Source organism: Oncorhynchus keta, chromosome 20 (genome assembly GCF_023373465.1).
Source record: "Oncorhynchus keta strain PuntledgeMale-10-30-2019 chromosome 20, Oket_V2, whole genome shotgun sequence".
Lineage (NCBI taxonomy): Eukaryota > Metazoa > Chordata > Actinopteri > Salmoniformes > Salmonidae > Oncorhynchus > Oncorhynchus keta.
Genome location: NC_068440.1, coordinates 19,130,774 through 19,274,952, shown reverse-complemented (window position 1 = coordinate 19,274,952; position 144,179 = coordinate 19,130,774). Strand labels below are relative to the sequence as shown.

Below are 144,179 nucleotides of genomic sequence, written 5' to 3'. Positions count from 1 at the left end.
CTACTGCTCTGTCTGTGTCTACTGCTCTGTCTGTGTCTACTGCTCTGTCTGTGTCTACTGCTCTGTCTGTGTCTACTGCTCTGCCCGTGTCTACTGCTCTGCCTGTGTCTACTGCTCTGGCTGTGTCTACTGCCTGTGTCTAATGCTCCGTCTGTGTCTACTGCTCTGTCTGTGTCTACTGCTCTGCCTGTGTCTACTGCTCTGTCTGTGTCTACTGCTCTGTCTGTGTCTACTGCTCTAACTGTGTCTACTGCTCTAACTGTGTCTACTGCTCTGTCTGTGTCTACTGCTCTGCCTGTGTCTACTGCTCTGTCTGTGTCTACTGCTCTGTCTGTTTCTACTGCTCTGTCTGTGTCTACTGTCTGTATCTACTGCTCTGTCTGTTTCTACTGCTCTGTCTGTGTCTACTGCTCTGTCTGTGTATACTGCTCTGTCTGTGTCTACTGCTCTGTCTGTGTCTACTGCTCTGTCTGTTTCTACTGCTCTGTCTGTGTCTACTTCTCTGCCTGTGTCTACTGCTCTGTCTGTGTATACTGCTCTGTCTGTTTCTACTGCTCTGTCTGTGTCTACTTCTCTGCCTGTGTCTACTGCTCTGTCTGTGTATACTGCTCTGTCTGTTTCTACTGCTCTGTCTGTGTCTACTGCTCTGTCTGTGTCTACTTCTCTGCCTGTGTCTACTGCTCTGTCTGTGTCTACTGCTCTGTCTGTGTCTACTGCTCTGCCTGTGTATACTGCTCTGCCTGTGTATACTGCTCTGCCTGTGTCTACTGCTCTGCCTGTGTCTACTGCTCTGTCTGTGTCTACTGCTCTGCCTGTGTCTACTGCTCTGTCTGTGTCTACTGCTCTGCCTGTGTCTACTGCTCTGTCTGTGTCTACTTCTCTGTCTGTGTCTACTGCTCTGTCTGTGTCTACTGCTCTGCCTGTGTCTACTGCTCTGTCTGTGTCTACTGCTCTGCCTGTGTATACTGCTCTGCCTGTGTCTTCTGCTCTGCCTGTGTCTACTGCTCTGTCTGTTTCTACTGCTCTGCCTGTGTATACTGCTCTGCCTGTGTCTACTGCTCTGCCTGTGTCTACTGCTCTGCCTGTGTCTACTGCTCTGTCTGTGTCTACTGCTCTGCCTGTGTCTACTGCTCTGTCTGTGTCTACTGCTCTGTCTGTGTCTACTGTCTGTGTCTACTGCTCTGCCTGTGTCTACTGCTCTGCCTGTGTCTACTGCTCTGTCTGTATCTACTGCTCTGCCTGTGTCTACTGCTCTGTCTGTGTCTACTGCTCTGCCCATGTCTACTGCTCTGCCTGTGTCTACTGCTCTGTCTGTTTCTACTGCTCTGTCTGTGTCTACTGCTCTGTCTGTGTCTACTGCTCTGCCTATGGATCTGTCTGTGTCTACTGCTCTGTCTGTGTCTACTGCTCTGCCTGTGTCTACTGCTCTGTCTGTGTCTACTGCTCTGTCTGTGTCTACTGCTCTGCCTGTGTCTACTGCTCTGTCTGTGTCTACTGCTCTTCCCATGTCTACTGCTCTGCCTGTGTCTACTGCTCTGTCTGTGTCTACTGCTCTGTCTGTGTCTACTGCTCTGCCCATGTCTACTGCTCTGCCTGTGTCTACTGCTCTGTCTGTGTCTACTGCTCTGTCTGTGTCTACTGCTCTGCCCATGTCTACTGCTCTGCCTGTGTCTACTGCTCTGCCTGTGTCTACTGCTCTGTCTGTGTCTACGGCTCTGCCCATGTCTACTGCTCTGCCTGTGTCTACTGCTCTGTCTGTTTCTACTGCTCTGTCTGTGTCTACTGCTCTGCCTGTGTCTACTGCTCTGTCTGTGTCTACTGCTCTGCCTGTGTCTACTGCTCTGTCTGTGTCTACTGCTCTGCCCGTGTCTACTGCTCTGCCTGTGTCTACTGCTCTGTCTGTTTCTACTGCTCTGTCTGTGTCTACTGCTCTGTCTGTGTCTACTGCTCTGCCCGTGTCTACTGCTCTGCCTGTGTCTACTGCTCTGCCTGTGTCTACTGCTCTGCCTGTGTCTACTGCTCTGTCTGTTTCTACTGCTCTGCCCGTGTCTACTGCTCTGCCTGTGTCTACTGCTCTGTCTGTTTCTACTGCTCTGTCTGTGTCTACTGCTCTGTCTGTGTCTACTGCTCTGCCCATGTCTACTGCTCTGCCTGTGTCTACTGCTCTGTCTGTTTCTACTGCTCTGCCTGTGTCTACTGCTCTAACTGTGTCTACTGCTCTGCCTGTGTCTACTGCTCTGTCTGTGTCTACTGCTCCGCCCATGTCTACTGCTCTGCCTGTGTCTACTGCTCTGCCTGTGTCTACTGCTCTGCCTGTGTCTACTGCTCTGCCTGTGTCTACTGCTCTGTCTGTGTCTACTGCTCTGTCTGTGTCTACTGCTCTGTCTGTGTCTACTGCTCTGCCTACGGATCTGTCTGTGTCTACTGCTCTAACTATGTCTACTGCTCTGTCTGTGTCTACTGCTCTGTCTGTGTCTACTGCTCTGCCTGTGTCTACTGCTCTGTCTGTGTCTACTGCTCTAACTGTGTCTACTGCTCTGTCTGTGTCTACTGCTCTGCCTACGGATCTGTCTGTGTCTACTGCTCTGCCTGTGTCTACTGCTCTGTCTGTGTCTACTGCTCTGCCTGTGTCTACTGCTCTGTCTGTGTCTACTGCTCTAACTGTGTCTACTGCTCTGTCTGTGTCTACTGCTCTGCCTACGGATCTGTCTGTGTCTACTGCTCTGCCCATGTCTACTGCTCTGCCTGTGTCTACTGCTCTGTCTGTGTCTACTGCTCTGTCTGTGTCTACTGCTCTGCCTGTGTCTACTGCTCTGCCTGTGTCTACTGCTCTGCCTGTGTCTACTGCTCTGTCTGTGTCTACTGCTCTGTCTGTGTCTACTGCTCTGTCTGTGTCTACTGCTCTGTCTGTGTCTACTGGTCTCCCTACGGATCTGTCTGTGTCTACTGCTCTGTCTGTGTCTACTGCTCTGTCTGTGTCTACTGCTCTGCCTACGGATCTGTCTGTGTCTACTGCTCTGTCTGTGTCTACTGCTCTGCCTACGGATCTGTCTGTGTCTACTGCTCTGTCTGTGTCTACTGCTCTGCCTGTGTCTACTGCTCTGCCTGTGTCTACTGCTCTGTCTGTGTCTACTGCTCTGTCTGTGTCTACTGCTCTGCCTACGGATCTGTCTGTGTCTACTGCTCTAACTGTGTCTACTGCTCTGTCTGTGTCTACTGCTCTGTCTGTGTCTACTGCTCTGCCTGTGTCTACTGCTCTGTCTGTGTCTACTGCTCTGTCTGTGTCTACTGCTCTGCCTGTGTCTACTGCTCTGTCTGTGTCTACTGCTCTGCCTGTGTCTACTGCTCTGTCTGTGTCTACTGCTCTGCCTACGGATCTGTCTGTGTCTACTGCTCTGCCTGTGTCTACTGCTCTGTCTGTGTCTACTGCTCTGCCTACGGATCTGTCTGTGTCTACTGCTCTGCCTGTGTCTACTGCTCTGCCTGTGTCTACTGCTCTGTCTGTGTCTACTGCTCTGTCTGTGTCTACTGCTCTGTCTGTTTCTACTGCTCTGTCTGTGTCTACTGCTCTGTCTGTGTCTACTGCTCTGTCTGTTTCTACTGCTCTGTCTGTGTCTACTGTCTGTATCTACTGCTCTGTCTGTTTCTACTGCTCTGTCTGTGTCTACTGTCTGTGTCTACTGCTCTGTCTGTGTATACTGCTCTGTCTGTTTCTACTGCTCTGTCTGTGTCTACTGCTCTGTCTGTGTCTACTGCTCTGCCTGTGTCTAATGCTCCGCCTGTGTCTACTGCTCTGCCTGTGTCTACTGCTCTGCCTGTGTCTACTGCTCTGCCTGTGTCTAATGCTCCGCCTGTGTCTACTGCTCTGCCTGTGTCTACTGCTCTGCCTGTGTCTACTGCTCTGTCTGTGTCTACTGCTCTGTCTGTGTCTACTGTTCTGCCTACGGATCTGTCTGTGTCTACTGCTCTGCCTGTGTCTAATGCTCCGCCTGTGTCTACTGCTCTGCCTGTGTCTACTGCTCTGCCTGTGTCTACTGCTCTGCCTGTGTCTACTGCTCTGCCTGTGTCTAATGCTCCGCCTGTGTCTACTGCTCTGCCTGTGTCTACTGCTCTGTCTGTGTCTACTGCTCTGCCTACAGATCTGTCTGTGTCTACTGCTCTATCTGTGTCTACTGCTCTGCCTGTGTCTACTGCTCTGCCTGTGTCTACTGCTCTGTCTGTGTCTACTGCTCTGCCTGTGTCTACTGCTCTGCCTGTGTCTACTGCTCTGCCTACGGATCTGTCTGTGTCTACTGCTCTGCCTGTGTCTACTGCTCTGTCTGTGTCTACTGCTCTGTCTGTGTCTACTGCTCTGCCTGTGTCTACTGCTCTGCCTGTGTCTACTGCTCTGTCTGTGTCTACTGCTCTGTCTGTGTCTACTGCTTTGTCTGTGTCTACTGCTCTGCCTGTGTCTACTGCTCTGCCTGTGTCTACTGCTCTGTCTGTGTCTACTGCTCTGCCTACGGATCTGTCTGTGTCTACTGCTCTGTCTGTGTCTACTGCTCTGTCTGTGTCTACTGCTCTGTCTGTGTCTACTGCTCTGCCTGTGTCTACTGCTCTGCCTGTCTCTACTGCTCTGTCTGTGTCTACTGCTCTGCCTACGGATCTGTCTGTGTCTACTGCTCTGCCTGTGTCTACTGCTCTGCCTGTGTCTACTGCTCTGCCTGTGTCTACTGCTCTGCCTGTGTCTACTGCTCTGTCTGTGTCTACTGCTCTGCCTACGGATCTGTCTGTGTCTACTGCTCTGTCTGTGTCTACTGCTCTGCCTGTGTCTACTGCTCTGTCTGTGTCTACTGCTCTGCCTGTGTCTACTGCTCTGCCTGTGTCTACTGCTCTGCCTACGGATCTGTCTGTGTCTACTGCTCTGTCTGTGTCTACTGCTCTGTCTGTGTCTACTGCTCTGTCTGTGTCTACTGCTCTGCCTGTGTCTACTGCTCTGCCTGTGTCTACTGCTCTGCCTGTGTCTACTGCTCTGCCTGTGTCTACTGCTCTGCCTACGGATCTGTCTGTGTCTACTGCTCTGTCTGTGTCTACTGCTCTGTCTGTGTCTACTGCTCTGCCTGTGTCTACTGCTCTGCCTGTGTCTACTGCTCTGCCTACGGATCTGTCTGTGTCTACTGCTCTGCCTGTGTCTACTGCTCTGTCTGTGTCTACTGCTCTGTCTGTGTCTACTGCTCTGCCTACGGATCTGTCTGTGTCTACTGCTCTGCCTGTGTCTAATGCTCTGTCTGTGTCTACTGCTCTGTCTGTGTCTACTGCTCTGTCTGTGTCTACTGCTCTGTCTGTGTCTACTGCTCTGTCTGTTTCTACTGCTCTGTCTGTGTCTACTGCTCTGTCTGTGTCTACTGCTCTGCCTGTGTCTACTGCTCTGTCTGTGTCTACTGCTCTGCCCGTGTCTACTGCTCTGTCTGTGTCTACTGCTCTGTCTGTTTCTACTGCTCTGTCTGTGTCTACTGCTCTGCCTGTGTCTACTGCTCTGTCTGTGTCTACTGCTCTGTCTGTGTCTACTGCTCTGTCTGTTTCTACTGCTCTGTCTGTGTCTACTGTCTGTATCTACTGCTCTGTCTGTTTCTACTGCTCTGTCTGTGTCTACTGTCTGTGTCTACTGCTCTGTCTGTGTCTACTGCTCTGCCCATGTCTACTGCTCTGCCTGTGTCTACTGCTCTGGCTGTGTCTACTGCCTGTGTCTACTGTCTGTGTCTACTGCTCTGCCCATGTCTACTGCTCTGCCTGTGTCTACTGCTCTGTCTGTGTCTACTGCTCTGCCTGTGTCTACTGCTCTGTCTGTGTCTACTGCTCTGCCTGTTTCTACTGCTCTGTCTGTGTCTACTGCTCTGTCTGTTTCTACTGCTCTGCCTGTGTCTACTGCTCTGCCTGTGTCTACTGTTCTGCCTGTGTCTACGGCTCTGCCTGTTTCTACTGCTCTGCCTGTTTCTACTGCTCTGCCTGTTTATACTGCTCTGTCTGTTTCTACTGCTCTGCCTGTGTCTACTGCTCTGCCTGTGTCTACTGCTCTGCCTGTTTCTACTGCTCCGTCTGTGTCTACTGCTCTGTCTGTGTCTACTGCTCTGCCTGTGTCTACTGCTCTGCCTACGGATCTGTCTGTGTCTACTGCTCTGTCTGTGTCTACTGCTCTGCCTGTGTCTACTGCTCTGCCTGTGTCTACTGTTCTGCCTGTGTCTACTGTTCTGCCTGTGTCTACTGCTCTGTCTGTTTCTACTGCTCTGTCTGTGTCTACTGCTCTGTCTGAGTCTACTGCTCTGCCTGTGTCTACTGCTCTGTCTGTGTCTACTGCTCTGCCTACGGATCTGTCTGTGTCTACTGCTCTGTCTGTGTCTACTGCTCTGCCTGTGTCTACTGCTCTGTCTGTGTCTACTGCTCTGCCTACGGATCTGTCTGTGTCTACTGCTCTGTCTGTGTCTACTGCTCTGCCTGTGTCTACTGCTCTGCCTGTGTCTACTGTTCTGCCTGTGTCTACTGTTCTGCCTGTGTCTACTGCTCTGTCTGTTTCTACTGCTCTGTCTGTGTCTACTGCTCTGTCTGAGTCTACTGCTCTGCCTGTGTCTACTGCTCTGCCTGTGTCTACTGCTCTGCCCATGTCTACTGCTCTAGTGTAAATAGTATTAGTCAAATGGGAGAAGACAGGCTCCTGCCGTTAGTGTGTGTGGAGTGTGTTGATCTGAACAGAGGCTGAGGCAGGACACACACTCACTGGAAGAAGCAAACATTGGAAAGGAGATTTTCAAGGTTGGTATGTAGTAAGGAAGGGAATGGAAAGCGAAGGGGGGCAAACAGGGATTAAACAAGTCTCTTATTAAAAGTGCTGCTGTTGGCAGCCTGCTGAGAGACAGAGAGAGAGAGAGAGAGAGAGAGAGAGAGAGAGAGAGAGAGAGAGAGAGAGAGAGAGAGAGAGAGAGAGAGAGAGAGAGAGAGAGAGAGAGAGAGAGAGAGAGAGAGAGAGAGAGAGAGAGAGAGAGAGAGAGAGAGAGAGAGAGAGAGAGAGAGAGAGAGAGAGAGAGAGAGAGAGAGAGAGAGAGAGAGAGAGAGAGAGAGAGAGAGAGAGAGAGACCCCCAGGACCAGACCCAATCCTCTTTCATCACCCCTGTGCAACACACACTGGAACAAACATAACACATACACAACCAGGCAAACACACTCAGCATCTCTTACATGAACATACTGTCACACACCCATCTGATGTAGACACGCACACACCCATTTGGTATAGACACAGACACATCCATCTGATATAGCACACAGCGTGCAGACACACACACACACTTGCCCTCTCTCTCGTTACACACACTTCTGAAATTGTTTCATCCCCCCGGAGTATCTTGTACTCATCCTCCCCTTCACTCCCTCCCACCTCTATCACTGTGTAAACCTTGGCAGTGGCGGCTCCCTCTCTGTGCCCCAAGGCAGAGAGGACTTTTACTCTGCTCCTCTTCAGCAGACAATAGTGGAGTTAGTAGAGGGGACTTTTACTCTGCTCCACTTCAGCAGACAATAGTGGAGTTAGTAGAGGGGACTTTTACTCTGCTCCTCTTCAGCAGACAATAGTGGAGTTAGTAGAGGGGACTTTTACTCTGCTTCTCTTCAGCAGACAATAGTGGAGTTAGTAGAGGGGACTTTTACTCTGCTCCTCTTCAGCAGACAATAGTGGAGTTAGTAGAGGGGACTTTTACTCCTCTTCAGCAGACAATAGTGGTTAGTAGAGGGGACTTGTACTCCTCTTCAGCAGACAATAGTGGAGTTAGTAGAGGGGACTTTTACTCCTCTTCAGCAGACAATAGTGGAGTTAGTAGAGGAGACTTTTACTCCTCTTCAGCAGACAATAGTGGAGTTAGTAGAGGGGACTTTTACTCCTCTTCAGCATACAATAGTGGAGTTAGTAGAGGGGACTTTTACTCCTCTTCAGCATACAATAGTGGAGTTAGTAGAGGGGACTTTTACTCCTCTTCAGCAGACAATAATGGAGTTAGTAGAGGGGACTTTTACTCCTCTTCAGCAGACAATAATGGAGTTAGTAGAGGGGACTTTTACTCCTCTTCAGCAGACAATAATGGAGTTAGTAGAGGGGACTTTTACTCCTCTTCAGCAGACAATAATGGAGTTAGTAGAGGAGACTTTTACTCCTCTTCAGCAGACAATAGTGGAGTTAGTAGAGGGGACTTTTACTCCTCTTCAGCATACAATAGTGGAGTTAGTAGAGGGGACTTTTACTCCTCTTCAGCAGACGATAATGGAGTTAGTAGAGGGGACTTTTACTCCTCTTCAGCCGACAATGGTGGAGTTAGTAGAGGGGACTTTTACTCCTCTTCAGCCGACAATAATGGAGTTAGTAGAGGGGACTTTTACTCCTCTTCAGCAGACAATAATGGAGTTAGTAGAGGGGACTTTTACTCCTCTTCAGCAGACAATAATGGAGTTAGTAGAGGAGACTTTTACTCCTCTTCAGCAGACAATAGTGGAGTTAGTAGAGGGGACTTTTACTCCTCTTCAGCATATAATAGTGGAGTTAGTAGAGGGGACTTTTACTCCTCTTCAGCCGACAATGGTGGAGTTAGTAGAGGGGACTTTTACTCCTCTTCAGCCGACAATAATGGAGTTAGTAGAGGGGACTTTTACTCCTCTTCAGCCGACAATAATGGAGTTAGTGTTTGTCAAAACATCTCACAATCATTACGTACATTCAGCTTGTTTGTACAAATACCACAATGTCCTATTTTTGATAAATGGTAGACAAACGGTTAAAAAACCTTCCAATGTGTTTTAAGGTTTTACGGCAGTAATAGACGGAAGTGGAAGTGCGTGTTGGAGATAATTTCCTCGACTTTGCACTCTGGGAGATGGGAGCAGTATTTAAGGAAAGTTATTCTGTAATATGGAGCTTGTAAATGCCAAGCCGTTGCTGCCTGCTGCGAAATCGCTTGTGCCTGTGGGATAGCAATGTTGCTTTAAATGCCAACTTTAAGTGCAACTGAATCGTACCTGACCAAACGTCTCGACGGTGATTTACCTGTGAGAGGAGAGAGGAGAGGAGCTAGGTGGTGTGGGTGGGTGGGTCACACAGAGCAGTGGGGGAGGATGAACAGAACGTGCTGCAACGTGGATGATGATTTGTGTCCGTCCCCGCCCTGGCTGACTGGTAGCTGAGTGGAAGGAACATAGTTAAGGAAGAGAAGGAAAGTTAGTTGGGAGGTAGGTTGGGAGGTAGGTTGGGAGGTAGGTTGGGAGGTAGGTTGGGAGCGAGGACACTGGTGCCAGCGAGTGAGTCAAAGTCATTTGGATGTAAGTTGAGGTAACACAGTATGAAGCTTGATTAAGCTTGAAATAGTCAATGAACTTTTAAACGTATTTTGTTTGTGTGTGACCAACAAATATTTGTGTTGCAGTGCAGTGCAGTGCAGTGCAGTGCAGTGCAGTGCAGTGTGCCCTGTTCATGCCTTCACCGTCCTTAAATAAAGCGCACAGATATGCCTGTGAACCATTTGTCTGGTCCAAACATTGGGTTGAAGTAGTACAGCAGCAAGATTTCACTTGATGATGAGTCTGGTCCATGATATTGTGGAGCCCACGTGTAGTCACTCTGTCTACCTTCCATCCATCAATCCCCTCTCTGTGTTTCAGAGTGTTTCTCTCTCTCTAAAGGTCACAGTAAATAAGGTACTGCCTCGGAGCTCTTGATTAATTCTGAAATCTCCGAGGATGATTTGTCTGTTTCGATTATAACACGGAATGCGTTATGAATGGTCTTTCCCTGCGTCGCCATCGCTCTACGGTTGCATGTAGGAATGCGCTCGTTGGTGTCGGCAGTCGCACACATTTCTGTTTGTGTGTGTGAGCGCGGCTAGGACAGGGTAATAAAAGTCTTTATTAGACAGCCAGGAGTTCATTACAGAGGCTCTGTTTCTCCCTGCCTGCCTGGCTTAGATAAACCTGTGGCCTGACCAAGGCCAGATCCCTCCTGACATCCCTGCCTCCCCCATCACTCCAGGTCCTGGCCCAATAGATCCCAGTATTAAACTGACAGTCTTACCGTAACATACAGATGGCCTTTAATTCCCGAGTCCGTTACTCGGCAGCCACGGTGCCGGGAGGGGCTTGTTTAAAGCTTTATTTCCACCCCGCATCGTGGCCGCGTCTCTACCGGCCGGCCTGCTCTCTATCTAGACGCCTCTGTAATGTATTGGGCCTGGAGATGTGGAGAGGAGAGGGGGTGGAGGGCTTTGAAATGCCAGCAGCTTCAAGTTGCCCAGGCAGCAGTTAAAGCAGTTGGAACGCTCTGCAGCAGATGGATGGAGGGTTAGTGTGTGGGCAGAGCTTCTTTAGATACACTTGGGACTTTTCTTGTCATCAAAAGACTTCGAACTGTCCATGAAAGAGTGATGATTTTGTACTTTTTTTTTTTTTTACCAAGAAATGACCAAGTTGAAAATGGCGTAATTTGTTTGTAGCGTGACCTTGAAGTTCAACACCACTTGTGTGTTTAAAGTCGTCAACGTTGGTGGTTTCGTGCGCCAGCGTTACTGTGAGCCGTTAATGAGCCAGACCTACTCTAGTGTTTTGTCCTTGTTTACTGGGGTTTACAATTAATCTGCTTTTTGATGCAGTTTCTCAGGAATTCTAAATGGCGGCCTATTCTCTATGTGGGCCCTGGTTGAACAGATTCATCTGTAGGGAATAGGGTACCATTTGGGATGCACACTAAGTGTTTTGTAATTGTTTACAGGGTTGCAGTTAATGTGCGTTTGGATGTTGTTTTGATGTTCTACCCGATTCGGAGGACGATTACCTTCTACACGCGGCGCCATCAATCAGGAGGCTTTGCGCTTGACCTGTGAAGGTAGCTAATTAAGTTAGCCTAATTAACTTAATGACTTGTCACACACCAGTGGCTTTACTAGAGGAGAGGGAATTGAAAGAAAAATAGGAATCATTACTCATCAGATGGAATGACATTTATAACGCTCATGTCTGATATGAGAGATGGGGGAGACAATGTTTCACCAACTAACATCAGATCAGCTTTTATCTCAGAAAAATACAAACATTTCAGTTAGTATTATACTGATTTTTCTATCGACAATCCTTTCCCACTCAGTTTGAATTTCAACCTATTCGTTTTTTGAGGCCAGGAAGGAGCTGGTACGATGTACATTACTGTCGGTTTTACAGTTTAGTGATGTTATATATATGCAGGCCTCAGCCACTACTCTGAGAGCACTTGATTCAGTGTATCATGAAGCCCTCAGGTTCATTACAAATCAGAAACGTCTAGCACATCATTGTGATCTCTACAGTGCTGTTGGCTGGTCGTCATTGACCTTGCGTAGGCTTAAACACTGGTATACACTGATTTATAAGGCCATATTGTAGGCTTAAACACTGGTATACACTGATTTATAAGGCCATATTGGGTAAAATGCCATTTTATCTCTGTTCTTTTTTAGTCAGGTCAGTAAATGTATATCAATTACGGTCCCATTCTGATTTGCTTCTAACATACCAAAAATTAGAACAGGACATGGTAGAAATAGTTTTAGTTACTTAGCAACGTGGTCCTGGAATTCTCTCCTGAACTTTTCAAAATGTGGTGATCTAGTTTTGTTGGTGGAGTTTAAACCAGGTGGCGAGTCGCATCTCTGCATGTCTGGCAGACATATCAGTGTGGATGACGGATCACCACCTCAAGCTGAACCTCAGCAAGACGGAGCTCCTCTTCCTCCCGGGGAAGGACTGCCCGTTCCATGATCTCGCCATCACGGTTGACAACTCCATTGTGTCCTCCTCCCAGAGCGCTAAGAACCTTGGCGTGATCCTGGACAACACCCTGTCGTTCTCAACTAACATCAAGGCGGTGTCCCGTTCCTGTAGGTTCATGCTCTACAACATCCGCAGAGTACGACCCTGCCTCACACAGGAAGCGGCGCAGGTCCTAATCCAGGCACTTGTCATCTCCCGTCTTGATTACTGCAACTCGCTGTTGGCTGGGCTCCCTGCCTGTGCCATTAAACCCCTACAACTCATCCAGAACGCCGCAGCCCGTCTGGTGTTCAACCTTCCCAAGTTCTCTCACGTCACCCCGCTCCTCCGCTCTCTCCACTGGCTTCCAGTTGAAGCTCGCATCCGCTACAAGACCATGGTGCTTGCCTACGGAGCTGTGAGGGGAACGGCACCTCAGTACCTCCAGGCTCTGATCAGGCCCTACACCCAAACAAGGGCACTGCGTTCATCCACCTCTGGCCTGCTCGCCTCCCTACCACTGAGGAAGTACAGTTCCCGCTCAGCCCAGTCAAAACTGTTCGCTGCTCTGGCCCCCAATGGTGGAACAAACTCCCTCACGACGCCAGGACAGCGGAGTCAATCACCACCTTCCGGAGACACCTGAAACCCCACCTCTTCAAGGAATACCTAGGATAGGGTAAGTAATCCTTCTCACCCCCCTAAAAGATTTAGATGCACTATTGTAAAGCGGCTGTTCCACTGGATGTCATAAGGTGTATGCACCAATTTGTAAGTCGCTCTGGATAAGAGCGTCTGCTAAATGACTTAAATGTAATGTAAATGTAAACACTTAATCGATGTATATATCATAGAAGAGTGTAATTGTTTTTAGGCCAGCTGTTTTTAGTCAAGATGTTTGTGTTTTTAATATACAATGTTTTTTGTTGTAGTGTTTGTGTGTTTATAGTTTTGTTTATTGTTGTGTTAGTGTATTGTTGTTTTGTCTGAAACATTGTTCCCCCTGCTGCTATTGGACCAGGTCTCTCTTGGAAAAGAGATGTTATCTCAATGAGAAAAAATCTGTATAAAAAAACAGGTAAAATAATATAGTTTGGTCCAGCATAGTTGAAGACAAGAATCCCTGTACTAGTGTGTGATCCCTATACTGTAAGGACACCTGCATGCCTTAAAGACTTACCAGATCAATAACAAGCAACTCCTTCTCAATCCAACCAAAGCCTGATGAACTCATAAACGGAGGTTGTGTTTCACATACGGCCCAAGTTTAACCACAGTTTAGTGTGATTTAAAGGCTAGAGGGGACGGCTAAACTCGACCGTGGGGACTGCCGTATCAGCGGTCCGCGGCCCAGGGTGGCCGAGTAGGCTGGGAGAGAGGCTGAACTGAAGACGGAGGGAAAATCAATGACCAGACGTCACCTCCATCACTTTAACTAAGCCACCACGGGCCTCCGGCCACCCCTCTCAGGGGCCAATTTGCAGAAAGTAAACAGCATTGTGTGATCTGTGATTGCTGTTCTGCTGGGGTCCCCTGTGACCACCGCCATAGGAGCATTACTCAGGAGCCAAGTAATAACCCTGTTACATGGTGGCCACTTCACTACTGGGACCCCTAGAGTACAATACCTGCTGTATGGCCATGAATTAATAGACTCTCAGACTGGAGCAGACCATGAAGATGTGATGAAAATGGGACTACGCCACCACTCCCTGAAATGTGCTGAGGCGGCATAATAACCCTGTTACATGGTGGCAACTCAGAACCAGCTCCACTACATACTGGCTGTGTACTCAGCTCCCAGGACCAGCTCCACTACATACTGGCTGTGTACTCAGCTCCCAGGACCAGCTCCACTACATACTGGCTGTGTACTCAGCTCCCAGGACCAGCTCCACTACATCCTGGATGTGTAGTCAGCTCCCAGGACCACCTCCACTACATCCTGGATGTGTACTCAGCTCCCAGGACCAGCTCCACTACATCCTGGATGTGTACTCAGCTCCCAGGACCACCTCCACTACATACTGGATGTGTACTCAGCTCCCAGGACCAGCTCCACTACATACTGGATGTATACTCAGCTCCCAGGAACACCTCCACTACATCCTGGATGTGTACTCAGCTCCCAGGACCAGCTCCACTACATACTGGATGTGTACTCAGCTCCCAGGACCACCTCCACTACATCCTGGATGTGTACTCAGCTCCCAGGACCACCTCCACTACATTTACATTACATTTAAGTCATTTAGCAGACGCTCTTATCCAGAGCGACTTACAAATTGGTGCATACACCTTAAGACATCCAGTGGAACAGCCACTTTACAATAGTGCATCTAAATCTTTTTAGGCGGGGGGGGAGAAGGATTACTTACCCTATCCTAGGTATTCCTTGAAGAGGTGGGGTTTCAGGTGTCTCCGGAACGTGGTGATTGACTCCGCTGTCCTGGCGCCGTGAGGGAGTTTGTTCCACCATTGGGGGGCCAGAGCAGCGAACAGTTTTGACTGGGCTGAGCGGGAACTGTACTTCCTCAGTGGTAGGGAGGTGGTACTTCTCTCCCTCGCTTCCTCCCAGCATATCTCTGTCTCTCCCTACTTCTCTCCCTCCCTTCCTCCCAGCATATCTCTGTCTCTCCCTTCCTCCCAGCATATCTCTGTCTCTCCCTACTTCTCTCCCTCCCTTCCTCCCAGCATATCTCTGTCTCTCCCTATTTCTCTCCCTCCCTTCCTCCCAGCATCTCTCTGTCTCTCCCTCTTTCCCAAGCATCTCTCTCTATCTCTCTGTCCCCCCTTCTCTCTCGCGCTCTCCTTCTCTCCCTCCCTTCCTCCCAGCACCTCTCCCATGTATCTCTCTCTGTCTCTGTCTCTCTCTCTCTCCCCCCCTTCTCTCTCCTTCTCTCCCTCCCTTCCTCCCAGCATTTCTCCCCCTCTCTCCCAAGTATCTCTCTCTCTGTGTCTCTCTCTCTGTGTCTCTCTCTCTCTGTGTCTCTCTCTCTGTGTCTCTCTCTCTCTCTCTCTCTCTCTCTCTCTCTCTCTCTCTCTCTCTCTCTCTCTCTCTCTCTCTCTCTCTCTCTCTCTCTCTCCCCTCTTCTCTCTCCTTCTCTCTCCCCCTTCTCTCTCCTTCTCTCCCTCGCCGCTCCCTCGCTCCCTCTCCAGCATCTGTAGCTTCCCAGACAGACAATGCATTATTAATAGAGCTAACTTATCAGTAACACAAAGGTGACATTGAGTATCCCTATGTACACACACCTGATGTTGATGCAACTAAGCTCCATTGGCTAGATCTAACTGGGCCTCTTGTGTATTTCATTACATTTCTTCAAATTACTTTGAGTTTGATGGCTGTTCGTCCAACGTGGTTTAAATGGAATTGTTTTAAATGGGGAGGGGGTCTACCTTGGGTGGAAGAGTGTGTCTCATCAATGCCATCAATCACACTAATGGGGATCAGGGGAGAGAGAGAGAGAGGGCCTCCTGTATACTGTATCTTCCCCTTTATAAAAGTCTGTATTGTACTCTCATGTTATAATATAATAGTCTAGAGAGAGAGAGGGAGAGACTACTCTCATGTCCATAATATAATAGTCTAGAGAGAGAGCGAGAGACTACTCTCATGTTATCATATAATAGTCTAAAGAGAGAGAGAGACTACTCTCATGTCCATAATATAATAGTCTAGAGAGAGAGAGAGAGAGACTACTCTCGTGTCCATAATATAATAGTCTAGAAAGAGAGAGACTACTCTCATGTTATAATATAATAGTCTAGAGAGAGAGAGAGAGAGACTACTCTCATGTCCATAATATAATATTCTAGAGAGAGAGAGACAGGTACTCTCATGTCCATAATATAATATTCTAGAGAGAGAGAGACTACTCTCATGTCCATAATATAATATTCTAGAGAGAGAGAGACTACTCTCATGTCCATAATATAATATTCTAGAGAGAGAGAGACTGTACTCTCATGTCCATAATATAATATTCTAGAGAGAGAGAGAGACTACTCTCATGTCCATAATATAATATTCTAGAGAGAGAGAGACTACTCTCATGTCCATAATATAATATTCTAGAGAGAGAGAGAGACTGTACTCTCATGTTATAATATAATAGTCTAGAGAGAGAGAGAGACTACTCTCATGTCCATAATATAATAGTCTAGAGAGAGAGAGAGACTACTCTCATGTCCATAATATAATAGTCTAGAGAGAGAGAGAGAGACTACTCTCATGTTATAATATAATAGTCTAGAGAGAGAGAGAGACTACTCTCATGTCCATAATATAATAGTCTAGAGAGAGAGAGACTACTCTCATGTTATAATATAATAGTCTAGAAAGAGAGAGAGACTACTCTCATGTCCATAATATAATAGTCTAGAGAGAGAGAGAGACTACTCTCATGTTAACCAGTCAACAGTACAGTACCTCTCTAGTGTAGTGTCCTGTAGTCAGATGACCAGTCAACAGTACAGTATCTCTCTCTAGTGTCCTGTAGTTAGATGACCAGTCAACAGTACCTCTCTAGTGTAGTGTCCTGTAGTTACATGACCGGTCAACAGTACAGTACCTCTCTAGTGTCCTGTAGTTAGATGACCAGTCAACATTACAGTACCTCTCTAGTGTCCTGTAGTTACATGACCGGTCAACAGTACAGTACCTCTCATGTGTCCTGTAGTTCGATGACCAGTCAACAGTACAGTGCCTCTCTAGTGTCCTGTAGTTAGATGACCAGTCAACATTACAGTACCTCTCTAGTGTCCTGTAGTTAGATGACCAGTCAACAGTACAGTATCTCTCTCTAGTGTCCTGTAGTTAGATGACCAGTCAACAGTACCTCTCTAGTGTAGTGTCCTGTAGTTACATGACCGGTCAACAGTACAGTACCTCTCATGTGTCCTGTAGTTCGATGACCAGTCAACAGTACAGTGCCTCTCTAGTGTCCTGTAGTTAGATGACCAGTCAACATTACAGTACCTCTCTAGTGTCCTGTAGTTAGATGACCAGTCAACAGTACAGTACCTCTCTAGTGTCCTGTAGTTAGATGACCAGTCAACAGTACAGTACCTCTCTAGTGTCCTGTAGTTAGATGACCAGTCAACAGTACAGTACCTCTCTCTAGTGTAGTGTCCTGTAGTTAGATGACCAGTCAACAGTACAGTACCTCTCTAGTGTCCTGTAGTTAGATTACCAGTCAACATTACAGTACCTCTCTAGTGTCCTGTAGTCAGATGACCAGTCAACAGTACAGTATCTCTCTCTAGTGTCCTGTAGTTAGATGACCAGTCAACAGTACCTCTCTAGTGTAGTGTCCTGTAGTTACATGACCGGTCAACAGTACAGTACCTCTCTAGTGTCCTGTAGTTAGATGACCAGTCAACATTACAGTACCTCTCTAGTGTCCTGTAGTTACATGACCGGTCAACAGTACAGTACCTCTCATGTGTCCTGTAGTTCGATGACCAGTCAACAGTACAGTGCCTCTCTAGTGTCCTGTAGTTAGATGACCAGTCAACATTACAGTACCTCTCTAGTGTCCTGTAGTTAGATGACCAGTCAACAGTACAGTACCTCTCTAGTGTCCTGTAGTTAGATGACCAGTCAACAGTACAGTACCTCTCTAGTGTCCTGTAGTTAGATGACCAGTCAACAGTACAGTACCTCTCTCTAGTGTAGTGTCCTGTAGTTAGATGACCAGTCAACAGTACAGTACCTCTCTAGTGTCCTGTAGTTAGATTACCAGTCAACAGTACAGTACCTCTCTAGTGTCCTGTAGTCAGATGACCAGTCAACAGTACAGTATCTCTCTCTAGTGTCCTGTAGTTAGATGACCAGTCAACAGTACCTCTCTAGTGTAGTGTCCTGTAGTTACATGACCGGTCAACAGTACAGTACCTCTCTAGTGTCCTGTAGTTAGATGACCAGTCAACATTACAGTACCTCTCTAGTGTCCTGTAGTTACATGACCGGTCAACAGTACAGTACCTCTCATGTGTCCTGTAGTTCGATGACCAGTCAACAGTACAGTGCCTCTCTAGTGTCCTGTAGTTAGATGACCAGTCAACATTACAGTACCTCTCTAGTGTCCTGTAGTTAGATGACCAGTCAACAGTACAGTATCTCTCTCTAGTGTCCTGTAGTTAGATGACCAGTCAACAGTACCTCTCTAGTGTAGTGTCCTGTAGTTACATGACCGGTCAACAGTACAGTACCTCTCATGTGTCCTGTAGTTCGATGACCAGTCAACAGTACAGTGCCTCTCTAGTGTCCTGTAGTTAGATGACCAGTCAACATTACAGTACCTCTCTAGTGTCCTGTAGTTAGATGACCAGTCAACAGTACAGTACCTCTCTAGTGTCCTGTAGTTAGATGACCAGTCAACAGTACAGTACCTCTCTAGTGTCCTGTAGTTAGATGACCAGTCAACAGTACAGTACCTCTCTCTAGTGTAGTGTCCTGTAGTTAGATGACCAGTCAACAGTACAGTACCTCTCTAGTGTCCTGTAGTTAGATTACCAGTCAACAGTACAGTACCTCTCTAGTGTCCTGTAGTTCGATGACCAGTCAACAGTACAGTGCCTCTCTAGTGTCCTGTAGTTAGATGACCAGTCAACAGTACAGTACCTCTCTAGTGTCCTGTAGTTAGATGACCAGTCAACAGTACAGTACCTCTCTAGTGTCCTGTAGTTAGATGACCAGTCAACAGTACAGTACCTCTCTAGTGTCCTGTAGTTAGATGACCAGTCAACAGTACAGTACCTCTCTCTAGTGTAGTGTCCTGTAGTTAGATGACCAGTCAACAGTACAGTACCTCTCTAGTGTCCTGTAGTTAGATTACCAGTCAACAGTACAGTACCTCTCTCTAGTGTAGTGTCCTGTAGTTAGATGACCAGTCAATAGTACAGTACCTCTCTCTAGTGTAGTGTCCTGTAGTTAGATGACCAGTCAACAGTACAGTGCCTCTCTAGTGTCCTGTAGTTAGATGACCAGTCAACATTACAGTACCTCTCTAGTGTCCTGTAGTTAGATGACCAGTCAACAGTACAGTACCTCTCTAGTGTCCTGTAGTTAGATGACCAGTCAACAGTACAGTACCTCTCTAGTGTCCTGTAGTTAGATGACCAGTCAACAGTACAGTACCTCTCTCTAGTGTAGTGTCCTGTAGTTAGATGACCAGTCAACAGTACAGTACCTCTCTAGTGTCCTGTAGTTAGATTACCAGTCAACATTACAGTACCTCTCTAGTGTCCTGTAGTCAGATGACCAGTCAACAGTACAGTATCTCTCTCTAGTGTCCTGTAGTTAGATGACCAGTCAACAGTACCTCTCTAGTGTAGTGTCCTGTAGTTACATGACCGGTCAACAGTACAGTACCTCTCTAGTGTCCTGTAGTTAGATGACCAGTCAACATTACAGTACCTCTCTAGTGTCCTGTAGTTACATGACCGGTCAACAGTACAGTACCTCTCATGTGTCCTGTAGTTCGATGACCAGTCAACAGTACAGTGCCTCTCTAGTGTCCTGTAGTTAGATGACCAGTCAACATTACAGTACCTCTCTAGTGTCCTGTAGTTAGATGACCAGTCAACAGTACAGTACCTCTCTAGTGTCCTGTAGTTAGATGACCAGTCAACAGTACAGTACCTCTCTAGTGTCCTGTAGTTAGATGACCAGTCAACAGTACAGTACCTCTCTCTAGTGTAGTGTCCTGTAGTTAGATGACCAGTCAACAGTACAGTACCTCTCTAGTGTCCTGTAGTTAGATTACCAGTCAACAGTACAGTACCTCTCTAGTGTCCTGTAGTCAGATGACCAGTCAACAGTACAGTATCTCTCTCTAGTGTCCTGTAGTTAGATGACCAGTCAACAGTACCTCTCTAGTGTAGTGTCCTGTAGTTACATGACCGGTCAACAGTACAGTACCTCTCTAGTGTCCTGTAGTTAGATGACCAGTCAACATTACAGTACCTCTCTAGTGTCCTGTAGTTACATGACCGGTCAACAGTACAGTACCTCTCATGTGTCCTGTAGTTCGATGACCAGTCAACAGTACAGTGCCTCTCTAGTGTCCTGTAGTTAGATGACCAGTCAACATTACAGTACCTCTCTAGTGTCCTGTAGTTAGATGACCAGTCAACAGTACAGTATCTCTCTCTAGTGTCCTGTAGTTAGATGACCAGTCAACAGTACCTCTCTAGTGTAGTGTCCTGTAGTTACATGACCGGTCAACAGTACAGTACCTCTCATGTGTCCTGTAGTTCGATGACCAGTCAACAGTACAGTGCCTCTCTAGTGTCCTGTAGTTAGATGACCAGTCAACATTACAGTACCTCTCTAGTGTCCTGTAGTTAGATGACCAGTCAACAGTACAGTACCTCTCTAGTGTCCTGTAGTTAGATGACCAGTCAACAGTACAGTACCTCTCTAGTGTCCTGTAGTTAGATGACCAGTCAACAGTACAGTACCTCTCTCTAGTGTAGTGTCCTGTAGTTAGATGACCAGTCAACAGTACAGTACCTCTCTAGTGTCCTGTAGTTAGATTACCAGTCAACAGTACAGTACCTCTCTAGTGTCCTGTAGTTCGATGACCAGTCAACAGTACAGTGCCTCTCTAGTGTCCTGTAGTTAGATGACCAGTCAACAGTACAGTACCTCTCTAGTGTCCTGTAGTTAGATGACCAGTCAACAGTACAGTACCTCTCTAGTGTCCTGTAGTTAGATGACCAGTCAACAGTACAGTACCTCTCTAGTGTCCTGTAGTTAGATGACCAGTCAACAGTACAGTACCTCTCTCTAGTGTAGTGTCCTGTAGTTAGATGACCAGTCAACAGTACAGTACCTCTCTAGTGTCCTGTAGTTAGATTACCAGTCAACAGTACAGTACCTCTCTCTAGTGTAGTGTCCTGTAGTTAGATGACCAGTCAATAGTACAGTACCTCTCTCTAGTGTAGTGTCCTGTAGTTAGATGACCAGTCAACAGTACAGTACCTCTCATGTGTCCTGTAGTTCGATGACCAGTCAACAGTACAGTACCTCTCTAGTGTCCTGTAGTTAGATGACCAGTCAACAGTACAGTACCTCTCTAGTGTCCTGTAGTTAGATGACCAGTCAACAGTACAGTACCTCTCTAGTGTCCTGTAGTTAGATTACCAGTCAACAGTACAGTACCTCTCTAGTGTCCTGTAGTTAGATTACCAGTCAACAGTACAGTACCTCTCTAGTGTAGTGTCCTGTAGTTACATGACCGGTCAACAGTACAGTACCTCTCTAGTGTCCTGTAGTTAGATGACCAGTCAACAGTACAGTACCTCTCTCTAGTGTAGTGTCCTGTAGTTAGATGACCAGTCAACAGTACAGTACCTCTGTAGTGTAGTGTCCTGTAGTTAGATGACCAGTCAACAGTACAGTACCTATCTAGTGTAGTGTCCTGTAGTTAGATGACCAGTCAACAGTACAGTAAATCAAAATCAAATCAAATGTATTTATATAGCCCTTCGTACATCAGCTGATATCTCAAAGTGCTGTACAGAAACCCAGCCTAAAACCCCAAACAGCAAGCAATGCAGGTGTAGAAGCACGGTGGCTAGGAAAAACTCCCTAGAAAGGCCAAAACCTAGGAAGAAACCTAGAGAGGAACCAGGCTATGTGGGGTGGCCAGTCCTCTTCTGGCTGTGCCGGGTGGAGATTATAACAGAACATGGCCAAGATGTTCAAATGTTCATAAATGACCAGCATGGTCGAATAATAGTAAGGCAGAACAGTTGAAACTGGAGCAGCAGCATGGCCAGGTGGACTGGGGACAGCAAGGAGTCATCATGTCAGGTAGTCCTGGGGCATGGTCCTAGGACTCAGGTCAGTTGAAACTGGAGCAGCAGCATGGCCAGGTGGACTGGGGACAGCAAGGAGTCATCATGTCAGGTAGTCCTGGGGCATGGTCCTCCGAGAGAGAGAAAGAAAGAAGGAGAGAATTAGAGAACGCACACTTAGATTCACACAGGACACCGAATAGGACAGGAGAAGTACTCCAGATATAACAAACTGACCCTAGCCCCCCGACACAAACTACTGCAGCATAAATACTGGAGGCTGAGACAGGAGGGGACAGGAGACACTGTGGCCCCATCCGAGGACACCCCCAGACAGGGCCAAACAGGAAGGATATAACCCCACCCACTTTGCGAAAGCACAGCCCCCACACCGCTAGAGGGATATCTTCAACCACCAACTTACCATCCTGAGATGGTACCTCTCTAGTGTAGTGTCATGTAGTTAGATGACCAGTCAACAGTACAGTACCTCTCATGTGTCCTGTAGTTAGATGACCAGTCAACAGTACAGTACCTCTCATGTGTCCTGTAGTTAGATGACCAGTCAACAGTACAGTACCTCTCTAGTGTCCTGTAGTTAGATTTTTTTACTTTTTTAATTTCACCTTTATTTAACCAGGTAGGCAAGTTGCGAACAAGTTCTCATTTACAATTGCGACCTGGCCAAGATAAAGCAAAGCAGTTCGACACATACAACAACACAGAGTTACACATGGAGTAAAACAAACATACAGTCAATAATACAGTATAAACAAGTCTATATACGATGTGAGCAAATTAGGTGAGAAGGGAGGTAAAGGCAAAAAAATGCCATGGTGGCAAAGTAAATACAATATAGCAAGTAAAACACTGGAATGGTAGATTTGCAGTGGAAGAATGTGCAAAGTAGAAATAAAAATAATGGGGTGCAAAGGAGCAAAATAAATAAATAAAATACAGTAGGGAAAGAGGTAGTTGTTTGGGCTAAATTATAGGTGGGGCTATGTACAGGTGCAGTAATCTGTGAGCTGCTCTGACAGTTGGTGCTTAAAGCTAGTGAGGGAGATAAGTGTTTCCAGTTTCAGAGATTTTTGTAGTTCGTTCCAGTCATTGGCAGCAGAGAACTGGAAGGAGAGGCGGCCAAAAAAAGAATTGGTTTTGGGGGTGACGAGAGAGATATACCTGCTGGAGCGTGTGCTACAGGTGGGAGATGCTATGGTGACCAGCGAGCTGAGATAAGGGGGACTTTAGATGACCAGTCAACAGTACAGTACCTCTCTCTGTGTAGTGTCCTGTAGTTAGATGACCGGTCAACAGTACAGTACCTCTCTCTGTGTAGTGTCCTGTAGTTAGATGACCGGTCAACAGTACAGTACCTCTCATGTGTTCTGTAGTTAGATGACCAGTCAACAGTCTGTACCTCTCATGTGTCCTGTAGTTAGATGACCGGTCAACAGTACAGTACCTCTCTCTAGTGTCTTGTAGTTAGATGACCGGTCAACAGTACAGTACCTCTCTAGTGTCCTGTAGTTAGATGACCAGTCAACAGTACAGTACCTCTCGTGTGTTCTGTAGTTAGATGACCAGTCAACAGTACAGTACCTCTCTCTGTGTAGTGTCCTGTAGTTAGATGACCAGTCAACAGTACAGTACCTCTCATGTGTTCTGTAGTTAGATGACCAGTCAACAGTACAGTACCTCTCTCTGTGTAGTGTCCTGTAGTTAGATGACCGGTCAACAGTACAGTACCTCTCATGTGTTCTGTAGTTAGATGACCAGTCAACAGTCTGTACCTCTCATGTGTCCTGTAGTTAGATGACCAGTCAACAGTACAGTACCTCTCTCTAGTGTCTTGTAGTTAGATGACCAGTCAACAGTACAGTACCTCTCATGTGTTCTGTAGTTAGATGACCAGTCAACAGTACAGTACCTCTCATGTGTCCTGTAGTTCGATGACCAGTCAACAGTACAGTACCTCTCTCTAGTGTCTTGTAGTTAGATGACCGGTCAACAGTACAGTACCTCTCTAGTGTCCTGTAGTTAGATGACCAGTCAACAGTACAGTACCTATCATGTGTTCTGTAGTTAGATGACCAGTCAACAGTACAGTACCTCTCTCTAGTGTCTTGTAGTTAGATGACCAGTCAACAGTACAGTACCTCTCTCTAGTGTCTTGTAGTTAGATGACCATTCAACAGTACAGTACCTCTCTCTAGTGTCTTGTAGTTCGATGACCAGTCAACAGTACAGTGCCTCTCTAGTGTCCTGTAGTTAGATGACCAGTCAACATTACAGTACCTCTCTAGTGTCCTGTAGTTAGATGACCAGTCAACAGTACAGTACCTCTCTAGTGTCCTGTAGTTAGATGACCAGTCAACAGTACAGTACCTCTCTAGTGTCCTGTAGTTAGATGACCAGTCAACAGTACCTCTCTAGTGTAGTGTCCTGTAGTTACATGACCGGTCAACAGTACAGTACCTCTCATGTGTCCTGTAGTTCGATGACCAGTCAACAGTACAGTACCTCTCTCATGTGTCCTGTAGTTAGATGACCAGTCAACAGTACAGTACCTCTCTAGTGTCCTGTAGTTAGATGACCAGTCAACAGTACAGTACCTCTCTAGTGTCCTGTAGTTAGATGACCAGTCAACAGTACAGTACCTCTCTAGTGTCCTGTAGTTAGATGACCAGTCAACAGTACAGTACCTCTCTCATGTGTCCTGTAGTTAGATGACCAGTCAACAGTACAGTACCTCTCTCTAGTGTCTTGTAGTTAGATGACCAGTCAACAGTACAGTACCTCTCTAGTGTCCTGTAGTTAGATGACCAGTCAACAGTACAGTACCTCTCTAGTGTCCTGTAGTTAGATGACCAGTCAACAGACCAGTCAACCTCTCTAGTGTCTTGTAGTTAGATGACCAGTCAACAGTACAGTACCTCTCTAGTGTCCTGTAGTTAGATGACCAGTCAACAGTACAGTACCTCTCTCTAGTGTCTTGTAGTTAGATGACCAGTCAACAGACCAGTCAACCTCTCTAGTGTCTTGTAGTTAGATGACCAGTCAACAGTACAGTACCTCTCTCTAGTGTCTTGTAGTTAGATGACCGGTCAACAGTACAGTACCTCTCTAGTGTCCTGTAGTTAGATGACCAGTCAACAGTACAGTACCTATCATGTGTTCTGTAGTTAGATGACCAGTCAACAGTACAGTACCTCTCTCTAGTGTCTTGTAGTTAGATGACCAGTCAACAGTACAGTACCTCTCTCTAGTGTCTTGTAGTTAGATGACCATTCAACAGTACAGTACCTCTCTCTAGTGTCTTGTAGTTCGATGACCAGTCAACAGTACAGTGCCTCTCTAGTGTCCTGTAGTTAGATGACCAGTCAACATTACAGTACCTCTCTAGTGTCCTGTAGTTAGATGACCAGTCAACAGTACAGTACCTCTCTAGTGTCCTGTAGTTAGATGACCAGTCAACAGTACAGTACCTCTCTAGTGTCCTGTAGTTAGATGACCAGTCAACAGTACCTCTCTAGTGTAGTGTCCTGTAGTTACATGACCGGTCAACAGTACAGTACCTCTCATGTGTCCTGTAGTTCGATGACCAGTCAACAGTACAGTACCTCTCTCATGTGTCCTGTAGTTAGATGACCAGTCAACAGTACAGTACCTCTCTAGTGTCCTGTAGTTAGATGACCAGTCAACAGTACAGTACCTCTCTAGTGTCCTGTAGTTAGATGACCAGTCAACAGTACAGTACCTCTCTAGTGTCCTGTAGTTAGATGACCAGTCAACAGTACAGTACCTCTCTCATGTGTCCTGTAGTTAGATGACCAGTCAACAGTACAGTACCTCTCTCTAGTGTCTTGTAGTTAGATGACCAGTCAACAGTACAGTACCTCTCTAGTGTCCTGTAGTTAGATGACCAGTCAACAGTACAGTACCTCTCTAGTGTCCTGTAGTTAGATGACCAGTCAACAGACCAGTCAACCTCTCTAGTGTTCTGTAGTTAGATGACCAGTCAACAGACCAGTCAACCTCTCTAGTGTCCTGTAGTTAGATGACCAGTCAACAGTACAGTACCTCTCTAGTGTCCTGTAGTTAGATGACCAGTCAACAGTACAGTACCTCTCTAGTGTTCTGTAGTTAGATGACCAGTCAACAGACCAGTCAACCTCTCTAGTGTCTTGTAGTTAGATGACCAGTCAACAGTACAGTACCTCTCTAGTGTCCTGTAGTTAGATGACCAGTCAACAGTACAGTACCTCTCTCTAGTGTCTTGTAGTTAGATGACCAGTCAACAGACCAGTCAACCTCTCTAGTGTCTTGTAGTTAGATGACCAGTCAACAGTACAGTACCTCTCTCTAGTGTCCTGTAGTTAGATGACCAGTCAACAGTACAGTACCTCTCTAGTGTCTTGTAGTTAGATGACCAGTCAACAGACCAGTCAACCTCTTTAGTGTCTTGTAGTTAGATGACCAGTCAACAGACCAGTCAACCTCTTTAGTGTCTTGTAGTTAGATGACCAGTCAACAGACCAGTCAACCTCTTTAGTGTAGAGTCCTGTAGTTTAATCACCATATATTACCTCTCTCGGGGTATTTCCCAATAATGAATTATTCCTCCTGACGTGTTCACTACTTGCGACAGTCATTTCCTGTCAAATACGTGGAGGGAAGTGAACAAGTGCACAAGAGAAAGAAGAGATTATTGGAATACATCTTAGTGCTCTTTCCAGTCCTTCATAGCCACATTCAGCAGTCAACAATCTCTCAAGCTGCCAGGCTTCTCATTGGCTTGTCCTCTGGTCCCTCATATTCCGCTTCCTCATATTCCGCTTCCTCATATTCCGCTTCCTCATATTCCGCTTCCTCATATTCCGCTTCCTCATATTCCGCTTCCTCATATTCCGCTTCCTCATATTCCGCTTCCTCATATTCCGCTTCCTCATATTCCGCTTCCTCATATTCCGCTTCTTTGATGTTTCTGTTGTTTTGATTAGTTCCTGATTTGTTTCTCCTCTCCAGCACTCAGAGATAATGGAGGAGGCACTTGGGCCAATTTGGCCTGCAGATTCCTACCAAGCACTTTAGCCGCTATTTATGATTCCGTGCCACTTTTTAAATGGTTGAAATTGGAAACAGAGAGAAATGACTTCTCTTCCCACCACCACCATATACTTTCCCTGTGAGCATCAGCGCTTATCAAAGAGAGGATAAAAAACCTCCCACTTGTGCATTTTACCTCTGATTAAATTAGACCTGGCCTGGTAGGCTCACCTCAGTATCTGTCACGGCTCACTAAAATGAAATTCCACTTCTCGGAAAGGAAGGGAGATTAATGAATGCCCTTTGTAATAAATGAAATGGGAATCACAAATATGCCCAGTCATGAAATGTAATTGTGCTGCTTTCTGGTAACTGGTTTGGCTGGGCGGTGGTGTGTAGGGAGCAATGGAGAGGAAGACATTAGGAGAGGGAGAAGAGTAGGGAAGAGAGGAGAGGGGAGGGGAGGGATAAGTGAGGGAGAAGAGGACTGGAGAAGAGAAGAGCGAGGTAGAGGAGGGGAGAGAGGAGAAGAGGCGGAGTGTGTGAGTGAGAGGGGGATAAATGTAGCGCGTAACGCACAGTCTGAGCAAGCTAATGAAGCGACTGTTTATGACCCAACCAATGCTATTGTGTCCTCACCTGAATGGCAAAAGAGGCTTTAAAACACACCAGTGCACACACACACACACACACATTCATGCTCATAACCTCCCACTCTCATACACACACACACACATTCACGCTCATAACCTCCCACTCTCATACACACACACACACTTATACACATATTCACACACATTCATGCTCAAACACTGACACACATGCACACACGACTCATCAGACACACAGCTCTTCACACAGACACACAACTTCACACACACACAACTTTTCACACACAGGCACACAGCGCTTCACACACAGCTCTTCACACACAGGCACACAGCTCTTCGGGCACACAGCTCTTCGCACACAGGCACACAGCTCTTCGCACACAGGCACACAGCTCTTCACACAGACACACGCCTCTTCACACACAGACACACAACTTCACACACAGACACACAACTCTTCACACACAGACACACAGCTCTTCACACAGACACACGACTCTTCACACACAGACACACAACTTCACACACAGACACACAACTCTTCACACACAGACACACAGCTCTTCACACAGACACACGCCTCTTCACACACAGACACACAACTTCACACACTGACACACAACTCTTCACACACTGACACACAACTCTTCACACACAGACACACAGCTCTTCACACAGACACACAGCTCTTCACACACAGGCACACAGCTCTTCACACAGACACACAGCTCTTCACACACAGGCACACAGCTCTTCACACAGACACACAGCTCTTCACACACAGGCACACAGCTCTTCACACAGACACACGACTCTTCATTGGCTTAATCCATTTGTTTTGTGCCATTGGAATTGAATGTGTCCCTTCCAAAATGACTAAACATCTTTATGAAAAAATAGTGTTTGATGACTATGAATACACACAGGGCTTCACACCAGTGTCTGTCTGTGTGTGCTCTTTTTTGGTCTTTAGTTTGGGTCACATGAGGTGTTTTGATCGGTAGTTATTTGTGTGCTTTAATGTTGTTCACACTGTGGGTGTTTTCATGTGGCTCTAGGAGCATCAATACCTTTCTGGGATGCTGTGAACCCCCCAGAACCACCCAGCAGCACCTATCAAAGAAACCCAGTACCATAGCACTGTTTCCTCCACCACACACACACACAGTGCACCACAGACAACCACACTACTAAATACAATAAAAGCAGAAAACACGATAAGGAAAATAAGTCATACTAATTAGCTGCTAATTCTTTTGAGGACTGCGCCGGCTTGATAAAGGACCAGTGCTAAAGCTCATTAAAGAATGAGACATGCAGCGTTGGACATTTACATTTTCTTTTACAGCATTATTTTTAATCCCGCTTTATGAAGTTGCCTGCATGGCGTGTGTGGGCGGGAGGGAGGAGGGGGGGGTGCTTCACTCGTTTTTTAGAGCAATGTCGTTCTTCCTACCAGGCAGCGGGGGTCTCAGCTTCACGCACATTAGCAGCTCCATGAGCCTTTGTTGCCACCTAGGGTTCACTTCTGTCCTCTCTTCGCTCTCCTCCTCCTCTCCCTCTCCTCCTTGCTCTCCTTGTGGGGGGAGTAGTCTCCCTGTTTCTCTCTCTTCCCCTCCACTCTACCCACCTTCTTTCCTCTCCTCCTCCTCTCCTTCCAGACTCACATGTTGAGAACAGCAGTAGCAGTGTGTGAGAAAGCAGGAGCGCGGTGGACGACAGGCTCTGCATGCCCTTTAAGAACACCAAACTCAATTAGAATAAAAAGTACGTCATTTCATTATCATCTGTATATGCTGCTGGTGCCAGAGGGCTGGGGACCCATGGAGAGCTCTCCCTTCCTGTCTCTCTCTTTCTCCCCTCCATCCCCCTCTCCCCCTACCTCTCTTCCAGAGGGCTGGGGACCCATGGAGAGCTCTCCCTTCCTGTCTCTCTCTTTCTCCCCTCCATCCCCCTCTCCCCCTACCTCTCTTCCAGAGGGCTGGGGACCCATGGAGAGCTCTCCCTTCCTGTCTCTCTCTTTCTCCCCTCCATCCCCCTCTCCCCCTACCTCTCTTCCAGAGGGCTGGGGACCCATGGAGAGCTCTCCCTTCCTGTCTCTCTCTTTCTCCCCTCCATCCCCCTCTCCCCCTACCTCTCTTCCAGAGGGCTGGGGACATTACATTTACATTTACATTTAAGTCATTTAGCAGACGCTCTTATCCAGAGCGACTTACAAATTGGGGACCCATGGAGAGCTCTCGTTCCTGTCTCTCTCTTTCTCCCCTCCATCCCCCTATCCCCCTACCTCTCTTCCAGAGGGCTGGGGACCCATGGAGAGCTCTCCCTTCCTGTCTCTCTTTCTCCCCTCCATCCCCCTCTCCCCCTACCTCTCTTCCAGAGGGCTGGGGACCCATGGAGAGCTCTCCCTTCCTGTCTCTCTTTCTCCCCTCCATCCCCCTCTCCCCCTACCTCTCTTCCAGAGGGCTGGGGACCCATGGAGAGCTCTCCCTTCCTGTCTCTCTCTTTCTCCCCTCCATCCCCCTCACCCCCTACCTCTCTTCCAGAGGAGATATGCCAGAGCCTGTCAGTTTCTCCCTCTTATCCCCTCTTCCTCCACTGCTCTCTCCCTTTCGCCAGGCCCTCTGAGACATCTATCTGGTGGCTCTCTGCCTCTCCATTCTGCTCCTCACAGAGCAAATATCACTCTGTCTGTCAGGGACCCTGACACAAGGCTGGACCCACTATCTCACTCTCCTGTTTCTGTTACGGAACAGGCCCAGGGTTTCTCCTAGCCTGGTGCCAGATCTAATGGCCGTGGTCATAATGGAAAGGGTACAGCATAGAGTTGTGGTGAGTTACTTGTCATTGTTCATGTCCTCCATTTCCAATGGCGTCTATAATGAATCCCACAGCAGTGATAGTAATGATCATATCAGCACGTTTCTATGTTTCTATTGGCCATCTCTCTCCTTAGCTCCTTCAGTGTATATTGTGTAGTGCCGTCATACTCCTGGGAGGGAGGTGGATGGAGGGGAGAGGAGGAGATTAGCAGCAGGCCCTGCAAATCAGTCCCCAAGAGGCCAGGAACAGGGGTGTCTCCCCTCCCCCTTCTCTCCAGGGACAGACACTACATCAAGGAAGGAGAAAGAGGGAGAGCGAGAGGGAGGGAGAGAGAGATCTGCCTGGGGATGTGATAGTGAATGGTACCACAGGTAATTGGAAAATTGGCAGGCTTGTCAGAGAGATTTGGTGGATGGCACAGGCCGATATGTACGGCGGCCGGGGTTCACAACATGTCATCCCCGGCAACGATAGATTTATATCGGCCCACAAGGACCGGGCGGAGGAGAGAAGTACAGAAGTATCCTGAGTTCAGGAAAAAGTAAGGCATTTTTCACCAGGGGCAGGCTGCATATCAAAAGTGTGTCCAGAGAGGTGGAGACACAGACAAGGTTTGTGTGAGTTACAGGGTGATATATGAACCAGAACTAAACTCTGGCCCCTGGTTGATTTATGACTCCACAGTTACTGTCTTATAGTTAACAAGCCTGGGGGATCCTGCTACGTAGTTAGGCTGCGTCCCAATTGGCACCCTAGTCCCAGTTCACCCTATTCACCGGGCCAATAGGAAGGGCCCATAGGGCTCTGGTTAAAAGTGGTGTACTAGATAGGTGAAAAGGTGCCATTTGGGACGCATCCTTAGATACTGTATGTGGCGAGAGATACTCTGAATACCTGGGAGGGGGCTTGATGTTTAGATACTCAATTCGCCCAATTAGCTGCTGTTGAAGTGCACTTGGGAGGTTTGGGAGATTTGCTCTTGTGTTATAATAAATACCATAGGAAATAGGGTTATGGATGAAGACTCATAAAAACAAAATAACCGTCATAACAAAGTTTTTTTTTTGTGGAACGAACAGATGACTGAACGGCCGGGCATTCGTGAGGTTGAGTCCAAACTTTGTTGCTCCTTGCTGAAACAAGCAAGGTGTTGTAGCAAACCAGTCTTCAGTTGCCTAGACAATGCCCCCCTCCGTACAGCAGCAGCACATGAATTCAGGAACTGAGGAGAGGAGAGAATGTGCATCTTAGAAAGAAAATATATATATCCAGTACCAGTCAAAAGTTTGGACACACCTTCTCATTCAAGGGTTTTTCTTAATTGTTTTACTATTTTCTACATAGTAGAATAATAGTGAAGACATCAAAACTATGAAATAACACATATGGAATCAAGTAGTAAGCAAAAAAGTGTTAAATAAATCTAAATATATTTCATATTTGAGATTCTTCAAAGTAGCCACCCTTTGCCTTGATGACAGCTTTAACACTCTTGGCATTCTCTCAACCAGCTTCATGAGGTAATCACCTGGAATGCATTTAAATTAACAGGTGTGCCTTGTTAAAAGTTAATTTTTGGAATGTCTTTCCTTCTATATGCGTTTGAGCCATCAGTTGTGTTGTGACAAGGTAGGTGTGGTACACAGAAGACAGCCCTATTTGGTAAAAGACCAAGTCCATATTATGGCAAGAACAGCTCAAATAAGCAAAGAGAAATGACAGTCCATCATTAATTTAAGACATGAAGGTCAGTCAATCTGGCAAATTTAATGAACTTTGAAAGTTTCTTCAAGTGCAGTCACAAAAACCATCAAGTGCTATGATGAAACTGTCTCTAATGAGGACCGCCACAGGAAAGGAAGACCCAGAGTTACCTCTGCTGCAGAGGATAAGTTCATTAGAGTTAATTGCACGTCAGATGGCAGCCCAAATAAATGCTTCACAGAGTTCAAGTAACAGACACATCTCAACCACAACTGTTCAGAGGAGACTGTGTGAATCAGGCCTTCATGGTTGAATTGCTGCAATGAAACCACTACTGAAGGACACTAATAATAATACGAAGAGACTTGCTTGGGCCAAGAAACACGAGCATTTCACATTTTTTGTTCCAACCTCCGTGTCTTTGTGAGACGCAGAGTAGGTGAACGGATGATCCCCGCATGTGGGGTTCCCACTGTGAAGCATGGAGGAGAAGGTGTGATGGTGTGGGGGTGCTTTGCTGGTGAAACTGTCTGTGATTTATTTAGAATTCAAGGCACAGTTAACCAGCATGGCTACCACAGAATTCTGCATCGATACGCCATCCCATCTGGTTTGCACTTAGCTGGACTATCATTTGTTTTTCAACAGGACAATGACCCAAAACACACCTCCAGGCTGTGTAAGGGCTATTTGACCAAGAAGGAGAGTGATGGTGCTGCATCAGATGACCTGGCCTCCACAATCACCTGACCTCATCAAAATTGAGATGGTTTGGGATGAGTTGGACCGTAGAGTGAAGGAAAAGCAGCCAACAAGTTCTCAGCATATGTGGGAACACCTTCAAGACTGTTGGAAAAGCATTCCTCGTGAAACTGGTTGAGAGAATGCCAAAAGTGTGCAGAGCTGTCATCAAGGCAACGAACGGGTGGCTACTTTGAAGAATCTCAAATATAAAATATTCTTTGATTTGTTTCATTATTTTTGGTTACTACATGATTCCATATGTTATTTCATAGTTTTGATGTCTTCACTATTATTCTACAATGTAGAAAATTGTACTATTTAAGAAAAACCCTTGAATGAGTAGGTGTGTCCAAACTTTTTACTGGTACTGTAAATATACAGTGCATTCGGACCCATTGACTTTTTCCACATTTTGTTACATTACAGCCTTATTCTAAAATGTATTAAATTGTTTTTCCCCTCATCAATCTACACACAATACCCCATCATTACAAAGCAAAAACAGATTTTTAGAATAAAATAAATCACATTTACTTAGGTATTCAGAACCTTTACTCAGGTGCCTTGTTGAAGCACTTTTGGCAGCGATTACAGCCTTGAGTCTTCTTGGGTATGACGCTACAAGCTTGGCACACCTGTATTCTTCTCTGCAGATCCTCTGTCATATTGATTTGGGAGCGTCGCTGCACAGCTATTTTCAGGTCTGTCTAGAGATGTTCAATTGGGTTCAAGTCCGGGCTCTGTCTGGGCCACTCAGGGACATTCAGAGACTTGTCCCAAAGCCCTCATGCTTTGTCTTGGCTGTGTGCTTAGGGTCATTGTCTTGTTGGAAGGTGAATCTTCGCCCCAGTCTGAGGTCCTGAGCGCTCTGGAGCACGTTTTCATCAAGGATCTCTCTGTACACAACTCTGTTCATCTTTCCCTCGATCCTGACTAGTCTGACTAGTCTCCACCGCGGAAAGACATCCCCACAACATGATGCTGTTACCACCATGCTTCACCATAGGGATGGTGCCAGGTTTCCTCCAGGCGTGATGCTTGGCATTCAGACCAAAGAGTTCCATCTTGGTTTCATCAGACCAGAGAATCTTGTTTCTCATGGTCTGAGAGTCCTTTAGGTGCCTTTTGGCAAACTCCAAGCGGGCTGTCATGTGCCTTTTACTGAGTTTCCTCCATCTAGCCACTCTACCATAAAGACATGATTGGTGGAGTGTTGCAGAGATGGTTGTCCTTCTGGAAGGTTCTCCCATCTCCACAGAGGAACTCTGGAGCTCTGTCAGAGTGACCATCAGGTTTTTGGTCACCTCCCTGACCAAGGCCCTTCTCCCCCGATTACTCAGTTTGGCCGGGTGGGCAGATCTAGGAAGAGTCTTGGCAGTTCCAAACTTTTTAGAATGATGGAAGCCACTGTGTTCTTGGGGACTTTCAATGCTGCAGACATTTTTTAGTACCCTTCCCCAGATTTGTGCCTCTACACAATCTTGTCCCGGAGCTCTACGGACAATTCCTTCGACCACATGGCTTGGTTTATGCTCTGACATGAACTGTCAACTGTGGGACCTTATATAGACAGGCAGTGCCTTTCCAAATCATGTCCAATCAATTGAATTTACCACAGGTCTACTCCAATCAAGTTGTAGAAACATCTCAAGGATGATCAATGGAAACAAGTTGCACCTGGGCTCAATTTCAAGTCTCATAGTAAAGGGTTTGAATAGTTGTAAATAAGGTATTTCTGTTTTTAATTTTTAATAAATTAGCAAAAATTCTAAAAACCTGTTTTCACTTTGTCATTGTGAGGTATTGCGTGTAGATTGATGAGGGAAAAATGTAATCAATTTTAGATTAAGGCTGTAACGTAACAAAATGTGGTCACCGTAACGGTTATTATGGTGACCATGTCATTTGGCTGACCAATAACCATCATCCATAATTCCATGACCATCACAGCCCTAATGGAGAGACACTAGTATTAAGGAGCACTTAGCAATGGACCGTAGCCTCCTTGCTATGTGGTTAGATATAAAGGATACTGTGAGAGGAAACTGAAAATCTAACGACTGCTTTAGGGAGTGTGTGTGTACACAGTGGGGCAAAAAAGTATTTAGTCAGCCACCAATTGTGCAAGTTCTCCCACTTAAAAAGATGAGAGAGGCCGGTAATTTTCATCATAGGTACACTTCAACTATGGCAGACAAAATGAGAAAAAAAATCCAGAAAATCACATTGTATGATTTTTAATGAATTTATTGGCAAATGATGGTGGAAAATGAGTATTTGGTCAATAACAAAAGATTATCTCAATACTTTGCCAGCAAAGGGTATATAACAATGACAGAGGTCAAACGTTTTCTGTAAGTCATCACAAGGTTTTCACACACTGTTGCTGATATTTTGGCCCATTCCTCCATGCAGATCTCCTCTAGAGCAGTGATGTTTTGGGGCTGTTGCTGGGCAACACGGACTTTCAACTCCCTCCAAAGATTTTCTATGGGGTTGAGATCTGGAGACTGGCTAGGCCACTCCAGGACCTTGAAATGCTTCTTACGAAGCCACTCCTTCGTTGCCCGGGCGGTGTGTTTGGGATCATTGTCATGCTGAAAGACCCAGCCACGTTTCATCTTCAATGCCCTTGCTGATGGAAGGAGGTTTTCACTCAAAATCTCACGATACATGGCCCCATTCATTCTTTCCTTTACACGGATCAGTCGTCCTGGTCCCTTTGCAGAAAAACAGCCCCAAAGCATGATGTTTCCACTCCCATGCTTCACAGTAGGTATGGTGTTCTTTGGATGCAACTCAGCATTCTTTGTCCTCCAAACACGATGAGTTGAGTTTTTACCAAAAGGTTCTATTTTGGTTTCATCTGACCATATGACATTCTCCCAATCTTCTTCTGGATCATCCAAATGCTTTCTAGCGAACTTCAGAAGGGCCTGGACATGTACTGGCTTAAGCAGGGGGACACGTCTGGCACTGTAGAATTTGAGTCCCTGGCGGCGTAGTGTGTTGCTGATGGTAGGCTTTGTTACTTTGGTCCCAGCTCTCTGCAGGTCATTCACTAGGTCCCCCCGTGTGGTTCTGGGATTTTTGCTCACCATTCTTGTGATCATTTTGACCCCATGGGGTGAGATCTTGCGTGTAGCCCCAGATCGAGGGAGATTATCAGTGGTCTTGTATGTCTTCCATTTCCTAATAATTGCTCCCACAGTTGATTTCTTCAAACCAAGCTGCTTACCTATTGCAGATTATTGCAGTCTTCCCAGCCTGGTGCAGGTCTACAATTTTGTTTCTGGTGTCCTTTGACAGCTCTTTGGTCTTGGCCATAGTGGAGTTTGGAGTGTGACTGTTTGAGGTTGTGGACAGGTGTCTTTTATACTGATAACAAGTTCAAACAGGTGCCATTAATACAGGTAACGAGTGGAGGACAGAGGAGCCTCTTAAAGAAGAAGTTACAGGTCTGTGAGAGCCAGAAATCTTGCTTGTTTGTAGGTGACCAAATACTTATTTTCCACCATAATTTGCAAATAAATTCATTAAAAATCCTACAATGTGATTTTCTGGATTTTTTTTCTAATTTTGTCTGTCATAGTTGAAGTGTAACTATGATGAAAATTACAGGCCTCTCTCATCTTTTTAAGTGGGAGAACTTGCACAATCGGTGGCTGACTAAATACTTTTTTGCCCCACGGTACATACACACAAACGTGCAGATGGACAGACCTACATGAGGTGTAGGCCTAGTGTAGATTCTTGGTGTGGATGTAAAGGCCCGCTGTTTCTAACAGTGTGTATAGTGTGTAGATGTGGTTCTAACTCAGTGTGTATATTAACCTCTAGAGATGGAGATAATTGCATCTGTCAGAGTCGTTTAGTCACTGTTGCTGCTGTCGCCTGCCCCCTCTGGGCCCAGCCTCTCTACAGCTCTATGTTTTAATAGGAAATGGCTGCTGAGCAGTGTTGTTAGCAGGGAAGTCAGCACTAACTAACACCGGCACGACACTAACCTACCAACACTAACTACTTATCCCTGTTGGTATTTTGACAGACCTTTCTAAAAATCTAATTTGTGGTTGTGAGTTAGGATGTGATTTGTCCAACTATGGTCTAAAGGACTTTATACGTTTCCCCTTCTACAGACCCATTTTGGGGACTTTGAATATTCTGTGTTGATCCGATTTATATGTTGTTTTATGTTTCAGGAGGAACATGAGGAGGACGAAGAGGACGATTCTGTCCAAGAAGAAACGACAGAGCACAAATTCCCAACCGAAATTCTCAACTGAAACAAAAACAACAGTTTTACCATATCTTGAGCACAATGATCAAATGTTAGTGGTCACCGGATGGTCAGTGTCGTCAATTCCGCTTGAAAGATCTGTAGCAAACAGGACAGTCTGCAGTGTCTCACCGTTTTACTGCCATTACTGCTCATCTCTAGCCTGGTCCCAGATCTGTTTGTGCTTTCTTGCAGCTAATGACTACACAACCACAAGATGGCCCAAACAGATCTGGCACCATGCTAACTCATCTTTTCTCTTCAGTAAGATATGGGACAGAGCACAGAGGTACTATCCACGTTAGTTTTGTAGCCAGCGGAACAGTATATTTTAGAGAACAGAATGCATTTGGTTATCTTTTAGAAGGAATAGTATGTATTTTCAAACGGGACAGGGCTGAACCCTCCACTCGCTATGGTAACTGGAGATGTCACTGATATGTAGGTTTTATCATATAAATATACAATCTAGAATCTATTCTAGGTTATATATTCTAAAATGTTTTTCTATGGTTTGTATATAAGAACTTAATGAAAAAGCACATCAATGTATTCTGACAGAGAAGGTTTTCATTCAGTGGGGCCCAGTAATAGATTTGTGTTTTCAGGGGCATCCATCCTGGATTTAATTTGCAGCAGAGATTAAATGAAATAAATATAAAACCCAGGGAAAGTGCATGGCTGGACCAGTCCAGTCAGACTGTTAAAGGATATATACCTGCTTGATGTTTTTATGAACTTGACCAACCAAACTTTTTCCCTCAGATCTATTTTCATACACTAATCAGAATACAGTATAATGTTCTCAGTAGTCTGTTCCCAGATCTGTTTGTGCTGTCACAAACAAGAAGAGTTGGCTGCATTAGAGTTGGCTGCACAGCACCAACAGATCTGGGATCTTGCTATATTTTCATGTCCGGCTTACATACACTGTATGTTGAGTATTCAGTGGTGTCTAATATAATCTCTCATCACCGTTGAATTGAAATAGTTTTGCCATACAGGTCTTGTATCACTTTTGTTTTGGTGCTATTTGATCTAGTTTTATATTTGTATGCATTTATGTTCATACTGTCTGACATGTCAGTAACCTTATACACATGATTAGCCTGTTTAAGTGCTACCAATGTATTATTCTATGTTTTGATTTAACATGAACGCAACAAGGAAAATGTCATGTTTTTTTGTTTTTCCTGGGGGGGATATGCACTTGCCAAGAGTATGTATTTAGATACTTTGGAAATGTTTAAATGCCAATTAACTTCATTTCCACAAATATATTATGGTTTTAATATCGTCTCTGTCTCTATGACATTCATTCAATTTGACTTTGTCAACATCAAAAAAGAACCCTCCTTATACAAAGCTTTGGGACAACTGCAGTCATAACAATGAGAAAGGAAATTGCATTGATAATTTGACTTGAAATATATATAGGGAATAGGGTGCCATTTGGGATCCATGCTAGATCCTAGCCTACAGTAATGGAGTGTTGTGTAGGACCAGAGACAGCACAGTGACTCCTCTGTGTTCCTTGGGTCATAATGTGTTGCTCTATATTATTTATCCTCACAAAGGACTCTCAGCCCCATTTAAACTGCAGTCATGTGCCAGCACTAGTAGGGGGCGGTGCTCCACACACACTCATGCTTATCTTTACAATCCTCCAAACATTTATACACAGACGCACACTCTTCCTCCCCCCTCTTCCTTCCTTCAGTCTCTCTTTCTTTTCTCCTTTCTGTCTGCTTCTCTGTCCCTCTCACACACATTCATATACAAAAATATTGAAAAATGAAACGCTGTCAGATGGATCTTTATATTTTATCGCCTCACAAACCCCTGTCCCCATCCCCCATGTCAAGGCGGAGGGAAGCATCCAGGCATTAATTCATTGAGGGGTGTAATGCCAATTTGTTTCAAAAAGGAACTATTCATTTTCCCATGTCAGGGAGGTAGGAGGGAAGCCCTGTACAGCCGCTGAACCGTGAAAGACATTATCTGGAGGGCCTGTGTCTCTCCTTTTTGTGGGAGGAAAAGAGAGAGAAGAGTGTGTGTGTCCCTCGTTCAGGAAAAGGAAGAGACATGTTACAATGCTCTTTGATGGGAGGGGCGGCTGGTGCCGGCAGACGATAGAGCCGGGCCTCCCGCCTCCGTTTTCCCAGCATGCCGTCTGAGAAGGATGTCATTAGGCCTGCAATAACAGCGATGGGCACGTTAATGACAGTGGCCCGCTCCGTTGCCTCTTGCCCCGCCAATCTCTCGTCTACACTCCTATCTACAGTTGCAGCACAGGTCTTAAAAGTCCTTATGCAGATCAACAGCCAGCTGTCTAGAGCAAAAGAGAAGAATGAACAAAGCACTCATGTATTAATGTTCCTTTATGTGTGGCCATACATAGATGGTGGATTTCAGACATTTGAAAAGGTCCTGAGAACATTGATATATGCAGGGGCGCAACTTTCACTGGGAATTTATAATTATGTTCCCGCAGTTTCTTAAACCAAAGTTGCTCCCCTGGATATATGCCTTCCTCAGTGCTCACAAAGAATAGAATAAATGATTGCCCAGCACTGGGCACAAACTCGTGATGCTCAGAGTAAGAGGGCACTACTTAGACCACTGCACCAACACAATTCACAATGCTCTAGCAAGCCATGAGAATAGTTGATGATAGTTGATGGAAACAGCACTTTGTTTTTCATTATTTTGTTTTAAGCCTTCCCCCAAACCATAGCCCTAACCTTAACCACTAGGAATTAATACCTAAACTTAACCATTTGACTTGTTTCTATTTTAACCCTGAAACCAGGCGGAATTAATGCAACAAAAAAAAAATCTTATTGAGGCCATACACAGGGCCAAGGAGATGTGATCCCACGCCCTGTTTCTTTATACTGTATATGTCCTCTTTATGATGGGATGTTTTCTTGATGTTGAACAGCTTGTAGACAACAGGGCTGCTTAAGTTGATGTGCTGATCTATGATTATAACAAAATGCTACAATGTAGAAATAGTATTTCAGGTTTTAGAAGCTTTGATATCCTTCTTATTTGCCTGTCATTAATACACTTCTTGCAGAAAAAACTGGGTGAAAGGTTTCTTAGCTTAGCAGTAAAAAGTGGACAAACTGTCTGTGCTTCTCCTCTCCAGTTAGCCCTAGTTTTTATATCTATGACATGTCACACGTTAATCAGGTAGATCTATGTTTTGACAGCGTTGGCCTCAACACACACATACACATTAGTGTTGCGCGGGTCAGGTGTTTGTTAACCTGCAACCGCCCGTGTAACGGATGTGAAACGGCTAGCTTAGTTAGCGGTGTGCGCTAAATAGCGTTTCAATCGGTTACGTCACTTGCTCTGAGACCTTGAAGTAGTAGTTCCCCTTGCTCTGCAAGGGCAGCGGCTTTTGTGGAGCGATGGGTAACGATGCTTCGGGGGTGGCTGTTGTCGTTGTGTGCAGAAGGTCCCTGGTTCGCGCCCGGGTATGGGCGAGGGGACGGTTTAAAGTTATACTGTTACATTGATGCTGTTGACCCGGATTACTGGTTGCTGCGGAAAAAGGAGGAAGGTCAAAAGGGGGGTGAGTGTAACGGATGTGAAACGGCTAGCTTAGTTAGCGGTGTGCGCTAAATAGCGTTTCAATCGGTTACGTCACTTGCTCTGAGACCTTGAAATAGTAATTCCCCTTGCTCTGCAAGGGCCGCGGCTTTTGTGGAGCGATGGGTAACGATGCTTCGTGGGTGACTGTTGTTGACGTGTGCAGAAGGTCCCTGGTTCGCGCCCGGGTATGGGCGAGGGGACGGTTTAAAATTATACTGTTACACCCGCAATTGCTAATAACCCATCAGCAACCACAAGACATTATGTGATCAAGTGAAAATCTGAGGCCAGCACCCAACCCTCACCCACTAATATAGAAAATGTGCTGTAGGCAAAGAAAGCAAAAACACATTGACATGGGGTGCAGGATTTTTAGTTTTTGCCTGATTTAGATAGATGTTTCTGATTTACAATTTCTGAAATTTGGGTAGGCTATTTGTTATTCAGCTTCTCTTTTGTCATTATATGTTGACCTAGAAGACTAAATAAACCCTTGCACAACCAAATTATGTAATAGGTCAATAGAATGAATACTTCAATCTACTACTAGGTAAAGTTTTCTCTGTCAACTTCTTTCGCGGAGCAAAGATGTTTAAGGACTGGGGAGAAAATTCAATATGTAAAAAATAAATACAAAATTGAAAGATTTTCTGTGCAAAATGTCCAAATGACATCAGCTTAACCGGTTGTAGGAATATAAAAGCTATGAAAATGACCCTGTTAAGATTTCAAATTCCGCTTCAATGCATATTTTGTGGTTGAAATAATATCAGCTTTTATGATGCTGACAGCATCTCAAGATGCAGAAAGAAATAAATGATATTTCTCCGCTCCTGTTCCCAAGTCCAAATGTAGCCTACATTCCCCAGATCCTCAAAAAATTATACATCTGCACCATCGAGAGCATCCTGATGGGTTGCATCACCGCCTGGTGTGGCAACTGCTCGGCATCTGACCGTAAGGCGCTACAGAGGGCAGTGCGTACAGCCCAGCACATCACTGGGGCCAAGATTCCTGCTATCCAGGACCTCTCAACTAGGCGCTGTCAGAGGAAGGCCCAAAAAATTGTCAAAGACTCCAATCACCCAAGTCATAAATGTGACATACAATTGGATTTGATATTGGCCATGTAGAGTACCACAAACCTCCGAGGTGCCTTATTGCTGTTAGAGCAGGAAAATCAATGTTTTGACATGGTATATGGTCTGATATACCACAGCTGTCAGCCAATCAGCATTCAGGGCTTAAACCACCCAGGTTATAATTGTAAATAAATCCCCTTTGCACATGCGCATAACTATAGATAAATCAGACAGGAGAGTTTGAGTGATGAACGCTGGACAGTAGATTTAAAAAAAATCTGAGCAAGAAACACTTGGATGAACATAAAACACTATTTTTAATTGTGTTATTATGTTCCAGATGTTAAGACTACAAACGGTTATAAATGGCCCATTTGCGAGATTGACTTGTCATTTCAATAGACAAAGGCTACAGTCTAAAATCTGGGTTCATGATTCTAATAACATTTTTCCATAGTTTGCTTAGATAAAGGCAGGTAGCCTATAGCCCCTGATAGGCCTACATCTCATTTCAGATAGTCTACAGTAGCCTAGATAAGATGTAAACTGAACGATTTAGCAGCTTGCTTAGCTCAAATTAACAGACACATTTATTCAACATGAATAGCGAGGCGAAGAAGTGCTAATTTTTCCCAATAGCTTACTGGAATAGGCTACTGAGGATGGGATCATAATTTAAATCACTGAATGAAAGATTAATAGTATATTTATGAACTGAATATGCTGGTCAACAGCCAGTGTTTATTTTTTTCCATTTGTTTTACCTGTAGCCTAATCTGACTACTTAGCCGTGGTATATTGGCCATATACCACACCACCTCAGGCCTTATTGCTTAAATAGGCTACTTGATGGCCAACAGAGGCAAATGTATAATTATTCACTTTTAGCCTAATGTCCGTTTCATTGAGGACTTATCCCCATAAAAAGAACCACGCGAGGGAGTTCTACAACTTCCACTTCCAATGTCCACTCAGGCAGCCCCCGAGACTGAAGAACTGAGCATGCATAAAGCACTTCGCTTGATACAGTTTTCTTTAAGCAGTCAACATTAGAATGCAGTTTAAACCATCTCCAAGGGATTCATGTAGTGCGCCCAAAGTCATTTTCCAGTTCTTTGTTTCTATTATTTATTGATGTGCATCACTTCTAGCGTATGAACGTGTCTTATGGAAAAATATTAGGAAATAAGTGTCTCCATAACCCCATAACTGGTAAAAAGTACATGTGTGCTGCTCTCTCGCCTCTCGCTCAAGTGACTAGCCAATAACTGTATTGCTCCCTCAACACACACACCCACACCCACCCGTCCAGCCCTCCTAACCACTCACTCACTCATCCACTCACACAGCAACAGCTTGCCTCACTGCCTGACAGTCAGCAGCAGGTCACGGTGAAATATACACTACCGTTCAAAAAGTTTGGTGTCACTTAGAAATGTCCATGTTTTTGAAAGAAAAGCAACAAAAAAATGCCCATTAAAATAACATCAAATTGATCAGAAATACGGTGTAGACATTGTTATTGTTGTAAATGACTATAGTAGCTGGAAACAGCAGATTTTTAATGGAATATCTACATAGGCGTACAGAGGCTCATTATCAGCAACCATCACTCCTGTGTTCCAATGGCACGTTGTGTTAGCTAATCCAAGTTTATCATTTTAAAAGGCTAATTGATCATTAGAAAACCCTTTTGCAATTATGTTACAGCTGAAAATGGTTGTTCTGATTAAAGAAGCAATAAAACGGGCCTTCTTTAGACTAGTTGAGTATCTGGAGCATCAGCATTTGTGGGTTTGATTACAGGCTCAATTGTCCAATTGTCAATTGTCCAGAAATAACTTTCTTCTGAAATTCATCAGTCTATTCTTGTTCTGAGAAGGCTATTCCAAGCGAGAAATAGACAAGAAACTGAAGATTTGGTACAATGCTGTGTACTGCTCCCTTCACAGAACAGTGCAAACTGGCTCTAACTAGACTAGAAAGAGGAGTGGGAGGCCCCGGTGCACAACTGAGCAAGAGAACAAGTACATTAGATGTCTAGTTTGAGAAACAGATGCCTCACAAGTCCTCTACTGGCTGCTTCATTAAATAGTACCTGCAAAACACCAGTCTGAATGTCAACAGTGAAGAGGCGACTCCGGGATTCTGTCCTTCTAGGGCAGAGTTGCAAAGACAAAGCCATATCTCAGACTGGCAAATAAAAAGAAAAGATGAAGATGGGCAAAAGAACACAGACACTGGACAGAGGAAGATTGGAAAAAGGTGTTACGGACAGACGAATCTAAGTTTGAGGTGTTGGGATCACAAAGAAGAACATTCGTGAGACGCAGAAAAAATGAAAAGATGCTGAAGGAGTGTTTGACTCCATCTGTCAATCATGGTGGAGGCAATGTGAAGGTCTGAGAGTTCTTTGGTGGTGGTAAAGTGGGAGATTTGTACAGGGTAAAAGGGATCTAGAAGAAGGAAGGCTATCACTCCATTTTGCAACGCCATGCCATACCCTGTGGACGGCGATTAATTGGAGCCAATTTCCTCCTACAACAGGACAATGACCCAAAGCACAGCTCCAAACTATTCAAGAACTATTTAGGGAAGAAGCAGTCAGCTGGTATTCTGTCTATAATGGAGTGTCCAGCACAGTCACCGGATCTCAACCCTATTGAGCTGTTGTGGGAGCAGCTTGACTGTATGGTATGTAGGAAGTGCCCATCAAGCCAATCCAACTTGTGGGAGGAGCTTCAGGAAGCATGGGGTGGAATCTCTTCAGATTACCTCAACAGATTGACAACTAGAATGCCTAAGGTCTGCAATGCTGTAATTGCTGAAAATTGAGGATTCTTTGATGAGTGCAAAGTTTGGAGGAAACAATTATTATTTAAATAAAAAATCATTGTTTATTACCTTGTCAACGTTTTGACTATATTTTCCATTCATTTTGCAAATCATTTCATGTATGTTTTCATGGAAAACAAGGGCATTTCTAAGTGACCCCAAACGTTTGAGCGGTAGCATATATATCTTTAAGAGAAATGCCAATGGCGACGAAATATGACATTTACATAAGTATTCAGACCTTTTACTCAGTACTTTGTTGAAGCACCTTTGGCAGTGATTACAGCCTCAAGTCTTCTTGGGTATGCCGCTACAAGCTTGGTACACCTGTATATGAGTTTCTCCCATTCTTCTCTGCAGATCCTCTCAAGCTCTGTCAGGTTGGATGGGGAGCGTCGATGCACAGCTATTTTCAGGTCTCTACAGAGATGTTTGATCAGGTTCAAGTCCGGGCTCTGGCTGGGCCACTCAAGGACATTCAGAGACTTGTTTCACCGTAGGGATGGTATTGGCCAGGTCATGAGAGGTGCCTGGTTTCCAAAACATGTCCAATCAATTGATGTGACCACAGGTGGACTCCAATCAAGTTGTAGAAACATCTCAAGGATGATCAATGGGAACAGGATGCACCTGAGCTATATTTCGAGTTTCATAGCAAAGGGTCTGAATACTTATGTATATAAAATGAGCAAAAATATTTGTGAAAACTGTTTTCACTTTGTCATTATGGGGTATAGCGTGTAGATTGATGAGAAAAAAATCCAGAGAGTGAATGGTCAAGTGTCTTTGAACAGGGTATGGTAGTAGGTCCCAGACGCACTAGTTTGTGTCATGAACTGCAACGCCGCCGGGTTTTTAGCATTCAACAGTTTCCCATGTGTATCGATAAGGCCCCCGACCCAAAGAACATCAAGCCAAGTTGACACAATGGAGGCAACATGGGCCAGCATCCACAACTGTGGAACGCAGGAATGGAATACTCATTGTACACACACAGGAGCGAGGGTGGCTTGAGGGAGGACAAAATAAATTAGCTTTTTTTCAAACACCTGAAACAGCATTTTTCTGCAATCTAGAATCATAATCATTATGTTTAATACTATATAAAATATATATATAATATACCTCTTGAACTGGTTTTATCTTCCTGACTTGTTTATTTTGTAAGAAACTAAATATGGTTCTCTGCCTTTCTGCTAAAATGTAGGTAAAAGATTGAAAGGAATGTTTGTTTCCTTCAGTACATTCAGTACATTTAGTTATTTCTTGCTTTTCTAAAGTCTATCAACTTTGCCAGCAGGCATGTCTAAGATATAGACAAGCGAGCTACTCTAACTAGATTGATAGCCTGCAATGGCTTCTTGGTATCTAGTTATGAGGTTGGCAGATTGGGAAACCTATCTGGGCCTATCTGAAGGCAACTTCATAAAATAGATAGGTGGCGAGTAGTATTACAGAAAAGTATTACAGAAAAACAACAAATAAATAGTGTCCCTTATGGGAATGACTTCTCTGCACACACACTCCACCCCAGCAGTATGACTAATATCCAGTCAGTTTGCCCTGGAGATATTACAGTAAAGATTTACTTAAGTGGCTCTGTGACATTTACAAGGAGATTTGAATATTTTACTCTGCTCCTTCCTTCCTTCCTTCCTTCCTTCCTTCCTTCCTTCCTTCCTTCCTTCCTTCCTTCCTTCCTTCCTTCCTTCCTTCCTTCCTTCCTTCCTTCCTTCCTTCCTTCCTTCCTTCTCTCTCTCTCTTCCTCTCTCTCTGTCCTTCCTCTCTCTCCTCTCTCACTCTTTCGCTTTCCTTCTCTCTCTCTCACTCTTGCTCTCACTCTCTAAGTTTTAATTGCTGTGGATAATTCCTAAGATATCATCTTAGTATGGAAGAGGTGCTTGAGTGACCTTTTCCAGGCTTACCGTGTTATGACAGTTTTTCTCCCTCTTTATTGCTGTGTGTGTGTGTGTGTGTGTGTGTGTGTGTGTGTGTGTGTGTGTGTGTGTGTGTGTGTGTGTGTGTGTGTGTGTGTGTGTGTGTGTGTGTGTGTGTGTGTGTGTGTGTGTGTGTGTGTGTGTGGATAAAGACACTCATTATGAGAGAAACTCCTGAAAAGGTTCCTAACACCATCAAGTCTCCCTCTTCACACAGCCACGTTAATGACTCTCTCACACACAAGCACACACACGCACTCGCACACGCACACACACTAGTTCATTCTGATACCTGGTTGTTGTGACAGCTGGAACAAGGAGCTGTTAGATTAAAACACAGAGGAAGAAGACACGGTAAAAATTCTCATCTATTTACATTTAGGCACAAATAGCCCACCCAATCTACCTACCTCATCCCTATACTGTTTTATTTACTTTTCTACTCTTTTGCACAACAGTATCTCTACTTGCACATCATCATCTTCTCATTTATCACTCCAGTGTTAATCTGCTAAATTGTAATTATTCGCTCCTATGGCCTATTTATTGCCTACCTCCTCATGCCTTTTGCACACACTGTATATAGACCTTTTTTCTACTGTGTCATTGGCTTGTTTATTGTTTACTCCATGTGTAACTCTGTGTTGTCTGTTCACACTGCTTTGCTTTATCTTGGCCAGGCCGCAGTTGTAAACGAGAACTTGTTCTCAACTAGCCTACCTGGCTAAATAAAGGTGAAATAAAAATAAACGTCATAAAATAGGCAGGAATTTCTGTCTGTTGTGTAATGTGTTGTGTAAGATTCAGTTTATGTTGACAAAAGACAGGAGAATATTAGTCCAACCTTTTCGCCATGCTTGCAAAATTCCATAGAAAGGACGTGAATTAGACCTTAAAAAAAATAATCTCTCAGTTCCAGTATATTGCTCTGTGTTTAGAGTTGTGCTTCATACTCACACGAAGAGGTTCTGTCCTTTGTGGTACCTGTCAAATTTACGACCTCATGAAAAGGTAAATACATTGAGGTACAAGGCCGTCCTGATACAGGCTATGATGCTTTATGACAGGAGTAATTCACAGGTTACACAGGACCATCTACACACATACCCGTGTGTGTGTGTGTGTGTGTGTGTGTGTGTGTGTGTGTGTGTGTGTGTGTGTGTGTGTGTGTGTGTGTGTGTGTGTGTGTGTGTGTGTGTGTGTGTGTGTGTGTGTGTGTGTGTGTGTGTGTATTCGTGTATATGTGTGTGTGTGTGTGTGTGTGTGTGTATTCATGTGTGTGTGTGCGTGTGCCCGTGCGTGTAATTGTGTGTGTCTCTTCCAGGGCCACATTCACTTGCTGCCTTGTGCAGTAATGGGCCTTACATCCAGATGAAGCAGATTGTAAGATACATATACAGTGGGGCAAAAAAGTATTTAGTCAGCCACCAATTGTGCAAGTTCTCCCACTTAAAAAGATGAGAGAGGCCTGTAATTTTCATCATAGGTACACGTCAACTATGACAGACAAAATGAGGGGGAAAAATCACATTGTAGGATTTTTTATGAATTTATTTGCAAATTATGGTGGAAAATAAGTATTTGGTCAATAACAAAAGTTTATCGCAATACTATACCCTTTGTTGGCAAAGACAGAGGTCAAACGTTTTCTGTAAGTCTTCACAAGGTTTTCACACACTGTTGCTGGTATTTTGGCCCATTCCTCCATGCAGATCACCTCCAGTGATGTTTTGGGGCTGTTGCTGGGCAACACTGACTTTCAACTCCCTGTAAAGATTTTCTATGGGGTTGAGAACTGGAGACTGGCTAGGCCACTCCAGGACCTTGAAATGCTTACGAAACCACTCCTTCATTGCCCGGGCGGTGTGTTTGGGATCATTGTCATGCTGAAAGACCCAGCCACGTTTCATCTTCAATGCCCTTGCTGATGGAAGGAGGTTTTCACTCAAAATCTCACGATACATGGCCGCATTCATTCTTTCCTTTACACGGATCAGTCGTCCTGGTCCCTTTGCAGAAAAACAGCCCCAAAGCATGATGTTTCCACCCCCATGCTTCACAGTAGGTATGGTGTTCTTTGGCTGCAACTAAGCATTCTTTGTCCTCCAAACACAACGAGTTGAGTTTTTACCAAAAAGTTATATTTTGGTTTCATCTGACCATATGACATTCTCCCAATCTTCTTCTGGATCATCCAAATGCTCTCTAGCAAACTTCAGACAGGCCTGGACATGTACCGGCTTCAGCAGGGGGACACGTCTGGCACTGCAGGATTTGAGTCCCTGGCAGCGTAGTGTGTTAATGATGGTAGGCTTTGTTACTTTGGTCCCAGCTCTCTGCAGGTCATTCACTAGGTCCCCCCGTGTGCTTCTGGGATTTTTGCTCACCGTTCTTGTGATCATTTTGACCCCATGGGGTGAGATCTTGCGTGGGGCCCCAGAACGAGGGAGATGTATGTCTTCCATTTCCTAATAATTGCTCCCACAGTTGATTCCTTCAAAACAAGATGCTTACCTATTGCACATTTCAGTCTTCCCAGCCTGGTGCAGGTCTACAATTCTGTTTCTGGTGTCCTTTGACAGCTCTTTGGTCTTGGCCATAGTGGAGTTTGGAGTGTGACAGTTTCAGGTTGTGGACAGGTGTCTTTTATATTGATAACAAGTTCAAACTGTATATGGTTTTGATCTGTTGTAGCTGGTCCTTTTTATAGCCTCTTATGGACACCAACTGAAACGTGTACAACCTGCTATGACTACATTCCCACAACCATATATTGGTTTTCTTTTTCCTGCTCCTGCTTTTCCTGCTCCTACTACACTGCTCAAAAAAATAAAGGGAACACCAAAATAACACATCCTAGATCTGAATTAATTAAATAATATTTTTTCTTTACATAGTTGAATGTGCTGACAACAAAATCACACAAATTATCAATGGAAATCAAATGTATCAACCCATGGATGTCTGGATTTGGAGTCACACTCAAAAATAAAGTGGAAAACCACACTACAGGCTGATCCAACTTTGATGTTATGTCCTTAAAACAAGTCAAAATGAGGCTCAGTAGTGTGTGTGGCCTCCACGTGCCTGTATGACCTCCCTACAACTCCTGGGCATGCTCCTGATTAGGTGGTGGATGGTCTCCTGAGGGATCTCCTCCCAGACCTGGACTAAAGCATCCGCCAACTCCTGGACAGTCTGTGGTGCAACGTGGCGTTGCTGGATGGAGCGAGACATGATGTCCCAGATGTGCTCAACTGGATTCAGGTCTGGGGAACGGGCGGGCCAGTCCATAACATCAATGGCCTCCTCTTGCAGGAACTGCTGACACACTCCAGCCACATGAGGTCTAGCATTGTCTTGCATTAGGAGGAACCCAGGGCAAACCACACCAGCATATGGTCTCACAAGGGGTCTGAGGGTCTCATCTCGGTACCTAATGGCAGTCAGGCTACCTCTGGCGAGCACATGGAGGGCTGTGCGGCCCCCCAAAGAAATAGCACCCCACACTATGACTGACCCACTGCCAAACCGGTCATGCTGGAGGATGTTGCAGGCAGCAGAACGTTCTCCACGGCGTCTCCAGACTGTCACGTCTGTCACATGTGCTCAGTGTGAACCTGCTTTCATCTGTGAAGAGCACAAGGCGCCAATGGCGAATTTGCCAATCTTGGTGTTCTCTGGAAAATGCCAAATGTCCTGCACGATGTTGGGCTGTAAGCACAACCCCCACCTGTGGACGTCGGGCCCTCATACCACCCTCATGGAGTCTGTTTCTGACCGTTTTAGCAGACACCTGCACATTTGTGGCCTGCTGGAGGTCATTATGCAGGGCTCTGGCAGTGCTCCTCTTGCTCCTCCTTGCACAACGGCGGAGGTAGCGGTCCTGCTGCTGGGTTGTTGCCCTCCTACGGCCTCCTCCACGTCTCCTGATATACTGGCCTGTCTCCTGGTAGCGCCTCCATGCTCTGGACACTATGCAGACAGACACAGCAAACCTTCTTGCCACATCTCGCATTGATGTGCCATCCTGGATGAGCTACACTACCTGAGCCACTTGTGTGGGTTGTAGACTCCGTCTCATGCTACCACTAGAGTGAAAGCACCGCCCGCATTCAAAAGTGACCAAAACATCAGCCAGGAAGCATAGGAACTGAGAAGTGGTCTGTGGTCCCCACCTGCAGAACCACTCCTTTATTGGGGGTGTCTTGCTAAATGCCTATAATTTCCACCTGTTGTTTATTCCATTTGCACAACAGCATGTGAAATGTATTGTCAATCAGTGTTGCTTCCTAAGTGGACAGTTTGATTTCACAGAAGTGTGATTGACTTGGAGTTACATTGTGTTGTTTAAGTGTTCCCTTTATTTTTTTGAGCAGTGTATGTTTCACAAAAAAGCAACAGGAAAGAAATTGACTTGAGATCTGTAATCCTGATCATGCATAGCCATCAAATATCCAGGGGTGGCTGTCGCTAAGTACAAACACAAATTGTGGATTGCTGACTTTCAAGGTATGTAAAAAATAATATTCAAATGTGTCTGAGCTGCCTCTGTAAGAGAACAACATGGCATAATTACTCCACAACAGTAGGCCCAGAGTCCAAGCCTATGTTCTATGTCTATTTCTATGGTTGTCTATCTATACTCTACAAAATGTACTGTCCACACACACACACACACACACACACACACACACACACACACACACACACACACACACACACACACACACACACACACACACACACACACACACACACACACACACACACACACACACACACACACACACACACACACACACACAGCAGATGGCCTTCAGGAAGCTGATTGATAAATGCATGCTGGAGTGTGTTTGTGCGCGTGTTTGTCATTTAGGGACACTATCTCCTGCAGGGACATAAAGCAGTCACCTCAGAAAGGACACTGTGCAGCGCGCCCAACCACCAAACACCATCTTTCTCATCCCACCAAGGACAGCAACATGACTTATGTCACCACCACTTCCTCTTCTCTCCTCTTTTCTCTCCACTTCCTCTTCTCTTTTCTCTCCACTTCCTCTCCTTGTCTCTTTTCTCGTCTCTCCTTCTTCCCTTCTCCTGCCCTCTAATGCTTTAGCTTCCCTCAGCAATAAGGCAGCAGCGAATCCCGAAGAAACAAACAAGCCTTCATAGCGTACTGCACTGTTCTTACTGTGTAACAACAGTTTCACACTGTTAATGTACCTGCCTGTTTGTGTTAAATGGTGCTGAGAAAAAAAGCTACCGAGTTATCATGGTAGAGCTCAAAGTGAGTGCCAATGCCCTCTGCGTCTACACAGCACACAGCAGAAAAATAGGATTTCTATCAGCAAAGATTGATACTCCTCTCTCTCTGCTCTTGTTATCTTAGACTGAGGGAAAATAGAGAGAAATGTAGACTTTCTCTGTATCCTTTCAATAACAGACATATTTTAATTCCTCAAACTACTTTCAACAGTTAAGTTCCAGGTTATGCAGCACTTTTAGGTACACACTTTAAAGGTTACATTCTTACGTCCTTGCTGGAAGAATCTTGCAAAGGCCAATGGTCTGTTCCTGTAGTTAGCTATACCAAACTATCCACATTAATTCATTCACATAGTTCTAGAACCTGTGTTGCCTTAGTATAGCCTTATACTTGTTTCTGTGCATCTCAGAGGCTTGCAATGCCTCATTGCTTAGAGCGATCCCTGTCTGTCCAAGTTCCCTAGTTGACGTATGACTAGTTTAAGGGAGCTATAGTATGCTGCCATAATGCAGCTATACTAGCCCTTATATGTGTGCAGAGTCTCATTTTCCTCCTGCCAGCCGTTTGCCTTAGCACTGTTATTAAATTGCTGTGGCAACGTGGGGTTCTAGCTTCTCTCCATGACCTGTCTTTGATAACAGATCTTTTTGCAATAAATTTCCCCCCGTCACACACACACACACACCCTCCCTAATACCATCTGCTGGCCCGGCAGTAGCACGCCCACTCACAACCTCTAAAAGTAGGCCGTCTGATTGACTTTCGAAGAGAAGGGGGTCCACATCACACCCCCGGCATAAAAACCCTTCAACACTCATACATAATTCAATCTCTCAGGGTGTAGGTTATCGCTGTTTTCACCTCCTTCCCATCCCAAACACTCCACACAAGTCATTTCACTAATTTGGTGCAAATCTAATGAAGCTGGTGTGTGTGTGTGTGTGTGTGTGTGTGTGTGTGTGTGTGTGTGTGTGTGTGTGTGTGTGTGTGTGTGTGTGTGTGTGTGTGTGTGTGTGTGTGTGTGTGTGTGTGTGTGTGTGTGTGTGTGTGTGTGTGTGTGTGTGTGTGTGTTCAAGAGAAAGATAGATGTAGAGAAAAAAGAGAAAGGTAGAACATATTGGGAGGGTGAAGGAAACTGACAACTTTCTCATTCGAAAATCTCTCCCATGTTGGACGGATGCATGCTTGTTTTACAGCCCTGCTTCATCACGCTGTGATTGGTTAGGTGCAGATTTATAATTTGCTGATTGGTCAGGTGCTGATTTGAGGGGTGGTGCTTTTCAAAGTTCATGTAGTGGGCTGCAGTGTGAGGTATGAGTAGTGTAGGTAGAGATGTTGGACCCTGAGGCATATATTTGAAGTCTGGTTAGACAGATGTTAAAGCTAAGTGGTTGAGTTTCTGTTAGGAGGTGGAGATAGTTATAGAAGACCACAGAGAGTTATTGTCTATTTTATTAGGATCCCTATTAGCTGTTGCAAATGCAGCATCTACTGCATAACACATGCTCACAGCTGCATGTGTGCAGGGACAACAGACACCCCCATTGCCACTACAAATAGTTTTAACAACTCTTAAAAGAACAAAAACAGCTTTAGACCTACACTTGAATGTGATTTGATGAGAATTTGTAAGTCGCTCTGGATAAGAGCGTCTGCTAAATGACTTAAATGTAAATGTAAATGTAAATGTAATGAGTGTACTAAGAGTAAATGTCATTTCAGTTTCCAATATGTTTGTCACTGTACTCTACTCTCCCTTAAACGACCCTTGTAGACTACTGTGTTGGAAAGGCTAATATTTCAGTGCCCTCCAAAGTGCAGCAGAACTTTTTCATATCCATGCAATGATGCCGATAAAACAGCGAGCTCCTTTGAAAAAAGCTGAAGAAATCTATTACAATCTCCTTCTAGCCAGAGCCCATATCTGCACACCAGCTCAGCTCTCTCTGCACATATTTAAAGGTCATCTCTAAATTTACAAGGGAAGGTTGTTCCTACGTTTCCATGAATTGGCTGATCTGTCAAGGAGGGCTTGTTTATGAGCCGTTTGTTCCTCCTGCTGCTCCTGCCTGCTCCCCATACCGCTCCTGCTGCTCCTGCCTGCTCCCCATACCGCTCCTGCTGCTCCTGCCTGCTCCCCATACCGCTCCTGCTGCTCCTGCCTGCTCCCCATACCGCTCCTGCTGCTCCTGCCTGCTCCCCATACCGCTCCTGCTGCTCCTGCCTGCTCCCCATACCGCTCCTGCTGCTCCTGCCTGCTCCTCATACTGCTCCTGCCTGCTCCCCATACCGCTCCTGCTGCTCCTGCCTGCTCCCCATACCGCTCCTGCTGCTCCTGCCTGCTCCCCATACCACTCCTGCTGCTCCTGCCTGCTCCCCATACCGCTCCTGCTGCTCCTGCCTGCTCCCCATACCGCTCCTGCTGCTCCTGCCTGCTCCCCATACCGCTCCTGCTGCTCCTGCCTGCTCCCCATACCACTCCTGCTGCTCCTGCCTGCTCCCCATACCGCTCCTGCTGCTCCTGCCTGCTCCCCATACCGCTCCTGTATCATTCCCGCCAGCACGCGCTGCTCCCGGCCGCACCACCAGAGCTCATTCCATTGGTCGTAAAATACACAATTGCTCCGATTCATCACTGAATTAGTTGGAGCCTGACAGCCCACTGCCAAGCCCAGCCGCAGGGCTGTGGATCGGTGATCCAGGTAGGGCTACAGTCACAAACTATTATTATAATAACTGATTAGCAAAGACTGTCCTGTCAACCCTGGCCTGGGCAGCTAACTCTGGCTTGAATTATGCACTGTGCTATCACATGCCAGAGTCTGGTGGGAGTGGGCAGGGGCATAGACCATTGTCATGACGTTGGTCTGGGGGTAGGTTTATGACAGTCATAAATACATCTTCCCCCCTTTTTCCTCTCTCTACCCTACTGATGTTACATCTGCAAATCCCTTGGTTAACATAGAGATTCTGGGAACATCAGGATGGGGGGAAATGAACTATATTCTGGTAATCCGACCAATTGAACAAATGCGATGATACTTAATGAATATGATGTCAGTTCGGTTGTCATCTGAGACATTCTCATCAATGATAAGATGACATAAAATCTACAGTGGAAAGTCTACACATCAGAGTTATCGGATTCACATGGAATTGTTGTTCAATTTAAATGTTTGAATATGAAATTATTCGTGATGGGATGAAATGTGATTTTAGCTTCTAAAATGTGAGATTTGGGTTTTCATAAGATAGGGCTTTGCTCAATCAGCTTTGCTCAATCCGCCCCTGTGAAGGGACATGGGCTATAAAACTTTTCAAACACACCCTCCTCTCCCTTCCTATATAAGCCCTTGATGACAATGTAACCTCCTGTTCCGAGGAAGTGAGGATGACGGTCCTATGTCAGAATGGTTCAGATAATAACTACAGAACGAAGCCAACATCAGCGTGAACCTTGCTTGCGAATGGTATGAACTTTGAACTCTTATTCACTACAGAAGTGATACCTCCTAACCGCAGCTGCAAACGCAGGTTAGGAAGGAACAGTATCCCGTCTTCCACACAACAACGTTACTACAACGTATTCTATTTTCCAACAGAGACATTCTTCAAAGGACTCGGTTGGGCAACACGGCCTTCCATCTGCCACCAACCTAGCGAAGCGCAGCTCAGAGTAAATATTTATTGAATTTTCCTTTTCCAAATGGGCGGTAATTTAGAATGCATTAGATACCGTATTTACGATAGCACAGCTTCTCCCTGTGTCCCTCAGTCTTCCCGCTCTTTCACTCAAACCCAGACCCTTTTCTTTTGTGTAACAAGCTGTCATATCTGTTCCGCACGCTAGGGACGTTTTCCTTTATGACGTAATTTGTAATCAAGTTATGATTTAATTATGTGTATGTGTAATTCTGGGTGATTAGTTAGGTATTTAGTAAATAAATAATTAAACCCAATTTTGTATTGCTGGTTCAACGTGTTAGCCGGGGTTCGTGCAGATAACCAAGAACTTATAACTTTCAGATGAGACTGAATTAAGATGACGATTAATATTGACTGCTATTGATGTAAAATACTACTAGGTCTTTATTCGGAAGATAACAGCTCTATAAATATTATTTTGTGGTGCCCGACTCTCTAGTTAATTACATTTACATGATTAACTCAATCAGGTAAAATTATTTTATAGAATAGCATGTCATATCACTTAATCCGGCATAGCTAAAGACACGACACCATGCTATACTATACCATACTTAAGCAATAAGGCCTGAGGAGGTGTGGTATAAGGCCAATATACCAAGCAGATGTTCTGAAAGAGCTGCAAAACCTGGACCCGTATAAATCAGCTGGGCTTGACAATCTGGACCCTCTATTTCTGAAACTATCCGCCGCCATTGTCGCAACCCCTATTACTAGCCTGTTCAACCTCTCTTTCATATCGTCTGAGATCCCCAAGGATTGGAAAGCTGCCGCAGTCATCCCCCTCTTCAAAGGGGGAGACACCCTGGACCCAAACTGTTACAGACCTATATCCATCCTGCCCTGCCTATCTAAGGTCTTCGAAAGCCAAGTCAACAAACAGGTCACTGACCATCTCGAATCTCACCGTACCTTCTCCGTTATGCAATCTGGGTTCCGAGCCGGTCACGGGTGCACCTCAGCCACACTCAAGGTACTAAACGACATCATAACCGCCATCGATAAAAGACAGTACTGTGCAGCCGTCTTCATCGACCTTGCCAAGGCTTTCGACTCTGTCAATCACCATATTCTTATCGGCAGACTCAGTAGCCTCGGTTTTTCGGATGACTGCCTTGCCTGGTTCACCAATTACTTTGCAGACAGAGTTCAGTGTGTCAAATCGGAGGGCATGTTGTCCGGTCCTCTGGCAGTCTCTATGGGGGTGACACAGGGTTCAATTCTCGGGCCGACTCTTTTCTCTGTATATATCAATGATGTTGCTCTTGCTGCGGGCGATTCCCTGATCCACCTCTACGCAGACGACACCATTGTATACACTTTCGGCCCGTCATTGGAAACTGTGCTATCTAACCTCCAATCGAGCTTCAATGCCATACAACACTCCTTCCGTGGCCTCCAACTGCTCTTAAACGCTAGTAAAACCAAATGCATGCTTTTCAACCGATCGCTGCCTGCACCCGCATGCCCGACTAGCATCACCACACTGGATGGTTCCGACCTTGAATATGTGGACACCTATAAGTACCTAGGTGTCTGGCTAGACTGCAAACTCTCCTTCCAGACCCATATCAAACATCTCCAATCGAAAATCAAATCAAGAATCGGCTTTCTATTCCGCAACAAAGCCTCCTTCACTCACGCTGCCAAGCTTACCCTAGTAAAACTGACTATCCTACCGATCCTCGACTTCGGCGACGTCATCTACAAAATTGCTTCCAACACTCTTCTCAGCAAACTGGATGCAGTTTATCACAGTGCCATCCGTTTTGTCACTAAAGCACCTTATACTACCCACCACTGCGACTTGTATGCTCTAGTCGGCTGGCCCTCGCTACATATTCGTCGCCAGACCCACTGGCTCCAGGTCATCTACAAGGCCATGCTAGGCAAAGCTCCGCCTTATCTCAGCTCACTGGTCACGATGGCAACACCCATCCGTAGCACGTGCTCCAGCAGGTGTATCTCATTGATCATCCCTAAAGCCAACACCTCATTCGGCCGCCTTTCGTTCCAGTACTCTGCTGCCTGTGACTGGAAGGAATTGCAAAAATTGCTGAAGTTGGAGACTTTTATTTCCCTCACCAACTTCAAACATCAGCTAGCTGAGCAGCTAACCGATCGCTGCAGCTGTACATAATCTATTGGTAAATAGCACACCCATTTTCACCTACCTCATCCCCACAGTTTTTATTTATTTACTTTTCTGCTCTTTTGCACACCAATAACTCTACCTGTACATGATCATCTGATCATTTATCACTCCAGTGTTAATCTGCAATATTGTAATTATTCGCCTACCTCCTCATGCCTTTTGCACACATTGTATATAGACTCCTCTTTTTTCTCTGTGTTACTGACTTGTTAATTGTTTACTCCATGTGTAACTCTGTGTTGTCTGTTCACACTGCTATGCTTTATCTTGACCAGGTCGCAGTTGTAAATGAGAACCTGTTCTCAACTAGCCTACCTGGTTAAATAAAGGTGAAATAAATAAAATAAAAAAATGTAAAAGGCTAAAGGCTGTTCTAAAGAACATTACATTACATTACATTTAAGTCATTTAGCAGACGCTCTTATCCAGAGCGACTTACAAGAACGACGCAACGCGGAGTTCAAGCCCTGAATGCCAATCAGCATGGTACTAATACTGTACTAATACTACACTTTACTTATACCATACTAGGTAACATGTTACTTGACACCCAGCTTCATAACACATTATAGCATGGTCATAGCCATGTCATAAATGCAGCTAGCATTTGGGCAGCAGGTATCCTAGTGGTTAGAGCGTTGGTCTAGTAACCGAAAGATCAAATCCCCGAGCTGACAAGGTAAAAATCTGTTGTTCTGCCCCTGAACAAGGCAGTTAACCCACTGTTCCTAGGCCATTATTGAAAATCTCTACTCTGAGAGAAGAGAAAGAGAGAGAGAGAATTAGAGAGAGAATACTTAAATTCACACAGGTCACCGGATAAGACAGGAGAAATACACCAGATATAATAGACTGACCCTAGCCCCCCTACACATAAATTACTGCAGCTAAATGCTGGAGGCTGAGACAAGAGGGGTCAGGAGACACTGTGGCCCCATCCGATGATACCCCCGGACAGAGCCAAACAGGCAGGATATAACCCCACCCACTTTGCCAAAGCACAGCCCCCGTACCACTAGAGGGATATCTTCAATCACCAACTTACTACCCTGAGACAAGGCCGAGTATACGCCCTGTATATAGCCTCGTTATTGTTATTTTATTGTGTTACTTTTTATTTAATTTATTTAGTAAATATTTTCTAAAGTCTATTTTTTTAACTGCATTGTTGGCTAAGGTCTTGTAAGTAAGCATTTCACAGTATGTAGGTGTCATAACCAGCCATAAAGTATACCTGTTGTATTTGTCGCATGTGTCAAATATAATTGGATTTGACTTGATTTGATGTACAGTAGGCCTATCTGGCTTATATGACTATGATGGTCATAATGCTTCATGACAGTGTCATAACGTGTATTTTCGTTGTCCAAGTAAAGTAAAGTGACACAGCATGGTCATAATGCTTCATGACAGTGTCATAACGTGTATTTTCGTTGTCCAAGTAAAGTAAAGTGACACAGCATGGTCATAATGCTTCATGACGGTGTCATAACGTGTATTTTCGTTGTCCAAGTAAAGTAAAGTGACACAGCATGGTCATAATGCTTCATGACAGTGTCATAACGTGTATTTTCGTAGTCCAAGTAAAGTAAAGTGACACAGCATGGTCATAATGCTTCATGACAGTGTCATAACGTGTATTTTCGTAGTCCAAGTAAAGTAAAGTGACACAGCATGGTCATAATGCTTCATGACAGTGTCATAACGTGTATTTTCGTAGTCCAAGTAAAGTAAAGTGACACAGCATGGTCATAATGCTTCATGACAGTGTCATAACGTGTATTTTCGTTGTCCAAGTAAAGTAAAGTGACACAGCATGGTCATAATGCTTCATGACAGTGTCATAACGTGTATTTTCGTTGTCCAAGTAAAGTAAAGTGACACAGCATGGTCATAATGCTTCATGACAGACGTGTAGTAAAGTGACACAGCATGGTCATAATGCTTCATGACAGTGTCATAACGTGTATTTTCGTTGTCCAAGTAAAGTAAAGTGACACAGCATGGTCATAATGCTTCATGACAGTGTCATAACGTGTATTTTCGTTGTCCAAGTAAAGTAAAGTGACACAGCATGGTCATAATGCTTCATGACAGTGTCATAACGTGTATTTTCGTTGTCCAAGTAAAGTAAAGTGACACAGCATGGTCATAATGCTTCATGACAGTGTCATAACGTGTATTTTCGTTGTCCAAGTAAAGTAAAGTGACACAGCATGGTCATAATGCTTCATGACAGTGTCATAACATGTATTTTCTTAGTCCAAGTAAAGTAAAGTGACACAGCATGGTCATAATGCTTCATGACAGTGTCATAACATGTATTTTCTTAGTCCAAGTAAAGTAAAGTGACACAGCATGGTCATAATGCTTCATGACAGTGTCATAGAGTGTATTTCTACAAGTTATTTAAAATATGATGAAGAAAAAAACATGACTGTAAAGAATTCATAACAACAATAACAAAGGAATTAAGAAACAAACTTTCAAACAAAAGTAAGCTTCTTTGCAGGGAAAAAGACATTTAAATAAATGTGGGTTTTGACACCCGTATGTACAGTATATTAATATTAATACGAATGCTAATACTATATTAATACTATACTATACTGTACTGTACTAAAACTATACTATACTGTACAGTAGTGTACTTCAACAATACTATATTGTACTTTACCAGTATTATACTATACTAAAACAATACTATACTGACACAATACTACACTATTCTTATACTAATACTATACTATAAGAGGGCAAGGCTTGCAAACACCATATAGTTCTGTGTTTTTTCATGATGACAGACCATAGACTGGTAACTCCTGCCAGGGTAGTCTTCAAGACAGATTTTGACTAATTCCATTTGAGGTAAACATTTCAGCACATACTAAGCATAGCAGGCCCATGTAAATACTTATGTAAATACTTTGTAGCAAAAAAAATACAACTGTTTTTGCTTTGTCATTATGGGGTATTGTGTGTAGATTGATGAGGGGAAAAAAACATTTAATCAATTTTAGAATAAGGCTGTAAAGTAACAAAATGTGAAAAAAGTCCAGGGGTCTGAATACTTTCAGGCACTGTATATTACATTGTGTTGTTACCTACAGAGAGCTGTAACCTACCCTAAGTGGTATCCCTCTGATGAGGATGTAATACAGGCCAGAGTTGCTCCTCCCATCCACCAATACACTTCCTTACTCACACCAAGCTCCACAGAAGCTGACAGTGAAGAAAAACACCCATTTAAGGTGAGAGTGGTTGCCCTGGTGTTGCCGACAGATACCGATGCTTAGCCCTGCTCTCTGTGTATAATATTCTGAAGGGTCGTTCTTCTTTACCCTGCGTTTGTTTTTTTTACTACCATTCTGTTCTATCTCTCACCTCCAGCTCTGCGGTGTGGCGATAGCGCTAGGTTAAAGGTACGCTAGCTGGTAATTTCTCTCAGTATTCTCATCTTTATCTTCCATTCCTCTGGTCTCTCCCCCTCTCTCTATCTTCCATTCCTCTGGTTTCTCTCTCCATGAGATGAGCATGTCCTACACACACCCGTCGGTGTAATCTCCCTAGTGGAGCGCTCCATTTAAATAATGCTTTTTTCAGGATCATCACCCCCTCCTCTCTCTCATAGACACCTCTCTCTCACACAAACACACCTCACACACACACACACACACACACACACCACCACCATAGGTTGGCTAATACAGCAATTTACACCCTGGATTTTCACTCTCACAGGGCGTTATTCTGACTTAATAAAAATGTCTCCTGTGGACATTTTGAGTAGGTGAGACACCAAAAAGCAGGATCTGAAAAGACTATCAAACCACTATCTGTAGTTTAGTGAATTCCGCCTATGTGTCATCTATCCCAGTCAGCATTTCATTACATCCTTTTCATCTGTACTTAGACTGGATGACAGTAGACAGACACATATGGCAGACAGGTGAAAAAGGTACCTGGATTCTTATCCATCATACAGTTTGACACCTGTCTTTCAGTATCAGCATGTCCTATTGGCCAGTCGATCATATGACTGGGAAAAGGCTGTCGTTACATTGGCCAGTCTGGCACCTGTCTGTCATGGCTGGTAAAAAGCTCACCCTCCTGTTGGCCAGTGTGGCTTCCTCTCTCTCAGCCACACAATGAGAGCCATCAGAGCCTTTCAGTGGATGATTTGGCCTGGAACAAAACGAAAGGCACAGCGGATGCCATGGCATGGCAGTATCCCCCTGCCCCTCCTTCCTGCCAGCCGACAAGCCCCCAACATTCATACAACGTTTCCACAGCGTCTCTGCAACGTTAGAGAGCAACCAATGTCATAGAATCCTCATAGTCACACAGCCTTAGGTGAAGTGGTGAGATAGAAGAAAGCACTCGAGTATTAGAATGAGCTGGATGGTAGACAGCTGGCTTCAAACCTCCTCCTGATCGCAGGCCAGAGAGAGGAAGGCTTACTTTTGTACAGACTGGCAGACAAATCACGTGTCTCTGCACCCTGAACGTCTGAACTGAATGGGATAAGGCTTCATTACCATACGTTTATTACCTCCTACTGTAACAGCTGCAAAAACAAAAGACCAGTTGATTATTTTGTTTGATCATTGTAGCATTCAAGGGTCTGTCTGAAAGGGAGAGAGAACAATGGGATCGGCTCACAGGGAGAAGGGGAGGCTGATGTGCATACAAGGCAAGGAGGATGGGAGGAAGGCTCTGACATCCACGGGATCTGCCTGCTGCCTGCCGGACTGTCCAATTGAACACAATGGGCCCACGAGACAGAGACAGACACACACACACAATAAAGCTGAGACTGTCAGTCCTGTTCATCCCCTGTCCATCCACTGCCATGGCTACTGTCCCCTGGGAGCATGGACTGACTCATATCTGAATTTTTCCTGATTCATAAAATACATTTTGACTGATGTGGCAATTGATATTTGATAGGTTTCATAGCATTGATAAAGCTGTCTGTGCAGTGGGCTCTGATGGGGGCAGGGGGGTATTCAAGCCTTGAAGCAATACAATTAAATCTACAGAAAATATTGGTGGTAATTGTGTTTACTGACAATTTATGTTTATACCAATGTGAACATGTATTAGCATTCTGTCTTCATCTTGTCTCTGAAATAGCACCTTACAAACAAGTAAAACATATCCACGTTACTAAAGTACAGCATACTAACATAAGTACTTTGTTGGTAATTCAGTATTTCAGTAAATCCAGTAGTAAACTCCAAAAAAGACCACATTTTCCACTTTGGTATAAAAGCATGAAAATGGGCACATTTTTCCACGCTTCTAAACCAAAGTGATCCATGTTTGAGCTTATCTACTGGACTATCTCAGTGTGAGAATAGACACTAAAGTGAGGAAGTGTGGGTTTAACCTCTGAGCCTGGACTATGTGTCCTGAGTGCTGATTGGTTGGGTGAAGAGGGCTCTGATTGGGGCCAGCTCTCACTAACTAGCCAGTAATTGGGGAGCTGATTGCTCCGAGTGTGAAGAAGAAACTAACCTGTCTGGCGGTACTCATCTCTGTCAAGTTTAGTTTAAAACACCTTGTGCAGGTATAATGCTTTATCATTTGTTATAACCATGTATAAGGCTTTTTAATGCATTAAAACAGCATCATAATGCATGTGACCTGCAGTCTTTAAGTAAAGTTGTTACAGTTCAGTAAATGAAAGTCAGGAGGGTGTTGTTGCCACTCGTAGCATTTGTGTGTTGTTTTAATGCAAGTACAATGAGTACATCAATTGATAATGCTACATAGAACTATCTTTTACTGTAAGACTAATATTGGTAGTCACTGATTTGACAGAACCTCACTGTATTATCTTTGTTCCATTGGTTCTATATTAGAATGACAGATTAGTATTATTATGCATGAAATATTGGCTTTGAATAATATGGAAACAACAACACTACTAAGACAGACAGAAAACAGAGGATTACAAGAGGCTTTTGGCTCCATAATTTGATTTGAAAAGAAAGAGTCTTACCTTTGTTCCATGTTTCCCAGTAAGGCTGGTGGGAGGTGGAGATTAGCTCAGAGAATGGAGTTTGTCTGAAAGCCGATTAGCCAGAATTGAAACAGGGCCAAATTGAGTTCTCTGTTTTAAAAAAAAAAGGCTGCTTGCTGTGTGTTCAATCAAAAGTAAGAACTCTGAGAAATCATTCATATCATCATGAATGGCATTCCTACGTTGTGATCGTATGCTATGTTAATGCCTAGATGACATGCATTACATTGAATATTAGCAGACAGAGCAGGATGTGTTGCCATAATGTAAATTGCCTGCTTAAGAGGAACATAATATTTGTTATGACTGCATTACGTTTTCAGAGGCATTTTAAATAAACCTTCTTCTACATTTTAAAATCACTTAAATCTCATAGGATCCAGTTCTGAACAACAAATTGCTTTTTTTGGTGCTACATTGCCACCTAATGGATACAAATAGTACAAACCTTCCTTTTGAATTATTCATGTTATTTTTTTTTTATGTAATCCAAAATCCCTTTCATTGATTTTAAAACACAAATTCTAATTCCAAATATTGGAAATTGTAAGGCCTACATAACTTTCCCTTCAATGCGTTGCTTGAATTGTGTGTCTAAACCTGTCAATGTGTAGTTATGATAGACCTAAAAGGTACAGCTCATTCTGACATTTTTCAGTCCCCTTGACTTTTCCCACAATTTGTTACGTTACAGCCTTGTTCTAAAATTGATTAAATAATCACTTTTCCATCAAAACCCCATAATGACAAAGCAAAAACAGGTTTTTAGAAAATCTTGCAAATTTTCTACAAATAAAGAACTGAAATACCTTATTGACATAAGTATTCAGATCCTTTGCTATGAGACCATGTTTCCATTGATCATCCTTGAGATGTTTCTACAACTTGATTAGAGTCCACCTGTGGTAAATACAATTGGACATGATTTGGAAAGGCACACACCTGTCTATGTAAGGTCTCACAATTGACAGTGCATGTCAGAGCATAAACCAAGCCATGAGGCTGAAGGAATAGTCTGTAGAGCTCTGAGACAGCATTGTGTTGAGACACAGATCTGGTGAAGTGTACCAAAACATTTCTGCAGCATTGAAGGTCCTCAAGAACACAGTGGGCTCCATCATTCTTAAATGGAAGAAGTTTGGAACCACCAAGACTCTTCCTAGAACTGGCCGCCCAGCCAAACTGAGTAGCCGGGGGAGAAGGGCCTTTGTCACTCTGAAAGAGCTCCAGGGTTCCTCTGTGGAGATGGGAGAACCTACCAGAAGGACAACCATCTCTGCAGAACTCCACCAATCAGGCCTTTATTTTAGAGTGGCCAGACGGAAGCCACTCCTCAGTAAAAGGCACATGACAGCCCGCTTGGAGTTTGCCAAAAGACACCTAAAGGATTCAGACTATGAGAAACAAGATTCTCTGGTCTGATGAAACCAAGATTGAACTATTTGACCTGAATGCCAGGCATCACATCTGAAGGAACCTGGCACCGTCCCTACGGTGAAGCATGGTGGTGGCAGTATCATGCTGTTGGGATATTTTTCAGTGGCAGGGGCTGGGAGACTAGTCATTGATGGATAAACGGTGCAAAGTACTGAGAGAACCTTGATGAAAACATGCTCCAGAGTGCTCAGGACCTCAGACATGGGAGAAGGTTCATCTTCCAATAGGACAACGACCCTAAGCAGACAGCCAAGACAACGCAGCAGTGGCTTCAGAACAAGTCTCTGAATGTCCTTGATTGGCCCAGCCAGAGCCCGAGCCCTGAAAGCTCAAGTATTAACTTAAGGGGGCTGAATAATTTTGCACGCCCAATTTTTCAGTTTTTGATTTGTTAAAAAAGTTTGAAATATCCAATAAATGTCGTTCCACTTCATGATTGTGTCCCACTTGTTGTTGATTCTTCACAAAAAAATACAGTTTTATATCTTTATGTTTGAAGCCTGAAATGTGGCAAAAGGTCGCAAAGTTCAAGGGGGCCGAATACTTTCGCAAGGCACTGTATATATACATATATACATTTTATATATATATGTATATATGTATATATATATATATATATATATATATATATATATATATATATATGTATATATATATATATATATATATATATAAAATGTATATATATATATATCAAATGGTGACTTCTAAATGGACACGTCTCAAGTTCCACGTTAAAATTCACATTTAATGTCATCATCTGTAATGTGAGGTCAGCTGGTAAATATATACATATATACACAATATTTAATATAAAGATATAAGACTTAATTCCTGAGTGTCTTCATTTAAATACTTCAGACTAAATCGAGAGGGTTTTTGGATATATCCAAATATAACCGAGCCGTGACCCACTGTCACCCACCATTCTGCATGTTTCAGCTTCCGTAATGTGTTTGATTGAGGCTATTTACAGTCCACGTAACAGTGCTTTCCTGTAGCCTGTACTGAATTGCATGGCACCCTGTACCCTGCTGCTCAGTCACAGTATAAACACTCATATACTCCTCAAGGCCACAGCTATGAAAGAGCTATCTTATGCATGTTTCTCAAAGGGTGGGGTTAGAGTAGAGGTAGGGGAGACGCCCAGATGGGGGTGTACTTGTTGGTGCTGTGTTCCCAGAAAGGAGAAGAGAGAGACAGTAACCTTCCTTCCTTTCCCCTCGCTATGACAGCTAAGTCATGGTCATCCACTAACTAACGGCTGTGGGGCAACATTTATCTTGTCAAGGTTGTACTTTTCACCATAGAGACTCTTGGCAAATTCAAGGCAGGTGACTTTTTATTTTCTTTTACGTCAGACACATAAGATACATTCACGCCCTTTGACCTCGGTACCTCTCAAAAGGTGTAGATCACCTCTACCGATATTTGTCCTCCCCACTTTTTTTTTTTTACGTCAACCCTTCAGCCATTCACATGCGCCCTCTTCCTCACCCTCTTCCTCACCCTCTATCAATCAATTCATCAATCAATCAATCCTCAGTCAGGAAAATGTTACACCATTGATGCAGTCTTTATTGAGATTCCAGAATCTACCCTGAAGCATACAGGAGATTGTTTGAAGTAAATTCCCACTTTACTGCTGTCGTAGAGAAGGGTGTATCAACAGCTCTGACAGAGAGCGAGAGAAAGGCTGAATGTTCAAGATTTACATCTTACATCCGTTTTACGTCGGAGTCTTACATAGCAAAGCTTAGGGTAGGTCTAAGGAAGGCCGCTCTCTTTCGAGAAAGCAGGCGGCGGTCATGTCATCGTTGCCGGAATTTTGATTCTCATTGTAGTTTACGATATAAAGACCTACCACACACACACCAACTTCCACAGTCATGTTTGAAGCCGGCAGAAGTCTCGTTAAAACATCATTAAAGGTGGAAAAGATTCATTACCACAGTTTTAAGGCGAGCACTTGGGGTGGGGTGTCACTTTATAGGCTTAAACATTTTATTAATTCAAAGCATTAAAACAATTTGAGTGCTGTTTCATTTCCAGACACTCACCATCGGTGTCAGAAAGGTCTTTGCTGGGGTGCAGGTACCAGGGGTGGTGTACAGTACTATAATGGTTTATTGAGACTAATGTGTTTGAGATCAAGTGCAGTCTCTTCTATAGTGGCCCCTTTCTATCACTAGAGAACACTCTGCTTTTTCATAGTGACCCCTCGAAGATGGCTAGATAATATGTACACACAAGTCTTAACCTACCTTGCTGTGAAAATAAAGGTGTCAGTGTGTGCATTTACAAAAGGTATGATATACTTGTAAAAATGTTGAAATAAACGGTGTAAGTGGACCTCAGAAAAAAATGCTGTGCCCACACGACTCCAGAGGAAGTGCTTTGGTTCTGCTAATAACTTATTATTTAAGACACGAGATCTCTATGTTGATCAAAAATACTACATGATCATCAGCCACGCACGGCCGTCCGTTACACAACAATAGGTGTGGCATCGCATCATCAGGTCAAGCCAACTGAGAACAGTGGGCAGACTAACAGTAGACGTAAAAGTACTGTACACTTGGTGAGCTCATCACCTAACAACACTCTCCAATAACGTCTTGAGCACACACCAAGGGAATCGTGAGCAAAACAGAGGAAACCCAAATGCCATAAAGGTTTCTTAAGAGCCTTTTTTCTAGATGTTACCTATGGACTAATCTTGCAACATTGGTTTCTACCTAACACAGAGGTGAGAGAGGAAAGGATCACATTCAAAGTTTTGTCGTGTGGTTGGTTGCGGTACACAGGAACATGTTTTGTATTCATCTTTATACTGTTGGGGTATTGTTGTTGTAATGACATTTTCTTTCGTCTTGTTTCCTTTCACTGGCAGGTCAAAAACAGTCATTGTCCCTTACACCACAGGAGGTTGGTGGCACCTTAATTGGGGAGGACAGGCTCGTGGTAATGGCTGGAGGAGAATTGGTGGAATGGTATCAAATACATCAAACACAGGGCGGCAGGGTAGCCTCGTGGTTAGAGCGTTGGACTAGTAACCGGAAGGTTGCAAGTTCAAACCCCCGAGCTGACATGGTACAAATCTGTCGTTCTGCCCCTGAACAGGCAGTTAACCTGCTGTTCCTAACCATCATTGAAAATAAGATTTTTTGCCTGTTTAAATAAAGGTAAAATAAAGAAAGTGTTTGACGCCATTCCATTTGCTCCGTTATTATGAGCCGTCCTCCCCTCAGCAGCCTCCTGTGCCTTACACCCTCTCCTCCTTCTATAATCAATGATAGTCAGAATAACACACAAAGTGGACAGTCACATCAGCATCACCAATCCTTTTATCGTGTTTGTGTATGACCTTTGACCCCACAGGTCCAATAAGGAGCAAGCTGATTGGATGAGCTGATGAACAGTGATGACCTGCTAGCCAAAAGCTATGTGCTCTGATGACATGATACTCAGTGCTGGTTCTCAACACACTGTTAGGCTTTTCACACTACTGAGCCAAACTGTGCCGAGCTGCGCTGGCCTGGTTACGCATCCATCATAGTTACTGGAAAATAAAATATCCTATCCAGCACAAGACGGGTCAGCCCTATAGTGTGAATCTGGCTCTACATTGATGAAGATGATGCCAATAATTACATGACATTGTAAAGCATTTCAGTTCAGAAAGACATGGACTGGAAAGGACAGTTTACCCATTTTCTTTGAAATCCAAACACGAAACATTGACCAATTCTGCAGATGAAATAAACCAACTATCTCCTCTCTATCCAAACCTGAGGGCATAAAGATGAACGTTTGGACATGACTTGATGAGCCTTCTCGACCCCGAAAACCAGCTCAAATCTAATGGAATGTCTTATGAATCAATAGTCAAGCATAGTTATGTTGTCTATGTAATATTTAAACACTTTCAGACTGGATATCACCGGAATGTAACCAATCATATGCTGCTTCTCGCTTCATGGTCTTCTTATATGTGATGTTACTGCAGGCCAGGACTTGACTAGGACCAGTCAACACAGACTGACCTGAAGTTGCTACCTGACCTTGACCACAGCACGACGGCAGCAGAGGGCCCGACGACCACACAGGATCGTCAGGCGTTGACAGTCATAGCCGTTATAGACTTCCCTCAAACATGTCAGAACTCGTCTCAACAAGCACAGCCGTTATCTCTCACAGTGGGCCTAGTCACTCATTATCGCAACCGAGACACCTAACAACACAGTCAACCTTTAACCTCTGCTGTCAGCCAAGAACAGGTCAAGTCTTGGGACAGGACATCATAACGCCACGGAATATCTAGGGGGAATAAAATGTGCTGAATTTCTGGAATGGAATCTGGAATGAGAAAAAGCAAAGGAAATAGAGTGATCTGTTCGGTTTCAAGGAGGAAATGCAGTCAGAGCCAATCTGTGTCATGGAATATGGGCATACATTCCAAATGACCTGAGTTTAGACTCTGTTTGTTATATATACCTGAAGGACAGACGCAATGGACACTTTCTTTATGTCCATGTCTTTTTCCCCCCTTTCTGATGATTATTTTCTGGTTTTGCGTTGCATGTTTCAAAGGACTTGAATTTCTCTGACACTCTACATAACAAAACACAGCAGACAATTTTCAATTGAAACAAGCATGGATTTTTTCTTTCCATAAGCTATATAATGTGTAATATTGTGTTTGGATCATTTGAGTTTAGGCCCTGAATGTTCCACATGCCACCTGATAGTGATTTCATGTTCCAAAAAGAAAGAATAGCAGTCAGAAATACAGTAACTACAAACTAATAAGTTGTTAAGAGTGAGATAAACAGGATAACAGCTAACATTTTTTCTGTTATATATATATATACACTGCTCAAAACAATAAAGGGAACACTTAAACAACACAATGTAACTCCAAGTCAATCACACTTCTGTGAAATCAAACTGTCCACTTAGGAAGAAACACTGATTGACAATAAATTTCACATGCTGTTGTGCAAATGGAATAAACAACAGGTGGAAATTATAGGCAATTAGCAAGACACCCCCAATAAAGGAGTGGTTCTGCAGGTGGTGACCACAGACCACTTCTCAGTTCCTATGCTTCCTGGCTGATGTTTTGGTCACTTTTGAATGCTTTCATTTGGTGCTTTCACTCTAGTGGTAGCATGAGACGGAGCCTACAACCCATACAAGTGGCTCAGGTAGTGCAGCTCATCCAGGAGGGCACATCAATGCAAGCTGTGGCAAGAAGGTTTGCTGTGTCTGTCAGCGTAGTGTCCAGAGCATGGAGGCGCTACCAGGAGACAGGCCAGTACATCAGGAGACGTGGAGGAGGCCGTAGGAGGGCAACAACCCAGGAACAGGACCGCTACCTCCGCCTTTGTGCAAGGAGGAGCAGGGGGAGCACTGCCAGAGCCTTGCAAAATTACCTCCAGCAGGCCACAAATGTGCACGTGTCTGCTCAAACGGTCAGAAACAGACTCCATGAGGGCCCAACACCGCACAGGACATTTGGCATTTGCCAGAGAACACCAAGATTGGCAAATTCGCCACTGGCACCCTGTGCTCTTCACAGATGATAGCAGGTTCACACTGAGCACATGACAGATGTGACAGAGTCTGGAGACGCCGTGGAGAACGTTCTGCTGCCTGCAACATCCTCCAGCATGACCGGTTTGGCGGTGGGTCAGTCATGGTGTGGGGTGGCATTTCTTTGGGGGGCCGCACAGCCCTCCATGTGCTCGCCAGAGGTAGCCTGACTGCCATTAGGTACCGAGATGAGATCCTCAGACCCCTTGTGAGACCATATGCTGGTGCGGTTGACCCTGGGTTCCTCCTAATGCAAGACAATGCTAGACCTCATGTGGCTGGAGTGTGTAAGCAGTTCCTGCAAGAGGAAGGCATTGATGCTATGGACTGGCGCGCCCATTCCCCAGACCTGAATCCAATTGAGCACATCTGGGACATCATGTCTCGCTCCATCCACCAACGCCACGTTGCACCACAGACTGTCCAGGAGTTGGCGGATGCTTTAGTCCAGGTCTGGGAGGAGATCCCTCAGGAGACCATCCGTCACCTCATCAGGAGCATGCCCAGGCATGTAGGGTGGTCATACAGGCACGTGGAGGCCACACACACTACTGAGCCTCATTTTGACTTGTTTTAAGGACATTACATCAAAGTTGGATCAGCCTGTAGTGTGGTTTTCCACTTTAATTTTGAGTGTGACTCCAAATCTAGACCTCCATGGGTTGATACATTTGATTTCTATTGATAATTTGTGATTTTGTTGTCAGTACATTCAACTATGTAAAGAAAAAAAGTATTTAATAAGAATATTTCATTAATTCAGATCTAGGATGTGTTATTTTAGTGTTTCCTTTATTTTTTTGAGCAGTGTATAAATATTCCTATTCATTCAACAAGTACATTTTAGTACAATAGGCGTGTGTGTGTGCGTTTAGTGCAGACAAATTGGAGGTGTCACACACACACACTCACTCTCGGTGTGCGTCACTCACTCACTCACTCACTCACTCTCGGTGTGCGTCACTCACTCACTCACTGTGTGCGTCACTCACTCACTCACTCACTGTGTGCGTCACTCACTCACTCACTCACTCTCTGTGTGCGTCACTCACTCACTCACTCACTCTCTGTGTGCGTCACTCACTCACTCACTCACTCTCTGTGTGCGTCACTCACTCACTCACTCTCGGTGTGCGTCACTCACTCACTCACTCACTCTCGGTGTGCGTCACTCACTCACTCTCGGTGTGACTCACCACTCACTCTCGGTGTGCGTCACTCACTCACTCACTCACTCTCGGTGTGCGTCACTCACTCACTCACTCTCGGTGTGCGTCACTCACTCACTCACTCACTCTCGGTGTGCGTCACCACCACCACTCTCCACACTCCTCTCGGTGTGCGTCACTCACCACTCACTCACCACTCACTCTCGGTGTGCGTCACTCACTCACTCTCGGTGTGCGTCACTCACTCACTCTCGGTGTGCGTCACTCACTCACTCTCGGTGTGCGTCACTCACTCACTCTCGGTGTGCGTCACTCACTCACTCTCGGTGTGCGTCACTCACTCACTCTCGGTGTGCGTCACTCACTCACTCTCGGTGTGCGTCACTCAGTCAACAGTTATGCCCACCTTTCAACCTCATTGGATAACGTGGTTGAAATGTGAGGTGCTGAAGCTCATTGGCTAGAACTCGCTATGGGGCTGGCCCAAGTGGGGGGAAATAAGAGAAAATGTCGCTGCAAAGCTTCAAGAAAAGAGTCGCTTTCAAACTAGGGATTTCAAGGCTAATTGAGTTTAGACAGTAATTCTGATTATAGACTATGAATATGTATGAACCACACATTGACACAACCAGTTAAAAAAAAAGATTTTCTTGGTCTCCAAAGTACAGGAGCATGTCTTTAATCTTAAACACACTACTGGTTTAAAATGCATGCCCCCCCCATCCAAAGTGTCTCATTTTATTCCCATCCACCCAATGACATCATCCAGCATCTCTAGTTTTTACATGCTGTTAAAGATCATCATGTCTATCCCTGACAGGAACAGTGCCTTAGGAATACGCTAGGAACATGTGGTAGACTTGTCTTTGTTTTCTCCGTTTGTTGTTGTTGTTGTTGCCGCCTGGGACATGTTGCTAATGCTACGCCATGCAGTGTTTAGAGTTCAGCAGAGACTGAGAGAAGAGGAGGTCCTTTAGCAAAAGAGACAGGACTTCAGTGATGCTGATGATACTGGGGGCGTAATAATCATATTATTCAGAAGAAGAAGAACCAGAACCACGTGTCAGAGGCCAGCTCTGCCCATGTCTAGCTGATGGCCAGGCAGTCTGTCTGGGGGTCAGTCTCTTGTGGCGAGGTGGGCGTTGGAGTGGCAGCCTCCTCGGGGGTGGGAGCGTCGTCTGTACTGGTGGAGGTGTGGACCTGAGTGGGGAGGACGCGGCAGAATGCTGATATCATTGAGCTGGGGCCGGCCTCGGGGTCGTCGTCGGGGTGAGAGGTCACAGAGAGGTGCAGGGCGCCGGGGGTCAGTCTGACAGGGCAGAAGGCGGAGCCGGTGGAGATGAAGTTGACCTTGTTCTTGTCGGGGCAGGAGAAGAGCGGGACGGACGCTGACTGCCTGGAGCTGGACAGACAAGAGAAAAGTAAGAGACGGTGTAGAAACTCCTTTCATGACATGTGTGTGTATATATATATATATATATATATATTTATTTATATATATATAACTGACCTTCAGTATTAACCACTTTGGTGTGATAAAAGAGATCCTAAAAGATCCCTGGTCTCTTGTGGTGCTTACCTCATTTCCTCAAACACCTTGATCTTCTCACAGCCCTCTGGGGGTTCTCTCTTGAACATATAGCTGTTGTTGGGTTTAGGAGACGAGGCAAACTTTGGCAGGGGAGAGCTACTGCCACTGTCTGTAGACCGAGACAATGGTCAGAAAGGGACAGAAAAGAAGATTACTCTACAGTCCCCGGACAAGACACACAGTCCACGTTGGGAGTTCAGAGCCTTGCACAACGGTAGGATGTCCAATGGAGGCCTTGCCCCAGGTCTGAGAGAGCACCCTGACAGTCCTACCTTTATCCCTGTCGTAGAGCAGATCGTCGGTGGAGTAAGGGCTGCCCCCGTGTGAGCCGGATCCCGGGGGGCAGGCAGGAGAGGGACAGGGGGATAGGCTGGAACTACTGCTGGAGCGGCCGGGGGCAGAGGGGTTCTGTGTGTCCACGCTACGGGTACTGCTGCTGCGCTGCTGGGGGGGGAATGGGGCTCGCCGCCCGTCTGGTACCTCCAACACCTGGGGGAGGGCGAGGAGTGAGGGGAAAAAGAGTTGTCTCGTCATTGAGTACGGCAAGTAATAGGATTTCCAGTGGCACAGCAGGCGCATGAGTGGTTGTGTGCATGTCTTCTCAGCTCCCTCCAGACACACGAGTTTCAAGTTCCAAACTCTAAATGTAGAGAAAATGGTACGGCACAGTTTCAAGAAAACAGTCACTTTCAAAGTAGTGATTTTGTGGCTAATTGAGTAAAGATAGTAATTCTGCTTATAGACGATATATGAACTACACATTGACACATGCAGCCCATGACTGATGTCATGCTTGACTGCGAGTGGCCACTGCTAGTATTGTGTGAGAGTGCATATTGTAAATATGTGATTGGATGCATCTAACAGTCCATCCCCTCACCTTGAGCTCCTCCTTCTCTCCGTTGTTGTCTCTGATGAAGACCTTCTCCAGCTCGTGGTTGATTCCCTCCATGCTGCTGGGTACTCTGGTGATGGACGACTTGGGCACCGTCATGTTGGACATCGGGGACGACTTAGACATGCAGGACCACTGCAGGGACCAGGGACACAAATCGCAGACATTCAAAAACAAAACCACAATATTACACATATAAGCAGAGTTCTGGTGATTAAGCTTCCCTGGTGTGTTTGGTTTGCACTTTCGGGTCGATTGCCTTGATTCCATTCCGTTCAGCAAGCTAAATCACGCATTCCCCTAAAGCATGACTCAAATAAATCAATAAATATAAACCCAAGTCTGGATGGCAGTATTGTGCCTTACCTGTGCTTGGTCGGATGTGGTGTTGATGATGGTGTTGATAGGTCCCTGTAAAGGAGATGAGCCGTCTTTGTCTCTTTGAGACGGACGACCTCCCTGCTGCTGCTTACTACCGCCACGCAGCTGCTGCCGGAGCTTGGCTATCTGCTGAGGAGAACAGAGGAGGAGGAGGAGGAGGAGGAGGAGGAGGAGGAAAGGAAGTGGAAAGAGGGAGAGGAAAAGAGAGGGAGAGTAAAGACAGAGACAAAGGAAAGAGAAAATAAACACGGGGAAAGAGAGAGAAAGGAACAGTAACATGTTAACAGATGAACCTCTGTCTCATGTAATGTCGCCAATTAAATCTTATCACGTTTTGACATAACCCCATATTTCCACCAGGGGTCACCATAGCTCAGGGCAGACAGCTTCAGTAATGAATGAATCAGATTACATATATAGCTGGAGCTGTGCAGTCCCAAGGTACATCTAAAAGGAGACATTCCTTTCAGACTATCTTGCAGGCTAGTCATCGATCAAATCGCTAAAGGAAGAATCCATAAATATATATTTTTTAAAACACACATAAAAAGGCCATTTACAATGTAATGTCTTTCATTTGCATAGTGCTGTTCAAACCTTTGAAAGACCCACAGACTGTGCATCTAACAGAAAAGATGACTGTGTATTGGCTCTGACCAATAAGGACTAAAGGGCTAGAACTCCAGTCCTGTGTGGCTCTAGGTATATCTTTGACCCACATCTATAAGTCTTCATAATTCTGCATTCATATTAGCCCACAGAGGGAAGTTTCAATTGCTAAAAGAGTATTTTAAACTCTCAGACAAGTGGGGGCCTTTTGTGTGTCAGATAGAAGCACAGTACAGTTAATGGCAAATCAGATGAATAGTTGCTTATGTATCGTAACCACAGGTGTAAATAATGGCTACTTCTCAGAAAGTGTTAAAAACTGTCATGAGGAGTAAACAAGGTTGTCCACTACCGGCATATCTATTTGATAACTATTAAAATCAGATCCAACAATAATATCAAGGGGCTAAAATCCTGGGCCTAAAAACAAACGTGACATTGTACGCTGATGACGTTTTCTTTTAAATCCACAATATTGATCCCTGCACAGCCTCAGGATCTACATCATTTCTCAAACCACTTTGGATTACAAACCGAACTATGAGAAGCGTACCATATTACATATTGGATTACTAAATGATAAAAATGTTACATTACAGTGTAGTTTACAAATAAAATGGTCTGATGGGTAAGTGGACATACTCTGTATTCATATCCCAAAATAAATAAATGCTCAATACAATACATTTTAATAGAAAGTTAGCAAAAATAGGTAAGATCTTGCTACCATGGAAAGGTAAAAACTTGTCCATTTGTGGAAAAATCACCCTGATGAATTCTTTAGTCACATCCAAGTTGACCTATTGACTGATGGCGTGCCAACACCGGCCAACTTGTTAAAAACAATGTTATTAGCAAAACAATGTTCCACTTTATTTGGAACGGCAAGTCAGACAAAATTAAAAACAGGCATATTTATATAATTCATATGAATTCAGAGGGCTACAGTTATTGAATATTAAAGAATTGAACCTCTCAAGGCTTCAGTCATACAAAAGTTCAACCTAAATCCAAACGGGTTTTCCAGCAGATTAGTAACAATGGCTCACCCTAGTAAGAATGGCTCACCCTAGTAAGAATGGCTCACCCTAGTAAGAATGGCTCACCCTAGTAAGAATGGCTCACCCTCATTTTCCATTTCTTCAAAACGCAACCCCTCACTTTTGGTTATTTGAAAATGAAATCTCTAAAACATCACTATTTTTAAAACAAGCCATAGAAAGCTGGTTGCAATTTCAGTTTAATCCACTAGAAAAGTATTACTGCAAATATACTAATTGATAAAAATATATATATATAGTCTTTGTTAATTATATCATACATGGCACTGGGTGAGTTGTGACCAATGCATCTACCAACAATATATGAAATGTCTGCTCTATCCACAATTATAACCAGCTGATTGCAGCATTACTGCAAAAATGAAGGCTAGTGGAAGTTGTCGGTCGGCCCTGCATTAAAGACCAAAATTGAAAAAATATATATAAATAGGAACGTATACCAGTTCCATTTAAGGACCAAGAAGTTGACAGCTGTGCCGTAGAGGTTGCTAAATAGTTGGGAAGAGATTTCTGATGTGCAGATTCCATGGCACAGGGTTTATGAACTGACACACAAAACAACGCTGGATTCAAAACTGAGTTCTTCCATTTTAATTATACTAAATTCTTGCAACCAATAGAATGTTATGTATATGGGGGTTACAACCATCCCGACTCTGCAGATTTGGCTGTGAAGAAACAATCATTATTTCACTTGTTTTGGTTCTGCCCATATGTAGCCTGTTTCAGGTCGCAGGTTAAGGAATGGCTGAACAATCACACTGCTGGGTGCTTTTAGTAAAGGAGTTCATCTATTATTTAGAATCTGTGGAAACTCTGAGAATAGCTTTTCAGAACTGTAGTTAAAGCATCATACAGTATCACAGTTGAAAGATATTTGGCAAGTAGAAGAAGTCAAGATGGGATGTTATTTAGAGATCGATGGGAGGGGTTGTGGGTCGCTGAAGGGTGAGATATATATATAAATAAGAGATGGAAAATGAGAGATGGAAAAATGTACTGTGTCCGTAAGATGTATATAGTATGAATAAGCTGGAAGTAGAAGCTTAAGTATTGTTGTCCATTAGTTTACTCCAATTAGGTGAGGGTTAGCAGAAAGTAATGAAAGAAAATATATTTTTTCATTATATGGGGGACTGGAAATTATGCAAAAATCACATTGATAGCCTTGTTTGGTAGCTATTTTATGCATATAGCATCTCACGACAACCAGACAGGACAAGCCCAGACATGTTCTTTTCCCTGTGCCTTTACACACAACTCATTATAGGCTCAGTCATTGCAGTAATTTTACTATAGCAACACAGGTCCCCTCTTACACCAGAAACACATGCTATTTTCACAATCCGTCCTTCAACTTGTCCTCTTCCACCAAGTAATTTTACTATAGCAACACAAACACCCTGCCTAACAGGTCCTTATCAAAGGAGGCTCTGTCTGAATGGAAAGGCTGATATGTGATCCACTTTCTTCAGCCATAGTGGGCCTGGTGCACTCAATAGTTAGTCAGCTTTCCAGATAACTCAAGAATCAGTAGGCGATAATAGGCACATCACAAATTTCTCTTATGATGCTGGGCCCAAAATAAAGATAGTATATGTAGGCTTTTCTTTCATTACTATAAACAGTGTTGCTCAACTGCTTTATTCTAGCACCAACATCGCTCCTGAATACACCAACTCAAACACACATACTGACAACTCACTCAAGCTCTTATATGCGACTTGTTTCAGGAAACTGGCCATATGTCACTACTTCACAGGAGAGGCATTTTAATGAATTTTTTATCTAAATGCATTTTTGGGAGAAATGCCTTATGGAATATGTGAACTTTCATGTGCCTTAAAACGTGTATGTCATCTGTAAATGCAATAAAAATTGTTAATTTACGAGCTTAGTTGGTTAAGCCACAGAAAAAGACAGAACAGCCCACTAGCCATGATTGACTGAGATAATGGATGGACTGGACATGCCTAGAGATGAGGTGGAATAGGTCTGTCATGTAGCACGCTTCTGTCCACAACATGAGCTGGTCAGTATGTCTAGGTAATCCTTTCAAACACTGCTTTTTTAAAAGATATCACAAAGAACTGCAAAAGTGTTGCGGTCCACTTTCTGGAGGACCAAGTTTTGAAATCAGTGGAATGCCCGGTGGAAGCAGAGTGTGATAGCTAAAAAGATGTAGCAAATTCTGCCGTTTGATGGCAAATATGCAGAGGCAGTTGAAAAGAGAAAACAGAAGGCTGTTGTATAAAAACACCTGTCACCGAATTACATCTTCAACCATGTCATCCGTGACAGAGAGGGAGAGGTGTTCATCCACGAGTAAGAGTCGAGATAGCTACATTTTCAGATATCATACATTTCAAATTAAACATAAATTAAAGCGTACATCCAGTCTTCAATTTTATCGATTTTTTACGTTAAATAACACCTAAAGTTGTATTACAAAAGTAATTTGAAATGTTTTGGCAAAGTTTACAGGTAACTTGAGATATTTTGTAGTCTCTGTGTTCAATACAGTAAGAAAACAACCTGACGCTACCTTTCTGGTCACGTGCCTCTATCTAACAGTGCACTACAAGTGACCCTCGTTCTGAACGGGGCTACTTCTTCATTACACAAAGGAAAAACCTCAGCCAATTTCTAAAGACTGGTGACATCCAGTGGAAGCGGTAGGAACTGCAAGAAGGTCCCTTAGAAATCTGGATTCCCAATTAAAAACCATTGAAAAGAAAGTGACCTCAAAAAATAGAAAATCTGAATGGTTTTTCATCGGGGTTAAATAAGCATGCCTCATAAATGTATTTTAGAACTAAGCACAGATATAGCCCTTGGTTCACTCCAGATCTGACTGCCCTTGACCAGCACAAAAACATCCTGTGGCATACTCCATTAGCATCAAATAGCCCCGGCGATATGCAACTTTTCCGGGAAGTTAGGAACCAATATACACAGGCAGTTAAGAAAGCAAAGGACAGCTTTTTCAAACACAAATTTGCATCCTGTAGCAAACTCCAAAAAGTTCTGGGACACTGTAAAGTCCATGAAGAAAAAGAGCACCTCCTCCCAGCTGCCCACTGCACTGATGCTAGTAAACACTGTCACCACCGATAAATCTACGATAATGAAGATTTTCAATAAGCATTTTCTACAGCTGGCCATGCTTTCCACCTGGCTACCCCTACCCCAGTTAACAGTTCTGCACCCCCCACAGCAACTTGCCTAAGCCTCTCCATTTCTCCTTCACCGAAATCCAGATAGCTGATGTTCTGAAAGAGTTGCAAAATCTGGACCCCTACAAATCAGCTGGGCTAGACAATCTGGACCCTCTTTATCTAAAATTATCCACCGCAATTGTTGGAACCCCTATTACTAGCCCGTTCAACCTCTCTATCATATCGTCTAAGATCCCTAAAGATCTGAATGCTGCCGCGGTCATCCCCCTCTTCAAAGGGGGAGACGCTCTAGACCCAAACTTTACAGACCAATATCTATCTGCCTTTCCAAATTCTTCAAAAGCCAAGTTAACAAACAGATCACAGACTATTTCGAATCCCACCGTACCTTCTCCGCTATGCATCTGGTTTCTGAGCTGGTCATGAGTGCACCTCAGCCACGCTCAAGCTCCTAAGCGATATCATAACCGCCATTGATAAAAGACAGTACTGTGTAGCAGTCTACATCGACCTAGCCAAGGATTTCAACTCTGTCAAATCACCACATTCATACCGGCACACTCAAAAGCCTTGGTTTTTCAAATGGCTGCCTCGCCTGGTTCACCAACTACTTCTCAGATAGAGTTCAGTGTGTCAAATCGAAGGGCCTGTTGTCTGGACCTCTGGCAGTCTCTGGGGGTGCCACAGGGTTCAATTCTCGGGCCAACTCTTCTCTGTATACATCAATGATGTCGCTCTTGCTGCTGGTGATTCTCTGATCCACCTCCACGCAGACGACACCATTCTGTATACATCTGGCCCTTCTTTGGACACTGTGTTAACAAACCTCCAGACGAGCTTCAATGCCATACAACACACTTCCGTGGCCTCCAACTGCTCTTAAATGCAAGTAAAACTAAATGCATGCTCTTCAACCGATTACTGCCCGCACCCGCCCGTCTAGCATCACTACTCTGGACGGTTCTGACTTAGAATATGTGGACAACTACAAATGCCTAGGTGTCTGGTTAGACTGTAAACTCTCCTTCCAGACTCACATTAAGCATCTCCAATACAAAATTAAATCTAGAACCGGTTTCCTATTTCGCAAACAAAGCATCCTTCACTCATGCTGCCAAACATACCCTCGTAAAACTGACTATCCTACCGATCCTTGACTTCGGCGTTGTCATTTACAAAATAGGCTCTAACACACTACTCAGCAAATTCTATGTGGTCTATCACAGTGCCATCTGTTTTGTCACCAAAGCCGTATATACTACCCACAACTGCGACCTGTATGCTCTCGTTGGCTGACCCTCGCTCCATATTCGTCGCCAAACCCAGGTCATCTATAAGTCTTTGCTAGGTAAAAGCTCAGCATTATCTCAGCTCACTGGTCACCATAGCAGCACCCACCCGTAGCATGCGCTCCAGCAGGTATATTTCACTGATCACCCCCGAAGCCAACTCCTACTTTGACCTTCCAGTTCTCTGCTGCCAATGACTGGAACAAAATTGCACAAAAAAAAAAAAAAAAAATCACTGAAGCTGGAGACTTATCTCCCTCACTAACTTCAAGCATCAGCTGTCAGAGCAACTTACCGGTCATTGCCCCTGTACATAGCCCATCTGTAAAAATCCCACCCAACTACCTGTTCTCAACTGGTCTACCTGGTTAAATAAAGGTGAAATTAACTCAAATGAACTCCTCCTCTCACTGTACCTTCCCAGCGATTCACTTAAAAATACATTCTGCTAGTACACAGAAGCTAAAAAACATTATTGTGTGTGTGTGTGTGTGTGTGTGTGTGTGTGTGTGTGTGTGTGTGTGTGTGTGTGTGTGTGTGTGTGAGAGAGAGAGAGTTTTAAGACATTCAGCTAGGCTGGACAGCACTTCACACAGGGATGAAAATAGAGCAAGTACATCCTATATAATGCTGAGGAAATAAGAACACAAGAGTTAAGTGAGGAAGTGTTGGTAAATAATGAGGTCTATAAGATTAGGATTACAGTTGCTTAACAACCCTGGGACCTCTTGAGGTTATATAGGCCTACGAACAATCATGGTGTAACTGAAGGGGACCTCAACCCTTCTGCACGACAGCTCCATGCTCCATTACCATTAATAAGGAACATGCCTGAGCACTACTATTTTAACTGTTGTCCTTGCTGCTAAACTAGGGAGGGAGAGGGAGAGCGCAAGAGAGAGCCCGCTATAGGCAGACCTGGCTCTCAAGAGAGAAACGGCTGTGCGTACTGCCCACAAAATGAGGTGGAAACTGAGCTGCACTTCCTAACCTCCTGCCAAATATACGACCATATTAGAGACACATATTTCCCTCAAATTACACAGACCCACAAAGAATTCAAAAACAAATCCAATTTTGACAAACTCTCATATCCATTGGGTGAAATCCCAGTGTGCCATCACAGCAGCAAGATTTGTGACCTGCTGCCACAAGAAAAGGGCAACTAGTGAAGAACAAACACCATTGTAAATACAACCCATATTTAAGTTTATTTATTTTCCCTTTTGTACTTTAACTATTTGCACATCACTATAATACTGTACATAGCCAAATGACATTTGAAATGTCTCTTCCTTTGAAACTTTTGTGAGTGTAATGTTTACTCATCAATTTGTATTTCACTTGCTTTGGCAATGTAAACATATGTTTACCATGCCAATAAAGCCCTTTGAATTGTAGAGAGAGAGGCAGAAACAGAGAGAGGCAGAAATAATGAAAGAAAGGGGCTGAGAGAGAGAGAGAGAGAGAGAGAGAGAGAGAGAGAGATCTGCCTGGCTATCTTTTCTGTCAATAAATTGCCTGTTGGGTTATGGCTGGGCTGGCGGTTGGTTGCTGTGAGGGGAAGTTTCTGGTTAGTTGCGAGGGAGATAGATAGTGTTATCTGCCTCCTCCCTGGCTGTGGCCGTATAGTACCAGGGTGGAGCGGAGAGGGGATGATAAGACAACGACCGCCCGCCCCGGCACTACGTCTCTGACACCCAGCATTAGAACAGAGAAGCCCTGAGCATGCGGACGTCATACAGGAAGTTATATCTAGAAGGTGGCGAGCGGGAGGGGGCATATCACGGCAGATGGTAGGCAGTTCCCCATTGACATTCTACTCGTCATGTCAACTTCAAGTCATCTCAACCTGGCAGAATCTACGTCCGGGTTAAAGGAGGATGACAGATTTCGTCAGTTTTACACGGAGGCCTACTGTACAGTATGTTGTCACTGTTGATCTGAGAACACCTCGGTCCAATCGTCATTAGGAAAGTGCTGCAAGCTGTGTTTTCTTACGAAAGGTTAGGGTTTCTAATGACGTGTTTTAGTGTGTGTGTGTGTGTGTGTGTGTGTGTGTGTGTGTGTGTGTGTGTGTGTGTGTGTATGCGTACACAAGCGTGAGTGAGTGTGTACCTCTTTGAGCTGGTCTGCGCTGCCCCAAGAAGCAGAGCGCTGGTGTGTGCCCCTCCTCTCTCCTGCTTCTTCACTCCAACATCCAGGTGTCTGAATTCAACAAGGAAACAACCAATAATATCATTATCTAATTGCCAACCTCATATTCTCATCAGCTATGTAAATCATCGTGAAACTTGTGGTAGGGAATACAAGTCCGCAGCCTGGGAAAGGGTCCTTTGACCCTCAGCCTAAGCAGTGCACTACTTTGCCATTTCAGATTTGCCGTTGCGACACAAAACCTCAGACAGTTATGTGAACTTGGTCTCTCTACCTTGCAGCAGTGGCAGGTTTGACATGGATGCTTTGCTGTGCATACATCATGTATAACGAGATCTAAAATGGAGCTTCAACTAGCCGTGAGTGCTCTGCTGTGTGTCAGAGCACAACAGAAAAAGGAGAGGCCTCTAAATGCTGCAGGCTCAGCTAAAGCTACTGTGATGAATAAGTGATGTCAAATGGAGAGAGAGCGATAAAGTAGCCCTCACTTCACCCCTTGGTTACCCCTGGTCTGTTACTGGAGCTGAGAGAGATAAAGTAGCCCTCGCTTCGTCCCCTGGTTACCCCTGGTCTGTTACTGGAGCTGAGAGAGAGAAAGTAGCCCTCGCTTCGCCCCTTGGTTACCCCCTGGTCTGCTACTGGAGCTGAGAGAGATAAAGTAGCCCTCGCTTCGCCCCCTGGTTACCCCTGGTCTGCTACTGGAGCTGAGAGAGATAAAGTAGCCCTCGCTTCGCCCCTTGGTTACCCCTGGTCTGCTACTGGAGCTGAGAGAGATAAAGTAGCCCTCGCTTCGTCCCCTGGTTACCCCTGGTCTGTTACTGGAGCTGAGAGAGAGAAAGTAGCCCTCGTTTCGCCCCTTGGTTACCCCCTGGTCTGCTACTGGAGCTGAGAGAGATAAAGTAGCCCTCGCTTCGCCCCCTGGTTACCCCTGGTCTGCTACTGGAGCTGAGAGAGAAAGTAGCCCTCACTTCGCCCCTTGGTTACCCCTGGTCTGCTACTGGAGCTGAGAGAGATAAAGTAGCCCTCGCTTCGCCCCTTGGTTACCCCTGGTCTGCTACTGGAGCTGAGAGAGATAAAGTAGCCCTCGCTTCACCCCTTGGTTACCCCTGGTCTGCTACTGGAGCTGAGAGAGATAAAGTAGCCCTCGCTTCGTCCCCTGGTTACCCCTGGTCTGTTACTAGAGCTGAGAGAGAGAAAGTAGCCCTCGCTTCACCCCTTGGTTACCCCTGGTCTGTTACTGGAGCTGAGAGAGATAAAGTAGCCCTCGCTTCGCCCCTTGGTTACCCCTGGTCTGCTACTGGAGCTGAGAGAGATAAAGTCGCCCTCGCTTCACCCCCTGGTCTGCTACTGGAGCGGAGAGAGATAAAGTAGCCCTCCCTTCGTCCCCTGGTTACCCCTGGTCTGCTACTGGAGCTGAGAGAGATAAAGTAGCCCTCGCTTCGCCCCTTGGTTACCCCTGGTCTACTACTGGAGCTGAGAGAGAGAAAGTAGCCCTCGCTTCGCCCCCTGGTTACCCCTGGTCTGCTACTGGAGCTGAGAGAGATAAAGTAGCCCTCGCTTCGCCCCTTGGTTACCCCTGGTCTGCTACTGGAGCTGAGAGAGAGAAAGTAGCCCTCGCTTCACCCCTTGATAAAGTAGCCCTCGCTTCACCCCTTGATAAAGTAGCCCTCGCTTCGCCCCCTGGTTACCCCTGGTCTGCTACTGGAGCTGAGAGAGATAGTCGCACCTGGTTTCCCCTGGTCTGCTACTGGAGCTGAGAGAGATAAAGTAGCCCTCGCTTCGCCCCTTGGTTACCCCCTGGTCTGCTACTGGAGCTGAGAGAGATAAAGTAGCCCTCGCTTCGTCCCCTGGTTACCCCTGGTCTGTTACTGGAGCTGAGAGAGAGAAAGTAGCCCTCGCTTCGCCCCTTGGTTACCCCTGGTCTGCTACTGGAGCTGAGAGAGAGAAAGTAGCCATCGCTTCGTCCCCTGGTTACCCCTGGTCTGTTACTGGAGCTGAGAGAGATAAAGTAGCCCTCGCTTCACCCCTTGGTTACCCCTGGTCTGTTACTGGAGCTGAGAGAGATAAAGTAGCCCTCGCTTCGCCCCTTGGTTACCCCTGGTCTGCTACTGGAGCTGAGAGAGAGAATGTAGCCCTCGCTTCGCCCCCTGGTTACCCCTGGTCTGCTACTGGAGCTGAGAGAGAGAATGTAGCCCTCGCTTCGCCCCCTGGTTACCCCTGGTCTGCTACTGGAGCTGAGAGAGAGAAAGTAGCCCTCGCTTCACCCCTTGGTTACCCCTGGTCTGTTACTGGAGCTGAGAGAGATAAAGTAGCCCTCGCTTCGCCCCTTGGTTACCCCTGGTCTGCTACTGGAACTGAGAGAGATAAAGTCGCCCTCGCTTCACCCCCTGGTCTGCTACTGGAGCGGAGAGAGATAAAGTAGCCCTCGCTTCACCCCTTGATAAAGTAGCCCTCGCTTCGCCCCCTGGTTACCCCTGGTCTGCTACTGGAGCTGAGAGAGATAGTCGCACCTGGTTTCCCCTGGTCTGCTACTGGAGCTGAGAGAGATAAAGTAGCCCTCGCTTCGTCCCCTGGTTACCCCTGGTCTGTTACTAGAGCTGAGAGAGAGAAAGTAGCCCTCGCTTCACCCCTTGGTTACCCCTGGTCTGTTACTGGAGCTGAGAGAGATAAAGTAGCCCTCGCTTCGCCCCTTGGTTACCCCTGGTCTGCTACTGGAGCTGAGAGAGATAAAGTCGCCCTCGCTTCACCCCCTGGTCTGCTACTGGAGCGGAGAGAGATAAAGTAGCCCTCGCTTCGCCCCTTGGTTACCCCTGGTCTGCTACTGGAGCTGAGAGAGAGAAAGTAGCCCTCGCTTCGCCCCCTGGTTACCCCTGGTCTGCTACTGGAGCTGAGAGAGATAAAGTAGCCCTCGCTTCGCCCCTTGGTTACCCCTGGTCTGCTACTGGAGCTGAGAGAGAGAAAGTAGCCCTCGCTTCACCCCTTGATACAGTAGCCCTCGCTTCACCCCTTGATAAAGTAGCCCTCGCTTCGCCCCCTGGTTACCCCTGGTCTGCTACTGGAGCTGAGAGAGATAGTCGCACCTGGTTTCCCCTGGTCTGCTACTGGAGCTGAGAGAGATAAAGTAGCCCTCGCTTCGCCCCTTGGTTACCCCTGGTCTGCTACTGGAGCTGAGAGAGAGAATGTAGCCCTCGCTTCGCCCCCTGGTTACCCCTGGTCTGCTACTGGAGCTGAGAGAGAGAATGTAGCCCTCGCTTCGCCCCCTGGTTACCCCTGGTCTGCTACTGGAGCTGAGAGAGATAAAGTAGCCCTCGCTTCGCCCCTTGGTTACCCCTGGTCTGCTACTGGAGCTGAGAGAGAGAAAGTAGCCCTCGCTTCACCCCTTGATAAAGTAGCCCTCGCTTCGCCCCCTGGTTACCCCTGGTCTGCTACTGGAGCGGAGAGAGATAAAGTAGCCCTCCCTTCGTCCCCTGGTTACCCCTGGTCTGCTACTGGAGCTGAGAGAGATAAAGTAGCCCTCGCTTCGCCCCTTGGTTACCCCTGGTCTGCTACTGGAGCTGAGAGAGAGAAAGTAGCCCTCGCTTCGCCCCCTGGTTACCCCTGGTCTGCTACTGGAGCTGAGAGAGAGAATGTAGCCCTCGCTTCGCCCCCTGGTTACCCCTGGTCTGCTACTGGAGCTGAGAGAGATAAAGTAGCCCTCGCTTCGCCCCTTGGTTACCCCTGGTCTGCTACTGGAGCTGAGAGAGAGAAAGTAGCCCTCGCTTCACCCCTTGGTTACCCCTGGTCTGCTACTGGAGCTGAGAGAGATAAAGTAGCCCTCGCTTCGTCCCCTGGTTACCCCTGGTCTGCTACTGGAGCTGAGAGAGAAAGTAGCCCTCACTTCGCCCCCTGGTTACCCCTGGTCTGCTACTGGAGCTGAGAGAGATAGTCGCACCTGGTTTCCCCTGGTCTGCTACTGGAACTGAGAGAGGAGGAGAAAAACAGAAGGAGGAAGACAAGCGTAAAAAGAAATGAGAATAAAGTAAATACAATTTTCCTAGTCGTGTACAAATATGTTATCGCGGGTGCAGAGAAATGCTTATGTTTTTAGCAAACAGAGCAGTAACACCTAACACTAGACACAAATCCCCCAAATAAAAAGAAATAAGAAATATCAGAACGAGCACAGTCTGGAATACACAGCTGAAGTCAGAAGTTTACAAATACTTAGGTTGGAGTAATTACAACCGTTTTTCAACCACTCGACAAATTTCTTGTTAACAAACTGTAGTTTTGGCAAGTCGGTTAGGACATCTACTTTGTGCGTGACAGAAGTCATTTTTACATTTGTTTACAGACAAACGTGGGTCAGAAGTTTACATACACGAAGTTGACTGCGCCTTTAAACAGCTTAGAAAAGGTCATGGTTTTAGAAGCTTCTGATATGCTAATTGACATCATTTGAGTCAATTGGAGGTGTACCGGTGGATGTATTTCAAGGCCTACCTTCAAACTCAGTGCCTTTTGGCTTGACATCATGGGAAAATCAAAAGAAATCCGCCAAGACCCCAGAAAAAAAATTGTAGACCTCGACATGATGCTGGAGGAAACAGGTACAAAAGTATCTATATCCACAGTAAAAACAAGCCCTATATCGACATAACCTGAAAGGCCACTCAGCAAGGAAGAAGCCACTGCTCCAAAACTGCCATAAAAAAAGCCAGACTCGGTTTGCAACTGCACATGGGGACAAATATTGTACTTTTTGAAGAAATGTCCTCTGGTCTGATGACACGAAAATAGAACTGTTTGGCAATAATGACCGTCGTTATGTTCGGAGGAAAAAAGGGGAAGCTTGCAAGCCGAAGAACACCATCCCAACCGTGAAGCACGGGGGTGGCAGCATCATGTTGTGGGGGTGCTTTGCTGCAGGAGGGACTGGTGCACTTCACAAAATAGATAGCATCATGAGGGAGGAAAATGATGTGGATATATTGAAGCAACATCTCAAGATATCAGTCAGGGTTTTAAAGCTTGGTCGCAAATGGGTCTTCCAAATGGACAATGATCCCAAGCATACTTACCAAGTTGTGACAAAATGGCTTCAGGAAAACAAAGTCAAGGTATTGGAGTGGCCATCACAAAGCCCTGACTTCAATTCTACAGAAATTTGTGGGCAAAACTGAAAAAGTGTGTGCGAGCAATGAGGCCTACAAACCTGACTCAGTTACACCAGCTCTGTCAGAATGAATGGGCCAACATTCACCCAACTTATTGTGGGAAGCTTGTGGAAGGCAACCCGAAACGTTTGACCCAAGTTGAACAATTTAAAGGCAATGCTACCAAATACTAATTGAGTGTATGTAAACTTCTGACCCACTGGGAATGTGATAAAGCTGAAATGAATAATTCTCTCTACTATTATTCTGCCATTTCACATTCTTAAAATAAAGTGGTGATCCTAACTGACCTAAAACAGGGTATGTTTACTAGGATTAAATGTCAGGAATTGTGAAAAACTGAGTTTAAATGTATGTATGTATGTATGTATGTATGTATGTATGTATGTATGTATGTATGTATATATATAAGTGATCCACTGATCAATAGATATCCATCTACGCACACACACACACACACACACACACACACACAGTAGTGTGTGCAAAGCTGTCATCAAGTGGCTACTTTCAAAAATATAAAATATATTCTGATTTGTTTCACACTTTTTTGGTTACTATATGATTCCATGTGTTATTTCATAATTTTGATGTCTTCATTTTACAATGTAGAAAATAGTCAAAATAAAGAAAAACCCTTGAATGAGTAGGTGTGTCCAATCTTTTGACTGGTACTGTATATATATTTCGTTTTTTGTTGTTGCTCAGAAAACTTGGAGGGCCAAATAAAACCACCCCCGGACCAACAGTTGGGGAACCCTGGTCTAGAGTGTCGAGGATAGGTGGAGGGGATATGGTCCTTAACCATCTCTCAAAAGCTCTTCGTGATAACAGAAGTGGGTTCCACGGGGTGATAGTAAGTTATTTCAGTTACCTTGGCTTTCTTGGGTACAGGAACAATGGTGGACATATGGAAGCAAGTTTGGACAACAGACTGGGATATGGAGAGATAGAATATGTCTGTAAACCCTCCAGCCAGCTGGGATGCACATGCTCTGAGTACGCAGCCTGGGATGCTGTCTGAGCGGCATCCGCTTAAAATGTCTTACATCGCCACAGAGAGTGAGAGCTCACAGTCCTCGTGAGCGGCGGTGGCGGCTCAGTGTTTTTCTCAAAGCAGGCAAAGGTGTTGTCAGGGAGAAGGACGGAGTCCGCAACGTGGCTGGCTTTCCCTTCATAATCCGTGATTGTCTGGAGTCCCTGCCACACTTTTTTTTTTTTTAAATCTACCTTTATTTAAATAGTCAAGTCAGTGCAGAATGCCTATTTACAATGACGACCTACCCCGACCAAACCCGGATGACGCTGGGCCAATTGGGAGTCCCATAGGGCGGCGCACAATCACGGCCGGATGTGATGCAGCCTGGATTTGAACCAGGGAATGTAATGATGCCACTTGCACTGAGATCCAGAGCCTTAGAACGCTGCGCCACCCGTGTCCATTTTCCCAGTCATCTTGTCATGGTTAAATGCAGTGGTTCACGCTTTCAGTTTTGCGCAAATCCACAGTTTTTGGTTTGGGTAAGTTCTAATTGTCAGTGTAAACAACATCCTTTATGCACATCCTAATTGTCACAGTGTAAACAACATCCTTTATGCACATCCTAATTGTCACAGTGTAAACAACATCCTTTATGCACACAGAGTCAATGTATATGTTGATACTATTCTCAGAGACAACTCAGACCATTTCCTAGTCCACGTGATCAAAACAATCTTGAAGTATAGATTCTGATTGGTTCTGATTAAGTTTCTGCCTATAGGAGGGGAGGAGCAAAATTAAGGTGTGATCTGATTTGCCGAAGGGAGGGCGGGGGAGGATCTTAGAGCCGTCCCAGAAGGGGGAGTAGCAATGGTCAAGAGTGCTCGATACACGGGTAGCACAGGAGATATGTTAATACACTATATATACACACACACATAAAAGTAGGTGGACACCCCTTCAAATTAGTGGATCCGGCTATTTCAGCCACACCCCTTGCTGACAAGTGTATAAAAAATATATATATATATATATATATATAGATATAATTTTTTTTTTAAATCGAGCAAATAGCCATGCAATCTCCATAGCAAATATTGATAGAAGAATGGCCTTACTGATTAGCTCAGTGACTTAACGTGGTACCGTCATAGGATGCCACTTTTCCAGTTTGTCAAATTTCAGCCCTGCTAGAGCTGCCCGGTCAACTCTAAGTGCTCTTATTGTGAAGTGGAAACGTCTAGGAGCAACAACGGCTTAGCCGCGAAGTGGTAGGCCACACAAGCGCACAGAACGGGACCGCAGAGTGCTGAAATGCGTAAAAATCGTCTGTCCTCGGCTGCAACACTCACTACCGAGTTTCAAACTACTTCTGGAAGCACCATCAGCACAATAAATGTTTGTCGGGAGCTTCATGAAATGGATTTCCATGGCCGAGCAGCCGCACACAAGTCTGAGATCACCATGTGCAATGCCAAGCGTCAGCTGGAGTGGTGTTAAGCTTGCCACCATTGGACACTGGAGCAGTGGAAACGCATTCTCTGGAGTGATGAATCATGCTTAACCACCTGGACAAATCTGGGTTTGTCAGATGCCATGCCTAATCACCCAACATCCGTGCCCGACCTCACTAATGCTCGTGGCTGAATGGAAGCAAGTCCCCACAGCAATCTTCCAACATCTAGTGGAATGTCTTCCTAGAAGGGGGGGGAACAACTCCATTATAATGCCAATGATTTTGGAATGAGATGTATGTAAAACAGAGTATGTTACAGTCCCTGATGTCTCTCTGGAATGAGATCCTCACCCTCACCTTGTCTATTGACCAAGGACTGAACGTTAGAGAGTAATATACTTGGAAGCGGTGGATGGTATAAACGCCTCCTGCGTCTGAATAGGAGCCCACTCCTCTTCTGGATCAGCCCCCGGGATGAATGGAACTGCCTCGGAGAGTTCAAACAAAGGATCCAATTCAGGGAAGTGGAATTTGTGATGAGTGACCACGGATGTACTATCCAAAAGTTATTTTCGAATGCATGTAATAATGTAAGAAATGTTCTGAGAAAATAATGTAAGAAATAACAGGAACTAGAAACAGGGTGACCATGTCAGGCAGCACCATCTTGTACATTGCCGGGCTCTTTCAACACATGGCAGGCATCAAACAGGAATTAAATAGAGTGTGTGCTGTGATAAAGAATAGGCCAACTCTGTGTGTCTGCTTGAGAGAAGGCAAAGAGAGATAATAAAAGAGTGAGAAATGGAATCAAGAGAGAGAGAGAAAATAAAATCCCAAGTCCAAGAACATTGGGAAACAACGGCTCTCCAAAATGTTTTTTTTTTGTTTTTTTGTGTAGAATAAGTAACCTCATTTCACCTTTTTATTTTCTGCAGTTATGCCTTCATCACAGCATCCGTGAATATATATTGTAGGGGTCAATGGAAGTGCTGGGTCAATGCTGTTGCCGGAAGAGGTAGTAAATATTGTAAAATGGTGAGTTCTTCTATTAATTTGTGGAATCTTCACATTGTTGTCTTCTGTACCCAGTTCAACACCCTCACCAAGCCAGGCAGGAAACAGAGAGAGATAGCTTTGAACATAGCCTTTTTCATCTCCTCTTTAAAGAGAAGAGTACACACACACACACACACACCATATCCTCTCCTCTTACAGTGGACCATGTGTGACCGCATACCGTTCCCTGCCCTGCATGTGTTCGGTCAATGAACAAACACTCCAAAGTAAATTCCAGTTTTTCCGTTGGTTAGGGTTAGGGCCGTTTGGCATATGAAAAGTGTCCTTATACCACAAGCCATAAACCTTTTTCCGATGCTGAGGACGAGAGCAGGTCCGTACAGCACATGTGGATATGTCAGATTTTTCTATGCATGTGGACAAAGGAGAAGTGGAATGGACGCGTTGGTTCATATAGTAAACCGGCTGCCAGGTTGACTCCACAGTAATATGGTTTTTGAGACGATCTAGCAATTTGGCTATGGACTGGGCTGAGGAGGTTATTAGGTCCTGGTTGCCGAGCAGTGCAGTAAAACAGAATGTAGGAGGTCATCAGGAGCTGACACGGTCATGGTTCATGTGGGGTCGAATGACATTATGAAGGGCAGCTCAGAACAGCTGAAGATGGATTTTAAAGAACTGATTGGGTCACTACTTGACACCAGCAAACGGCCCATAATATCTGGCCCTCTGCCCTCCCTAAATTGTGGCATTGAATGTTTCAGCAGACTGTTATCCCTCCATAACTGGCTACAAGACTATTGCAGCTCTGTTGACAATGTTGATACCTTCTGGAAACAAAGCTCGTATTATAAAGAGGATGGCCTCCACCCAAATCATTTGGGTTCCTGGATCCTTTCACAGCATTATAAGGCTGTGTTGAGACAATGACTTATCAACGACCCAAGTCCAGTTTATTTAATCCCTACCATTGTGTCGCTGAGTTGTCATGATGCTTCAACAAATGTACATTATCCCAAAGGTGTTGGTGGTGTGCCCTAGCAGGAAGTTCACTGTGGGCAGCTCACCCTGTACTAACATAAAATAACCAGAGGATGTCTAACTCTGTTTTTCTTTACTGGGAAGCTAAGCAATCAAGAATACCAGAAAAGAGTACAAAAAACCCCCATAAAAATTAAGGTTCCTGAAATTACTATGTTTTTTCTCACAGATTAAATTCATATTCTGACCATCTCTGAAACGCACTTAGATAATATTTTTGATACATGGTTATAAGATCTACAAAAAAGCCAAAGGTGGAGGTGTGGCTGTTTATATTCAGAACCACATTCCTGTAAAGCTTAGAGAGGATCTCATATTAATTCAACAGTATTTAACATGGCTACAGGTTCATCTGCCTCACCCATTCTGGTGGGAAGTTGTTATAGATCACCAAGTGCTAACAGTCAGTATCTGGATATGATGTGAAATGCTTGATAATGTATGTGATATCAATAGACAGGTATATTTTCTGGGTGATTTGACAGGCTGCTCACTCAAGGAAAAGTTTCAAACTGTAGCTAGTGCCTGCAACCTGGTTCAGGTTACCAATCAACCTACCAAGGTAGTAACAAAAAGCACAGGAATGAAATCAACAACATGTATTGACCATATGTTTACTAATGCTGCAGAAATGTGTTTGAAAAAAGTATCCAAATCCATCAGATGCAGTGATCACAATATAGTAGCCATATGTAGGAAAACCAAAGTTCCAAAGTCTGGGCCTAATAGAGAGTATAAGAGGTGTTGTTGATGTAAAGAATATTTGTTGGTCCGTGGTGTGTAATGAGGAGCAACCAGATGCTGCACTTGACACATTTATGAAATTGCTTACCTCAGTTACTAATAAGGATGCATCCATGAACTAAATTACTGTAAAAAATGTTAAATCCCTGTGAATTGATGAGGAATTGAAAAACTGTATGGTTGAGAGCGATGAAGCAAAATAAATGGGAAATAGGGATAGCTGTACAACCGATTGGCAAACGTACTGCAAATTGAGAATTCAAGTGATTAAACTCAATAAAAAGAAGAAGAAACTACACTATAAACAAAGATAAATGACAAAGATTGATAGTAAAAACTTTGGAGTAACTTAAATTAAATTTTGGGCAAAAAGGCAAACTCTGCTCCATCATTCATTGAATCAGATGGCTCACTTATTACAAAACCCACTGATCTTGCCAAAGAAAAAATAATTATTGTAGTTGGCAATATTAGCAAACTTAGGCATGACATGCCAGCAACAGCCGTTGACACTACACATCCAAGTATATCTGACTAAATTATGAAAGACAAGCATTGTTTTTTGAATTCTGTAAAGTAAGTGTGGAAGAGGTGATAATTTTTGTTGTTGTCTATCAACAATGACAAGCCACTGGGGTCTAACAAATTACTGGGGATAATTAGTCGATTATACTACCACTCCTATTTGCCATATCTTCAATCAGCCTGTTACCAGCAATTTGTAAACTTTCGGGAAAAATTGTTTGACCAGATACAATGCTATTTCACAATAAACAAATTTACAGACTTTCAGCATGCTTATAGGGAAGGACATTCAACAACCACAGCACTTACACAAATTACTTATTGAGATATTGATGATGAAAAGATTGTGGGGGCTGTTTTGTTAACCTGTTAGTCCTATAGGGGCAGTATTTCATTTTTGGATAAAAACACGTGCCCGTTTTAAGCGCAATATTTTGTCACGAAAAGATGCTCGACTATGCTTGGAATTGATAGCTTTGGAAAGAAGACACTGACATTTCCAGAACTGCAAAGATTTTCACTGTGAGTGCCTTAGAACAAAAGCTTCAGGCAAAACCAAGATGTTTGAGCGACCAGGAAATCAACAGGATTTCTGAAGGTACGTTTTCCATGATCGCCTTATATGGCTGTGAATGCGACAGGAATGAACGGACACTTTCTAGCGTTTCCCCAAGGTGTCTGCAGCATTGTGACGTATTTGTAGGCATATCATTGGAAGATTGACCATAAGAGACTACAATTGCCAAGTGTCCCGCACGGTGTCTGCGTGGAAATTGGTGCGCAAAAGTCAGCTACCAGTATTTTTCCATCCGAATCAGAGAAGAATGCAGGCTTCTAGGACTGCCATTTCAATGAAGAGATATATGACAAAACACCTTGAGGATTGATTCAAACAATGTTTTCCATGTTTCAGTCGATATTATGGAGTTAATTCGGAAAAAAGTTTGACGTGTAGGTGACTGAATTTTAGGTTAGTTTCGGTAGCCAAATGCATAGTAACAAAACGGAACGATGTGTCCTACACAATAATCTTTCAGGAAAAACTGGACATCTGCTATGTAACTGAGAGTCTCATCATTGAAACATCTGAAGTTCTTCAAAGGTAAATTATTTTATTTGATCCCTTTGCTGGTTTTTGTGAATATGTTGCGTGCTAAATGCTAACGCTAAATGCTAAGCTAGCTCTTACACAAATTATTGATTTTCTCTGGTTCTAAAGCATATTTTGAAAATCTGAGACGACAGGATTGTTAAGAAAAGGATAAGCTTGAGAGCAGGCATATTTATTTCATTTCATTTGCGATTTTTAGAAATCGCTAACGTTGCGTTATGGTAATGAGCTTGAGGCTGTAGTCACGATCCCGCATGCGGGATGGGGCGGACTAAGAGGTTAAACTTCAGTGCGGCTTTTGACATTATCGATCATAGTCTGTTGCTGGAAAAACGTATGCGTTATGGCTTTACACCCCCTACTATACTGTGGATAAAGAGTTACCCATCTAACAGCACACAGAGGGTGTTGTTTAATAGGAAGCCTCTCCAACAAAATCCAGATAGACTAGGAATTCCCCAGGGCAGCTGTCTAGGTCCCTTACTTTTAAAATCTTTACTAACGACATGCCACTGGCTTTGCATAAAACCAGTGTGTCTATTGTATACGGCTGACTCAACACTTTGCACGTCAGCTAGCACAGCAACTGAAATGACTGCAACAAAGAGCTGCAGTTAGTTTCAGAATGGGTGGCAAGGAATAAGTTAGTCCTAAATATTTCAAAAACTAAAAGCACTGTATTTGGAACAAAGCATTCAGTAAACCTCAACTAAACGTTGTAATGAATAACATGGTAATTGCTTGGAGTAACCTTGGATTGTAAACTGCCATGGTCAAAACATATTGATACAACAGTAGCTAGGATGGGGAGAAGTCTGTCCATAACAAAGCGCTGTTCTACATTCTTAACAGCACTATCAACAAGGCAGGTCCTACAGGTCCTAGTTCTGTCACACCTGGACTACTGTTCAGTCGTGTGGTCAGGTGCCACAAAGAGGGACTTGTGAAAATTGCAATTGGCTCAGAACAGGGCAGCAAGCCTGGCCCTTGGATATACAGAGAGCTAAAATTAATAATATGCATGTCAATCTCTCCTGGTTCAAAGTGGAGGAGAGATTGACTTCATTACTTGTATTTGTGAGAGGTATTGACATGTTGAATGCACCAAGCGGTCTGTTTGAACTACTTACACACAGCTCAGACACCCATGCATACTCCACAAGACATGCCACAAGAGGTCTCTTCACAGTCCACAAGTCCAGAACAGACTATGGGAGGCGCACAGTACTACATAGAGCCATGGCTACATGGAACTCTATTCCACATCAAGTAACTCATGCAGGCAGTAAAATTAGATTTAAAAAACTGATAAAAATACACCTTATGGACCAGCGGGGACTGTGAAGCAACACAAACATAGGCACAGACATGCATACAAACACACGCACACATGGACTTTGTGTTGTGGATATGTGGTAGAGTAGGGGCCTGAGGGCACACACTTATTAATATGTTGTGAAATCTGTTGTGAATGTATTGTAATGTTTAACTGTCTCAATTTTGCTGGACCCCAGGAAGAGTAGCTGCTGCCTTGACAACAGTTAAATGGGGAACCATAATAAATACAAATACAAGTAATGGGATGTCATCTCTGACTCTAACTGGCAGTGGCTGCGGTGGTGTCATAACCCTGCTAGCTCGCTCTCACTGTGACTGGCTACTGCACTCAATGGTGTAAAGTCCTTAAGTAAAACGACTAAAGTACTACTTCAGTAGTTGTTGGGGCGATCAGTATTTTACTATTTATATTTTTGACAATTTTTATTTTACTACAATCCTTATATCAATAATTTACTTTTTACGCCATACACTTTCCCCGACACCCAAAAGTACTCATTAAATTTAGAATGCTTAGAAGGACAGGAAAATGGTCCAATTCACACGCTTATAAACAGAACATCCTTGGTCATCCCTACTGCTTCTGATCTAGCAGACTCACTAAACACATATGCTTAATTTATTAATGAAGAGTGTTGGAGTGTGCCCCTGGCTTTCCATAAATTCAATAAATAAGAAAATGGTGCCATCGGATTTGCTTAATATAAGGAATTTAAAATAATGTATACTTAATTATTAGAATTAAAAGTACATGTCATAGCAAATACTTTTAGACTTATTTCCGTAGTATTTTACTGGGTGACTTTCACTCATTTTATTTTACTCAAGTATGACAATTGGTTACTTTTTCCACCACTGACTGCACTAGACCCAGAGCAGAAAGGATAAACTAAAGGCCAAATCTACCCCTTTAACAACCAGTTTGAGGGATCCAGAATATTGGGCTGACACTGTACAATCATGTTCAACGCAGAAAGCAGAATGTCCATTAAAAGGCCTTTTCGTCCAGTTGGGAAGTAGGTTTAACCTAGGTCAGTGAAACTGGCCCAGTACACTACCTGGACCTACACAATCAATCTTCCACACACTTCTACTTATTGCTCTCGGTATAATCTTAGTGCTATGTGTTTGGGCATGTCGGTCATAACCTGGAAGGATGGTGTGGGTGTTGCAGGTCACAGCACTATACAGAATAGGACCAGGAAGAAGAGGGGGGAAGGGAAAAAATTCCAGTTCACAGACCCAATGGCTGAAAATGACAGAATAGAACGAGGAAAGAGTGTGGAGGGGAAGAAGGAGAAAGAAAAGCAGGAGGAAGAGAAAGACATGGCGGAGGAAGGGAAAATTCCATCCGCAGCTGGACTGGCAGCAACATGGCTCTGTACAAACAGTTGACTTCATCTGACAAGCAGAAGCCATGTGTCACTCAGACAGACAGGAGCTCACATGTTCTCCACAATGACACCTTTGTGCTTCCATGACACCTAGGGCCTACTTGGTCAATACAAAAAAAGCAGACATTTAATACAGAGAGCCAGGCTGGTTAATCTATAGCAAGGCTAGACAGGCCCGCAGCTGCGTAGGTGGGAAACGTCAAAGTGACTGGCAGAAACAGGGTGTGTAGACCTGTGAAAGAGGGCAACAGAGGCTAACTCATATCTGTGTGGGTAAGTGAATCAGTGACTGAGTAGTGTACAATCTGGATTGCCACCAGTAACTTGAAAGAGCCCACTTCCCTACGGTGATGCAGCGCAGTACTCAGCCACTTCATTTGATCACATTTTTTGCTGAGAATTCTCCGGCCAGCTAATAGCCTAACCACAGATCAAGAAACATTATGGTCTAAATGTTTGAATCCTGTTGATGCAGGATTCTTTTGCTGTGACAATATACGTACAATTAGTACCTGTCCTTCACCTCAGTATACTGGTGCAAAAAAAGCATGATTTGCAGATCAGCAAACCAGAACTAACCAGAGCTAACAATAAACCAGAGCCAACAATACACCAGAGCTAACCAGAGCTATCAATAAACCAGAGCCGACAATAAACCAGAGCTAACAATAAACCAGAGCCGACAATAAACCAGAGTGAACAATACACCAGAGCTAACCAGAGCTATCAATAAACCAGAGCGAACAATAAACCAGAGCTAACAATAAACCAGAGCCGACAATAAACCAGAGTGAACAATACACCAGAGCTAACCAGAGCTATCAATAAACCAGAGCCGACAATAAACCAGAGTGAACAATACACCAGAGCTAACCAGAGCTAACAATAAACCAGAGCGAACAATACACCAGAGCTAACCAGAGCTATCAATAAACCAGAGTGAACAATACACCAGAGCTAACCAGAGCTAACAATAAACCAGAGCCGACAATAAACCAGAGCGAACAATACACCAGAGCTAACCAGAGCTATCAATAAACCAGAGCCGACAATAAACCAGAGTGAACAATAAACCAGAGCCAACAATAAACCAGAGCGAACAATACACCAGAGCTAACCAGAGCTATCAATAAACCAGAGCGAACAATACACCAGAGCTAACCAGAGCTATCAATAAACCAGAGCGAACAATACACCAGAGCTAACCAGAGCTATCAATAAACCAGAGCGAACAATACACCAGAGCTAACCAGAGCTATCAATAAACCAGAGCCGACAATAAACCAGAGTGAACAATACACCAGAGCTAACCAGAGCTATCAATAAACCAGAGCTATCAATAAACCAGAGCCATCAATAAACCAGAGCTATCAATAAACCAGAGCTAACAATAAACCAGAGCGAACAATACACCAGAGCTAACCAAAGCTATCAATAAACCAGAGCGAACAATACACCAGAGCTAACCAGAGCTATCAATAAACCAGAGCCGACAATAAACCAGAGTGAACAATACACCAGAGCTAACCAGAGCTATCAATAAACCAGAGCTATCAATAAACCAGAGCTATCAATAAACCAGAGCTAACAATAAACCAGAGCTAACAATAAACCAGAGCTAACCAGATCTATCAATGAACCAGATCTATCAATGAACCAGATCTATCAATGAACCAGAGCTAACAATAAACCAGAGCTAACAATAAACCAGAGCTAACCAGATCTATCAATGAACCAGATCTATCAATGAACCAGATCTATCAATGAACCAGAGCTAACAATAAACCAGAGCTAACAATAAACCAGAGCTAACAATAAACCAGAGCTAACAATAAACCAGAGCTAACAATAAGCCAGAGCTAACAATAAGCCAGAGCTAACCAGAGCTAACCTGAGCTAACAATAAGCCAGAGCTAACCAGAGCTAACAATAAACCAGAGCTAACAATAAACCAGAGCTAACAATAAACCAGAGCTAACAAGAGCTATCAATAAACCAGAGCTAACAATAAACCAGAGCTCACAAGAGCTATCAATAAACCAGAGCTATCAATAAACCAGAGCTAACAATAAACCAGAGCTATCAATAAACCAGAGCTATCAATACACCAGAGCTATCAATACACCAGAGCTATCAATAAACCAGAGCCATCAATAAACCAGAGCCATCAATAAACCAGAGCTATCAATAAACCAGAGCCATCAATAAACCAGAGCCATCAATAAACCAGAGCCATCAATAAACCAGAGCTATCAATACACCAGAGCTATCAATACACCAGAGCCAACAATAAACCAGAGCTATCAATAAACCAGAGCTATCAATACACCAGAGCCATCAATAAACCAGAGCTATCAATACACCAGAGCTATCAATACACCAGAGCTATCAATAAACCAGAGCTCACAAGAGCTATCAATAAACCAGAGCTATCAATAAACCAGAGCTATCAATAAACCAGAGCTATCAATAAACCAGAGCTATCAATAAACCAGAGCTATCAATACACCAGAGCTATCAATACACCAGAGCTATCAATACACCAGAGCTATCAATAAACCAGAGCCATCAATAAACCAGAGCTATCAATAAACCAGAGCCATCAATAAACCAGAGCCATCAATAAACCAGAGCTATCAATACACCAGAGCTATCAATACACCAGAGCTATCAATACACCAGAGCCAACAATAAACCAGAGCTATCAATAAACCAGAGCCATCAATAAACCAGAGCTATCAATAAACCAGAGCTATCAATACACCAGAGCTATCAATACACCAGAGCTATCAATAAACCAGAGCCATCAATAAACCAGAGCTATCAATAAACCAGAGCCATCAATAAACCAGAGCCATCAATACACCAGAGCTATCAATACACCAGAGCTATCAATACACCAGAGCTATCAATACACCAGAGCCAACAATACACCAGAGCCATCAATAAACCAGAGCCATCAATAAACCAGAGCCAACAATAAACCAGAGCCATCAATAAACCAGAGCCATCAATAAACCAGAGCCATCAATACACCAGAGCTATCAATACACCAGAGCCAACAATACACCAGAGCCATCAATAAACCAGAGCCATCAATAAACCAGAGCTAACAATAAACCAGAGCCAACAATAAACCAGAGCTAACAATAAACCAGAGCTAACAATAAACCAGAGCTAACAATAAACCAGAGCTAACAATAAACCAGAGCTAACAATAAACCAGAGCTAACAATAAACCAGAGCTAACAATAAACCAGAGCTAACAATAAACCAGAGCCATAAATACATCTAGTTTCTTCTAGCTGGAATATCATCTGTTCTTTCTTGTTGAATAAATGTCACTTGCACTCATCTCTCTAGGACGACCGAACAAAGCGTGACACATGAAGGGTAGGGGGACAGGAAGTGAGGAGGCCCCAACCGGAGTGGATTTCTCTTTAATACATGAAGCATAGTGTACATTCATTCATTCATCTCAGCAGGGGGTACCCAATAAAACGTGAAATATAGGAGAGAGGAAGTAAGGGGACACCTACCTGAGTGGATTTATCTTTCATGCATGAGAGGTAGTGCACATGGTGGTCGCGAGGCCACTGGCCAGTGAGGTAGGGGCCGGTGATGGTACCCAGGGAGGAAGTCCGCCGGATGGCTCCTGAGTTACGCACCTGCTGCTGGGGTTTGGACCGCTCTACTGGAATGGGAGGGGGGAAGAGACATTTTAATTGAGGAGGCTCTCAGAAGGCTCTGCCTGACCAAGTCCAATACTTTGTGTTTATAATCTATTAACAATTGATCAGATTACTATGCCAATCCACCTTCACATTCTGTACTGTCAGAAGCAATCCCCACAATCTCTTTTCTAGAGGCAATATGTGAGGATAAAATCATGGTGTTGTTCAGAGACTGCAGGTTGACTTGGTTACCCTTGGAGCAGCCGAGAGCAGCCCAGCCTGTCCTCCCTCACTGTGAGGCAAAACCTGATAAAAATAACTCACACATACCCAAGGATCTGGGTCAAGGGTTGTGTGTTTGTTCTCGCAACACTCTCTGGTGTGAGTGCGCGTGTGAGATAGAAACAACAATATTTACACCCTCCTAACCCTGTGGCCTTGTATGGGGCTAGAATTTTCAAAAGCAAAAGGCTTCAACTCACAAGGTGCTAGCTAATATATTAGGCATTTAGCAAAGTTGACCAAACAGGCCAGGTTTCTAAGAACAACATTCCAGTATGAAATGAAACAGACTTGTGCTGTATACCGTAACACCTCTGATTTATGGAGGACTTGATCTATGCTGAAGTCTCTCGTAACTAGGAAGTAAATGTTGATATTTTTGTCCTGTGCTACAGAACCTCAATGTATGGCTATGATCGCAGGATTTGAGTGAAGCATTTGCCGTTTTTCAAAAGACCCTAGGACAGCAGCGGTGTCCTTGAGTGTACTAGGTGGACTTAGGGCAGCGGGCCCCCTTACCCTGCCCCTGAGGTGACTGACAAGCCCTGTAGGCCTTAGTGGGATCAAAGCCCACTGACAAAGGCACTGGGCAGGGTCACCTGGGGCAAATCCACTGGATTACAGGTAAACACTACTACATTCTGAGAGAAGTAACAATAAAACCTTGGCTGTGATCTGACACTGTCAAGCAGCAGTTTGCTGACCTGACAGAGCTGAGGTCTGAAGAAGAACAGGAAGTAAGAAAGAGGAAATAATATGCTGAGCTCTTTTTGAAAGATGCTGCTTGTGTTTCATCTCAGAAAGCTAAATCAGCATGTCTGGCTTGAAGTCTTTTTCAGACTAAACAACAAGCAATGGGAAGCTTTAAAATTGTTGCATTTTAACACTAGGGCTGCAAAATGTATCTAATTCACATTCAAAAATCACAATATTGACGAGTAATATCCATTTCGCAAGAGACCCATATCACATGCAATATTTTGAAACTCCACTCAGCCGTGCGCAAAGTCAGTTTTTATTATACCCAAATCTTAGAATACTATATTACCGTTTCATATGATACAACCAAATTTCTCAGATCTAAAACAACCAGCTGACTGACGCCTCTTATAAAATGTTTATGAAGAAGTCAGTTGTTTATACATTGTTAAAGAATTTAAGCAACAGCAACTAATCTCTTGTACAGTGCATTCAGAAAGTATATTACAGCCTTATCCTAAAAATGGATTTATACGTTTTTCCCTCAATCTACACACAATACCCCATAATGACAAAGAAAAAAACAGGTTTACAGAAAAATAAAAACCTGAAATATACATTTACATAAGTATTCAGACCCTTTACTCAGAACTTTGTTGAAGCACCTTTGGCAGCGATTACACCCTCCCTCAAGTCTTTTTAGGTATGACGCTACAAGCTTGGCACACCTGTATTTGGAGAGTTTCTCCCATTCTTCTCTGCAGATTCTCTCAAGCTCTGTCAGGTTGGATGGGAAGCATTGCTGCACAGCAATTTTCAGTTCTCTCCAGAGATGTTTGATCAAGTCCGGGCTCTGGCTGGGCCACTCAAAGACATTCAGAGATGTGTCCCAAAGCTTCACCTGCTTGGCTGTGTGCCACAATCTGAGGTCCTGAGCAGGTTTTCGTCAAAGGATCTCTCTGTACCTTTCTCCATTCAGCTTTCCCTCTATCCTGACTAGTCTCCCAGTCCCTGCCTCTGAACTTCGCCACAGCATGATGCTGCCCCCGTAGAGGTGATGCCAGGTTTCCTCCAGAATGCTTGGCATTCAGGCCAAAGAGTTCAATTTCAGTTTCATCAGACCAGAGAGTCCTTTAGGTGCCTTTTTGCAAAGTCATGTGCCTTTTACTGGGGAGTGGCATCCTTTTGGCCACTCTACCATAAAGGCCTGATTGGTGGAGTGCTGCAAAGATGGGAGAACCTTCCAGAAGGACAACCATCTCCACAGAGGAACTTGGAGCTCTGTCAGAGTGACCATCAGGTTCTTGGTCACCTCCCTGACCAAGGCCCTTATCCCCCGATTGCTCAGTTTGGCCAGCTCTAGGAAGAGTCTTGGTTAATTCCAAACTTCTTCAATTTAAGAATGATGGAGGCCACTGTGTTCTTGGTTTTCACTCTGACATCCACTGTCAACTGTGGGACCTTATATAGACAGGTGTGTGCCTTTCCAAATAATGTCCAGTCAATTGAATTTACCACAGGTTGACTCCAATCAAGTTGTAGAAACAAATCAAGGACGATCAATGCAAACAGGATGCCCCGGAGCAAAATGTTGAGGCTTATAGCAACGGGTCTGAATACTTACGTAACTAAGATGTGTTGTTTTTTTTAAAATACATTTTCAAAAACAATGTTGCTTTGTCATTATGGGGTATTGTGTGTAGATTGATGAGGTAAAAAATGCATTTAATCCATTTTAGAATAAGGCTGTAACGTAAGTAAATGTGGAGATAGGGAAGGGGTCTGAATACTTTCCGAATGCGCTGCATGTGCCTGTCCAATAATGTCCACTTCACTTTTATGCACATATCACGTGGCAGCTGTAATCAGCCAGCTGTATCCACTACCGGGTATCACTCACCTGCTTCTCATCTGCTACTCAAATCAATGTTTATTTGTCACGTGCGCCAAATACAACAGGATACATACTACCTTACAGTGAAATGCTTACGTACAGGCTCTAACCAACAGTGCAATAAAAAATATATTAAAAAATAAAAAGGTATTAGGTGAACAATATGTAAGTAAAGAAATAAAACAACAGTAAAAAGACTGAAAAATAACAGTATCGAGGCTATATACAGGCACCGGTTAGTCAGGCTGATTGAGGTAGTATGTACATGGTTACAGTGACTATGCATATACGATAAACAAAGAGTAGCAGTAGCATAAAAGAAGGGTTGGCAGGACACAAGGCAGATAGCCCGGGTAGCCAATGTGCGGGACACCGTTTGGTCGGGCTAATTGAGGTAGTATGTACATGAATGTATAGTTAAAGTGACTATGCATATAAGATAAACAGAGAGTAGCAGCAGTGTAAAAGAGGGGTTGGGGGGTGAGGGGGTGGGCACACAATGAAAATTGTCCAGGTAGCCATTTGATTACTTGTTCAGGATTCTTATGGCTTGGGGGTAAAAACTGTTGAGAAGCCTTTTGGTCCTTGACTTGGTGCTCCGGTACCGCTTGTCATGCGGTAGTAGAGAGAACAGTCTATAACTAGGGTGGCTGGGGTCTTTGACAATTTTTAGGGCCTTCTTCTGACACCACCTGAAATAGAGGTCCTGGATGGCAGGAAGCTTAGCTCCAGTGATGTACTGGGCCGTACGCACGACACTCTGTAGTGGCTTGCGGTCAGAGGCTGAGCAGTTGCCGTACCAGGCAGTGATGCAACCAGTCAGAATAACCTTCCTGCACATCTATTCCTCCATCACTCACCTGCTTCTCTCCTTCCACTCATCCTGTACATCTATTCCTCCATCCCTCACCTGCTTCTCTCCTTCTAGTCCTCCTGTACATCTATTCCTCCATCACTCACCTGCTTCTCTCCTTCCACTCCTCCTGTACATCTATTCCTCCATCCCTCACCTGCTTCTCTCCTTCCACTCCTCCTGTACATCTATTCCTCCATCACTCACCTGCTTCTCTCCTTCTAGTCCTCCTGTACATCTATTCCTCCATCACTCACCTGCTTCTCTCCTTCCACTCCTCCTGTACATCTATTCCTCCATCACTCACCTGCTTCTCTCCTTCTAGTCCTCCTGTACATCTATTCCTCCATCACTCACCTGCTTCTCTCCTTCCACTCCTCCTGTACATCTATTCCTCCATCCCTCACCTGCTTCTCTCCTTCTAGTCCTCCTGTACATCTATTCCTCCATCACTCACCTGCTTCTCTCCTTCTAGTCCTCCTGTACATCTATTCCTCCATCACTCACCTGCTTCTCTCCTTCCACTCCTCCTGTACATCTATTCCTCCATCCCTCACCTGCTTCTCTCCTTCTAGTCCTCCTGTACATCTATTCCTCCATCCCTCACCTGCTTCTCTCCTTCTAGTCCTCCTGTACATCTATTCCTCCATCCCTCACCTGCTTCTCTCCTTCTAGTCCTCCTGTACACATATTCCTCCATCCCTCACCTGCTTCTCTCCATCCACTCCTCATGCATACCTATTCCTATATCAGTTTTTAAATCAGAAATCAACCGTGATGGTGAGTGGAGATGCAGTCCCTGATGAGTCTTCTGTTATATTTTGTACATTTGATACATTGGAGAAGAGTTTGATACATTGTGTATTTCCTCACTGGTATACGAGCACAGGGCAGTCTGAGTACTGCGTGCAACAGGCATGTTTACAGCAAAGAAAACAACTTGTATCTTGACAACACTACTTCAAAGGGTTCTCCTATGTGGACAGCCGGTTCTAGATAGAGAATAAGGGTGCTAAGAGTGTAGGTCTTCCTCACACCAGCTCTACAGCCTCAGGCTGTGTCTGTAATGGTTAGATAAGTTACACTAGGATGTGACACATAGGAGATTATTGCTCATGATGAGGCTAGGTGGAACAGGTCTGGGCTCAAAACGGATCAGGTGTTCCACCGAAATGTGCAGGCTTCTCCTACGGCCTAGTAGGTAGGGCTGGGTGGTATACCGTATTTTACTATATACCGGTATTGATGCAGGAACCGGTTTGGGTTTTTACTTTACCTTCTATAACAGTTTGTTAAATGTGATATGCCGTGGGTAACATCCATTTGTATAGTTTACTCCCCTACTTGAGTCATCCCTCTCTGCTCTCTCTCCATGCCGCTTTCCACACAGACCTCGTCCCACCCCGTCACTCAAGGAGCGAATGTGTTGTTTCTTGACCACGAGACACTTGCGTTCAGTCTGCATGGTCAGTGCAGCACATGCAACGATGGTGATGACAACGATGTTGTTTCCACTTTGTGTGTGTGTGTGTGTGTGTGTGTGTGTGTGTAAACTAGGGGTCGACCGATTAATCGGAATGGACGATTAATTAAGGCCGATTTCAAGTTTTCATAACAATTGGCCGATTTTTTTATATACCTTCATTTAATCTTTATTTAACTAGGCAAGTCAGTTAAGAACATGTTCTTATTTTCAATGACGGCCTAGGAACGGTGGTTTAACTGCCTTGTTCAGGGGCAGAATGATAGATTTTTACCTTGTCAGCTCGGGGGATTCAATCTTGCAACCTTACAGTTAACTAGTCCAACGCTCTAACCACCTGCCTCTTATTGCACTCCACGAGGAGCCTGCCTGTTACGCGAATGCAGTAAGTCAAGGTAAGTTGTTAGTTACCATTAAACATATCTTATAGAAAGCAATCAATCAATCAATCATAATCACTAGTTAACTACACACAGTTGATGATATTACTAGTTTATCTAGCGTGTCCTGCGTTGCATATAACCGATGTGGTGCGAAAAAGGACTGAAAAAGGACTGAAAAAGGACTGTCGTTGCTCCAACGTGTACCTAACCATAAACATCAATGCCTTTCTTAAACTCAATACACAGAAGTATATATTTTTAACCCTGCATATTTAGCTGAAAGAAATCCAGGTTAGCAGGCAATATTAACCAGGTGAAATTGTGTCACTTCTCTTGCGTTCATTGCACTCAGAGTCAGGGTTTATGCAACAGTTTGGGCTGCCTAATTTGCCAGAATTTTACGTAATTATGACATAACATTGAAGGTTGTGCAATGTAACAGGAATATTTAGACTGATGGATGCCACCCGTTAGATAAAATACGGAACGGTTCTGTATTTCACTGAAAAAATAAACGTCTTGTTTTCAAGATGATAGTTTCCGGATTCGACCATATTAATGAGCTAAGGCTCGTATTTGTGTGTGTTATTATGTTATAATTAAGTCTATGGTTTATTAGAGGAGTCTGAAAGAGCAATGGTAGGCAGCAGCAGGCTTGTAAGCATTCATTCAAACAGCACTTCTGTGTGTATTGCCAGCAGTTCTTCCCTGTGCTTCAAGCACAGCCCTGTTTATGACTTATAGCTTATCAACTCCCGAGATTAGGCTGGTGTAACCGATATGAAATGGCTAGCTAGTTAGCGGGCTGCCCGCTAATAGCGTTTCAAGTCACTCGCTCTGAGACTTGGAGTAGTTATTCCCCTTGCTCTGAATGGGTAACACTAGTTCGAGCCCAGGTAGGGGCGAGGTGAGGGACGGAAGCTATACTGTTACACTGGCAATACTAAAGTGCCTATAAGAACATCCAATAGTCAAAGGTATATGAAACACAAATGGTATAGAGAGAAATAGTCCTATAATAACTAAACTAAAACTTCTTACCTGGGAATATTGAAGACTCATGTTAAAAGGAACCACCAGCTTTCATATGTTCTCATGTTCTTCTTCAACACTTTTTTTGCATTATTTAAACCAAATTGAACATGTTTCATTATTTATTTGAGGCTAAATTGATTTTATTGATGTATTATATTAAGTTAAAATAAGTGTTAATTCAGTATTGTTGTAATTGTCATTATTACAAATAAATAAAAATACATTTTTAAAAATTGGCCGATTAATCGGCATCGGCTTTTTTTGGTCCTCCAATAAATCGGTATTGAAAAATCATAAATCGGTCGACCTCTAGTGTAAACATGAGTTTGTATGTGCCTCCTCATGCCTAGACCTTTGCGTTACGTAGGCAGTCAATGACTAACAAACTGCACCAACAACCTTAGGAGAGTTCTTTCAGTCCAGCTCAGAACAAGGTTTGACCTTTTCCAAAAAGTGACATGGTATAGGGAAGAAAACGCTATACAGAACTTAGACATGTAACCAGAGAGAACCTAGAGCCTAGAGAGCTGAAAACATCTGTCACAGATACATGTCAGCTAAAACACTTCCTGTATTTTGTCATAGTTGGCAATACAAGCATTAATATCAACATTAGGGAACGAGAAAATCAAACAGGAGTTTGATAATATCTGATAAAATGGAAGGTAAACCCCTAACGCACAAGGGGGGCTGTAAAGGAATGGATATATATGCAAATGTCCTTCAAAGCTAGGCAGTGTGACACGCTGTCACGCGGAAGGTTAGAAAACCAATGGCACTAGTCAGATAAAGACTAAACATATAAGCTGAACTCTTCAGGGGATCTTATCAAAATAAAGCCCAAGGGTTACAGTCAGGTTTCACAAGGTTTGGCCTAGAAGTAGAGAATTTAATGAAGGAAAGAGAGCCAACCAGACTGAACGCTGCTCTCACGAAAGAAACGTAGTCAAATCTGTTTGGTTCCCATTCTTGGCCAACCTGCAGTCAGTTTTAAAAATAATAGTTAAACAGTGCTGGAAAATGTAGAACACGATACTATTTAAAATAGGCCTACTATAAGTAATAATTTAAAATAAAATACAGTGCTAATCAGGGCCTACAACTAATGAAGCCATGACAGTTACAAAGACTGTTGTAAGCCCAACATACTTTCTCCCCAGGCCACAGGCTAACACAAATTTCCATACCATAGCCTGACACACACATAAATGCACAGTGCAACCTTCCAGTTAACCCTAAGCTGCTGAACAATGGTGAGGCATGGACCAACTATGTATCAAATACACACAAAATGATTTAGATGAAGGTGATCGATGGCAATTACCAGGGGAACAAACAGAGAAAGGAACGGTGTTGACTGACAGAGAAACTCTCCCACATCACACCAGAACAATGTTTGACGGAACGCCTTACATATGGAACACCTATCCTAACAGGAACATGTCACAGGTTTAGGCCTAGGTTACATATGGAACACCTATCCTAACAGGAACATGTCACAGGTTTAGGTCTAGGTTACATATGGAACACCTATCCTAACAGGAACATGTCACAGGTTTAGGCCTAGGTTACATATGGAACACCTATCCTAACAGGAACATGTCACAGGTTTAGGCCTAGGTTACATATGGAACACCTATCCTAACAGGAACATGTCACAGGTTTAGGCCTAGGTTACATATGGAACACCTATCCTAACAGGAACATGTCACAGGTTTAGGCCTAGGTTACATGTGGAACACCTATCCTAACAGGAACATGTCACAGGTTTAGGCCTAGGTTACATATGGAACACCTATCCTAACAGGAACATGTCACAGGTTTAGGCCTAGGTTACATATGGAACACCTATCCTAACAGGAACATGTCACAGGTTTAGGTCTAGGTTACATGTGGAACACCTATCCTAACAGGAACATGTCACAGGTTTAGGTCTAGGTTACATGTGGAACACCTATCCTAACAGGAACATGTCACAGGTTTAGGCCTAGGTTACATGTGGAACACCTATCCTAACAGGAACATGTCACAGGTTTAGGTCTAGGTTACATGTGGAACACCTATCCTAACAGGAACATGTCACAGGTTTAGGTCTAGGTTACATGTGGAACACCTATCCTAACAGGAACATGTCACAGGTTTAGGTCTAGGTTACATGTGGAACACCTATCCTAACAGGAACATGTCACAGGTTTAGGTCTAGGTTACATATGGAACACCTATCCTAACAGGAACATGTCACAGGTTTAGGCCTAGGTTACATGTGGAACACCTATCCTAACAGGAACATGTCACAGGTTTAGGCCTAGGTTACATATGGAACACCTATCCTAACAGGAACATGTCACAGGTTTAGGCCTAGGTTACATATGGAACACCTATCCTAACAGGAACATGTCACAGGTTTAGGCCTAGGTTACATATGGAACACCTATCCTAACAGGAACATGTCACAGGTTTAGGCCTAGGTTACATATGTGACGGAAACAACAGCTTAACCATGCAATAACCATCAGTCTCAGGTCATTTAATAACCTTAATATGGTTATGGCCTCCATTTCTATAGCATATTGACTACAGCATGACCATTCACAGGTTCACATTATGTGACCACTAACATAGTGTGACTAAAACAACAACTAATCTAAACATTGAATGATTCAATGAAACTGGCCAAGATAACTTTTGAAATAATGCTTTGATGATACTTGGAAATGATTGCTGATCTCTGGCCAATACATACAAACAAACTATGAAATCAGTGGCTCTGGATAAGAACTTCAGCTAAACTACTATTTTGGAAACAGAACTTCCTGCCTCTACATTGAGAGCGCCCATCATCATGCACTCAAAATATAAAGAAAAACACATATTCCCACGTTGGAACAATGCCCTGGGTGCATATGCTTTCCGGCAATTTCAATGATTCCCAGCCAGACCAAAATGTCAAAATGTAACCAATAGAAAGAATAAGTTGAAATAGCCTAACATTTGTGTCTGGTCGCAGATACAAGCATCTCTAGCCAAGATGTAGGCTTACCTTTGATGGAGAAGGCTAGGGGACAGTTATTTGAGAGTTGTGACAGAAAAGTATGGGATGATTCAAAATTATAGTTCTTAAATAATGGTGTAGATGAAATCACTCTTACTGTGCAGCCGAACAGCGTTGAAAGATTTACGAAGAGTTTAATAATAATATAATACATGACACTTAGCAGACTGTTATCCAAAGCCACCTGCAGTAGTGTGTGAATATATTTTGAGTGTGTGCAAGTGATCCCCGAAGGAATTTAACCCGCGGTCTTTGTGTTACCAGAGTTTGAATGCACAGCATTCACACAAGATACACAATCCCTCTCCATCTGCACAACTAACTCATTCATTCAACCCCTTACTATTTAAAGGCAAGATAAAATATTGGAGTTTGGAAGAGAGGCTGGTTGTGTTCACAGTTCAAGGTGATGAGGTCACCTATTAATCAGTCATAATAGCTCTCTCATTAAGTGTGGCTGACAGTTCAGCACAGGGTCACACAAGGAATGTCACTAGCAGAACAGGCTCTTTACATGCCAGATTCCTATAGAGCTGTCCAAAGGTAGTGCTCTAGGTGCCATTTTGGAAGCCTGTGGCTCTGGTCAAAAGTAGTGCACTAGCTTAATATAGGACGTAGCTCACAGATTTGCAGTATGGATACTTTCATCAGGAAGTAGATGGTTGTTGTGGTGTTGTGTTCCTTTAATGCCAAGCCTATTACCGGAAGCTGCTTTGACTTTGTTTTACAGCTTCACGAGAGCAGAGTGGACTGGCTAATTAACTGATGTGTCACACACACACTTTTCAGTGTAGTTTACAACACTCTCTCTCTCTCTCTGAAGTTATACCTGGAGAGAGTTCAAAAGAAATCCCTTGTAGTTAATGACTTCAAGTGTCAAAAGGAACGTATATTAGATTACATAACACCTACGTAAACATATTCACTGTCCCATTGTTCATAACTTGACATGTCACAGGTTTAGGCCAAGGTTGCATATGGAAGTGATCTGTCCCCCCCACCTGAAGATAAAACGGTTCCATTTTCACCATTAAAGCCATTCATGCCACAGTATTCTAAATCACTCCCAGCCTGCAGTCCTCTAGAAGCCTGCTTTACAAGCAATATGCTTAAAGACCTGTAACCATAACGGCACAACTTTACAGCTTCGCCACTTCTCTCACGAATCCTCCTTTTGTACAACAAGGTATTGATTGTTCTATACATAATGGGTTATGAGCCCAGATTCAATATACTATGGAAATGCAAGCAGAAGATGTAATCTGCAGAACACACCCACTCAAAATCAATGCCTCAACAGAATGCCCCTGTAGCAATGAGATTTAGGCCCGTCTCTACTCCAACAGAGAACTGACAGAGTGTTAGCCAACTTCAAACAGATGGTTTTAAACACCTTCCTGTTATTTCTGGTTCATATAAGCTAGATTTCAGCTAAAGGTGATTTGTTAAGAGGGCCTTTTGAGTCACGATGAATGAAAATGAATGAGACTGTTGTGGGACCATCACTCTACAGGGGTTCACCAAGTCTAAGGTTCTGAGAGATGACATCACCATCATCATGCTTAAAGTTGCACGATACAGTAATTGCTCCACCATTTCCTGGTTGGTAAACATCTAGTTTGCTTAATTTCAGTTTATGTAACAGAATAAGCTAGTATAGTGTAGGAAATCATTGTACCATCTAAAACAGCTGTGAAGTATATTTTCCATAAGCAAAATTATTGTTGTTTCAGCTGTTTGAAGCTGATGTACAAAACAGACACAAAAACATAACTTAGCGGGAGGCATAGAAATAACGCACATAGAACAGATCTACCGCTTCTTAGACTTGCTTTCAAGTAGAATGATAGTTATAGAACTCACATTTCTATGTGAATTTGGTCAGTCAAAAAGTTACATATTGCCACTTTAAAAGGTAATGTGATGGAACATCAGAATATGTCACCATGGCCTGAACACTTTCAGCATCGACCAACCAGAGTGTGAGCAGGAAGGAATGAATAGCCTGTCTCCTAACAGACCTGTCCGTCACCCATTATCAAACAAACAACATTTATGCACAGACTAGCGCATGCTGCACAGTTACATGGAACACCTATCATAAACAGTTACATCTGAGAAATCTAGCCTTTAGAATATCATATGCTTTCTATGAGATTGTATGATAAGACAGCTCATTTTGGTGGGCTTTTACATTCTGTGCTCTGCAATGCAGAATGGGATTCAACCCAAGTCATAGGGCCAACTGTCCAATGCCCTGCACCTAAAATGTGCAGAACATCTCCATATTGCATTCATCATCTCTGGCTTGACACAGAGTAAGGTCAAGGCTTTCTAGGGGGTCTGGGTCATGGTATCCCATTGTCAAAGCAGTAGTACTACCAGCAGACAGTACTACTAGACCTGCAGAATTTGCATTGCACACCTGGCTACTGTAGTCATATTTGGGTCTCCTATTTTGAAAGAGGGTGAATAGAGAGAGACCTGGTGGCTAGAGAAATGCATTGGAATACACTGTCTCTACCTCTTCTAGAATCCATGCAATCATAAGTGCTGGGAAAGAATAGCACTCCAAAATAGCATTTCACCTCTTAGATGGATGTATTTATCTGTCAAATATAGTACATTGCACTCTCCTGTAAGGTGTCGAATAACAGTGCAGCTTTAGAAAAAAGTATTTGCAACGAGCAGGAGCAGCACTTGCAATATAATTATCGTGTTTACGTCTCGAAATGCACTCGCCCCTGCTAGGCCTCAGTGTTGTCATAAACGAACGACCTTCCCTCGACTACGTAATTCTTTCCATTCCTTAGCACCGGCAAACAAGCGTACACTTGACAAGATACCTAAATAAATGACTATGTCACACTAATCATGACTGGTATTTAGTTAATCATTTTAACATGTCCAATATGTGGTTGCCGTTGCCAGTATTCTAGAAATGTAACCCGTATTTAGCTTAACTGGCGCGCGCTGGCTTGGGGGTACAGTAACTGCATCATCACCATAATAATATAATAGCCACCGAGACCATACATCGAAAGCCCAAAGCAATTGTTTGAACGTTAAACAACAGTTAATATGCATGTCTGCTTTCGAAGTATCCCCTCGATGCCAATTCATTATTTGAACATGACAACATTTTGCTACTGGGTCCATAATCATTCATACGAAATACGCAATACATTACATCGTTTTCAGGGTTAGTAAGGTATGTTAGTTACTATATCTGGATAGGCTTATAAACACACAATGTTAAGCAAAATAAATGTTTGCGTGCTAGTGATGCTGATGCGTCTTGCAGAGACCCCCCGACCCAATTAGCTTGCTAGTTATAGCAACATATTGCATATTTAGCTTTGGAAGCAATAAATGATGGACAAGCGGGTACTACTGCACCTTTGAAAACAGGCGAGTTCGGACACTGCTCGGGTGAGCCCTTGCTGTCCGGCGGCGATCGTCTTTGCCTTGCGACCAGCCTGCCCTCCACCGAGCCGTTTCCAACCGGATTCGCGAGTAGCAGCTGCGTCGGACTGCCAGGACTGTTGCAACCGGACGTCGATGTCGGTCCTGTATTGCTCGCGATTGTGAATGAAGAGGAGCAGGAGCGGGTTGGGCTGTGCTGACTTCCACGCAAGAGCTGGTACGGCACCGTGGCACGAATAGGCTGCAGCCGGATCGTGGTGGTGGTGTTGCAGTTGCTGCAGCCGGCTGGAGAGATGGTTGGAGAGCCGTCACCGCTGCGCTTGACCCTCTTTTGCTGCTGTTGGGTTGAATTGGTTGCTGATGATGCTGTCGACATGATGTTGATTGCCACAGTGCAACTCTTCCAGCCAAAAATACAAAGTAGTCTTGAATAAAACTCAAGTTACGGGAAAGTACTTTAGTTAGCTTGCTCAAGTATATAAGTGTGACATAAGAAAGAAAGTTGTTAACTTTCCCCAAAAAGTTAGCTGGAACATTTGTTTTTGTAAAAGTCTAGAGTAAACTGCTTAGCTACCTAAATTTTTCGCACTTTTTCTGCTACTTGTCATTTTTGAAGTGTTCGAACAAGTATGGATTCCCGAAAAACTCTCAATTAAACATCTTCATATTGAACAAAAACGACTTTAACCACGAACTGTACTTATAAAATCACAACATAGCAAGCTAGTTTTTTCTCAATGTTGTCTGACTTGCAACACCTTTCCTGTGTTCCTCCTCTGTCAAAACTACTGGTTGACGAATCAGGGCGTGGCAAAATCACTCACTGTAAAGCTCTGATTGGTCAAAATAATACTGTAAAGTCGAGGTCATTGGCCAAATTCTAAGCATCCACCAATCGATTAATTGAAGTTTGTTGAAAATTAAACGTAGACTGCTCTCGAGATAGCTGAAAGGACAGCCCTGAGTGGCGCAGAGTTACATCGATGCGGAGTTAAGTCTTCGAGAAATGGGTTGTGCAGAATATTCTGTAAAAATAGAAAGGTTATCTGAGTTTATGTTGATAACTGCACTGTATCCCTAATGCCGAGTGAAAAACAACGGGGAACTCGGAAAAATGTCAAATCATGACGTCGGTGATCTTTAAGTCAGAAAGTCGGAGCTCTAGAAAGACTCAGAGTTCCCGAGTTGAATGACCAATCAAATCGATTTTTCCCCAAGCGGCTTTAGACCAGTCATCGTCATGGCATTGACACGTTTGAGTAAATTTAAACAACCACTGCACAGTTTAAAGATTAAACTATTGTATCTAGACCCTTCCTAAAAAGACACATATTGCTGTTCAAACACATTTATTACAGATTTACAATGTACTAAACTTGCACCATATGTATTTTCCCTACCAACAGGACAAGAATCATCACAATAGTTTACATCGTTTTTAATAGTCTGCTTTTGTACAAATTTGATCAAGTTCTTTCACCCACATTCAAACATAAGATTATGTATAGCTGATTCACAAATCAAATGCATATACAATTAAAACACAAAGAGGATACAGAACCAAAATAAAAGGCATTGGACAAGGACTGAAAAGGAAGTAAAGCTGAAGACAGGGTTCAGAATAAGGGGGTGTAAAACTTGGCAGATTTACCACAAGGTAAAATGGTTTGCTTTTTAAAGTGGCATTCAAACTTCTTCAGAGGTAGGCACATTTTCAAAGGACGTACAACTGCATGTACTATTTATTGCATGTAACATCCTCCATAACTCTTAATATCAATTTGAAGTTACAGTACTTGCAGTGTTGGGGAGTAGTGAAGTACTGTACATGTAGTTCAACTAGTGATTTAACAACATTTTTGCAGTAGCTTGGTGGTAGTTGAACTAAATTGAAATCAAGGTAGTGTTTTCAGTAGCGAATTACTTTTTTGCCATGTAATGGTGTGGCTAACTACTGGAACTACATTCTACTACTCTTTTCCAAAAATAAAATATGGGTGAAATAGGCAATCATCTTTATTTTTCAGCATCGGACCGCCCAAATGCTCACTTGAATTTTGTTGTTGTGATTAATTGAATACATTTCATATTAGTTTAACATCTGACTGCAGCGTGATCTGTTCAAAGTAGCTTCCCCAACACAGAGTACATAATATCAGGATAACGTGCAAATACTTGGCTGATGGTCAGGTATGAAAACAGAAGCAGGTAAGTAGGGCAGATAGGGAAGATAGCATGTAAAACATATCCTCTAACCCAATATGACATATAGTGCATTCTGAAAGTATTCAGACCCCTTCACATTTACTTACATTACAGCCTTATTCTAAAATGGATTAAATGCATTTTTCCCTCATGCTTTGACACAATCATGTCAAAGCAAAACAGGTTTAGACATTTTTTGCAAATTTACAAAAACTTAACAGAAATACCTTATTTACAAAAGTATTCAGACACTTTGCTATGAGATTTGAAATTGAGCTCTGGTGCATCCTGTTTCCTTTTATCATCCTTGAGCTGTTCCTACAACTTGATTGGAGTAAATTCAATTGATTGGGCATTATTTGGAAAGGCACACACCTGTCTATATGAGGTCCCACAGTTGACAGTGCATGTCAGAGCAAAAACCAAGCCATGAGGTCGAAGGAATTGTCTGTAGAACTCCGAGACATTATTGTGTTGAGGCACAGATCTGCAGAAGGGTACCAAAAAATGTCTGCAGCATTGAAAATCCCCAAGAACACAGTGGCCTCCATCATTCTTAAATGGAAGAAGTTTGGAATTAACCAAGAGACTCTTCCTAGATCTGACCGCCTGGCCAAACTGAGCAATCGGGGGATAAGGGCTTTGGTCATTGAGGTGACCAATAACCTGATGGTCACTCTGACAGAGCTCCAGAATTCCTCTGTGGAGATGGGAGAACCTTCCAGAAGGACAACCATCTCTGCAGCACTCCACCAATCAGGCATTTATAGTAGAGTGGCCAAAAGGAAGCCAATCCTCAGTAAAAAGGCACATAACAGCCTGCTTGGAGTTTGCAAAAAGGCTCCTAAAGGACTCTCAGACCATGAAAAACAAGATGATCTGGTCTGATGAAACCAACTCTTTTGCCTGAATGCCAAGTGTCACGTCTGGAAGAAACTTGGAACCATCCCTACAGTGAAGCATAGTGGTGGCAGCATCATGCTGTGGGGATGTTTTTCAGCTGGAGGGACTGGGAGACTAGTTAGGCTCGAGAGAAAGATGAACAGAGCAAAGTACAGAGAGAACCTTCATGCAAACCTGCCACAGAGTTCTCAGGACCTCAGACTGGGGCGAAGGTTCACGTTCCAACAGGACAACGACCCTAAGCACTCAGCCAAGACAACGCAGGAGTGGCTTCGGGACAAGTCTGAATGTCCATGAGTGGCCCAGCCAGAGCCCAGACTTGAACCCGATCGAGCATCTCAGGAGACCTGAAAATATCTGTGCAGTGATGCTCCCCATCCAACCTGACAGAGCTTGAGAGGGTCTGCAGAGAATGGGAGAAACTCCCCAAATACAGGTGTGCCAAGCTTGTAGCATCATAACGAAGAAGACTTGTAGCTGTAATCACCGCCAAAGGTGCTTCAACAAAGTACTGAGTAAAGGGTCTGAAGACTTATGTAAATGTGATGTCAGTTTTTCATTATGGGGTATTGTGTGTAGATTGAGGGGAAAAAACAATTGAATTACTTTTAGAACAAGGATGTAACGTAACAAAATGTGGAAAAAGTCAAGGGGTCTGAATACTTTCCGAATGCACTGTATTTCCTATGTACCAGCTACTACTAATAAAAACACAGTACTCACAATTTTACAGGTCAACCATCTTTAGAGAAACCCCCCCAGTTAAAAATGACAAGATAAATGAAAACAATCTATTGTTAATAGCAAACATGCACAACAACCACAAATTAACCACACCGTAACTAAACCCCCAAAACACATCCAAGTAAACCAAATAAACTAAGTTCCTCAAACTCAAATCCACCCCAAAATACAAAGCAAACAACTGTAGCCTTCCACGCCGGTGAATAAAAAATACAAAAAATGCTATGTTAGGTCAGTGATTGAATTACAAAGAGAGGAAGAGGCCTGGGGAAATCCACAGTATCATTTAACACAGACAGATATAAATACACTTGGTGTCCAGGTATGCACAGCAAAGGATTGTCCAGACAGGGTAAATCCCAAATATTTCATAATGTATGCAGTAGTAAGGCTGCGATTACACATGCAGCCCAATTCAGATTTTCTTGCACAATTATTGGCAAAAGAACTGATCAAAAAAAGAATAATTTGGCTGTGTGTGTAAATGCAGCCTCTATGGATGATTTCACATGATGTGGAATACCACAACATGGCACTGAAAATAACAGCAACTTATGAGCCATATTTTCAGGTTCTTGAGTGGTTGTCTTAGGGAGTTAACTCATAAGGAGTTTACTTCAAATAATAGTCCTAAAACGTATTTTAACTATATATAATTGGTATTTTCTTGCCCCCTCACACTTGTACAGCAGTCAGAGGTAACTGAACATATGCGTGTTCCCAAGATAATTTGTTCACCAGTGTGCAATGAATGCAGTATATGTGACAGGATACCTTGAAACACTGTCAAATCTAAACTGTGCCATGAAGACTGGGGGAAACTTGGTTGGTTCAGAATAAATAACAATAAATACAACGTTTGGGAAGTTACAACACATGATGCGTTCATTAGAGCCATGCTGATGATGATCAAGAGAGAAAGGCCACATAAGAGTCACCATATCGAGTGAGTCCTGATAATACATGTTGAAAAATAGGGGATATATATTCTTACATTTTAAAATAGATCAAAAAGCTACACAGTTCCTCTATAGAAATTCTTATGCTACACAAACACTTTTTCCAAATGTTTTGTTAAAGCGTTCTTAACTTCATGGGCAAAAGTGAGGACAGCAGAGAGAAAACATCGTAACCAAATAAAGAATACGTGTCATTTCCTTTATAAGATTTGAAAACTATCTGAAATCTGTCTCATGCGTACATTAGTGCAAACCCAAAGGTCAATCAGTGACTTCTAAACTAACAGCAACAACAGGTGAATCTGTAGACCCAGACACTGTTCAAATGAAACACAAAGCTATGATGAAGCATGCCAGTCAGACATGAAGCTAGCGCTCTTCTGATACACACCGTTCTTAAAACAGTGAACCAGCACTACTATCACAGGCGCATCAGAAAGTGTTTCGCCTTGAACTAGTAGTCTACAATCTTAATGGTGGAACTCTGCGAACCCATCTACCTACATACTGTGTGTAACCTACATCACTGCCGGCAGGTGCAGTTTTGACCCCAACTGACTCACACCTGTTTTCTAACTCTGATCATCACAATAAATAGGTTCACCATTAATTATAGTACTACCATTCTCAGACAGAGCCTATAGAACTGAAACTAAACCTGAATGGTAACGAGCCAAGACAGTCCAGGGTAGTGTTCAGTAGGGCAAACGTAGATAAACACTTTGGAAAGGAAAACAAACATGTGCCTTTCTTATTGGACAAGCCCAGGTAGTCACGTCTTGTGTCAGTACGTTTTCATCTGTTTGCTGCCCAATGAACACGACCAAGGGTTGACGTAGAGCTGGTATTGGAGGGGAGGTTGACAGATCAAAAGGTCAGCGGTCATAGTCAGCAAGTAGACTATCTACAGGTCAATGGTCACAGAGCACAGAGTTCTCCAGGGTGAAGTCGTAGGTGAAGGAGGCCAGGTTATGGTTGATGTCTTGGGGCGACATCAGCATCTCAGTGAAGAGGGGGAACCCAGGACCCCCTGTCTGCATGGCCAAAACATGGGGGGCCAGGGTGAATGGGACATCTCCTAGTAGCTCTGGGAGAGACAGTGCTGCCTCCACTATGGGCGCGGGGGGCTTCCACATAGGTCCTGGTGATGGGGCGATCGCTGAAGGTGGAGCAGGGGCTGGAGAGTGGTGGGCCTGGGTAGGTGTGGTACTGGATGACTAAGGAGAAGAGGTGAGAAAACATCCACCATCAGACATTGCATTTAGAAACAAGTGTAGGCTACACAATGAAAAAGGAACACTTAACGTGGCTAACTTTTGTCAGACATGAAAACAGATTGATGCCGATGAGGTTTCAGAACTAGGCAACATCCATGGGAGGAAGTCACTAGGGTGCTTTCCCAAACCGTAACCTTACCAACTCAACTAGTGTACCAGTAAGTGTACTACTAAACACAAGCAAGCGTCACACAATACAATTATTATTGCCTGTCTACCATGATATTAAAATCGGCCTACTATTTGTACTCTTCAATTGACTTATTTGATTCAAAAGGATTTGGTGTACACATAAAGTGCTAGATTGGAGACTTAAGCAGTGCTTCGGGCCTTCGAATAAAAGTCTAAATGCAGAGAAGATGTTACAGGAAATGGCTTATTCCTCTTCAATTAAGAGAGCATTCGGTTGAGACGTAACCACGGAAACATCCTTAAAAGAGTCTGAGTGTTGGTTCTCTCAAACAGTGGTGACGAGGACTCACTTGGGAGCATGATCAGCAAGCAGTGTGTGGTGCTTTGCTTTTTCATGACTTCTAGCACTTCACATGTAAAGTAACATTACATCCTAACCACTAATTACCTCTGTAATAACCAATACAGAACACTGTAGGTAGTGGTCCTGCCCCTGAACAGGCAGTTAACCCACTGTTCCTAGGCTGTCATTGAAAATAAGAATTTGTTCTTAACTGACTTGCCTAGTTAAATAAAGGTAAAATTAAAAATTAAAAAATCCGGCCCTCCATACGTTTCAAGTCTTGGTTTTATGCATGTCAACATCAGAAGCCTCCTCCCTAAGTTTGTTTTACTCACTGCTTTAGCACACTCTGCTAACCCTGATGTCCTTGCCGTGTCTGAATCCTGGCTCAGGAAGGCCACCAAAATTCAGAGATTTCCATACCCAACTATAACATCTTCCGTCAAGATAGAACTGCCAAAGGGGGCGGAGTCGCAGTCTACTGCAGAGATAGCCTGCAAAGTAATGTCATACTTTCCAGGTCCATACCCAAACAGTTTGAACTACTAATTTTGAAAATCACTCTCTCCAGAAACAAGTCTCTCACTGTTGCCGCCTGCTACCGACCCCCGTCAGCTCCCAGCTGTGCCCTGGACACCATTTGTGAATTGATCGCCCCCATCTAGCTTCAGAGTTTGTTCTGTTAGGTGACCTAAACTGGGATATGCTTAACACCCCGGCAGTCCTACAATCTAAGATAGATGCCCTCAATCTCACGCAAATCATCAAGGAACCCACCAGGTACAACCCTAACTCTGTAAACAAGGGCACCCTCATAGACGTCATCCTGACCAACTGGCCCTCCAAATATACCTCCGCTGTCTTCAACCAGGATCTCAGCGATCACTGCCTCAGCGCCTGTATCCGCCACGGAGCCGCAGTCAAACGACCACCCCTCATCACTGTCAAACGCTCCCTAAAACACTTCTGTGAGCAGGCCTTTCTAATCGACCTGGCCCGTGTATCCTGGAAGGACATTGACCTCATCCCGTCAGTTGAGGATGCCTGGTCATTCTTTAAAAGTAACTTCCTCACCATTTTGGATAAGCATGCTCCGTTCAAAAATGCAGAACCAAGAACAGATACAGCCCTTGGTTCACTCCAGACCTGACTGCCCTCGACCAGCACAAAAACATCCTGTGGCGGACTGCAATAGCATCGAATAGCCCCCGTGATATGCAACTGTTCAGGGAAGTCAGGAACCAATACACGCAGTCAGTCAGGAAAGCTAAGGCCAGCTTCTTCAGGCAAAAGTTTGCATCCTGTAGCTCCAACTCCAAAAAGTTCTGGGACACTGTGAAGTCCATGGAGAACAAGAGCACCTCCTCCCAGCTGCCCACTGCACTGAGGCTAGGAAACACGGTCTCCACCGATAAATCCATGATTATCGAAAACTTCAATAAGCACTTCTCAACGGCTGGCCATGCCTTCCGCCTGGCTACTCCAACCTCGGCCAACAGCTCCGCCCCGTAGTTCCTCACCCAAGCCTCTCCAGGTTCTCCTTTACCCAAATCCAGATAGCAGATGTTCTGAAAGAGCTGCAAAACCTGGACCCGTACAAATCAGCTGGGCTTGACAATCTGGACCCGCTATTTCTGAAACTATCTGCCGCCATTGTCGCAACCCCTATTACCAGCCTGTTCAACCTCTCTTTCATATCGTCTGAGATCCCCAAGGATTGAAAGCTGCCGCAGTCATCCCCCTCTTCAAAGGAGGAGACACCCTGGACCCAAACTGCTATAGACCTATATCCATCCTGGTATGCCTATCTAAGGTCTTCGAAAGCCAAGTCAACAAACAGGTCACTGACCATCTCGAATCCCACCGTACCTTCTCCGCTGTGCAATCTGGTTTCCGAGCCGGTCACGGGTGCACCTCAGCCACACTCAAGGTACTAAATGATATCATAACCGCCATCGATAAAAGACAGTACTGTGCAGCCGTCTTCATCGACCTCGCCAAGGCTTTCGACTCTGTCAATCACCAAATTCTTATCGGCAGACTCAACAGCCTCGGTTTTTCGGATGACTGCCTTGCCTGGTTCACCAATTACTTTGCAGACAGAGTTCAGTGTGTCAAATCAGAGGGCATGCTGTCCGGTCCTCTGGCAGTCTCTATGGGGGTGCCACAGGGTTCAATTCTCGGGCCGACTCTTTTCTCTGTATATATCAATGATGTTGCTCTTGCTGCGGGCGATTCCCTGATCCACCTCTACGCAGACGACACCATTCTATATACTTTCGGCCCGTCATTGGACACTGTGCTATCAAACCTCCAAACGAGCTTCAATGCCATACAGCACTCCTTCCGTGGCCTCCAACTGCTCTTAAACGCGAGTAAAACCAAATGCATGCTTTTCAACCGATCGCTGCCTGCACCCGCATGCCCGACTAGCATCACCACCCTGGATGGTTCCAACCTTGAATATGTGGACATCTATAAGTACCTAGGTATCTGGCTAGACTGCAAACTCTCCTTCCAGACTCACATCAAACATCTCCAATCAAAAATCAAATCCAGAGTCGGCTTTCTATTCCGCAACAAAGCCTCCTTCAACTCACGCTGCCAAGCTTACCCTAGTAAAACTGACTATCCTACCGATCCTCGACTTCGGCGATGTCATCTACAAAATGGCTTCCAACACTCTACTCAGCAAACTGGATGCAGTCTATCACAGTGCCATCCGTTTTGTCACTAAAGCACCTTATACCACCCACCACTGCGACTTGTATGCTCTAGTCGGCTGGCCCTCACTACATATTCGTCGCCAGACCCACTGGCTCCAGGTCATTTACAAGTCCATGCTAGGTAAAGCTCCGCCTTATCTCAGTTCACTGGTCACGATGGCAACACCCATCCGTAGCACGCGCTCCAGCAGGTGTATCTCACTGATCATCCCTAAAGCCAACACCTCATTTGGCCGCCTTTCGTTCCAGTACTCTGCTGCCTGTGACTGGAACGAATTGCAAAATCGCTGAAGTTGGAGACTTTTATCTCCCTCACCAACTTCAAACATCAGCTATCCGAGCAGCTAATCGATCGCTGCAGCTGTACATAGTCTATAGGTAAATAGCTCACCCTTTTTCACCTACCTCATTCCCATACTGTTTTTATACTGTTTTTATTTATTTACTTTTCTGCTCTTTTGCACACCAATATCTCTACCTGTACATGCCCATCTGATCATTTGTCACTCCAGTGTTAATCTGCAAATTTGTATTATTCGCCTACCTCCTCATGCCTTTTGCACACATTGTATATAGACTGCCCATTTTTTTCTACTGTGTTATTGACTTGCTAATTGTTTACTCCATGTGTAACTCTGTGTTGTCTGTTCACACTGCTATGCTTTATCTTGGCCAGGTCGCAGTTGCAAATGAGAACTTGTTCTCAACTAGCCTACCTGGTTAAATAAAGGTGAAATAAAAATAAATAAAAATATATTGCCCATAACACAGGAGAGTGTGTGAAGCTGGACAGGTTTATATTGGTGGAGGTAGGAGTTTGTACATCATGTAGGTGAAGGGTGCGCAACATGGAGGCAAAGCACTGTAGATAACACATTGAATGGGAGCCAAGCAGCAGTGCCATGTCACCATATGCAGCTTACGCTTCAACACACACACACACACACACACACACACACACACACACACACACACACACACACACACACACACACACACACACACACACACACACACACACACACACACACACACACACACACACACACACACACACACACACGCCTTGATTAAACCCATAATAATGACCACAGGCGACTTCAAGGACCAACCAGATCAAACAGAGAACTAGCAGCTACACCATAGAGCTTTTCTACAGCCACCATATGTCCAGACTGCAGTCCAGACCCAGTGTAGCAGGCATGGAGCGTGCTGAATGGTAGTGGCATGTGATGGTCCTCAAGTCTCTGTGTGTGTGTGTGCAGGATCACACCCACGCCACTCAGCATCTGTCCCCAACACAGCAGCAACAGACTGTAGGCAGACTATATGAAGGCAGGATGAGCCAGTCAGTCTCACTGCTGTCTGTTTAAGTCTACAACAGTTGTGTTTCCTGGTACTGAGGACAGCATTTACGAGACAAACCACTTGGCAGTTTTGAGTAACATCGCCCAGGTTGGGTCCTAAATGACACTACATTGGCCTTTCTCCTACATAGCGTTCTAGTTTAGACCAGAGCCCATAAAGAGTGTTATACTGCATGTTCTGCATAGCGCTGCCCCCTGGTTATAAAAGACAATCACCTTTGATGGTTGCACAATAACGTTACATGATGGTTTGCCGATGTTCGCGTTCTGGGTCGTCTTCCTCTGTTCTTCCACAGTTTCTCCTGGAGAGGAAAACAAAAAGAAAGATATTCTGTCATTATACACCACGGGCCGAGGCCTGGATTCTTCATCAACATACATGTGCACAAGACCCACTACTAGCCCCATCTACAATGGCCGACTTGCCCTGTGTTCTTCAGAACAGAAGTCATTAGCCTCTTTGGGTTATTTTTTCCGTCTTCTGAGAAAGCAGGTCAATTGGGTGATTAGACGTGGTTTAACGCGCGGAGTGGCATTCTGATCACATTAATGGATTACACAGCATTAACAAAGTAACACAGAGCACTATGTGGATCAGAGCATGTCTGCAGCTCTCTCTGGTGTAATAGCCTGTGTTTTCAACCCCATTCCTCTCTCTGGTGTAATAGCCTGTGTTCCCAACCCCATTCCTCCCTCTGGTGTAGCCTAGCCTGTGTTCCCAACCCCATTCCCCTCTCTGGTGTAATAGCCTGTGTTTTCAACCCCATTCCTCTCTCTGGTGTAGCCTAGCCTGTGTTCCCAACCCCATTCCCCTCTGGTGTAATAGCCTGTGTTCCCAACCCCATTCCTCTCTCTGGTGTAGCCTAGCCTGTGTTCCCAACCCCATTCCCCTCTCTGGTGTAACCTAGCCTGGGTTTTCAACCCCATTCCTCTCTCTGGTGTAATAGCCTGTGTTCCCAACCCCATTCCTCTCTCTGGTGTAGCCTAGCCTGTGTTCCCAACCCCATTCCCCTCTCTGGTGTAGCCTAGCCTGTGTTCCCAACCCAATTCCTCTCTCCGGTGTAGCCTAGCCTGTGTTTCCAACCCTATTCCTCTCTCTGGTGTAGCCTAGCCTGTGTTCCCAACCCTATTCCTCTCTCTGGTGTAACCTAGCCGGTGTTCCCAACCCCATTCCTCTCTCTGGTGTAATAGCCTGTGTTCCCAACCCCATTCCTCTCTCTGGTGTAGCCTAGCCTGTGTTCCCAACCCTATTCCTCTCTCTGGTGTAGCCTAGCCTGTGTTCCCAACCCTATTCCTCTCTCTGGTGTAACCTAGCCTGTGTTCCCAACCCCATTCCCCTCTCTGGTGTAACCTAGCCTGTGTTCCCAACCCCTATTCCCCTCTCTGGTGAAACCTAGCCTGTGTTCCCAACCCCATTCCTCTCTCTGGTGTAACCTAGCCTGTGTTCCCAACCCCATTCCTCACTCTGGTGTAACCTAGCCTGTGTTCCCAACCCCATTCCTCTCTCTGGTGTAGCCTAGCCTGTGTTCCCAACCCCATTCCTCTCTCTGGTGTAGCCTAGCCTGTGTTCCCAACCCCATTCCTCTCTCTGGTGTAGCCTAGCCTGTGTTCCCAAACCCATTCCTCTCTCTGGTGTAGCCTAGCCTGTGTTCCCAACCCTATTCCTCTCTCTGGTGTAACCTATCCTGTGTTCCCAACCCCATTCCTCTCTCTCTGGTGTAACCTAGCCTGTGTTCCCAACCCCATTCCTCTCTCTGGTGTAACCTAGCCTGTGTTCCCAAACCTATTCCTCTTGCATCATGTCATCTGGGGGAGAACAACTGGGCCTTAGTAACTAGACTAATTAACTGCACATTGTCGTCTCCTCTTCTCCCTCTATCTTCTCCTCTGTGACCATTGCCATCTCCACTCCCCTTTCCTCTGGGACTGAACTCTTTCTTCTCCTCTGTGACCATTACCATCTCCACTCCCCTTTCCTCTGGGACTGAACTCTTTCTTCTCCTCTGTGACCATTACCATCTCCACTCCTCACTCCCCTTTCCTCTGGGACTGAACTCTTTCTTCTCCTCTGTGACCATTACCATCTCCACTCCTCACTCCCCTTTCCTCTGGGACTGAACTCTTTCTTCTCCTCTGTGACCATTACCATCTCCATCCTCCTCCCCTTTCCTCTGGGACTGGACTCTTTCTTCTCCTCTGTGACCATTACCATCTCCACTCCTCACTCCCCTTTCCTCTGGGACTGGACTCTTTCTTCTCCTCTGTGACCATTACCATCTCCACTCCTCACTCCCCTTTCCTCTGGGACTGGACTCTTTCTTCTCCTCTGTGACCATTACCATCTCCACTCCTCACTCCCCTTTCCTCTGGGACTGAACTCTTTCTTCTCCTCTGTGACCATTACCATCTCCACTCCTCACTCCCCTTTCCTCTGGGACTGGACTCTTTCTTCTCCTCTGTGACCATTACCATCTCCACTCCTCACTCCCCTTTCCTCTGGGACTGGACTCTTTCTTCTCCTCTGTGACCATTACCATCTCCACTCCCTCACTCCCCTTTCCTCTGGGACTGGACTCTTTCTTCTCCTCTGTGACCATTACCATCTCCACTCCTCACTCCCCTTTCCTCTGGGACTGAACTCTTTCTTCTCCTCTGTGACCATTGCCATCTCCACTCCCCTTTCCTCTGAGACTGAACTCTTTCTTCTCCTCTGTGACCATTACCATCTCCACTCCCCTTTCCTCTGGGACTGAACTCTTTCTTCTCCTCTGTGACCATTGCCATCTCCACTCCCCTTTCCTCTGAGACTGAACTCTTTCTTCTCCTCTGTGACCATTACCATCTCCACTCCCCTTTCCTCTGGGACTGGACTCTTTCTTCTCCTCTGTGACCATTGCCATCTCCACTCCCCTTTCCTCTGGGACTGAACTCTTTCTTCTCCTCTGTGACCATTACCATCTCCACTCCTCACTCCCCTTTCCTCTGGGACTGGACTCTTTCTTCTCCTCTGTGACCATTGCCATCTCCACTCCCCTTTCCTCTGGGACTGAACTCTTTCTTCTCCTCTGTGACCATTACCATCTCCACTCCTCACTCCCCTTTCCTCTGGGACTGAACTCTTTCTTCTCCTCTGTGACCATTACCATCTCCACTCCTCACTCCCCTTTCCTCTGGGACTGAACTCTTTCTTCTCCTCTGTGACCATTACCATCTCCACTCCTCACTCCCCTTTCCTCTGGGACTGAACTCTTTCTTCTCCTCTGTGACCATTACCATCTCCACTCCTCACTCCCCTTTCCTCTGGGACTGGACTCTTTCTTCTCCTCTGTGACCATTACCATCTCCACTCCTCACTCCCCTTTCCTCTGGGACTGAACTCTTTCTTCTCCTCTGTGACCATTGCCATCTCCACTCCCCTTTCCTCTGGGACTGAACTCTTTCTTCTCCTCTGTGACCATTACCATCTCCACTCCTCACTCCCCTTTCCTCTGGGACTGGACTCTTTCTTCTCCTCTGTGACCATTACCATCTCCACTCCTCACTCCCCTTTCCTCTGGGACTGAACTCTTTCTTCTCCTCTGTGACCATTGCCATCTCCACTCCCCTTTCCTCTGGGACTGAACTCTTTCTTCTCCTCTGTGACCATTACCATCTCCACTCCTCACTCCCCTTTCCTCTGGGACTGGACTCTTTCTTCTCCTCTGTGACCATTACCATCTCCACTCCTCACTCCCCTTTCCTCTGGGACTGAACTCTTTCTTCTCCTCTGTGACCATTACCATCTCCACTCCTCACTCCCCTTTCCTCTGGGACTGGACTCTTTCTTCTCCTCTGTGACCATTACCATCTCCACTCCTCACTCCCCTTTCCTCTGGGACTGAACTCTTTCTTCTCCTCTGTGACCATTACCATTACCATCTCCACTCCTCACTCCCCTTTCCTCTGGGACTGGACTCTTTCTTCTCCTCTGTGACCATTACCATCTCCACTCCTCACTCCCCTTTCCTCTGGGACTGGACTCTTTCTTCTCCTCTGTGACCATCACCATCTCCACTCCTCACTCCCCTTTCCTCTGGGACTGAACTCTTTCTTCTCCTCTGTGACCATTACCATCTCCACTCCTCACTCCCCTTTCCTCTGGGACTGGACTCTTTCTTCTCCTCTGTGACCATTACCATCTCCACTCCTCACTCCCCTTTCCTCTGGGACTGAACTCTTTCTTCTCCTCTGTGACCATTACCATCTCCACTCCTCACTCCCCTTTCCTCTGGGACTGGACTCTTTCTTCTCCTCTGTGACCATTACCATCTCCACTCCTCACTCCCCTTTCCTCTGGGACTGAACTCTTTCTTCTCCTCTGTGACCATTACCATCTCCACTCCTCACTCCCCTTTCCTCTGGGACTGGACTCTTTCTTCTCCTCTGTGACCATCACCATCTCCACTCCTCACTCCCCTTTCCTCTGGGACTGGACTCTTTCTTCTCCTCTGTGACCATTACCATCTCCACTCCCTCCCCTTTCCTCTGGGACTGGACTCTTTCTTCTCCTCTGTGACCATTACCATCTCCACTCCTCACTCCCCTTTCCTCTGGGACTGAACTCTTTCTTCTCCTCTGTGACCATTACCATCTCCAGTCCTCACTCCCCTTTCTTCTGGGACTGGACTCTTTCTTCTCCTCTGTGACCATTACCATCTCCACTCCTCACTCCCCTTTCCTCTGGGACTGAACTCTTTCTTCTCCTCTGTGACCATTACCATCTCCACTCCTCACTCCCCTTTCCTCTGGGACTGGACTCTTTCTTCTCCTCTGTGACCATTACCATCTCCACTCCTCACTCCCCTTTCCTCTGGGACTGAACTCTTTCTTCTCCTCTGTGACCATTACCATCTCCCTCCTCACTCCCCTTTCCTCTGGGACTGAACTCTTTCTTTCCTCTGTGACCATTACCATCTCCACTCCTCACTCCCCTTTCCTCTGGGACTGGACTCTTTCTTCTCCTCTGTGACCATTACCATCTCCACTCCTCACTCCCCTTTCCTCTGGGACTGAACTCTTTCTTCTCCTCTGTGACCATTACCATCTCCACTCCTCACTCCCCTTTCCTCTGGGACTGAACTCTTTCTTCTCCTCTGTGACCATTACCATCTCCACTCCTCACTCCCCTTTCCTCTGGGACTGGACTCTTTCTTCTCCTCTGTGACCATTACCATCTCCACTCCTCACTCCCCTTTCCTCTGGGACTGGACTCTTTCTTCTCCTCTGTGACCATTGCCATCTCCACTCCCCTTTCCTCTGGGACTGGACTCTTTCTTCTCTCTGTGACCATTGCCATCTCCACTCCCCTTTCCTCTGGGACTGAACTCTTTCTTCTCCTCTGTGACCATTACCATCTCCACTCCTCACTCCCCTTTCCTCTGGGACTGGACTCTTTCTTCTCCTCTGTGACCATTGCCATCTCCACTCCCCTTTCCTCTGGGACTGAACTCTTTCTTCTCCTCTGTGACCATTACCATCTCCACTCCTCACTCCCCTTTCCTCTGGGACTGGACTCTTTCTTCTCCTCTGTGACCATTACCATCTCCACTCCCCCTTCCTCTGGGACTGAACTCGTTCTGCAGCATGAAGTCATCCTCCCTGATCTCACCAGATTCCTTTGATCTGAGCTCAGTGTCTCCAGTCACCCAATGTCTCTCTCTATAGAGGGTAAATGCAGAAATCATTTCCTGGTAGCTAAAATTCAAATGGTTCACTTAAATTTCAGTTTGTGACAAAACAAGCACGTTTAGCGTAGAGAATAATTGTACCACCTAAACCGCTGTGAAATATATTTTCCATAACCAAAAATATTGTATTTTCTTTTAGCGGTTTGAAGCTTGTGTACAAAACCTAAATGTAAAAGACACAAAAACTAAACTTAAAAACGGAAGCACAGAAATACTGCACATAGAACAAATCTACAGTTTCTTAGACTTGCTTTCAATGAGAATGACAGATCTATAACTTACATTGTGAATGTGAATTTTGTCAGGTCGCACAAAAAGATGTACATATTGCAGCTTTAAAATCTTTTTAAATAAAAATATTTGGTCTAGTGTCTTACTTTTCCATTATCATATTCATATTTCCATCTATGTTTGAGGCATATAAGTATGCAATATTAATTCATTCTATGCCTTGTATTTAAAGCTTTGATTTGCCCCTTTTAGTCCTACAGGTACAAAAGTTTCCACAATTTCATCACAAGATTTAGCCCACATTTCCATCCACATCTGTGAAGAAATTCTTGGCATGGTAGGTATTGTTCACCTCCAGAGCAAGTCCTCTAGGACAACAGGGGCATCTAAATAATGCCATGTAATGTAAGCCCATGTTATGGGTCTTCAGCGTTGTACATGCATGGCCTTGTTTCTGGGCTCAGTCAGTTAGACAGAGGCCCCGCCTTCCCGTTCTCTCTCAGTCAGTATGCATATGGAGCATGCATCCGTCATCTGCTCAATAGCATGCAGGAGTTTATACCTCCCATTCACTAAATGCTTCAGGAGGAGAGGAACAACGAGGCAAAAGCAAAAATACACACACACACACACACACACCTCTGCTTGCTGATACAGAGGACAGGTCAGGTCAGTTGTACTTGACTTCACATTATAGTAAGGCTGCATGTTTTCACATTCAACATCATGGAAAGACTGTGTGTTTGGATAACTAAGTGAACCTGGACTGGCAAACGTGTACACTACTGTTCAAAAGTTTGGGGTCACTTAGAAATGTCCATGTTTTTGAAAGAAAAGCACCTGAGTGTCCATTAAAATAACATCAAATTGATCAGAAATACAGTGTAGACATTGTTAATGTTGTAAATGACTATTGTAACTGGAAACGGCTGATTGTTTTATGGAATATCTACATAGTTGTACAGAGGCCCATTATCAGCATCCATCACTCCTGTGTTCCAATGGCACGTTGTGTTAGCTAATCCAAGTTTATCATTCTAAAAGGTTAATTGATCATTAGGAAACCCTTTTGCAATTATGTTACAGCTGAAAACTGTTGTGCTGATAAAGAAGCAATAAAACTGGCCTTATTTAGACTAGTTGAGTATCTGGAACGTCAGCATTTGTGGGTTCGATTACAGGATCAAAATGGCCAGAAACAAAGGGCTTTCTTCTGAAACTCATCAGTCTATTCTTGTTCTGAGAAATGAAGGCTATTCCATGCGAGAAATAGACAAGAAACTGAAGATCTCATACAACGCTGTGTACTACTCCCTTCACAAAACAGAGAGCTCTGGCTCTAACCAGAATAGAAAGAGGAGTGGGAGGGCCGCGGTGAATAACTGAGCAAGAGGAAAGGTACATTAGAGTGTCTAGTTTGAGAAACAGATGCCTCACAAGTCCTCAATTGGCAGCTTAATTAAATAGTACCCGCAAAACACCAGTCTCAATGTCAACAGTGAAGAGGCGACTCCGGGATGCTGGCCTTCTAGGCAGAGTTGCAAAGAAAAAGCCATCTCAGACTGGCCAATAAAAAGAAAAGATTAAGATGGGCAAAACACAGACACTGGATAAAGGAAGATTGGAAAAAAGTGACTGACAGACAAATCTAAGTTTGAGGTGTTCGGATCACAAAGAAGATGATGGAGGGGTACTTGACGCCATCTGTCAATCATGGTGGAGACAATGTGATGATCTGAGGGTGCTTTGGTGGTGGTAAAGTGGGAGATTTGTACAGGGTAAAAGGGATCTTGAAGAAGGAAGGATATCACTCCATTTTGCAACGCCATGCCATACCCTGTGGACGGCGATTAATTGGAGCCAATTTCCTCCTACAACAGGACAATGACCCAAAGCACAGCTCCAAACTACGCAAGAGCTATTTAGGGAAGAAGCAGTCAGCTGGTATTCTGTCTATAATGGAGTGTCCAGCACAGTCACCGGATCTCAACCCTATTGAGCTGTTGTGGAAGCAGCTTGACCGTATGGTACGTAAGAAGTTTCCATCAAGCCAATCACACTTGTGGGAGGTGCTTCAGGAAGCATGGGGTGAAATCTCTTCAGATTACCTCAACAGATTGACAACTAGAATGCCCAAGGTCTGCAATGCTGTAATTGCTACAAATGGAGGATTCTTTGACGAATGCAAAGTGTGAACGACACAATTATTATTTAAATAAAAAATCATTGTTTATTACCTTGTCAACGCCCTGACTATATTTTCCATTCATTTTACAAATAATTTCATGTATGTTTTCATGGAAAACAACGAAAGTGACCACAAACTTTTGAACGGTAGTGTGCGTGTGTCATATATATATATAGAAATGTTTAAAATAAAATATTTTCTGAACAGTGTCAGGTCAGGAGAGAGGCCTAAGGTTCTGGCTTGGATCATGTGCGTCGACCTGCTCTGTGCAGTGTGGATCTTGTCAATGACATCACATTATGTCATGATTCGTGCTGGAGTTGTGGGACCTGCTCAGAGCATAGACATGGTCAATGACATGCAGCTTGTCAGGCTAGCAGGCTTCTCGTAAACATCTTTGCCAGTGCAGAACAAACTAGCTCTAGTAATCCTGGACACTGTTAGTAGCCTCACATTTATTTTCACAATATTCTGTTAATGACCAGTGACCAATTACTAAAACACTTATGAACTCGCATGCATGATGCACGCATGCACACCCATCCTTGCATTACCTGAAATGACTTTAGGACTCCCTGGAAAACAGTGGCAATTGTTACTGAGTGACCTACTATCCTGGCACAATAAAGACTTCAGACAAGGAAAAGCAACATGAGGACTAATGTTAAAATGAATGTGGTGTGGGGGTGTAGGCCTTTGAACACGATGTAAGTGAAAAAGACTCCTTGTAGACACTGACAGCCATCCAAATACAAGTGAGGCTATTGTCTGTCTGCCGGCTGGGTTAAGAGCCTGTGAAAGGGAGATGGGCTACCAGAAGAGGCACAGGCAGCTGCTCATGACTTCAGCAGTCAACCAGCACCACTCCTCAAGAGTGTCAGCTGCAGGCAGGTGCACACACACAAACACACACACACACACACACACACACACACACACACACACACACACACACACACACACACACACACACACACACACACACACACACACACACACACACACACACACACACACACACACACACACACACACACACACACACACTTTGAGGGACTGAAGGCCCTAGACTTGGATGACTTCATGACTTCAGAGATAATAAAACAAATCCTTTCTTATCGGATTCCATCTGACAGAATGGAGGAGAAAATATTAGGTGTTACAAATTAACAGCTTAGACTGGAGAGATATTTGCCTGATTTAGGATACAAACCTTGTCAAAGGATGTTATTGTAATAGCTAATTTGCTAATCTTCTGAGGTAAAATGAGATTAGACTCCATGACCCCCTGACAGATGTGAGCCATCCCTCCATCTAGCATCAGGGGCGGATTGTTTCCCTTAAAGCCCCCTTGCAGTCTTTATAAATGTTATTTTTAAATTGTCACTGTGTGTCTAATATAATTACTGTGTGTTTATTCAATGAAAATAACAACCCCCCCCCCCCAAAAAAAACAAAGAGCTCTTATTATCATTTATTTTCATTTAGCCATTGAATTGCTCAGTCTGATCATGTGGGTGTGTTGACACATATGTATATTTTTACATACAAAAAAATCTCTTTCACTAAAAGGGCATTATAATTTTCACAATTTCAGAGTGTTATTTCAACCTAATAGTGTTGAAACATCATTGAGAAAATTCAAAATAAGACTTTTTTCACTTCACTGCCTTGCTCCTTCTTGCTCTTTCCCCAGGAGGATTTATCTTGGTCTGAATAACTAAACGTGGATGGAGGCGAGAAGGGCCACAGAAGATCAGCCTGCCAGCCACCCAGTTCCCTGCCCACTGGGATTTTCCGCTAGCTCTCTCCCACAGCCCAGCCCTGGCCCGAACATACCCAACCGGCAGGCCGCTGGCTGGGGAAGTGAAAGGGTAGTGGAGTGGCACATGATATGCCCCCTGCCATATGGACACAGACTGAGCCCCACAGATCAGCTTTGTAAGAACATCTGCTCCCTTTGGTCTGGAGCCATCAGTACCAGGAATTCTCGAAAAGTGGAAAGAGGCTGTGGTGCAGATGGCAAATGTAATGGCAGATTTCAGGGAAACAAGTAGCTACACTTTATATTTGATACAGTTAAAACTATTTAAAAAATAAATAAAAAATAATCCTCACAGAAAATGATCTTTGAATATTCATTCAATGCAACGGGACAAACTAACCTAACTGTACCTCAATTGAAAGCCACTACCCCAACTCTGACTGAAGCATAGTCCTACATTGTTGGATTTGCACTCTGTAACAACATTGATTACACCCAGAGTAAATCTATGAATTTCGTTTTGGTGATTTGCCTTTTAAACTCCCTGGTTTCATCAGCTATCTGACTGATCCCTCCCTTACGAAACAACACACACACACACACACACTCTCTCATCATTGGCATCTTTAAATCAGAGAATGTGATTAAACAGAGCACAGTCATAGGGTTTACACTAAAACATCTGTGAGCTCAGTCAGACTCTTTCTCCTTTATCTGGGAAGAAACGCTGGCTCTGAGACTGGATCTCTTCTGTCTGCCAAGCGAAACATACAACTCCTGACCATCTGTGTCTACTGCTTCATCAAAAGCCATACCTGGGTCCAAATACTATTTGAAATCACTTTAACTACTTCTGGCATTAGTTTTAGCCTGTCTGGAGTGCCAGATGGACAGCATTTGCACTTTTGCGACTACTTTATTGGTTCCATAGTGCCAGTCAAGCGCAATCAATCCCAGCTGAAGTCTTTGAAATGATTTTGAGTACTATTTGAATCCAGGTCCACCAGCAGCGCTCTCAATCAAAGCCACGGGATAAAGAGCCAATAATACTGCACTTTCCTGGTAGAGGAAAGAGGGAGATTCCTGACTAACAATAACATTTGTATTATTTTGGACTTAGAATTTGAAAGGTACCCACGGAAGTTGTTTCTGCCTTTGACCTTTAAAATTGGCAGGATTTTTCTTCATATAAAGCAAGTAGAAATCCTATATTATCATTTTGAACTTAATGATAAACATATGCTAATTTGTTGTTATGACTTATTACCACGCCCATGAGCACGAGGAAACTTATTTTTTACGCAACTCCTTATTTTCATTTCAGGTTCATTTCAGCCTCATGGAAGTGGTGAAAGGCATTATTCAATGCTTTAAAACTACATGTGGACTGTTTAAGCTTATAGTATTTACTAGTGTTACAAAGTAGAGGTTCGGGATTTAGTCTTGTTGACAAAAATTATTAATATATTTTTTTTTTTAAATAACAAGATAAACTAAAAATATAGACCGATGTTATTGACTGAATGTGTACAGTGCTTTGAAACATTTAAAATGACATTTTATAATACAGTAGCACTGAACATGTCATTGTGTGCAACTCTGACACACAACCCCCACAGCATTGTTCTGTGTGATATCAATAGGCAACCAGGAGAGGCCTGGTCATTTAATTATGAAACAAGAATGATTCAACCAGTAGAGCATTGTGGAATACACACATTTCATGGATTCAATAACAAATCACAGCATTACTTTATGTGTGTGTGTTCTGCCCAACTTGTTAAATGTTTGGTAAATGTGGTCGTTTCAGAACTGAGCAGAGTCTACTGAGCAATAGGACGACCTGAAACGTCAAAGTTCTGTTGAACACCTAGACTTTGAGTATCAAGCAAATACACTTGTCTGACTCTTACAAAGTCAGCAGGTTGACGTTTGATTATTTGTTTCTCACCTATTATCACGAACCCATCTGTACCACCCTCTGACGATGACTTCTTGGAAGAGTCTTTATTACGATTTCCGAAAAAACTGAACATACTGACTCCTTACTGGGTCTGCAAAGGCGAGAAAAACAAACGTTAGCAAGCATATGGCAACATCATCACGGCACTTGGAATGAGAAATGCATAAATAAATCATGTTGTGTTTATCCTTTGGTATGTAGAACCTAGGAGTATGCCTGAAAGTTGATCACAGATCATAACTGAATACAAGTGAGTGACTTTCAGTTTGATTTCTTTCAACTTCCAAAGTATCAAATGTCACCAATGCTCTACTAGCTAAATGTTCTTTAGTGTCTAGTTAGCTAGCTGGTTAGCTAGGTTTTCGTCAAAACAAAGCAAATTACTTACCCAACCAGTCTTTATTTTAGTTAAAAAGTCGAGTAAAGTAACATACACTTTTGTTGTTGTTAGATTATCTATGCGATTTCGTGTAGTTAGTCCTTGACCAGTGTGTTGTTGCTGTTGTCTTATCTGTTTCCGGTCATTCCTGTTCTGTAAATGGTCCGTTTAGAAACACTGTTGAGAACTATTTTATTCTAATCGGTTTTATAATGATTGTACCGCAATCTGTCGTTTTGAATCTTGTGTTTATATATTATACTCCTCTTTAAATGATTGAAGTTTTATTTATATGAAATTATCCGTGCATGTGACATTTAAATATTAATATGAGGAACGATAGTTAACATATGCTTTTGTCCGGGGAAAGAATGTAGCATAGAACAACGAGGAAACGTCGCCGTAACAAAGTATTTCCCGCGCTATCGCCTGCTTGTTCTACTCAATCGTAGCTAGGATTTCAAGTAGTGTTCTGCAAAATCTATCGAAATGGCAGTTTTCGAGTCACCAAAACCCAGAATAAACCATTCTATGCTGTCTCAATATATCAGCAGGGCGATTTGCTTCGTTGGACGTGTTGAGAAGGTAATATGTTAGTGCTGTTATTGGGCCTAACGTTAGTTCAGCACTAGAAATTGGATGGCCGTCTGGACGAAAGGGTCTTGGTGGTACACAGCCAGAAATGGCAATGAAATTCGCTACTTTTATAACTAACTAGCTTGTTGGCATGACTAAATCGCAATTCATTATTTTGTCGTCTATGACAGGTCCATCCAACTGGAAAATCATTCACTCTTTCGGATGGAGAAGGGAAGTCTGCATCAGTGGAACTTAACGAGCCGGTGAGTACAGTTGCAAGACTTAACCAGCCAACTACAGTAGACTGGCTGAACAGTAGACTGGTTGAACAGTAGCTGTCTTCTAGGAATTAGGAATGAAACGATCTGACAATGACAACATGGCATCACAAAACTGAAAGTGAACATTGTACTTGAATTTCAAAGGCATATGGCTATTAGTGCATTGCCTGATGTAACATTGTTTCTCTTACCCAGCTTGATGAGGAGCTGAGTGGCGTGGTGGAGGTGGTTGGTGTAGTGTCCAACAAAGGGGCAATAATGGCCTCCGCATACAACATGCTCAGAGAAGACCAAGGCATTCCTTTCGGTAAGTATGTCATCTCTCCTGTGGAAAAGGGAATGTGTTCTCAAAGGTACACTCTGCAAAGTTACATCATTATACACAGTGACTTCCTCCAACAAAATCTTTAAAAAATATGCTCTCTTACCAATGTGGGCAGCGCAGCATACCTCAAGGGAGAGCACAGATTTGGGAGAAACAGTAGTGGTAGTCTTATTTGAATTATTGTTGATGATGTTTCCCTAAGGTGTGATATTGCTGAGTGAACTTTTTAACTTGCCAAAGACATTGATGTCTCTTTGTTTTTTTTACAGATCTATGTTTTTGCATATAATATTTGTTTTTTGTGTTTTTTTCCCTTTCAGACTTGGAGTTGTACAATGAAGCCCTGAAAGTCATCCATGAATACCCCCAGCACTATCCGTTTGAATTAGCCACCAGTGGATGAGCACTATCCACTTATTCATTCAGATCATTGTCAATGTGAACCTCAATTGTCTTGTTGCCTTTTTTATTCTATATATCTCAGTTCTAAATAGATATGTATAGGTTTTTTTCTATTTCTTTCTTTTGAAAATAAAAACCTTTAACTTGTCTGTGTTTAGTCATTATAACAATCTTTGTAAATAAACCTAAAATAACCTATGATAGAGTTTGAGATTATCAGCATCAACTGAACTATGCATTATTGACATCTCAACCAAGTTACTTTCTCAGGATAATTATAATAAACTGTATTTCAAATCTGAAATGAAATGGCTGTGTTATAGTACCCTCTGTTGGTACAAATGTTCAACACAAGCTACTGTACTGCTGTAACCACACTTCTCTACCCTGCCACCAAGTGGTGAGGTGGGGACTAAAATAAGCTTCAGCAACACACTTATCAGCTAAAAGTGACATCCCCACACAATAACTGAATGTAAACTTTCAAGACTTTGTGTTTCTTTTATTGTATCACAGGAATGTATTCATGGGTGGAGTTGGGATTGTGTTCATCACATTGTTTTGACAAATGCTCTCTAAATGTTTTGACATCTATGAATAGTTCTCATTCTTGACTTAATCTGAGATATACAATTGACTGTGAACAACACTAGTGTAATATTCAAACTAATGTTCTCATCTGTAGAAGTTGCACAGACAGTATGCTTTTCTCAAAGGAGTTTCATTTCTCAATCGAGCCATTATGTAGGAGACCTGTTTTTGGGGCTATAGTGGAGGTTGTTGGAGAACTTCAAGTTACTCAGTGTTCACATCACTGAGGATCTATCATGGTCCACACACCAACACAAATCTGAAGAGGGCATAACAATGCCTCTTCCCCCTCAGGAGGCTGAAAAGAACTGTCATGGGGTCTCAGATACTCAAAAAGTTAATACAGCTGGACCATTGACAGAATCTTGACTGGCTGCATCACCGCTTGGTATGACAACTGCTTGGCATCCGACCACAAGGCTCTACAGAGGACAGTGGGTACGGCCCAGTACGTCACTGGGGCCGTACTACCTGCCAACCAGGACAACTCTGCTAGGCGTGGTCAGAGGAAGGGCATAAAAATTGTCATAGACACCAGCCACCCAAGTCACAGACTGTTCTCTCTGCTACCGCACGGCAAGCGGTACCGATGCACCAAATCTCGAACCAACAGGACCCTGAACAGCTTCTAACCCCAAATCATAAGACTGCTAAATAGTTAGTTAAGTAGTTAACAAAATAGCTGCCCAGACTTTCTGCATTGATGCTTTTTGCACTAGCTTTTTTGACTCATTACATACTCTGTTGCTACTGTTTATTATCTATTCTAGTCACTTTATTCCATACATATCAACCTCAATTGCTTTGTACCCCTGCACATCGACTCGATACTGGTACCCCGTGAATTGCCAGGTTATTGTTACTCATTGTGTATTTATTATAAATGTTATTACATTTTTATGTGTAAGCCGTCATTGTAAATACACATTTTTTCTTTAATGACTTGCCTAGTAAAATAAAGGTTATATAAAAAATAAAGACATTTAATTAAAAAAAGGTATATTTCTCTATTTTCTCTCTGCATTGTTGGGAAGGGCCCATAAGTAAGCATTTCACTGTCAGCCTACACCTGTTGTTTATGAAGCATTTCACTGTTAGCCTACACCTGTTGTTTATGAAGCATTTCACTGTTAGCCTACACCTGTTGTTTATGAAGCATTTCACTGTTAGCCTACACCTGTTGTTTATGAAGCATTTCACTGTCAGTCTACACCTGTTGTTTATGAAGCATTTCACTTTTTAGCCTACACCTGTTGTTCATGAAGCATTTCACTGTCAGTCTACACCTGTTGTTTATGAAGCATTTCACTGTTAGCCTACACCTGTTGTTTATGAAGCATTTCACTGTCAGTCTACACCTGTTATTTATGAAGTATTTCACTGTTAGCCTACACCTGTTGTTTATGAAGCATGTGACAAATACAATTGTATTTGATTTTGAAATGAAACATTGCTTAATGGCACAAGAGCTGTAATGATTGTCTGATAGTGGTACTATTATTTGATACGTTGCTTGCTATATTCTTCTCCTTGATGGATGGGAAAGGAGAAGAGTAGCCTAGGGGAAGGCAGGACAGCTGCATATTGTGGCATATTCAGACATACTGTAGATACATACAAGATTGTTAAGTTGCTAGCCTATCACCTTCACTGGATATCACTTCTCCCAATCAGAGACAGTCTGTCACAGAGAGGGAGAGAGAGAATCTGACTAACTCTTATTTTGTAATAGTTTGCATACCAAGGCAGACATTTCTTCAATTAACTTCATGTTGCTCTTTTTCATGAATGTAACGACTCTCCATCATACAATATGAACTATGTTTAAAACAACATCTTTCCCAGTTTCACATATCTATCCCAGCATCATGCCTATCAGGTACCCATCTAAAAGGCTTGATACAACCACATGAAGCACTCAAACCAGTCAAATTTTAAGCTGAAAACTGCCACGTGTTTAACAAATGATCCAATTATGGAGGATTCAGGAATACTATATACCCGCAGGCCACTCATGTATGAGCACCCAAGGGCATAAAATTATATTTCCTGAGTTCTGCTTACTACTGCAGATACATGTAACACTTTGAAGTCACGTTTCGTACATTTTGAGCATTTCTTTTTTATTAAACTGAACACCCAGAGTTCAGGCCGGACAAATGTAATTTTCAGTTTTAAAACCAAGCCTCGTTGGTGCTTGTACACAGGCTGCAAGGCAAATGCTGTAAAAAAAAGGGAAAAGGTCACACACCAGCTTCTCTGCAGCTTCACATCTCCCTAAATGACAGGCCTTGTGGAATTTATCTAGTTCAATACCATGGATGCCACTGCAAGTCCTATCAAGGGCTTATTCATTAGAACATTTAGAATCTTGCAGATAGAACATGAAACCTTGAGAATTTTGCAGATAGAACATGGCACCTTTAGAATGTTGCAGAAAGAACACAGACCTTTAGAATGTTTCCGATAGAACATGGAAACTTTAGAATGTTTCCAATAGAACAAGTACCCTGTTGAGCAGCACACCCCCATGTCTAGTCATAACACTATTTGGTGTTTTGGCCTCACGGATGATAGACTGTGCAAACTCCCAACTGATGGAAAGACAAGACAATCTGTGTTAGATTCCCCTTCTCTCCATCAGAGCCTGCCGCCTCCGTGGAGTTGTTTTCTATATGGTCTAATGTTGTTTGTCAATCATTATCTCCGTTGCATGTTTACTTGCTGCACCAGGAGAGATGGCAGGAAGCCGCCCTCCAAACTCCCTGGTCGGTGGTGGCGGGGCTGGCATCGGTCCTGCCGCCAGGCTCTGTTGGTTTAACAGCCTGGCCCAGACACCCAGCCTGAGCCCAGACACTGACTCAGTACCCACTCACACAGTGCCAGAGCATGGCTTTCACAGCACCACACTGAATAATAATAACACTACACGCCACTGAGCAGACACTTTCATCCAAATCGACTTACAGCACAGTACAGTGCATACATTTTTTGTAAGTGTAGGCCGTTGTAAGCCCTGTGGGAATTGAAGCCACAACCTTGGATTTAGCTAGCGTCCTGCTCTTACCAACAGAGCAACACAGGACTTCAATTCCAGCCAGGCAGTTATCAAGGAACATTCCTTCAACATTCTCGGAAGCAGAACCTTTTGACAGGCATGTTCTGTGGTTTGACATCTTTATAGTCTACTGTGCCGTGACACAGGGTTAGTAGTGCCTGGAAGGAGAAGCATCATGATCCCTGTCACACAGTGTAGATGTAGATCACTTCCCCCCTCCAGCTAGTGAGCACCCTCCTAGGCACCCTTCAACTAGGGAACTAGGGAAGTTTATGGCCGATTCCTCAGGAGGACATTTTAAGTATTGTGAAATACAAATATTTTAGGCTACTAATGCAACTAACTCCTGTGTCCTATTGTGAATATAGGTTGGTAATTTGAGCATTTTAACAGTTCGTAACGTAGTTTACACTGTGTTTGATAATATGTTTGCTCTCTTGGGTTCCTGTGATAGTGAGTGACCTTAATGAAGTTGCTAGGTCTTTTCGTAACATCTTCAGAAAAACACATTGTGTCAACATCTGTAGTCCTTCTGGCCTGTTGCACCAAACCTGACATATCTCATGTGAAGATTGCTAACCTTTTCAGCTAGAGCAACCCCTCTTAGACACTTTTGATTTACTTCGTCTGGAATTGCCATAAAAACCCTGTCGGTCATGTCTCCTTACTGTGAGTTATAGGAAGGAGACAGGTACAGTGATGATGTTTCTTTCATATTGCAGTCATCCAGATGAGGTCTGGTACTCGCTATTCCATGAACTTGTGGGGTTGCTGCTTGGAGTGGGTCCAAGATGTTACTCAAAGGTCATTGGTCAATGATGTTTTTCTCCTATTCCTTTTCTTTAACAGATAATTCACTCCATCCCTACGCTCTTAGAAAAAAAGGTGCTGTCTAGAACCTACAAGGGTTACTTGGCTGTCCCAATAGGAGAACCCTTTGAAGAACGCTTTTTGTTTCCAGATAGAACCCTTTCCACAGAGGGTTCTACATAAAGGTTCTCCTCTGGGGACAGGCAAAAAATCATTTTGGAACCCTTTTGATGTAGATCGCTGACCTACATGTACTCCAGACCTAGGTGAAAATTGTCACCGAAACCCTTGAAGTGCACATTACTTATGTGGTTTGACCAACATACAAGGTGGGCCAAGTTGGCACTTTTGGGATTATTACATTGGCTTCATTGTAGGCTAGCCTACCGGTCAAGCTAAATCAAGTGCACTTCCATTTTTTGGAAGGATTTGACTTATATTTGATCCAGGTCTACAGTACTCATGTGTTTTACCCCTTAAGTCATATTTAGTGCCATATTGGCCCTGTTGAGTTCTAGTAGCATGTCGGTGAGGGTTGGTATTTGACCCAGTGGATCATGGTAGAAACTCAATCACTCTGAACATTGAACCATGCATTGTGTGCTGGATGAGTAAGTGCTCACATTAAAATCTTCAAAGATCGAGTAGTAAAACCCTTTGACTCAATCGCCTACAGCTATGAATGTCAACATGTACAGTAGTAGTCCCACTAAGGTTATTTATTTGATTGTAACACATTAATAACATTAGAGGTTGGGTGGGAAGGATGTTGAAGGTTGATAGGCCACAATGTGGTTTATGCATAGGGCCTATGAATAAATATTATAGACCAATAGTTGGCATTAATGATGACTGAGAAAACAAGGTGGTGGGACTGGCCTCAATA

At 44.1% G+C, this 144,179-nt stretch overlaps 4 protein-coding genes and 1 long non-coding RNA gene across 10 annotated transcripts in view; 3 read left to right on the top strand and 2 right to left on the bottom strand.

Annotated features, from left to right (window-relative positions):
- The window catches only part of LOC118399515 (PHD finger protein 14-like), a 140,396-nt gene extending 102,291 nt beyond the window's left edge, over positions 1-38,105 (top strand). For all 3 annotated transcript variants that reach the window (XM_052472243.1, XM_052472241.1, XM_052472240.1), the window contains exon 20: positions 36,732-38,105. In XM_052472243.1, the coding sequence (XP_052328203.1) occupies positions 36,732-36,815 (84 nt within the window). In that variant the 3' untranslated portion in view covers positions 36,816-38,105. The remainder of the gene's footprint in view (positions 1-36,731) is intronic.
- A 34,187-nt stretch (positions 38,106-72,292) lies between these two features.
- On the bottom strand, positions 72,293-115,137 carry LOC118399514 (glucocorticoid-induced transcript 1 protein-like). Of its 3 annotated transcripts, none has more exons than XM_052472239.1 (8): positions 114,313-115,137; positions 101,098-101,249; positions 82,753-82,842; positions 74,482-74,622; positions 74,101-74,250; positions 73,493-73,709; positions 73,209-73,329; positions 72,293-73,031 (listed from the first exon to the last, which is right to left on the bottom strand). In XM_052472239.1, exons 1-8 carry the CDS (start codon positions 114,713-114,715, stop codon positions 72,716-72,718), a joined length of 1,590 nt encoding a protein of 529 aa, XP_052328199.1. In that variant the 5' UTR covers positions 114,716-115,137; the 3' UTR covers positions 72,293-72,715. The 3 variants fall into 3 exon arrangements, with proteins under 3 accessions (XP_052328199.1, XP_035651542.1, XP_035651544.1); XM_035795649.2 differs by having other exon boundaries at positions 101,098-101,252; positions 114,313-115,134; XM_035795651.2 differs by lacking the exon at positions 82,753-82,842 and having other exon boundaries at positions 101,098-101,252; positions 114,313-115,135.
- LOC127909885 (uncharacterized) lies at positions 109,382-110,307 on the top strand. The gene is made up of 3 exons (XR_008072833.1): positions 109,382-109,587; positions 109,641-109,740; positions 110,165-110,307. It is a non-coding gene; the product is annotated as an uncharacterized LOC127909885 (long non-coding RNA).
- A 623-nt stretch (positions 115,138-115,760) lies between the features above and the next one.
- Positions 115,761-137,401, bottom strand: LOC118399513 (UBAP1-MVB12-associated (UMA)-domain containing protein 1-like). 2 transcript variants are annotated; one of them, XM_035795646.2, is made up of 5 exons: positions 137,257-137,401; positions 136,857-136,959; positions 133,695-133,715; positions 125,212-125,297; positions 115,761-120,367 (listed from the first exon to the last, which is right to left on the bottom strand). In XM_035795646.2, the coding sequence occupies exons 2-5, from the start codon at positions 136,939-136,941 to the stop codon at positions 120,062-120,064; spliced, it is 498 nt and encodes a 165-aa protein (XP_035651539.1). In that variant the 5' UTR covers positions 136,942-136,959; positions 137,257-137,401; the 3' UTR covers positions 115,761-120,061. The 2 variants fall into 2 exon arrangements, with proteins under 2 accessions (XP_035651539.1, XP_035651540.1); XM_035795647.2 differs by lacking the exon at positions 133,695-133,715.
- Positions 137,402-137,619: 218 nt separating this feature from the next.
- On the top strand, positions 137,620-138,981 carry LOC118399512 (replication protein A 14 kDa subunit). The gene is made up of 4 exons (XM_035795645.2): positions 137,620-137,832; positions 138,015-138,089; positions 138,303-138,414; positions 138,753-138,981. The coding sequence occupies exons 1-4, from the start codon at positions 137,737-137,739 to the stop codon at positions 138,833-138,835; spliced, it is 366 nt and encodes a 121-aa protein (XP_035651538.1). The 5' UTR covers positions 137,620-137,736; the 3' UTR covers positions 138,836-138,981.
- Positions 138,982-144,179: the final 5,198 nt, after the last annotated feature.

What these genes read in the sequence shown, in the direction of transcription:
- LOC118399513 (XM_035795646.2), bottom strand. Translation starts at nt 136,941, where the DNA reads ATGTTCAGTTTTTTCGGAAATCGTAATAAAGACTCTTCCAAGAAGTCA. An exon ending in AGATGGGTTCGTGATAATAG is followed by an intron (nt 133,716 to 136,856) that starts GTGAGAAACAAA and finishes ACTGTTTTCCAG; the next exon opens with GGAGTCCTAAAGTCATTTCA. An exon ending in GAGTCCTAAAGTCATTTCAG is followed by an intron (nt 125,298 to 133,694) that starts GTAATGCAAGGA and finishes TTTCCTCTCCAG; the next exon opens with GAGAAACTGTGGAAGAACAG.
- LOC118399512 (XM_035795645.2), top strand. Translation starts at nt 137,737, where the DNA reads ATGGCAGTTTTCGAGTCACCAAAACCCAGAATAAACCATTCTATGCTG. An exon ending in TCGTTGGACGTGTTGAGAAG is followed by an intron (nt 137,833 to 138,014) that starts GTAATATGTTAG and finishes CGTCTATGACAG; the next exon opens with GTCCATCCAACTGGAAAATC. An exon ending in CAGTGGAACTTAACGAGCCG is followed by an intron (nt 138,090 to 138,302) that starts GTGAGTACAGTT and finishes TCTCTTACCCAG; the next exon opens with CTTGATGAGGAGCTGAGTGG.
- LOC118399514 (XM_035795649.2), bottom strand. Translation starts at nt 114,715, where the DNA reads ATGTCGACAGCATCATCAGCAACCAATTCAACCCAACAGCAGCAAAAG. An exon ending in GAACTCGCCTGTTTTCAAAG is followed by an intron (nt 101,253 to 114,312) that starts GTGCAGTAGTAC and finishes CTCCCATTCCAG; the next exon opens with TAGAGCGGTCCAAACCCCAG. An exon ending in GCTCTACGACAGGGATAAAG is followed by an intron (nt 73,330 to 73,492) that starts GTAGGACTGTCA and finishes CTCGGTCTACAG; the next exon opens with ACAGTGGCAGTAGCTCTCCC.